General features: G+C 36.1%; 1 protein-coding gene across 1 annotated transcript; it reads left to right on the top strand.

Annotated features, from left to right (window-relative positions):
• The first annotated feature begins 38817 nt into the window (after positions 1-38817).
• FAM83B (family with sequence similarity 83 member B) lies at positions 38818-122313 on the top strand. The gene is made up of 4 exons (XM_036769450.1): positions 38818-39261; positions 110938-111102; positions 112167-112291; positions 120048-122313. The coding sequence occupies exons 1-4, from the start codon at positions 38818-38820 to the stop codon at positions 122311-122313; spliced, it is 3000 nt and encodes a 999-aa protein (XP_036625345.1).
• The last annotated feature ends 21866 nt before the right edge of the window (positions 122314-144179 follow it).

Genomic DNA, 144179 nt, shown 5'->3' with positions numbered 1-144179 from the left:
TCAAGGACATCATTTTTACTATCATCATTTTTGTTATGTTTTATCCTTTCTGCCAGCAAAATCATTACCTGTTTTTGTTTTCTTCTATTTGAATAGGGGTCCTGGTTTCCACCTGTGTCATGATCAAAAGCTTGTGAAAAATAAAATTTACAATCAATTATTTCCATAGCAACCATCTCCAAGTCACCTGCGTTCTGAGGAATCAGCATAGTATGGTGAGAAATGGTTCTGGATCTGGTGATAGAGGATCTGAATTCAAATAATGGCTCTGCCTCTCCCTACCGCTATGACCTTTGGCAAATTAACTTCTCTGGCTCAGTTTCTCCATCTTTAAAATTAATTGGTTGGACTAGACAACCTTTAAGTTACCTTCATTTACACTATCTTTTACTAAAACCCTGAGCCTTTTCTAGCTACAATTATTTAAAGACAGAGGAAGGAATTGCAGGAATTTTCAAAAGTAATTTTCATTTTATACGCTGACTTTAGAATTTAATCCTCCATGTAAGATGTGACTCCATGGTATCCTTAATGAGTAAAACAGTGGGGAAAATAATTTTTATAAATTAGAATTTTTTTGTTTCTCTTTTTCATTATAGAAAGACACACACATGCACGCACACACACGTACATTTATATCTATCTACCTACACACACATTTGTATCAAACAATGGCCTGTAGGCTGCATGTGTCCCATAAAACTCCAGAGTACAAATTAAACCAGATTTAAATGTAATTGGAAATATTTAACAAAATAAAGAAATACATATAACAAAATAGATACAATATCACATTTTTTCCCTTTAAATGAATTTATTTTTAATTTTCGACATTCATTTCAACAAGATTTTGAGCTCCAAATTTTCTCCCATCTCTCCCCTACCCCTCACCCTAAGATGGCATGCATTCTGATTACCCTTCCCCCAGTCTTCTCTCCCTTCTCTCACCCCACCCCTATCTCTCTTATCCCCTTCTCCCTTGCTTTCTTGTAGGGCAAGATAAATTTCCATATCTGATGGCCTGTTTCCCAGTTGCATGTAAAAACAATTTTTAATATTTATTTTTAAAACTTTGAGTTCCAGATTCTCTCCCTTCTTTCCTCCCCACCCACCCTCATTGAGAAGGCAAGAAATTCAATATAGGTTATGCATGTGTAGTTATGCAAAACATTTTCATAATAGTCATATTGTGAAAGACTAACTATATTTCCCTCCAATTATTCTATTTTCTCCTTTGGCCCTGTCCCTTTTCAAAAGTTTTCACTTCTGACGAGGCCCTCCCCCAACCTGTCCTCCCTTCTATTATCCCCCCTCCACTTATACCCTTTCCCCCTACGTTCCTGTAGGGTAAGATGCCCAATTGAGTGTGTATGTTATTCCCTCCTTATGCTAAATCCGATGAGAGTAAGGTTGATTCCTTCTCTTTCACCTCTCCCCTCTTCCTCTCCATTGTAACAGCTTTCTCTTGTCTCTTTTATGTGAGATAATTTACCCTATTCTATCTCTCCCTTTCTCCTCCCAATATATTCCTGTCTCACCCCTTAATTTTATTTTTAGATATCATCCCTTCATATTCAACTCACCTTGTATCCTCTGTCTATATATACATATATGTACATACACACATACATATATACATATACATACACATACATATATATGTGTGTGCGTGTGTATGTGTGTGTGTGTGTGTGTGTGTGTGTGTGTGTGTGTATATATATATATATGTATATATACAAATTTGTTCCTTTCAACTACCCTAATACTGAGAAAGATCTCATGAGTTACAAATATCATCTTCCCATGAAGAATGTAAACAGTTAAACTTTACTAAGTCCCTTATGGGTTCTCTTTCCTGTTTACCTTTTCATGCTTTTCTTGATTCTTGTAATTGAAAGTCAACTTTTCTGTTCAGCTCTGGTCTTTTCGTCAAGAATGCCTGAAAGTACTCTATTTCATAGAATGTCCATTTTTCCCCAGTTTTGCTGGGTAGATGATTCTTGGTTTTAATCCTAATTCCTTTGACCTCCAGAATATCACATTTCGAGGCATTTGATCCCTTAATGTAGAAGCAGCTAGATCTTGTGTTATCCTGAATGTGTTTCCACAATACCTGAATTGTTTCTTTCTGGCTGCTTGCAATATTTTCTCTTTGACCTGGGAGCTCTAGAATTTGGCTACAATATTCCTAGGAGTTTTCATTTTGGTATCTTTTTCAAGAGGTAATTGGTAGATTCTTTCAATTTCTATTTTACCCTCTGGTTCTAGAATATCAGGGCAATTTTCCTTGATAATTTCTTGAAAGATGGTATCTGGGCTCTTTTTTTTGATCATGGCTTTCAGGTAGTCCAATAATTTTTAAATTATCTCTTCTGGATCTATTTTCTGGGCAGTGGTTTTGCCAATGAGATATTTCATATTGTCTTCTATTTCTTCATTCTTTGGTTCTATTTTATAATTTTCTGATTTCTCATAAAGTCATTAGCTTCCATTTCCTCCATTCTAATTTTTAACGAATTATTTTCTTCAGTGACCTTTCAGACCTCCTTTTCCATTTGTCCAATTCTTCTTTTTAAGGTATTCTTCTCCTTGTTGGCTTTTTGGACTTCTTTTACCATTTGGTTTAGTCTATTTTTCAAGGTTTTATTTTCTTCTGTATTTTTTAAGTCTTCTTTAGCAAGCTGTTGACTCATTTTTCATGATTTTCTTGCATCATTCTCATTTCTCTTTCCAATTTTTCCTCTACTTCTCTTACTTGATTTTCAAACTCCTTTTTGAGCTCTTCCATGGCCCGAGAGCAGTTTATATTTTTCTTGGAGGCTTTGGATATAGGTGCTTTTACTTTGTTGTCTTGTTCTGGTTGTATGTTTTGATCTTCTTTGTCACCAAAGTAAGGTTCTACAGTCTAATTTTTAATGCTGTTTGCTCAATTTCCCAGCAATTACTTGACTTTTGAGCTCTTTGTCAAGGTAGAACTCTGCTTCCAGAGTGGAGAGTGCTCTGTCCCTAGTTTCTGGGGTTTTGTGTCAGAGACACTTTTAGGTATCTGTAAATTTTCAGTTCCTCTAAGGTGGTATGATCAAAAGAGGGGTGTTAGCTCTTCTCCTGGCCTGTGCTCTGGTCTGTGAGTACCTGCAAACACTCTTTTCTTCCTTGGAACTCTAAGGAGGATTCTGTCTCCACCACAGCCACAAACTCTGCCATACCAGTGCTGCTCCTCACCACAGGATTGCTACCCAGGACTGTGACCCAGATTCAAGCAGGGCAAAGCAACAGAATCCTGCCTCAGCATCAGCCAAGAGATCCCTGCAATGCCTCTCTGATCAGCTGCTTGATCCCTCCACCATCTATGAGCCTGGAGCTCCATAAGCACCTGCTGCCACTGCTGCCACCACCACTACCACCTCCACTGTCCCTCCACTTACCTCTTACTTTGCCTTTGGGATTTGTGGGTTGAGAAGTCTGGAAACTGCCATGGCCACCAGTGATTCAGTGCCCCGAGGCCTACCCCACACTGGACTGCTCTCTACTCCCAGCCTGGTGTAAGAAACCCTTCCTGTTGGGCCCTTCAGGTTATCCTGGGCTGGAGATCTGCTTTACTCTGTCACCCTTAGGCTTCTACTACTCTAGAATTTGTCCAGAGTCATTTCTTACAAATACTTGTAGGGGTTTGTGGGAGAGTTCAAGCAAGTCCCTGCTCTCACTCCCCCATCTTGGCTCTATCCCTGACCAACAATATAGCATTTTAGAACTAAGTCAATATGTGTCCTAGAGGAATATATGCATGAGTGACTCATATTTCCATTTTAGTTTGACACACTCTGTATATGCACATATAACAGAATGTGTGTGCATCTGTATGTGTATATGTATACACACATATACATATGCATATATATTTATGTATTGATATATACATATACGCATTATGGTTGAATTTCCCTAAGTTAAATATATGAATAATGAAATTTACCTGCTTCTTTCAAAGGACCTCTCTCCATCCACTGATGCCCCACCTGGACATTTTCCTCAAAGATTATCATTCTTCCTTCCACTCATATGATCCTATTGATTCTCAGTCCCTTGACCCTATTCTGCAAATGAACATTTCCCAATCTCCATACCTGCTCTCTTATTTTCATTCTTCTTAATCCATTCCTCTATGGCCTGTTTCAGGGCTGCTCAACGCTTGCACTAGGCTCTCTGGGATGCTTACTTCGTAATGAACAAACTTGCTTAGATCTTAAACTTTTCCTTTTCTTATTGCTTCCATTTTCTTATCCTCAATGTATCCAAACTTTCCCTCTACCACTATCAGTCAGAAATTTTTCTTCCCTGGAGGTTCATTCAATCAAATCTATCATCCAAAAAAGATTCTGATAACTGTTATCTATGGACCCCCAGGACATTCATATTCCTTCTTCAACAAATCCATGGCCTGGCTTGTAGTCTTTCTCTACCCTAATTCTTATCGTAGGGAAATTTAAAATGCATACCTATATTCCTAAGCTACCCAACTTCCCAATTTCTAAATCTGTTCAACTTCTATGTACTTTTCCATTCTACAGCAGCTATACGCCCAAAATTGTCATACTTTTGATCTTATCATCATTTACTTATGATTCATTTTCATATTATGAATTCATGAATACATTTACCTGATCAAATATGTTCTTATTCTATATTTCCCTCTGCCTTAAAATACTTAACCTCGTCCTTTGTTACTGCAATGCTGAGTCTCTCAACTTCTCATTTCTTGACCAGGCTATTATGGCTATAATTTCTATACTCTCCTAACTTCCATATACTTGCCCTTGGTGAATCAGTCCAATTCTATAATATCCCCTGTACTTGAATCCCATTCCCCCTTATCCTTTTTACAAAGATACCTTGTCAAACTCAGCCTTGAATTTCTTCCACCATCTACTACATTTGGGTCAGTCAAGTGATGCAGTAGAAAGAATGCTTGGCCTGGAGTCAGGAAACCTGAATTCAAATTGACTTTAGATATTTACTAGATGCTTGACCCCAGGCAAGTCATTTAATCTCTCTCTGTCTCAGGTTCTTCAACTGTAAAATAGGGTAATAATAGTACCTCCCTCACAGAGTTTTTGCAAGGATCAAATAAGATCAAATATTTGTAAAGCACTTGGTGTACAATCTTGCACAGAGTAGGTGCTTAATAAATGCTTTTTCCCTTCCCTCTTCAGTCTTATTCACTGACTACTGAAAGGAGCTGGACAAATCATGAAACCATGTTGACCGAATATATTACACAAATTCATTAGACCCTCACATCAGTAAGATAATCCTACTAAATTTCCTAATAAACTTACTCTTCTATTCTTCACAGAAGCTTTTCCAAATGTTTTCATCATTCCTGAGGCATTCCTCAATACCCCTGCCACTTACATTATTAACTGAAGTAGTTATCTCAGACTCCATTGAAAAAATGAGGCCATGTACAAAGAGCTTTGTTTTCTCCATTCTTCCTCATCTCACATCACTCAGTTAATTTCCCCACTATTTCCTCCATCCACATTTGACAAAAAGAAGTAATTCTTAACTTTATCAAGTTAAACTCTTCGTCTTATACTCTCTCATCATCTCTGGCAGATTGTCCATACTATCATCTCTTTCTCTCTGTGTCTGTCCCTGTCCCTGCTACTGTCTTTGTCTCTTTGTCTGTGTGTGTGTCTGCCTCCTTCTCTGTCTCTTTTGGTCTCTTCCTGTCTCTCTCTGTTTCTGTCTGTCTGTCTCTGTGTCTCTGTCTCTATTTCTCTCTCTTTCTCATTTTCAATGTCTTCTTATCTACTGGCTGCTTTCCTAATACCAAAAAAAGATATCCATATCTCCCCAAACCTTAAAAAAGAAAAAAATTTCTTATCTTAACCATCTTTGCTCAATACCATTCTATATATCATTTCACTTTCTCAGCTAAACCAGTCATTTGAAACAATTACACGAGGCCATAGGGATATTATATTGTAGGTTTGTGTTTTTATTTAACTCTTCCTTTGATAACTTTTTGAGTGTCTTACCTGCCCAACCAAACTGTAATCGCTTGGAAGGAAGAAACAATTGATATATTTGCATCATCTACAGTGTTTAGCAAGATGCTTGTTTTCTCCTTTATTGGACCGTGACCTCCTTGAGGGCAACGACTGTCTTTTGTCTCTTTTTGTGTCACTGGTGCTTAACACTGTGCCTGGCACATAGTATTTGCTTAATAAATGTTTATTGATTATTACCAATGGAAATGCTTTTTGACTGACTGGCATTCCTTTCCATTGGTAATTCCATTTCCTGCCTCTGTGCCTTTTCACTGGCTATTCCCTCATAACTGGAATATTCTCTCTTCCTTATATATGACTCCTGACTTACCTAGAATCCTACAGACCTGGCTCAAAATCCACTTTTGCAAGAGGCATTTCCCATTCCCTGACATTACTCCTTCCCTCTGTTTGCCTTTCATTTTCGCCATATATTTCTTGCATGTAACTAATAATGTACATGTTTCCTTCCCAATTAGACTGTAAACTCCTCGAAGGCAGGGATTATTTTTGCTTTTTTGTATATCTAGTGCTTAGCACATGGTAAGTTTTTAACTAGTACTTGGTGACTGAAAGACTGACTCGATTATATAATTTCTTTTCTGACGTAGACAAGAAAGACATCTTGTCCTTGTGGATATAGTTTTTGGTTTAGAGTCGAATCCCACCTCTAATACTTACCAGCTAGGAGACCCTGGGCTAATAGCTTAACCTCTTTGTGCTACAGATAGCATCACCTCAGTACCCATCTATTAAGTCAAAGATGGCCTGTGATCTGCATTGGTGTAGCAACTGCCATATAAGTCCTTCACTATCTGCTGATCATAATCAGCTGGTCATTTCATTCTGGGGTCTTCCTAAATCATTGATTGGTATCTGAATATATGATATATTTTTAGCATCTTTAAAATTGTATTTTTCTTCTTGAAATTTTGAAACATAATCTTACCCACTTTAGAGCATGATGGATTAGAGACCCTTCACTGACCTCCCTCACTGTGACCATTAAAATGGAATTTTAATACTCAAAGGACAAGGGTATATTTCTTTAATTATTCATCTTCTACTTGTGTTCAGGCTTTGATGTCTAAACTAGGTGTGGAGAGTCTTCAGTACAGATAATCATAGTAATCCCTGACCTTTGTACAGTAATTGTTAGTTTTCTAAGCCACACGGCATCTCTTTGAGGTCAGTCAGTATTATTATACTCATTTCAGATTTACAGAGGAGGATGTAGAGATGCAAGGAATTTAAGCTTTCCCAAGGTACAGTGAATCAGGGATAAACCCATGTTTTGAATTGAAACCAATTGACTCAACATCTTTGTTCAGTATACTTTAGATGATATTTATTAGATTTCTGGTTCTGCTCCACCTAGATTTCTTTGTTTTCTAAGTCAATTTTACTGCTTGGTCTTAGAAAATGTCTAAATTATTTTTCTTTGGATGTTTTTCCATTTCCAAAGATAAGAGTCTAATCTCAACTGGGGAACTGTTACTGGCTCCTTGATCAAATGGAACAAAGTCTGTTGATTTGTTTTTGTTTCATTTTTGTTTTTAATAGCCATGCTGCAAATGTTTTTGGCAGACTTGTTGATACTCAAACATTTTTTCTTTAGTTCCTCTTTTAGAGTGCTAATGTCTCATAGTAGATTGAAATTTCATTATAAGTTTGGAATCAGAAAATTGCTCTATAGATAAGGGAAACATTAAACTTAATGGACACTGAGCATATTTAAAATTCTACGTCCCTATGGAGAAAGACATATCTTGTATCAGAAGAGATTGTTGCTGAAACGTGTCTCCATTTGAAATTAGAAAAATGGATAATTTTATCCAAAAAAAGAGTATAGAGATAAAGACATTATAGAGTTTGACTTTGCAAATGTGTAGGGGGGTGTGTGGGGAGGGGTATATGTGTGTGTAGGCATCTTTGTTTAGGGAGGCTAGTTCACTGTGCAAAGTACAGAGTAGAACTGAAATAGGAAAAGCACTGCATTTGTCTATAGTATATGGGAAACGGGATTTTATCAGAATTCATAAAAAGTAAGAGAGGGAGAGATAGTAGATGCGTGTATAAATATAAAAGCACAAAGGTGGGATTATGTACTTAATGTACATCAGTGAAGAAAGTGCTACTTAGCTCTCACATTTCCTAACTAGAAAGCTAAGTAGCAGAATAAGATGAGATTGATTCTGACCCTACTAAGAATTCATACATACGCAATACAAAATACACACAGAATGGTGACAATGAAATAGACTGTGTATTGAATAAATATCGACATCCAAATTCTGGGACTAGAGGTTAATAAGCAAGGCTTCTATGGCAATCTACAGATACCGAACTGGGGAGTTGCCTATCAAATGCTTTAGCCTGGGTACTCATTCATTCAACAAATACATTTTGAACACATGCAACATGTTTCTTCCTTCAAAGATATTACAATTTGGTTGGGCAGATAAGACACTTAAACAGTTATCAAAAGATGAATTAAATAAAAGCACAGACCAGCAATATAAGATGCCTATGGCCTCATGTAATTGTTTCAAATGAGTGGTACAGAAAACAACCACTTTATTTTCATAAGAGATATTCTGTATTAGAATGTCCAAAGAAGGCAGAAGCTAGGGATGGTAGGTATTGGTTTGGTCTTAGGGAATGGGTGGAATTAGAATTGGGGGTGTGGGTGCGGGTGGGGAAGAGCATTTCAAATGGAGGAGTTGCATAAATAAAGATACCTGCAAGCCTGGAGGAAAATTAGGCAGACAGATTTGTAGGACCTCTACAAAATAGATATTCCCATGATGCCAGGCCACAGGGCAGATTTTTGAGGTGGGCCAATACATTTCTGCTTATCTTCCTACACAAAAGTGCAGGCTATGTCACAGACCTCAGTTGCCCTCTTTGACTCCTGACATGACTCTGATGACATTGAGATTGACCCCACTGATAGAAGGTTATATTGTTTATAAAGAACAATGACAGAGACAGAAATAAACTGTTGATGGTGATGATAATGATGCACTGTAATGAAGGAATTTCAAAGATGAGTGCTATTCATTTTCATTTATTTTGACAATGAATGGCCACTGACTGTTTAACAGACAGTTTAAATACTTAAGCATTGATTAATATTGAACACAGCAATGAGTACAGCTCAGAGCAGCTCATAATCCAGTGTTTAAGTGGCGAATGAAAAACAACTTATGATGTTATTTTAAAAAATGATTAGTTTAAAAATTTTATCTTCTATGTTCATCCTAAATTGCATATTTCCCTCCTTTTCCTTATGACAATGAATATTAGCAGTACATAAACTATTGCAAAATTTTAACACCCTAAGCTAATGCCTTTAAGTCTTCCATGTGGAAAACCAAACTATAATGTTTTAATTTATTCTCTCTGTGAAGAAGAGAGACACCCACACCCACACACAGACAGAAGAGCTTACTCACTTGAAATAGGGATGCTGATGGTTTGTGTATCTGATTGGAATTCAAAGGATTTGACACCATTTATTTTAGTTAAATCAGTTTACTTCTCAATCTTTCATTCTGTATGATGGATTTTATAATAATTAACACCTGCATACCTCATAGTGATGTGTGTAGATGAATGCCATAATTACACAGTACTGCAACATGACTTTGCAGAACAGAGGAAGTACAAAGTACTATAACATGAATTCTTTTTAAATCATTCTGTTCCTTCCAAAATAGCTTAGGGGGCAACATATTACCCTTCCTAACCAACTTAATGACATTTAATTACTCTTGTGTTCCACACCTATTTTCATAGATGTCCATATCATATTTTTAGATGCAAAATAATAATGAGGTCACTCAACAAGTCAAGGATGCTTTTGAAAATATGTGATAATTCAATTCTATTCAACACCTACTATGCTCAAGGCTTTGTTTTGGGTTCTGGGGATATGAAGATGAAAAACAGCCTGGTCACTGACCTTAATTAGTTTACAGTCTTGAATGGTAATGGGATGTACACATACACAAATAAAGACAATACAAGTTAGAACATGAATAAATGTTTTGGAGAGCTCAAGCTGAGTGGCATGAGAAATTCAAGGAGGGAGAGATTTCTTTGGACTGGAGGAATTACAGAATTTATCACAAAAAGCCAGCAGCTCAAATGGGCTTGAAAGAGAAGGTTTCAATTAGAGAATTATGCTGTGGAGGGAATGCGTTTCACTGGAGGGGGAGGGGATGAGTGCAAATGCATGGAGGTGGGAGAGAGCAGGAAGAAATTGGAGAATAGCCAAAAGACTCATATTGACGCAACCAAGAATATGTGATGGGGAGTGGCACCAAAACAGCTAGGAAAATAGGTCAGAGTAGATTGTGGAGAGCCTTAAACCACTCAATCAACAAGCATTAATTAGGCACTTCCTACATGCAAGTCCAGTCTCTATTTCATATTCTTACTATGTTCCAGGTGCTATAAAAAGTACTGGGAATACAAATTCACAAATCATACAGTCCTGCCCTCAAGGACCTTTCATTCAAATAGAGAGATGATGTGAAATATGTAAGTGTATTGGAAGATCGGCCAATGATGGTAGCAGACCTTAAAGTATGATCAGACTTAGACTTCCTAGACACTTATACAGAGCTATGTAGATATTTCTTGCCTAGTTCCAGTTTTATAAGTTGAACTTTGAGATGCTGGCTCCTGGCCATGAATGATTGAGCAATTACTACTATGTGATAATGAAGGGCCTTCTAGGTGACTTCAGAGCTGAAGGGACTGATTAATGACAAGAGGTTGAGTCAAAATTAAATTTGAATACAAAAATTTCAAGCAGCCAATTTCTCATTCTCTTTTCCCTGGAAGTTGTTATGTAAGGAAGACAGCTATGAGCTGCTAGGTAGGAACAAGTAGCTGGCCAGTTTTCCTGTAACTTGGATACCAGGTACATCTGACCATACACTACCTCTAATTCTTTTGTGTTCATTCTTTCCTGATATTTGCTAAATGAGATAAAAAAAATCCACCAGAACCATCAGAGGGGACATAGCCAGAATTAGTAGCTTAACCTCCTGGAGCAGTAGTAGGTAATGACAAAAAGCATCTAGAGATGTATGTGGGGAGACAGGCCCCTGAGTATGGTGGAACCCTCATGAATCATGACCCTTTCTGTTGGAGAGAAATGCTAGCCATCAGCTGATTAAAGTAACCGAATTTCAGATATCAGAAGAGAATCTTCATGGGGACTCCATGTAGGGAGAAAAGGATGTCTATGGCCAGGGTTCAGTAGATCTCACTTGGCCATATATTTTCCATACTACCATAGTACTTTTAATTCGAGTCCACTGTCCCAAGACATCTTGTGTGTGGAAGAGGAGAATATACCCCTATTTTGAGGGTATTTTTAAAAAATTACTTCTAGCTTTGCTATACCTTCTTAGTAAATATCCATTTTGTAAAAGGTAATTGATGTTAACTGGTTGATTGACATTGAGTGGGGGGTGGAAGAGGGGTAATATACATTTTTACAGAGTTTACTATGTGCCAGGCACTGTATTCTAAGTGCTTCACAAATATTATCTCACGCGATCCTCATTCATAACAACCCTGCAAGGTAGGTCTATTATTACTCCCATTTTACAGTTGAGGAAACTGAGGCAAAGAATAAGCACCTTACTTAGGATCACACAGCTAAGCTGAACTAAAGTCTTCCTGCCTCCAGATTCCCAGTACTCTAACCACAGTATCACTTGACTGTCTAGGTGGAAGAGCTCAAAAAAAACAGTTTTAGAAATCACAACCCCTCAGAGTTATGCCTAGCACTTTTCGGGAGCAGCAATCATTGTCCTTTGGGAAACTAACCTACCAGTTTAGTTTAAGTGAGGTGGGAGGTCCCAGAGGGACTGGACATAAGTATATAAATAATGTTTTTAAAACAAATACAAGATAGATTTGAGAGGGAGTGCACTCGCAGTTGTGGGATCAGGAAAGGTATATGAATCAAACCTTGACATAAACCAGAGAATTCCAGGAGAGGGAAGAAAGGAGGGAGTGCATTCCAAGGCATGGAGGACAGTCAAAGCCAAGGCACAAAATTAGATATATGTATGTGAGTATAAAGAAGTGTTTTGTTTGGAGGCCCATCCAAAAAGAGAAAAATAAAATTTCTCTGACCAATTTAATTTCACAGTAACTTGTAACCTATGGAAATGCATAGCATGTTGTTAATGATAACTAATAGTACAATGATGAAAACTAACACCACTCTTTAAAGTTTCCAGAGCCCTTCACATAAATCAGCTAATTTAAGCTTCACAAGCATTCTATGAAGTCAGCATTACAAGCATTATTAACCCTATTTTAGAGATGAAAAATGAGATCAGAGAAATTAAGTGATTTGCTGATGATCATGTAGCTCATAACTGCCAGAGGTGGTATTTGAATCCAGGTATTCTTAAATCCATTTCTAGCTTTCTATTCTCTCTACCATACCTTCTCCCTAAAGTGAAGAGAATACCAAATTTGGTGACAGATAACCTAGCTTCAAATTCCAAATTTGCTATTTGCTATGCATTTGGCTTTGGATAAGAGTCCCTTCCACTTGTTGGACTTCATTTTCCTTATCTATAAAATGGTTGGCATGTGGTACGATAGTGCCAAATGTGGTATGACAGGAATTGAGTTTGAATCTTGGCCCTACCTGTCTAGCTGCCTGTCTGACCACCCAGGCACACATCATTTAACCTCTCTGACCTCAATTCCTTTTCTGTAAAATTAGAAAGTTGGGTGATAATGCCTCAAATCTCTTCTTGCTTTACATTCTGTGACATATATTATAACCAAACCAAATCATAATGTTGTATAGCTCCTCTGTAATGTAGTTTTGCCAAAGGGCTATTTGTTATCTTATATTTATCAAACTAACATCTCTTAGCGTACTGTTTTGCCTAAAATCATGTTTTCTTCAAAACCAATTGACAAAGTTGCAGAAGATCAAAGAGTCTGCTTGAAGCAGATAAAAAGCTAGCCTTGAAGGTAAGATGACCTGGGCACAAGCCATGTCTCCATGGGCCATGGGATATCATTATCAATTATGTATCATTATTAACTATTATATTTACCTGTCAATGTCACTAAGCAACTAAAGATGCTAATTTAGAGATGAGTACATTGATAAACAGAATTCCCATTCTCAGAGTTCATAGGTATGGACATTCCTCTCTCCCCCTGCCCTCCCCCAAAAAACCTGGAGATATGTCTCTAATATTTAGATATCTTAATTTCCAAAAGAGCAAACATATCAAATGGTCATGTTTATGTAAACATATTTTAAATTAATTCTATCAAGAAATGTTAACAGCTCCATCACAAAATAAGCTTAATCATACTCCTTTGGCCTTTAGCACACTGAAAGAATATTCATCCAATGAAAGACCTAGTTGTTGATTCAGCCTACAGTAGATGATAGGAATAAGTTTTGCCTAGTAATGTATGAGAAAATTTTTTTGTGAAATGGGCCATTTAATGTAGTACAGATGGTTTTATGTGTCAAAATCCTTGTAGTGTTTGTCTTAGAATACATTTTCAACGTATATTCTAAGAGTCTTGATGAGCCCTAAAACTTAGGGTATCTTTTGTCTGTAGAGGATGAGTCAGAACCTTGTAAGGCACTCAAATATCTTCCTGTTAACATTTCTGCGAAGCTGCCACAGAAGGAAAAGTGGGGTACAATGAAAAGAGGCTTTGGGATCAAACATTTAACTTTCAAACTCTGTGACTTACAAACTGTATAATATCGGGCAAGTTAATTCACCACTCTGACCCTGACTTCTCTCTTTAGTAATATAAGACAGGCCTCAGACCTGTCTCTGAGTGAGGGGGATGTTAATGCCAAGCATGTGAAGACTTCCTTCAGTGGAATGGGTACATGAGAATAGTTTGTTTCAATGGTCATGAAGGTGGCTGAAGCAGGTTTTATGTAATGCTTAGAGCTTGGTCAAATATTAAAGGCACCAAGGCCATCCACTACATTCCGGGCCATCCCTAGTCATCTTGACTTTTGTCTTGTCACTGACCTTCAATGACTCAGGAAGAGAGAGTGAGGCTGGTGACTTTGTGCAACTCTGCCTCACTTCAATCTAATTCTTGCACAAGTCAAGATGTCATCCTATGATGTCATTGGTCCTCCTCAAAAATGAAGGATGAATAGCAATAATATCTAGTGGGAGTAGATAACATGTAAGATCCGTTGTAGTTATCTATGAATCAATTTTCTTTAGAAATAAATAAGACCAACAGACTTGGCGTGATCTTTCACTTCTCTGACATCATGACCTTTTTGTCTATACTAATTACACATTTGAGTATGTAATTGCAGTCATTTGAGGACATGGGTCAAATGAAATAACATAGGCAAAATGCTATATTAATGCATGCTGCTATTACTACCAGTAAAATGATGGGGCAACTAAATGTCCCTTAAATTCCCATACGATTATAAAGCTATAATTTCCTCAGATGAGAAAACTAAGGACAAGAGAGGGAGAAGTGACTTAGCAAAATCCATAGAAGTGGAAGTGGAAGGGCAGGAATTAAAGCACTGGACCTTTGATTTTAAATTCAGCAGAAGGCACCAATACTCAATTGATATTATTGAATGTAATTGTTTCCACTGGGGTCTTCTAAGATTTCAAAACACTGCATTGGCTTATATATCAAAGAAATGTTATTCTATTTGATGGGAAAGAAGCAAAACTTCTCAATGTTAAGCATTTTTGTTTGTTTTTAAATCATTGAAATTCTGGAATCTTACTTTTTTTAAAGAATAGCAGTCTGCTCTCTTGAGGATTTACTTGTGAGAATTTAAGCTCCCTAACTATCCAAATTAATTACTACTCCCCTTCCACAAACTATTATCAAAGAATAAAGTAAAACATTGTATAAACTTTTTAAGCATTTGTTTTGCTTTATTTCATTAAAGCAGTTATTTTCTCCACTTTACATATGTAAAAAAATAAGATTTAGAAATGTAAAGAAATGTTTTCTGCTATCTTACATTTAAGAGGTGCCTTTTAAAATACCTAGTACACAGTATTGCACATATAACTTTTTCTCACTGAAGTTTATTTACCTATTTCTAACATGGTTTGCCTTTCCAAATTGTCAAAATTTCATCTTTTTTCTCGATTCCATTTGTCTTAGGATCTTAGATTTTGAAACAGGAAGAGATATTAGATTGTCTAATTTTACAGATAAAGAAACTGAGACTCAGAATGGTTAAATAACTTGCCTATGGTCACACACTTAGTTAATGTTTGAGTTAGGTTTTGAGCTCCATACTACCTGGTTTCCAGCTATCCACTATATGAGGATTCCTTCTCTTACATATACTTGATTATATAAAGTACTCTGTGGAACCATTTTGATTCTCTATTGTGCAAATCCATTAAGTGATATTTCATAGCATCAATGTATATTTTTAGTTGTTAGAGATCTGAAATCATTCAAAAGAATTTAGCTTGTCCTATGAAGAAAAGGCCAAATGGATGAAGAATATTTATTTCCCATGTTTCCAAATGTATCTGAATGCTGAAAGGATACAATACATTATATATGCATATATCACATATATACATAACATATGTATGCACAACTGTTTGTTGTGTGTATGTGTATTTATTTATATGTGTGAGTCTGTGTATAATAAGCTGGGTCCAGATTTGAAAAAAATATGAGAATATTAGATTGCTTTCAAGAAATTACAAAGCACTTTCATTGACCTCAACCTACCTAGCCCCTTCTTTCAATAAACATATTTTACCAGTGTTGCTGCCTAGCAGCAATTCTCGAAATATTACTTCCTTCAAATGACTAAGGATGGCCAGTCAGTCAACAAGCAGTTATTATATATCTACTATGTGTTAGGCACCGTACTAGGCCTTGGAAATATAAAGGCAAAAACATGGCTCCCCATCTTGAAGAGCTCAAACTCTACTGGAGGAAGCAAATGCAAATGACTACATGCATACAAGATAAACAATGTAAATGAGAGGGAATGTTAAAAGGAAGGCATGGCAGTGGAGCTTGATTGGATCCGGAGGAAGGTCTAAAGAAGGCAAGACTTGAGATGTCATGAAGAAAGGTTATAGAGTAGGAAGAGATGTAAAACAGGGAGACCAACCAGCAGGCCATTTTAATAGTCCAGGTAAGAGATACTAAAGGCTTGCACCAGGGTGGTTGATGTAATGGAGAGGAGGTAGTGAAGGTACAAACTGTATAACATGGCAAAGGATTGGCTATGTGGAGTAAGTGTGAGTGAGTAGTTGATATAAAAGAGGTAACTGAGAGGACAGTGGCATCTTCCATAATAATACAGAAGTTGGGAAGAAGGAAAGATTTTAGGGGAAAGATAATGAGCATTGTTTTTGGACATGTTGATTTTGAGATGTGTACAGGATATACCCAATATATCCAATAGGAAGTTGGAATTGTGAGGTAGGAGATGAAGAGAGAGGTTAGGGCTGAATAAATAGATCTGAGAATCATCTGCATGGTGATGAATGAACCCACAGAAGTTGATGAGTTTACCAGGCAAAATAGTACAGAGGGAGAAGAGAAATAGACCCAGAACAGACTCATGACAAATACCCACGGTTAACAAGCATGACCCCAAAGGAGAACTAACAAAGGAAATGAGAAATAGTCAGATAGTTGAGGAAATCCAGGAGACAACACTGTGAGGAAAATCTGGGGAGAAGAGCATCCAGGAAAAGGGAGTGATCAGTAGTGTCAAAGCACAGAGACAGATTGAGTAGGATAGGGATTGAGAAAAATCCCTGGTATTTGGCAATTAAGAGAGCATTGGTAACCTTGGAGAGGAAAGTTTCAGTTTCATGATAAGGTCAGAAGCTAGATTGCAGGGGATTTAGAAGAGAGTGAAAGAAGAAGAAATAAAGGCATAGATTTTTTCTTCAAAGAGTTTGGCCATGAAAGGGAAGAGACATATAGGAGGATGGGTAGTGGGGATGGTTAGATCAGGAGCTATTTGTTTGTTATTTGGCACCAGGAAATCAGTTAGTAGCTACATAGAGATTGAAGATAAGGAAGAACATGGAATGATAATGGAGAAATATGCCGGAGAAGAAAGGATGTGATGAAAATATGTACACACGTAAAGGGATTTGCCATGGTAAGAAGGGCTATGTCTTCATGTCAGACAGATTTGAAGGAGGAGATATCAAGGGAAGACAAATGAGTGATGTGAGATGAGAAGGGAGGCTACGTAAATAGCCTCAGTTCTTTTGGTAAAGTATGAGGTAAGATTCTCAGATGATAAGGTAGGGGGGAGAGGTAAAGTGGAATGGTTGAGGAAGGACAAAATGTTTTAGAATAATCCCTGTGGTTAGTAAATTAGTGAATTAATTAGGAAGATATAAGAGAATTTCTTTCTGTAGAATCTTATGTTACCAAATTATACATACAGATTTATATGGCATGAGTTTGTAGTGGACCCAGTTAACATAGTTCTGTGATTTTCTTCAGTTCCATTCAGCAGCACATAAATAAGAGCAAAGGTTGCAGATGATGGGAATATTCTAGGGTTGGGGTTTGGTAAGGTATGATCAATGATGAAATCAATGGGCAACGTTCTGGAGAACAGATGATGGTGTAGAATTCTACTGGTTCATTTCAAAGCAATTAGATAATAGAAGGCTTCAGTTAAAAGATTTCTGATCGGTGGGAGAGAGAATTGATTTCATTGGACCAGAGTTTATGATAGCAATTGCTCTTAAATATTGGCAAGAGTTGGAGTAAGGTTAAACTTCTCATAAGGCCTTTTTGTTCTCTACTGCTATGTCTTCTTGATAAAGAAAAGCAGAGGAGAATTTTCAACAATTTTGTATCCTGGTTTGTTTGCCCAGATAAAAGAATCAACCAGAGCAGTATTTTTCTTGGTTCTGATTGGACAATGGAGAATTCAAGCTAATAAATAACTGGCTGGTGGCATCTGTATAATTTAGAGAAATTGAGTTTAACGAGTTACTAATATTAAAAAAGTAACACTTTCTAAACATCCTTTTAAGGTTTATTGCAAATTGAGAGTTTGTAAATGCTATGTTTGAGTAAAGAAAAAGACTAAGGAAGGCAAAGAGTGGTGAGAACCAAGAGACAAAAGGCAAAGTGGAACCAGTTATTTTGTTGTTGTTTTGTGCAGAGAATCCTGAATGGCTTCATCACATCACAGCTTGTAGTCCAGAGTCTTGAATTAACCTGAGCACAAGGATTTCCCTCTTTAAAACATTTTTTCTCCAGGTTCTTGTAACTATGCCCACTCTTCACCACAGATATTGAGTCCACGGGAGAGGATCATCTGGGTTTTTATGTGTATTTGAGGGTATTTTTTACACATTTACTTTTTTATGTTAATATCTATGGTATTATCTCTTATTTTTTAGCTAAATAAATGGTTATATTTAAGACCTAAAGTGTGACTATTGTGAATGGCTAGTTGTATAAATATCACACTCTTTGGGTGGTGTTACCTTGGAAGAGCTTGGTTCTTTAAGACATACCAAATAGGGGTTTGAAATCCAGAGAGCTAAGTAGAAGAAATTTATTCCCCTCAAAAGGGTCTCTGAAACATTTGCATGTAATTGTGAGGTTCTGGTCTATCTCTGGTAATCTTGATGTCTTGGAGGGCATGTTAGAGTTAACCTACCCAGAGAAGTTGGTGTCAGTAGGCCTTTTACAGGAGTAGCTAGGTAGCACAATGGATAGAATGTCAGGCCTAGAGACAGGAAGACATCTTCCTGAGTTAAAATCTGGCATCAGCTACTTATTAGCTCTGTGATCCTGGGCAAGTCACTTAACTTGGTCTCAGTTCCTTATCTATAAAATGAGCTGGAGAAGGAAATGGTAAACCACCCCAGTATCTTTGGCAGGAAAACCCCAAATGCAGATACTACATGACTGAACAAATATTGTATTATGTTGGTGAGTGCCTATTCAATGCCACATCACTGATCTGTGAATCACTACACAGTGTGGGGGGCTATTATACACATTACAAATTTGGGTGACCATGACAACACATTATATTTTGAGGGTTGTATATGTATTTTGTCTATAGCCACCTACCATTGATGAGGTCACTTGTAGTGTTACATTGTGTGAACGCATTCACTGCGAATTTTATTTCCCCAGAAATTACATCAAAAACAGATCATAAATATAATACAATTAACAAAAGAGCAATGGAAACTATCAGATATTTTTTAATAGCAACCAATTCTATATGTCCTTCAGAAGAAAAAATATAACAAATCACCCATCCCTTTACTTCACTATTTCAGGATTTTTTTCAAATATTTCAAACATGTCCCTGATCACCTTGATGTAAATTTCATTTTATACTTGTCACTAGGCATAAACTTCAAATTTATGTTCACTAACTTGAAATTTCAACCTTCCATATTAAATATTCTTCAGAAATATGTTTTGCTAATAGATAAAATGCTTAATCTGATTAAAAATGGAAAAAAAAATTCTAAACTGCCATTGGTAGTACAATCCTGGAAAGTTAGAGGGAAAAATCAAGGTAGTAGTTTTCCTAGTGATCGTATGCTGTTTCACATATTATGTATACAGTAATTTCTGCTTTCAATAAGTTGCTCTTTTGGGGGATGCAAATACTTTAAGAGGGCTCAAACATGATCAACTCTTGCATGATGTAAAGAGGTTCTCATAATTTAAACCTAACCTTTAGGGAATATTTGAAATCCTAGAACTGAAGAAGCACAGAACCCTGTCAGTTCAGGATTCCACTTCCTGGTCTCTGGACATGGAAATAGCCTGAAAGTTAGGCGGGGGTGTGTGCACTTTCCACGAATGGCATCTCTCTTATCTATACTGCACTGCTGAGAGACTGACTTACACTCTGAAGGTAGACACTAGACACATACCTTCCCTATCTCCCCAATTGTTCCCACAATTCCTCCATTGTGCAATGCGAGAAGCAGGCAGGGCTGAGAGGGAGAGGCGACGACTGCCCTGCCCAGTTTAGTCCCAACCTCTTCCCAGGTGAGAAGCAAACTTTCTTCCTTGCTCTCCCGGTCTCTCCGGCGGGAGGGCAGGTGAGTGTAGTGTACATTGCCTGGAGCAGGGGGCGTGGGGGTGGGAGGCAGGAAAGAAAGAAAGGCTTTTTTGTCTCCTCGGAGAGGGCTGGGTTTTTTTGAGTTCAGACAGGTTCTCAGGAGTAACTTTTGGCTGCGTGAGCTGGGTCTGCTGTGATACCATTTCTTGACATGTTACAACTGGCTCCCCGCCCCGCCTGCCCACAGCTCGGCACCGGGCTCCTCCGGGGAAACTCAGCTCTGGCGGCTGAGATGAGCTTGCTTTGGACTTGATTCTCCCCAGGTACCCTCCCCCACGTCTCCCTCCCCTGTAGTTCTAGTCCTCTAGGGAAGGAAAACTCCAACTTCCCCGGGCCCTCTCCTTGGGGCGCCTCCTCTCCCCAGATCGCGTTGGGGATCCGAGCTCACTGTAAGTGGGGACGGGGACTCTTCCAGGGAGCTTACGAGTTGGGGATGGGGGGGGGGCGGGGTGACGGCGTGCTGGTTGACCCATGGGAGTAGCGGGCTGTGCTGTAGAGAGACTAGTTTGAGACCCTCGGGAGAGGTGAAGAGAGACTCTAAGTTTCGAATTGCTGTTTGGGGAGGAGGGGTGAAGGGGAATCGCCCCTTTGGCTCCAGCCTTTTTCTCTGCCTTTGTTTTTCACGTGGTTTTGTTTCGTTTTAGTTTTGGCGCCACCCGGGCGCCAAAGTGTGGGGTTTAGAGTCTGCCACTTAAGATGAGGTCCAGAAGGGAAAAGAGCAGAAATTGAATTGGTTATCTAAATCTTTGGAAAGCCCCTAGATGTGGAGGGACCCAGCAACAGTTGATAAGGGGGCCAAGAAGCCGCTGCTGGGGGGAAAGGTCAGACCAGGCGGTCGTTACGGGGTACGGGGAGAAAAGGGCTCTGGAAGTTAGAGACACAGCAGAGGTCGAGACTCCCACCGGGGAAGTTGTTAAAGGCTGGAGAGTTGGGGGGTGGAAGGGGATTGATTGGAAGCGGGATGTCAGTCTACTAGTCTTCTCCAGAATGGGGTGAAGGGCTTTGAAATAGGAGCTGATAAAACTGGAATGCACAGCTTCCTTTGCTTACTCGCTGCCCAAGCCAGTCTGGGCTCTTTCTTAAACATGCCCTGCTGAGTTGAGAATTTCACCTTTGTTTGAATTTTATTATTCGGGGCTTTGCTGACCTTGAATGGGGAAATTGGAAGATGAGGGAGTTGTGGGTACACATACTAGTACTGGAGATGGGGGGGGAGGTGGGGGGAAGAGAGAGAGAGAGAGAGAGAGAGAGAGAGAGAGAGAGAGAGAGAGAGAGAGAGAGAAGAGCGAGCTTTCGGAAAACTGGGAGACCTGGTTCTTAGGAGTTTAGATGGACAATTGAGAACCTCGTCTGCAAGTAAGAAAGTCGAGTTTCCCAAGGTTTAAGTGACTTGTTTGAGGCCTTCAGGCAGTAAGGGCAGAGGTCTGTTTTCTCTAAACCCAATGACACACCGTTTTGTTCTTCTAAGAACTAAAATTGCCAGAATAGTATAGTGATTAGTAACCAAGAAGTTTTTATTTGAGGGGAGGAGTGGTGGAATCTTAGAAGTGGAGTGGAGCTGGGTTTGAGAATCAAGAGATTGAGAGTCTTAGGCATGAAGATTTTTCAGGTCATTGCAAATCACTTCTCTTCTTTCCATTGAGGACCTGAAGTGGGAAGGTTAGTCATACGATCCCAGGTAAATGATCAGGCACCTTGGGATATTCCAGCTAGGTTTTTGATTACTTAAGCAATTGAAAAGGAAAGGGGATTATGATAAAATAGTGTAGAAGGTGTAAGGAGCTCAGATTCTTGGATGATTGTGATTTTCATGTCAACCTTTGTAAAAGAGAATGATCTTGCTTCTTCCTTTTTTCCTCCAATGACTAGGCTTCAGTTTGGTGGTGGCATTGGTTGGTTTTCTGGGTTTGGTTTTTTTTTTTTTTTTGGCTCCGGCCTCTTATTGTCTGACACCCCTTAACAGGTTACATCTGCTCTGGAAAGAAATATCTAAACAAAAGCTCATTTTTATCCCATGCTAAAGGATACCTCACACAGGTGGTGTGCACACACCCAGAAAGGGTACACCCAAAAGAGCCTGAGGGGATTGGGTGTTGGTTGCCTTTAAAGCAGTTGAGTCTTGGACCACATTGGCTGTGAATTTATTATGGGAGGTGCCACAATTTGGACAGTCTCTCAAAAGAATTGCACACCTGCTGGGAAACCAGTGCCATCTTTGCTGACTCAGTTAACCATGTGAGATGGGATTATATTCTTGCATTCATTATTTTAAACATAAGTCACTAAAACATTTTAAGCTAGGCTAGCTCATTTTATGATTCACCCTTTTCCTGTCTCTTCACTTTAATGTTCATTCATTCAATCAATATTCATCCTTTATATATATTATCACACCTGCATTTTAGGTTTGTAGAATTATAGAATCATAAATCCAGAGATGGAATGGACCTTGCAGATTATTTAGTCCAACCTCTTCATTTTATAGATGAAGAAACTGAGATCAGTTAAAGATTTTGCCCAGTTTCAATTACACTTACACACAGACACACAGCCAACTGCGTTTGATACTGTACAATAACCAGTTCCTAAAAAAAAAAAGAGTATTACCACCAAATCCTCGCTCCCTTTTTTAATTTATCAGCCTTGCTGATAAATGTCCTGTATAGAAGCTCTCTTGTTCAAAATGTTTGTAGGCAGACTTAAAGAAGCTCTTGGTCATCGTAATTTAAATAATTATTTTTAAAGGGACAAACTGGCACTCTCTGGCTAGTTATTCCAGTTTGCCATTGCTTTCCATTGCTCATTTGCAAAATGTAAGTGCTGTATTTCACAATGTCTAAATTCTGGTGAAGATGTTATTGTAGATGTATTTTGAAACATTTGATACCTTTAGAGTTAGGCACTTTCTGCATGAATTTCTTACATGCTTACACAGAGACGTTCATGATTTGCCAGCGATCACTGAGTGGCGATGTTGGATTTGACATTTTTAAGCATAGGATTAGAGCTGGAAGGGACATGAGATGTCCTCTTTGCCACCATATTCATTTTACAGATAAAACTGAGTTCCAGGGGGAAAGAGAGAGTGACTTGACAAAATTACAAGTAGCAGATCTAGGATGAACCCATTTACCCTATCCCCCAATTGAATGCTCTTAATATTTCATCCTCCCTGCTGCCTTTCTTTCATTTTATATTTAACAGACATCACCCAAATGCACTGTGATCTTATTACTGGGGACGATTCCTCCAATGATGCAGATTTCAACCCATCCATGCCTGCTAATTCTGGGTGACACTCTGTCATGTTCTCCGCTAAGTTCACTGCAGAGAGTCCAATCATTCTCTCTGGGCCTTCCTCGATTTCCCTTGATCCGGAGAGGCTACCAGGAAGCGCATGCAATCTGTCCAGTAGAGTCATCATTTTAGCCATGTTGTGCTTTTTCCAATTATCCGTTGCCTTAGTGCCATCTTTATTGCAGTTCTTCAGAGTTCTTTACTTATGTGGTTTATCCTACTTACATCTACTTCTCCTTTGCCCTGTAAAGTCACGCTGATTTTTAATTCTTTAGATATTGTAGTGTTTGGTGACTTGCTGCTATCCAACAGACATTAAAAAAATAAATCTTTGTAAAAATGGGAGACCTAGTTTGTTCTCTTTTTTACATTAATATGCAACATATGGTCTCTCATCATTTTCCTACTGAATATTTTGGGGGAGGAAACAGTATAAAAGGGGAAATGGAAAGGATTAAGCATTTGTAAAGCCCCTGCTTTGAGTCAGGCCCTGTGATTGGCAATTTCTAAATATGATTTCATTTGATATTCAGAACAACCCTGGGAGTGAGGTCCTATTATTATTTCCACTTTACAGTTGAGGAAACTGAGGCAAACAGAGATTCATACAGCTAGTTACTGTCTGAGACTGGATGTGAATGTATGTCTTCCTGACTCCAGGCCCAATGCTTAATCCAATTGTGTAACCAGCTGCCTCTTTTATAGGTAATAACATTAAAATAGCAAGAGTTAGGAGTCCCTTATCTTTAGACTCTACCTCTTCACCAGCTATGTCACTTAGGAAGATGTTTTTGTATCCATTTCCTCATCCATAAAATCAAGGAGTTGGCTTAGATCATCTCCAGGGTCTTTTCTAGATCTGATATTCTATGATCAATTCTTGTTACAGAGTACTGTAGATACTATTGATGGAGAGCTCTCAAAAGTATAGGCAGTAAATGAATTACTTCTATATCTCTCATTAAATCAGTCTTTTCAGAGTTTGAGTTCTCCACATCAGGATGTGCCACTGGTGAAGTATAACCATTAGTCTTTGGGGAGGTAAGGCAGTTTCAAAAGAGCTAAAGAAAGCGGCATCTTGCAACTTGATGACTTTATAGAACCATTCAGCATGGGGACATTTGTCTGGGCTGTCATCCATATACCAGGCATTGGTGACTTTAATTCTGAACAATTTGTCACTCGATGTACTGTGTCTCATCTGACTTATTAAGCAGCTGTTTCCTGATATTTTGATGGGATTAGTTTTCTCAAGTAAATGAAAATTCTGGCAGGTCTCTTAGAGAAGAAAAAAAAATTGTTAGCAGCCAAGCACAACTTGGTAGTGCTTTCCCTCCCACTCTACCGACATACATCTCCCTCCTCTTTATTTTCCCCTCATTTTTTCCTCCCTTTGCCTCAGTTTTCAACAGGAAAACTATGAGACCTTGAGCAAGTCAATGCCAGTTTCCTTGCCTTTAAAATGGAGAGGTTCAAGTGAATCATCTCTTAAGGTTTTGTCCAGTTTTAAATCCGTAATTTTATGATCTTATGTGCAAGGTACTATGTTAGACATACGAAAAATAAATGAAAAACCATTTCTGCTATCTAGAAACTTTCATTCCAGTGGAGAAGAACTTGGTGGTTTCTATCAGAATGAAATATTATAGAGGGTCAACACATTAAATGATCTATTACAAATTGCACTTACTGTGAGATAACAATTGTTAAGTGCATAGCACAGTGCCTGGCACATAGTAAGCACTATGTGAATATTGACCATTTATTATGCTTGTGATAATGCTTATTGCCTAGGTACTTCTAAGCAATGGGGACAAATAAAGGAGCAAAACCATTCCTACTTGCAAGGAGTTTAAACTGTAACAGGGAAAGCTGTATGGATGTATGTCAGCATTTAAAGAATAAGTTTAAAGACAATAAATACGATGTAGTTAAATACCAAATCATTTGAGAGAGAGGGTGCTATCAGTTAAGGGGATTAACAGTAATGATGGTATCACTATCAATTTAAAAAAATAACAATGATATTCCCACAAAATAACTTTGCATCCTTTCTCTTCTCTAGTCACAGTGTATAACCATATGGATATGCACAATTTTCTTTATTTTATAGAGGGCAACATTTGAAGCACAGAGAATTTAAATTGTTGCATGTTGTAAAATCTGGGATAGTACTGAACTGTGATTTCTGGGATTTAGTATAGCCATTCCCTTATTCCTTGACAATGTTTCTGGAAACTGCTACATTTGGTCAGATCTCATTGAAAAGATACCTGCTTTTTCTGATCAAGAAAGTAACTTGCCTTGCCACTGAAATGAAAATAAGGTGTAGAATGAATAGCAAAGGAGCAACACATAGAGATATATGTGGGTGCTTTGGTGATGTTTTCCTGTATCCAAAATTTCACTAATGTGGGTGCCTCTGCGTGGGTAGATCACATTGCTTCCACATCTTTTTAATTGATGTGATTTTTATACAAGTCTTGCCATATGCCTTCTATAAAATAAATCTAATGGTCCTGAGCAGAGGTATTAAGCTAAGGGCCCACTGTTAGCAAGAGGTTGCAAAATTCCTAAGCTTGACTTAGCTAAACTAAGATATAATTGGGAATAGCTTAGCAAAGTATATAAAATATATAATCCATCATAGATAATGTTAATTTGTTGTATTCTAAGTCAATATGTGTCTCTTGGGGATCTATTTCTATCTGAGTTTAGCATTTGGTCTGGAGAACTTTTAACTCCTCTTAAACTCTCCGATACCAAGATACTCCCTCCATCTATCTGTTCATACACATAGGTAATCTAGAGAAATATAGAAAAGGTAATGCAATCAATGTAATGATCCCAAAGATGATAGTTCTTCCTTCCCCCATGTCTTTATTATAACATGTACATGAAAAGAAAAAAAAAAGTTTGCAATAGGCAAATAAAGGGAAACCAAAGAATTGGATCAGTATATGAAGTGGTTCAGTTCTAGTTTGGGTCATCCGTAACTGGATTTTCCATCTTATTCCATCTCAATGTCCACATATTTTTTGCACCCTGCCCCCTCCACCCAGTTGAGATCTGCTCCTCAAGGGGAGTGGGAAATTGGAGGTCCTGGACCACTACTGATAATTAACAAAGCTGAGTGTGAGTGTGGATGACTTTTATTTAGTTTTTAAAATATTTTGTTGCTGCCATTTGTCTTTAAGGTATATGTGACACCTATATCTTTGCATTCAGTCAATAAATATTTAATAAATGTGTGCTATATACACAACGCTACTGAGAACCCAAAGGTCATGGCATCTACATCCAAGCCCCAGATTTCAACAAATAAGGAAACAAATTTAGAAATCTGTTACTTGCCCAAGGAAGTATCGGAAATGGGATTAGAAGTCAGGTCCTTGGACTACAAACAGTGCTATCTCCACTCTGTTGTCTGGGAGTTACGGTTAGAAAGCATTATTCATGTACTAGAAATGCTGACCCTTTTCAAGGACTTTACAATATATTTGTCCTGCCTCATGATCTGGCATAGTGCCTTACATATACTTGCTAATTTATATTTATTGAATGAATAAAGAAAGAGCTTAATCTAAGCATAGGGGAAAGACATTTTAAAAGCAAATAGAAGTTTTAAAAGTAGCAGAAGAAAGCTTATTATCTGTACCTTTTGAGAGAATTGGCTAGTTTGGACTGATTTTTTTTAACTGGGTCTTTTGGCATATCTGTTTCAAATGAGTGCAGTGTTCTTTCGTTACTGTTACCTTTCCATTAGGGATAAAGACTTTGTCTTGATTCAAAGCGAATCCTATGGAAACAAGAAGTAAGATGAAGGGTAGAGGTTGAAAAATATATAGAAATAACTACCTATAGCTTGATAAACTAGCATGTTAACTTATGTATCACAGGTATAGTTCTTTAAATATTTTAATAAAATATTATCTATAAACATCCATTCAAATGAACTTAAATGCATATTCAAAGACTATTGCAGAGAGGAACTCTGTTTTGCAAGTGACAAGTTTTGCATGAAAAGAAATAGATCACTATAACCTTTACTTCCCTGGCACTTTTCCCTTTGTTGTTTGGCTCATATCTCTAAGTTCCAGTGAAAGTCTGAATATTGCATTTAAAAATTTTTACTTCCTAGACTGTATAAAATGCATTATTCTTACTATTCTTATTTTGGAAGCAGTTTTGAATTTTTTATTAGATAACAACCATGTGTTGTTTGTACTACTGGTACTTATTTTTCTATAAATATTTGCATGTGCCAAGGGTAGCTTTTCATTGATAGCTTCAAAATGGCTGTAAAGAAAACAACAAAAATGCACGTGCCCAATGGTGTAACTTTAAACAACTCTATTGCAGCTTGCGCTTTCCCCCTTTCATTTGTTTCCTCAAAATGCTCCATATTGTGTTTACATGTAGACACATACACACATACATATACATACACATGCATATGCATATGCACACATATGTATGTGTGTATGTGTATATATACATATATATTTGAATTTTGATATCTGAAGATATTAGGCTTTCCTCCAATATTACTTTTAGGCCAATGTTGATGAAAACAGGTGCCTTGCAATACATAGGCGATCAGAGGATCATAGATTTTGAGGTAGAAGGAACTCCATAGACCAGATGGTCCAAACTCCTCATTTTGCAACCTCCTTTTATAGATGAGGAAAAACTGAGGCCCAGAAAGGTCTAGTCAGTCATTCATTCAGCATGCATTTATTCAGTACTATGTGCCAGACACTCTACTCTGCTGTGTTGGCTTTAGAGAGCGGGGCAAAAATGGTCCCTGCATTCAAATCACATTTCAGTGGAGGCGGAAACATGCAGATAATGATGCACCTACCACATAGATATAATGTGAAAAGAAGTTAATCTAAGAAGAAAGGCACTAGAAGTAGGGGCACTGTGGAAGACCTTCTTCCAGAATGTCAGATTTGAACTGAGTCTTGACTAAAGCCAGGAAAGTTAGGAGTTAGAAGAAGAGAAGAAGAGCATTTCAGGCAAGAGAGACAACCAGTTCAAAGGATACAATTGGGAATGGAGCATCATATTTAAGGAACAGAGAGTAGACCCAGGTGATGATTGTACAGTACGTAAAGGGGAGCAAATTGTAAGACAAATGGAAAGATAGGAAGGGATCAGGTGAGGAAGGGCTTTAAGTATCAAATAGAGGATTTGATATTAGAAGTAATAGGGAAACACTGGTGTTCATTGAAGAAGGGGTGACAAGTCAGACCTATACTTTAGGAAGATTACTTTGATAGCTGAGATTATGGGTTGTAGTGGGGAGAGATGAGATAGAGAGACCAATAAGAAATCTTAATTCTGAATAATGGCCTGAATTAGGGCAGATGAAAGACCTTATACCATTTCTTGCAAATCATCATTTTTTTCATAAACTGCAGACCTCCACTGACCTTGGGTCATCTGTTATATTGATTGCTACAGTGGAGAGAAGGAATGTATATGAGATATGTTGTGGAGGTAAAAAATGAAAATATTTGATAACAGATAACATGCAAGTTAGAAGTTGAGATTGATGCAAATAATTTGAGCCTGGCTGATTAGGAATGTGGTATTGCCCTTAGTGGTGAAAGGAATGTTGGGAAGAGGGTATTTGGGGGGAAAGATAGTAAGTGAATTTTGTTTTGGGAATGTTAAACTTGAAATCTGTACATCTGTACCTAAATGACTTCTACAAAATCACATGGGTAGTAATTAATAGTGGTGGGATTTGAATTTGGGCCCTTTGATTCTAAATCCAATGCTTTCCTTTCCCCCAGCCTCATTGTACTGTATTGATTTTGGTTGGAGGCCATGGCTACCTATCCTTTATGGCAGGAGAGTAAAGGCAGAGCCTGGGTTTAGAGCTGCATAAGTTTATTCTATAAATGAAAATGTGGTAGATATTCTTTGGAAGCCCTATTCATAGGTAAAGAATCAATCAAATCAGTTACCATGAGAACCAGGTTAACCTGTTGGCAGTTCATAGCCTTGTTTACTCCAATTAGACTGGAGTAGAACTGGAAGATTCCTAGATGTCAGACTGGAAGGAACCTCAGAGACCAGCTAGTTTGTTCCCTTTATTTTTACAGGTGCAGTAACTGATTACCAGGGAGCTTAAGTGATTCGTTCCATTTCCTTGTTCAGAGATGAAATAAGTTGGGTAGCATCCTGGTGCCTCATATTGTATGAATGGAATTACTCCCAACGTTTATTGGGTTTATTTGTGAAATCAACTTATAGTTTGCATACAAAACACAAAAAGACATCTGCTGCTATGATCTTACCCCAATGATTTCATCATAGTGTCCTATCATGACCTTCAGTCTAGGAACTTCTATGTATTTTTAAGACAGATGTTCCTGGCTCCAAAGTCTATCATTCTATCTGTGATGTCATGCTGACTTTCAATCCCAATAACTAATAAATCTAATTTTTCATGACAGGAATATGTTTCAGTTTTTTTTCCCTTTTCTTTTATCTTGAGGGCTCTCACTGCTTTGTGACCTTCTTATATCTGCCCAATCTGCCAATAATTTGATAGCTTTGGCATATCAAAGCCTCTCTGTATTCCCTTTCTGCACAGGCAAACTATCAATCATTTAATGAGTAAAACAGAATATGTTCCATCAGAGGAGTAAATTGGTATTGAGAGCACATGATTTACTATGAAGGGGAGGCTTGTCAGCTCCCAACCCCTTTTTCTTATTGAGCTTTGTCCATTGTCATTTGGAATATTGTAACCTTTGAGAGCAGACTCCATCTCCTCATTCTGTTTGCATTGAAATACTATCCAAGTAAGGGAAGTCCATTTTCTGTTTTTTGGATGTAGTGAAGGGTTAAGTATGAGAACAGAATAGATTTTCAGCTCTGGAAAGCAGAATTTTATCTTTTGCAATAATTGAGAATAATGCCATTATGTGAGTTATGTACAAATTATGTTCATATGTAATATTTATGTGTACATATAAGTATATTCATTTTTGAAGATGTATGATTTCATCTGTGTAGGTACTTTCTTTCCACTAATTCATATTAAAATCCCTCTGCTTAACTAACATCATCAATTACTCTTGTCTCCCAAACTTATCCTCTGGTTTCCAATCTTCTGGTGATAGGACTTTCTATTCTTAGGTGGGTCAATCCATGGACAACAGATACACATCTTGTTGCTGGGCCTATATTGCTCTCCAGCCTCCTCGATGTCATAGGACTTGCTAGAGTTTTGGCTTCATTTGGGTGTCTTTGAAAAATCAAATTTCTCTTCTATGTGGTGATGTAGTATTGCTATGTGGTCTCATATAAATTTCCTAAACTTCCCAGGGGCAGCCTTTAAGTTATATAGTTCCCTCCAATTTCAACTGTAATGATGCATCAGTTTCTCATAATCATAATTCACTGTAAGTCTAATGAGTCTCCCCTGCTTCGATATCATAATATGACTGTTACTACAAGAATGCTAGAAAAACAGTCATAAGTTATAACTAATTTGTAGCACTGTTTTTTCTTGAGAAGGGGTAAGATTTATAGCTTGATTTCATTAGGATTAATTGAAATGCCTTCATGAAATTGCTTATGACAATTTCATTTTAGCAGCAATTAAATAGTTCACAACAGCTTTAATAATATTTGTTGTGGGAAAAAAAAGTGCAAAGAAAAGCCTCCATATTTAATGAGAGGGTAAATATGTGACAGTTTTACTCTTCTGAGTTTCCATATGAAAACTTCAAATATTCTGCTAATAATTACAATCTCTGCATTTCTGTCCTTTCCAGAAGAAACTGTGAGCAGATATCCTCACTGAACTACCTGTTGTCTGTGGGGGGTGAACTACTATGCACCAGAGATGCGTTCCTTGTCCCACCCAACCTTTGTTCCCTAGCCTTTCTTTCCTAACAAACCAGCATGGGGAAAGGGCTAGATCATATGTTCACCTTGCTATCCTGTACCCATTGTTGAACCACTCTGTGCTATTGCCTTTCCTCAAAACTGTTTGCTCCAGGTGAAACTATCTCCTGATGCCTTTACTAAGTTGTACTCTCAAAGTATTCAACTTTGTATTCCCTGCTTAACAGTAAAAGTGTGCATGGAGATATATGCATGTATCTTAAGTTTTTTTTAAAACTTAGGTAGTATTTCTTAAGTTTCTTGAATGTGGGTTAGCATTAGATCACACACGTTTTAAAATTGTACAATACTTTAACAAACACCCTACTTGCTGTTAGGAAGGTAAACTATTAAATGGCAACCTATATCAATGACCTAGCCAAAATCCCAGTTAATCTACCCAGTAATATTTATATTTATTCCGTTACTTTTTATTTCTCACACAGTTTATGTGTGGTTTCTAAAATATTATTTTTCCTTTTTATTTTAAGTGTTTTTAAATAATTTAGTATGAAGGTATTTTGACATATCAACTATAGTTACCTTGTCACTTAGGGTCAGGGGGCACTGGTATCTCAGTACAGGGGAAGAGTTGTGGGCAATCTAAAATGGACAAGAAAAAATAAATCTTTTTTGTTGTTTTGAGAGGTGGACAGATAGGGACTCATTTTAAATTTCTATCTTTTTGTCTGGTATTTACATTTGAATTTGCATGTGTCTGATCTGGAAATTCATTTCGGATAGAATAATGAATCCACACTGGGGAAGACCTGACTCAGGGAAGAACTAGCAAGCAATCTATTTAGAAATTCTGTCTCTGTTAGACTGATATAAGTTTTGTCCTCTCCACAACCTCCCCTGGGGGAAAAGTAGGAAGAGTTTGGGTTTTAAAAAGCTTCTCAATATATAGAACAACTGGAATCTTCAAAATTTGGAGTTGTGTAAGTAGAGGTTCTTTTAGGTCATCAAGTTGAACCTCTTGTTACCCAGCAATATCCTTACTGGGGATCATCCAGTTTTTGTCCTAACACCTCCGGGGATAAATAAACCCTTACCTTTACTACTGTAAAATGGGGATAATAATAGTAGCTATGTCCCATGGTGGTTGTGATGATCCAATGAAATATTTGTAAAGTTCTTAGCACAATGCCTGGAAAATAGTAGGTGATTAATAAATGCTTTCCACTTTCTGTCCTTCCCTCCTTCCTCTCTGCCTCCTTCCCTCCATTCATCCCTGTCTTCCTTTCTTCCTCCCATCCATCTTTCCTTTCATCCATCCTTTCTTCCATCTCACAAGACTGTCCATACCCTTTTTAGATTTTTCTAATTATTAGAAAGTTCTTCATTTGACTAAAGATGAGGGCTGCAAGGTTCTAGTGCTTGTAAACATTACAGAAATGATCTACAACTTACTTCTAAGAAATAGCCCTTACAGTCTTCAAAGGTAACTAGCAAGCTAATCAAAAAAGTAACCAATAGCTACCTGGGACTATATGTATCACTTAGACAAAGGAATATTTGCATTTTAAAAGTCTATGTCTTCACCTCCAGGACCAGAAGCTTTTAAAGGAACAAGACAGCTGTACTCTTCCTTGTGTCTCTTCACAGTGCTTATTCTATTGCATTGCTGACAATGGATTCTCACTTAGGTTTTATTGAATTGAGTCAAAAAAGTAATGTAATTTTCATTACCATTGGGACCAATGGGAAAGCTATATTTAGGTAGACAGGCCTTTCATAGTTTAATTCAATTTGACTCAATAAAACGGCACTGGATTTTGGAGTTTGAGAGCTGTCACTACCTGTATGACCTTGGCAAATCACTGCCTCTCAGGGGCTCAGTTTTCTAATCACTAAAATGAGTGGGTTAGATGGCCTCTAAGATCTTTCTAGCCCAAAGTCTATGAACCTCTGAGGCTGTTTGACTTCGTCTTTTATTCACCAATGCTTAGGACACTTTCCATTATATAATAGGTACTTAGTAGATGGATGGTTAGATAGAACATTTATTACATGGTTACTAAATACCAGAGATCACATTAATTGCTGGACATGCACATACAAAACAATATAAACATAGCCCTTCTCTCAAGGTCATATTCTATAAATATGTATTTAAATATGTAAATGTGTAGTTTACATATTTAAATAAAATATAAATACATGATTTATGTATTATTGTATATATACATATATACACATGTGCAGGCATGCACAAACACACACACACCATGAGTTTATATTCTAATATGGGGAAACAAAACATAAAAGGCACCTGGAAAGAAGATCTTTTGTGGTTCAACAATGCTTGTTGGAATACTGACTGATTATAGGACCCCATGGGCACAAAGCCTTTGCCCTCATGGAATTTGTAAACTCAGAAGAAGGATACAACACAGTTGCAAGTAGGTCTAAAACAATACGTCAGTACTGTGGAGTACTATGGAAGAAAGGTTATTACTGACTGGGAGAATCAGGGAAGACTTTCAAGCAGAACTGGTATTTGAATTTGGTTTTAAAAGCAGGAGAGGATATCCCATAATGGTTAAAACAGACAATGTCATTATAGCCTAGGCTGTGAGCTATTTTCCCAAAGCCAAACAATGAGGAACATGGTTTTAACAGGCTTGAGGCCACTTGCTGAATCTAGACAGATCAGGGAGAGTTGGGAACACTTTGACTTCTAAAAACAAATCAAAGAATTAAAGTGGAGTATCATAAAAATTCAAAATTCAGCAATGAAGTTCACTGTAAAGAGGCCAAGTTTTGGAAATGCTTTGTAAAGATGCCAGCATCATTTTTTTTTCAACTTTGCTTTATAGATTAGGTAATTTGTATTTTGAATGTCATGGAAATATGACAAGCATTGCCATGGATGAAAAATGTATCACACACAAGTTATATCTAACAGTTCACTGTCATCTGTTAACTTCCCATTTTCATAAAATTAAAGGGGAAGAAACTTCAGAAGTCATCTAATCTAGCCCATACCTGGGTAAGAACTTTTCTCTCTGTAACATCCCTTGTGCATGATGATATACCCTCTGCTTGGAGATTATCCCTCTCACCCCAGTCATGGAGAACTCTTTCTTTAAAAAATAGTATTATTTCACAATTAGATTTCATTTTTAGTTATTTTTTAAATTTATTTTGTTAAATATTTACCAATTACATTAAAAATTAACATTTTTTTAATAAAATGAGTTCTGAATTCTCTCCCTTCCCCCATCCCTTGAGAAGGCAAGCAAAATGATATCAGTTATAAATGTGAAGTCATGAAAAATATGTTGTCCATGTTACAAAAGGAAACACACACACGAAGCAAAATAAAGAAAGTAAAAAAACTATGCTTCAATCTCCCCTCAGAATTCATCAGATCTCTCTCTGGAGGTGGGTAGCATTTTTCATCATTAGTCCTACAGAATCATCTTGGATTATTGAATTAATTAGAGTAGTCAAGTCTTTCACAATTGATAATCATTACAATATTATTGTCTCTGTGTACAATAATTTCCTGGTTCTTATCACTTCACTTTGCATTGGTTCATATAAGTCTTCCTAGGTTTTTCTGAAGCCATCCTGTTCATTATTTCTTATAGCACAGTAGTATTTCATTGCAATCATATACCACGTATTCAGCCATTTCCCAATTAATGATGATCCCATGGGTAACTTATACTGACCATGATTTCTCATTTCACTTTTGGATAGTTTTAAATATTTTCAAGTTATATGTGTGTATGGAAACACACATCTATTTCTATACATACATGTGTCTATGCATATATGTATATGTGTATGTGTACATATGGGTACATGTGTATCTACTAATTCTTTTAAATTAAGGTGCACTTTTTAAAAAATAAGACCACCTTTCAATTATATGAAAATGACTATCGACCATATTCTTCCCCTCTCCCTCCATCTCAAGTCTTATCTTCAAGCTAAATATTTCTCATTCCTTCAATTGTCCTATGTAGAGCATGGTTTCTATTCTGTCCACCATACTGATTGCCTTTTTTTGGGTGAATTCCCATTTTCAATGTCATTTCTTAAATATAGTAGACAGGATTGAATATAATTGAAATGTAATGTTTTTCTCACATTAGGACTGGGACAGAATACGGGGGGATTATTACCTCCCTTAGTTGGGATACTATCCTTATATTAATTCATTCTAAGTTAATATTGGCTCATTTGTTGGCCATAACATAACATATTCAGGTTGATCTTGTATTCCACTAAAACCCAAGGTCCTTTTCATGTGAGCTGTTGCCTATCTCATACCTCCCTAATTATTTGTCATGGCAGTATCATTCTTCTAGTCACCCAGGTTGTAAGACACAAAGCTATCTTTCATCTTTTCCTTTTCTTAATCTCTTAATCCAACCAGTTTTAAGATATCTCTTGAATTATTTCTGGTTCCATAAAGAAAGTTCCATAAAGAAACTTTGCCGCCAGCGGTTGTGGCACTGAATGGCCGGAGATGGCCTAATGTCGCGGAGAGTGAAAAGAGTACATGGGCCAGGTGAGAGAGTACAGCACAGCTCTGTTTATTAAGCTGAAGAAAAGGGCTTATATACCTTTTTAGGAAAGCAGATCAACAAGTTCACATGCAAGACATTTGTAACATTGCATGACTTCCTCGTGCTTTGTTCCCTTTTTGCCATAACAATATTATTTTAATTAGCTCACAGGTGGTGTTTAGCCCACGTGTGCTGAGGGGGCTTGGAGAGCCTACATCCTGGGCAGCAAGCTTGGGAGAGAGCACGTGTGTGCCCCCGGGTGGGGCGGGGGGGGGCAGTTAGGAGAGCCCATGTGCGGAGTTATCAGCCCAAGGGCAAGAACAGGCTTCAGGGAAAACCTGGCCTTTATCTTATCCCAGGATGGACTTTCTCAGAGTTGGCCCTCTACAAAACTTCTCTCTATTTTCACTAATAGTCCTGACTAATCTTCCTACCTCTACTATCTCTCCATTCCAATTCCTTCTAAATACTGATAGACTATCTTCCGAACATATTACTTTTCTTGCCTCATTCTATAGGTAGAAAGCTTTGTTTAGCCAGCTGTGAATATGCTAAACTTTTTCTTGCCTCTCTGCCTTAGGTAATAATATTTCCCTTTCTTAAAATTGTACATGCTTTCCTTCTGTCTATACTGGAAGGCCAAACATTTCTTAAGGATTTTTTATGTGCCAGGTCCTGTGCTAGATGCTGGGGATGGGAAAAAAAAATACTGTCAGGAGCTTCACATTCTGGTTGGGGAGATGAAATACATGCATATATACATTGGAGCCATATATGCATATGGACATGTACACATACGTATTTGGAGCCATGAATATGTATATAGGCACACATAAATGTGTGTGTATGTTTATATGGAGTTTAGTTATACCTGTGTATGTATATGTCATCCAACTATATATCTATATAGCTATATCTATATCTTTATGTATGTATGTAGAGAATAAATACAAAGTAAATACAAGGTGATTAGGAAGAAGAGGGCCTGAGGTCCTATCATCTCCATAATGACAACTGCCTCATCTCTCTGTTCTCTTATCTTTCTGATTCATATTCCACATAGCTGTCAAATTGATATTTTTAACATACCTGACTATATCACTACCTTACTAAAAAAAAAAATCACTGGCTTCCTATTATTTCTGGATCAAAATATAAGATCCTGAGTCTGGCATTCACAACCACTCCCCAATCTAGCTCCCGCCTCCTTCTGTGGTTATTTCTTAGTATTGTCCTTCACACATGCTCCATTCTAATCAAGTTGATTTTCTAGATGTTCCTAATATGTGACTTTCCATCGCTTCCTTGTCTTTGGACAAGTGGTAAACATTGTCCAGGATGCATTCCCTCCTTGGCTTCATCTTCTAGAATCCATAGCTTTTTTTGAAGCTCAATTCACTTGATCAACAGTGATCCCAGAGAACTGATGATGCAGAATTATAGCCACCTCTTTGCAAAGAAGTGATAGACTGGATATTCAGAATGAGCCTCATGTTTTTGGACGTGGCTAACATGGAAATTTCTTTTACTTGAGTACACGTATTTGTTATAAGATTTTTATTAATCTTTTTTTTTTCTTCAGGGTAGGGTAAAGTGGTAGAGAGGAAAAAAATGTTCGATAATTCAAAGAAAAAAAAATTATTCAATCCTACTTGATTTTTTCTGATTACCTCAGCTATTGGTTCTTTGTCCCTCTTGAATTTGCTTTGTGTTACTTTGCATTTCCTGGTGTAGACACAAGACAGCTTGGCTTAGTCACTAAAAAACTGACCGTAGAACCAAGGAGACCCTGATTTAAGTCTTACCTCTGACGTATACTGGCTATGTGGCTGTGGATGAGTCACTTAATTTTTCTGTGCCATCAGTAAACTCTAAGTAGCAGAGAAGGTACCAGCTGTCATTGGAAGAAAAGTTACTCATTAAGAGCTTCCTGGAGTAATAAAATCACAGGTGCAGAACCTATCCCTTATTTATGTATGTGTTTTATGCTCTCAGTAGAAGGTGACTCTTCGACAGCAGGAATTGTTTTGGTTTTGTTTGTCTTTAGTGCTTTGCACTGAGGGGCTTAATAAATGTTTAAAGAATTGTTTTAACTAATTCGTCTCAAACAAATTTTTCCTTTTTCTGAAGTTCTGTAGCAATTTTGTCACTCTCTAATTTTGGCATTCTCATTACTTCCTCATTGGTATGGTTTCATGTGAGCTCCTTGAGAGTAGGGACTGTTTGATGTTGTCATTCTTGTTAACTTCTTTCTAACTCAATGCTTAGAATACACTAGGCACATAAATGCAAAATGACTAACTGATGATAGACCTTCTCTCCCCAAACCCCAGGAAACCAGAGTTTGTTTTGTATTTCATTTTTTATTAGTGTCTAGTATACACTAGGCATTCAGGAAATACTTGTTATGTATGCATGAAGGACATCTTAACCATACATCCTTTTAAAATTGCAAATTAAATCTTAGAAAGCAAAAACAAATTGAAAATAGTTTATCTGCTTACTCTAAGACAGAAATATAGAATGGTCTGTTATTTGTGACTTTTAGAGAAGATAGTTTTTTTTTTTTGTTATTGGTGAAGAAAGGAGGGATGTCATAGTAAAAGGTGACCAAGAGATAGATCATAAAAGAAAACCTATACATCAGGTTGTTGAATGAGATGTAACAGCATGTGGGAAAGCTGTTGCAAAGCTGGGGGCTGAAACATATCTCTAACATATTTCTAAGAGGACTTGAGAAGCTTAAGTGTCACATAAATGTTGTATCATAAATAATTTGAAGTGCAGAAAGTCAAACAAATTTTGATTTTTCTTTCTCCTTCCCTTCAGGACCATCTTCCTGTCGCACTAATGGATTTTTGAAAGTGCTTTTTGCCAAACATCTGCAAAAATGGAAACATCATCTCTGCTTTCATCACTGAATGATGAATGCAAATCAGACAACTATATTGAACCTCATTATAAGGAATGGTATCGGGTAGCTGTTGATACTTTAATACAGAATGGAGTAGAAGCATACCAAGAATTTCTTGCCAAAGAGCGATGCTCAGAGTTTCTGGCTGAGGAGGAAATTAACTATATTTTGAAAAATGTTCAGAAATTTGCACAAAGCGCAGTCCATGGCTCTGACAATTCTTGTGATGACACCTCTTCTTCAGGAACGTACTGGCCTGTTGAGTCTGATGTGGAAGCACCAAACTTAGATTTGGGATGGCCCTATGTGATGCCTGGACTCCTGGGAGGTACCCATATAGATCTGCTTTTCCATCCACCACGAGCACATTTTCTTACCATAAAGGAAACTATTCGCAAGATGATCAGAGAAGCAAGAAAGGTAAGAATGAAGGGGTGTGTGTGTGTGTGTGTGTGTGTGTGTGTGTGCGCGCGCATTGTATAACATTTTATTTCCTGCCTCAATAGAATTGAATTATGTTTAAGGCAGGGGATGTATTAATGTACAACCATGCTCTGTATCACATTAAGTAACTATCTTTGGAATATAACAATAATTTTAGAGCTCAGTTATAAGACAATGACATATTTGTAAGATTTTTTTATGGCATAATAGGTACTTAGAAGTAGGTACTTGAATGTTCTATGATTCTCTTCTCTGTCAATCAGACATTGAAGTACTTGAAAACAATGTTTTTCCACATATTTTACGTTCATCCCTTTTCTTCCTTCAAGTGGGCATCACAACTGGTTCAAGCCCATATCATCTCTCATTTGAATTATTTCCATAACTTCAGAGAGGTATTATGGTATAGTAAAAAGAAGTCGAATCAATTCAAACCAGCTTTTGTCACTGATTTCCTATATGCCCTTGGACAGTTCAATTAACATCTCACCCTTAGTTCTCTTACCTGTAAAATAGGGAGATGGCGATTAGATAGCTTTATGAACACTTCTGTCTTTATTTTTTTTTAATTCCATATTTTATTATTAAATATTTTTTAGTTTTCAGCATTGATTTCCCCAAGATTTTGAGCTACAAATTTTCTCCCCATTCCTACCTTCCCCCGACTCCAAGATGGCATATATTCTGATTGCCCCATTCCCCAGTCAGCCCTCCCTTCTGTCACCCCACTGCCCCCCATTCCCTTTCCCCTTACTTTCTTGTAGGGCAAGCTAGATTTCTGTGCCCCATTGCCTGTATACTTTTTTCCCGGTTGCATACAAAAACAACTTTTTTTTGAGCATCTGCTGTCAAAACTTTAGAGTTCCAAATTCTCTCCCTGTCTTTAAATATTTGATCCTATGATCTGTAGAACAAAAATTGAAGACCCTAAAACTTTGAATTCTCTACCAACTTGTATGACAGGGGAAAAAAAGCTTACCAGGAATAATCGAGAGCTGTGGTTGTGTAGAGATTTCATGTATACGGCATTGTAAAAGGTAGTGGGTATGTATTTTTTTTTCCTTTAACACTGATGATAATCTGGAAGGGATCCTGGATGACAAAAATAATTCTTAACTTGCTATGCCATTGGTCTGAGTGTTACAATGTGAAATTCAATGAATTTGGCTTTCAAAAACAAAGCAAAACAAAACAAAAACACCCAACTTGATAAGTCTTAAGAGGGGAAAGTTAGATATGATTAGATAGCCATTAGTCTGGGGGGAACAAATATATAAGAATCAGTACTGTGAAGCTGTAGTGAAAAAGTTGAATTCAGTTTTTAGCTGCATTAAGAAATAGCTCACAGGAATAAGGAGGTGATATTACTTCTGCACTTTGCCTTTGTTAGGCCTTATTTGGATAGTATTATTCTATTCTTTGAATCTTTGTCTAAGAGGAGCATTGATAAATTTGAGAATGTGCAGAGGAGGTCACCCAGAATGGTGAAATCTTGAGCCCATGTCATATGAGGATTAGTTGCAAGAAAAGACTCTTGGAGTGGGGGTTGCAGAATTATAACTGCATGTAATTTATATGAGGAATTGTCATGTGGATAGAGAAGACTTGTGTAGTTTGGTCTCAGAGGGTAGAACCAAGAGAAATTTAATAGAAGTCACAAAAACACAGATTTAGGACTTGATGTCAAGAAAAAAAAAACTTTGTGGATATCTGGTAGTGAAATTGGTTACCTTAAAAAGTAAATGTTCCCTCCTCCTTGGTGGCCTTCAAGTGGAGACTGGATAATAACTCGGGTATTTTATAGCACAGGTTCTTTTCAGGTATTTTTTTTTTTGGCCCAGAGTCCAGTCAATGTTCTTTAAAAAAAATCAGTCTGTTGTTCTGTGAAATAATATTTTTTAGCATCTATAACTTGTTCACCTTGAAGGAAGTTTTAGTTTATTCTAATTTTGGTTTAGTAAATGTAGCCAGTCCCATTTTTCAAACTGAATTATCATATTTCTGTAATTTGGTGTACAAAAGTTATTTCAAAACTATGACTGAGTCACTGGAAGTAGTAGATTAATAAATATGACTTTAGTCAACACTTGAATTGCTACTTACTCTGTTTTGAGACCCACTGTTTTTAAGCTATAATGTTTACTGATAAATGAGAAGTATAGTACTAATGGTTAAAGGTCGCTGGTAAGGCAAACATTGTAATTATGGGTTTATTAGTCAACAATAAGCTAACAGCTCTTTTGGAACACTGTATTCATTTAAGGAGAAAAACCTTGAATCTTGTAAGTCTGGACTAAGCATAGTTTGAAACCTAAATATGGTGGCTGTCCAAGTAGATGTTTATATGGCTTCAGGAACTCTTTTTGGTATATAGCAGATCTTGAGGTATTTGAGAAAAACTTCTTAGCTGTTTCTTATGTCTTAGATATACCCATTTATATTATCCCAGGAAGAATTTGAAGTCAGTGAGATTTCGGGTGTGGTAGCCAAATAGGGAAGGTATACTGGGAAAACTGATATTGCAAAGAAACTGTTCAATTCAAGTATTAATTAAATGCCTACCATCTATAAGATTCTGTGATGGATGATAAAGATCCAAAGATTACTTCCTCTTGTCCCCCTCCCCCTCAAATCCCTCAAGGATATTTTGCTAGAGCAGAAATGCCAAATTCCTAAATTTGACTTGTTGGAGAGAGGCTCAAACCAGATTACAATGCTGTTGGGAAAGGTTTAACAAAATAACAAAACAATACAATACAATAGATTTTCTAAGTCAATATGAAACACAGGCATCCATATCTATTTGAATTTGACATCTCTACTAGATACAATATGTATACAGAGAACTTAATATAAGATCATTTGATGAGAGAGAAATATGAACGTCTAAATTCATCTAGCACATCTTCTTAAACTGGGGGTAATCTATTGGTAACTTTTAAGAGAAAACTTTACCTCCTCCTGAAAGGACTTGACACATTCTTTGAGCCTGTTTTATTCAAATATTTGTGCCATATTGAAGATGTGGTGTAATTTAGTCCTTAAATCCTTCGGATATTCAAGACTAAGTATAAACAGTTGCCCTGGGATCAAAAGGGTCTTTTTGTGGTTGTAATGGAAAATGGAATCATTTGCAAAAAGAAAGCATAATGTGTTAAGTTTTTTTAATGTTTTTAAGTTAATGCATGCCTTTTAAAAAAAATACCATACTCAATTTCCAATATTCAGTTAACCCTTTGAAAGTCACTTACATAACCTTATTGAATCATAGTTCTAGAGCTGGAGATACCTCCAAGGACATCCACTCCCACCTCTTCATTTCATAAATGAGGAAATTAGGATATAGAGAGTTTTGTCTAGTGCGTAGAGGTGCAAAGAATTAGAGGTAGTATTTGAATATAGATAATCTCACTCCTGAGTTACTGTTCTTAACTAGAACTGGATGATAAAATGGTAGCATATACAATATTAGACAAGCATCTATTAACGATGTCTATATATTTTGCATCTTCTTTCCAAGTGTATTTCTTCATCTGTTATCTGGAAACTACATTGATTATTGCAATTTATTAATTGCAGTTAACATTATTATGTTTTCATTTCCGTTGTTGTTATTAAACGTGATCGTTTCTCATGTTTTCATCAATATTTTGTCCTTATTCCAAAAAAAGTGGATATGAAGCAACTATGATTCTTGTCTTGTGTTCGTTTGGCTTTTTGGGGGGAGAGAGAAGGCATGTGATATGACTTATTGTGTGAGCAGAAGAGAATGATGGCCTTATTTTGGATTGAGTTTAAGGAATTTGAAGGAGTGTGCAGCTGTTCACCAAAGCATAAATAACATCATCTGTCAGTGAAAAGATCTAGAGTCACAAGACATGGGTTTGAATGTTGGCTCTACTTCATACTATATGGGTGACCCATCTCTCTGGACTTCATTTTTCTCATATACAAAATGAGGGGGTTGGAGCAGATGACTCCAGATCACTCCTGACTTTAAATCTATTTCTTCTTCTATGATCTTCTGTTATCTAGAAGTCAAGTTTTCATGATAACATATGGAGAGTAGTGGAATAGTGAAAATAATACCATCCAGACTTTAAATCAGAAGTAGAGATTTATTTCTGGCCCTGTCACAATAGATGTCTGATTTGGGACAAATCACCTTACCTCTAGGAACCTCATCTCTCTCATCTGGAAAAGTTGAATAATCTTTCTTTCATTAAACTATCATACAAGATTATTGTGACCCTTTACAAGTACTCTAAAAATATGCACTATTAAGATTGAACATATGTCTGTGTGCAAAAAGGTTGCCCCAAAAAGATTAAATCATATTAATGACAACTTGTCAATAGTAAGAATTTTTAAAACATTGGGTGTGTCAAGCAATTCAGTCCCTGAGCTTGTATGGTTTACATTAATAACATTTATTCAGGTAAGTCAGATTTTAATACACTTGAGAATTTGTCAGAGTTAGTTTTTCATAACAAACTTTCTATTCTTTAATTTCTATTCAAAAAGATCATTTCTCATAAATCAAGCACTCAACAAACATTTAATGAACACTGTGCTACCCACAAAGGGCACAGTGACAAAAAAAATGAAATAATTGCTCCATTCAAGAAATTTATGTTCTACTGTTTGGGGGTAGGGCTTTGACCTCTGATTCTATTGGAATAAAGAACTCTCAATAAGGAAATTCCCTCTGCCAATGTAGATCAATACAGTAATCCCTTCCACATAGTGAATTTCCCTATCATGGTTTCAATATATTGTAGTTCAGTGTCAGAAATTAAATGAGAATTTTTGGGGAGTTTTGCAGAAGCTTCTGATGACATGTGAAAGCTAGCAGATAACACAGGAAAAGTTCAGAAACTCAGAAATGCATAACATATATATATATATACACACATACATATGATATTAACATTTTATCTTTTAATACAATAACATTCAGACTTCTATGGTGCAAAGCTAGGGCCAAAATATTTAAAGCAAATTTTAAAAATGGAGGCCCTAACCCCTGCCATGTGTAAGGGATAACTGTAGTTTTAATGAGTTGCTCAGATCACATAGATGTTGAGTGACTTGCCCAGCATCAGATAACCTGTATGTATCTGAGACAGGACTTGAACCCCAATATTTCTGTCCTTTAGGTTAACTTCCTTTTACTCTACTGCCTCTCTAAATGCAAAGTAAGTTTTAGGGGGAAGGCATTAACAGTATGTGTGATGTGGTATCAAGAAAGACTTTTTGTAGGAGGTAACATTTGACTTCAGCTTTTAAGGAACCCAGACATTCAAAGAGGTTGTGGTTTGGAGTGAGTGCATTCCAAGTAAGGGGAACAGTTCAAATGAGGGCATGTGGATGGATGGGTCATAGAGCTTTGTATGTGAGGAATAACAGGACCAGTTTAGTTGAATCAAAGACTGCATGGAGGGTAGTCACGTATGATAAGTCTGTAATTTTTGTGGCATCACAAATGTGAACATGTAATGTGATTATTCTTTAAAAAACATAATTAAGTTTTCATCTTCAAGTCTTTCATTTGGACAGTTGTACTGTAAAATTTTCTAGAGACCCAAAATTAAGTTCAAAATGGTACTAAGAAATAGGACAATATCTGGGAAAGGATTTATGAACATCATTCAAATTCATTTTTTTTTATTTACGACTGGGATGAGGTATAGTTTTGAAAAGTAAATAGCATATTATAGAAGATTCGTAAGTGAATAAATTCTTGTAAGAAACTGTAGAATCCCTAAAGCTTGAAAGTGCAGTAGGTCCACCTAACTAAACTCCCTTGACAAGAGAATTAATAAGAATGGGAAGCATATATAATCTATCTCAGCAACAGGTATATTATTTAAATCTTATTTATTTTAAGTCATTATTTATATACCTGAAGTTCTTATATACCTCTCAATAATAATGTTCTGGAACCATTCAACTTCTATTCAGAATGATACCTGTGATTGTTCTGATGCTTCAGAAACCTTTAAATCTTGTTATTACTTTTGTGACAGCAAAGTAGAAATTGTTGAGAACTTCTTTAATAAGTAGTCTTTCAGGAAAAAAAAAGAATCCAAATAGACACTTCTCATTTGTGATTAAAAAGGAAATCACTTTCAAGTCTTGTCTTCATACATTTGTGGATCTAACAGTTTTTGTGGAGGTCTTTGTATCCAAGGCAATGTGTGGGGTTCAAAGATGAAGAAGAAACCATCCCATCCCTTAAGGATATTTCCTTCAGATTTTAAATTTCACTGGGAAGTTGACTCATTATCATTGGGTCAGTTGTATGATGACTGATAGTATCTATGAAAAATTTTCCCAGGTAATTATTTGTCTGTCAAGAAGAGTTCCCAAGATGATATATGTCTCTTTCTTCAATTGCTGTGAACTGCTGTTAGCATTCTTTGATTTCTTAACCAAAGTCATCTTTCATTAAGGTAATTTGTTTTCTTAGTCCCTTTCTCACTAGTGGAATACTACAGTCAAGACATCTTGAAAGGCTTGCCCATGGAGATGTTTAACTTTGATGATAACATGCTTCTTTATTTCCTAATTTTAGGATAGATTCTTAAATATAAACTATGTTACTGTGAAGTGTAGAATGGAAAATTCATAAGCAGAAGTCTTCTGGGAATTAGGACAGAAAATCTCCTAAGGTGTTTTGTAATACACCGCAAAATTTAGGTATTGCTGCCACTCTTCATTGCTGTAACTAAGTATGTCATTAAAGCCCAAGACTTTATATCTATATATATCTATATGTGTGTGTGTGTGTGTACGTGTGTGTGTGTGTACATATGTGTTTATATGTATGTATGTATGAATTAGCCATTACAAAAGTCAAGGTAAGCTGGCACCTAGTCTACTCAAAAATACTCTTTATAAGTGTCCTGCCTACTGAATTCTTTCAAATATTTCCTTCCAACCTGTGTCAACTAAGCAGTTCATTAACTGAATTATTTTGTTATGAATTATTCTTCCTTGATCCATTCACTACCCCCTCACAATCCAACTGATAAATTCAAAACTATCTCATGTCACTTTCCCACTCTGTGTCACCAAGCTAAAATATGGTACTCTTGCAAAACACTTCTTCAGCTCAATATAACCTTTGTAATTAGGGTTATAAGAACATCTTTGTTCTTAAATTTCCAATTCTTCACCTGAGTTTTCTTTGTCCTGACTCTTTCTCACAATCATTATGGCACTAGTCTTCACAATTCAACTCAAAATTTGTTTCTTTCTGGAAATTTTCCCTGATTAGTCAGTCCTTGAGCTACTGCAATTCAAAGACGTGAATGAACTCTGATTTCCATGCTTAGCATGTATTATATATTTTAAAATTTAATTTTATTAATATCTTTTCCTTTTTACATCACACTCATTTCCGAATATATCCTCCCTTTGCCCATCCTAGCAAACCATCTGTTGTAACAAACAAAGGAGAAAAAAAAGTCATTTAGTAAAAGTAGACAATTTAAAGTATGAAAGTTTATTTGCACTGTTTTAAAAATAATTTTGATATATTTGTTTTTATGTCACTTACATTTTTGAATATTTCCCTCCCAATAAAGCAGTTCCTTGTAACAAGTTAATTTTTAAAACGGGGGGGGGGGAAGGGAGAGCTGCACACCTAACCAATACATTAGCAAAGCTTGACCATATACATTGGTGGTAAAATGGATAAAGCACTGGACCTGTAGTCAGGAAGGCTTGCATTCAAATCCTGCCTTAGATACTTACTTAGTCACTTAACTTGTTTGCCTCAGTTTCCTTATCTATAAAATGAGGATAATAGCACCTGCCTCCCAAGGTGATTTCAAGAATAAAATAAGATAATTGTAAAAGTGCTTTGCAAACCTTAAAGTGTTCTATAAAAGATATCATCATAATCAAAATCATCATTATTTTTATATTCTAATATTCTTTGTTACTTAAACATTATTTATGGTAGTTTTATGTATTATATATCAACTAGACTATATTAAGATATCTCTTCGAGGAATAATCTTTTTTTGTTTTGGTGTGTCTTCCTGAAATTGTGTAACTATAGAACAAATTACCTCATAGTCATGAGCGGAAAAAGGTAACTATTGGTAGAAATAAGTAAGGCAAAATAGAGTTGGAGGACCTGGTTTCAGAATCCAGTTTGCTACTTTGTGAAAGTCATTTAACCTTTTTATGCTTTATCATCTATAAAATGAAGGCTTATATTAGATGATTTCTGGTTGAAGAAATCTGTGTGTGTGACAAAGTTTCAGGAGATAGAGGAGAATTCAGCTGATTGTTTCCCTCAATATTTATATCGTTTTGGTTCTCTCTAGATGTGATGATCTGCCTGGTCAAATCATCTGTCCTCTTATTTTTACCAACGAGTTTCAGATTCTTTATTGTCCTGCTAGTCTGCTGTGGGACTTCTCCTGTGTCTTTCAGATTCTCTTGGTTAGACTGTTGCAATGACTTTTAATTACTCTCCTTGCTTCAGTTCTCTACCCATTCCAATCTATCATCCACATAGATTCTAAAGTGATTTTCCTAACATTTAGGTCTGACCATTTCTTCCCCATCTCCGTGCCCAGTCATTGAACTCCATCACACTTAACCTATTACATCTCAGGTAAAAAAAAAAAATCTCTGTTTTAACATTTAAAACTCATCATAACCTGGCTCCTTCTTATCTTTGCAGTATTCTTATATACTATACCATCTCCGCATGTTCTACAACCCTTTCACATTAACCTACTTGGTATTCCTCACATAAGACATTCTATCTTTCTCTGTACCCCTGTATGGGCTATCTTTCTCTGTCCCATCACTCCCCTCCTACCCCCATACCATACATTGAAAGCGTTCCTTTTTCACCTCCGCCTCTTGGAATCATTGGTTTCCTTCAAAACTAAGGTTAAACTACACCTACCTTCTGCAGGAGGACTTTCCAGTTCCACCCAGCAGCTAGTGCCTTCTTATTAATGCTACCTTTTATATTTCTCCATGTGTATGTAGGTTTTTTTTTCTCCCATTAACCAGGGCTTCTTAACCTGGAGTCCATGAATGTAAACAAAAATATTTTGATAACCATAATATTAGTTTCTTTTGTAATAATGTGTATTTTATTTTATGCATTTAAAAACATTATTTGAAGAAGGTATCTACACACTTCTTCAGATGGACAGAGGGGTCCATCACACACATCCACAGATACACACACATTCCTTTGTTAAGGTAAGAAACCCTGTACTATTAGAGTGTATGTTTCTTGATGACAAGGACCGTGACATTTAGAATAGCACTGACACATAGTAGGCACTTATTAAATGTGTGTTGATACTGTGGTCTTTGTTTAATCCTTACACCAGAGACTCTGTAGGATACTCTTTAATTTTCTTCTCAGCTCTTTTCCCCTTTGGAGTGAAATCATTCACTGTTTCAGGGCCAAACAGGTTTAGTTATACAGAATCACCGTTGTCCTTAGCTGGTTGCAGAACGTGAAAGGATTTACTCCTGGCAAGACTCAGATGGATTTCTGAAAAATCATCAACATCTTATACATTATGATCAGCTTGCTTGCACAGCATCAGAAAGGATCCCAAAGTTGATTATTTAGTAGGGAAGGCTTTTGGACTCAAGAGTAAATAAATAAAGACAAATATACCATCCAGTTTGAAAATAAAAAAGAAGCTGCTGTAGACATAGATTGGCTGCTTCAAGCTTTATCTGCTGAAAAGATGTACAAACAGGCGTGTTCTTCATTAGGAACTAAATTACTTCAGTAGGGAAAGGTCAGTATTAATCCACACTTAGTTAAGCAAAACAAGTGCGTCATCTTTGGAATTTTCTAAAAGATAACAGAGGTGCTAAAGACTTAACTGCTTGTGCTAGCTTCTAGTATGTAGAATGCTTCATAAAATCCCAAAAGATGTTTTTTTCTTTAAAAACACATGATGATTTGATTACACTGATTTCTTTACTGAATTCTCTGTAGGTTAATAGTGTTTAAATGAGACAGTACAACATGTGTGCCTTTCTCCCCCAAAGGCAGGTATAATACAAACCATTAAATTCATGAATTTTAAATATCTAAATTCTTTCTTAATCCGTCAACTGAGCAGGGAGCACTGGTTTGAGTAACTCTTGTTTATATGGCAGTATTGCTTAGTACATATTTAGAGTATGATTCAGAGAGTGATAACACTTCCTGCCTAAAGCACTTGTATCCTTTCAGTCAAAGTCCACTTAAATGACAGAGACATTCTCTCTCTCTCTGCCTCTGTCTCTCTCTGCCTGTCTGTCTCTCTGTCTCTCTCATTCTCTCTCTCTTCGTCCTTCTCTCTCTTTCTCCTCCCTCCCTCTCTCCCTGTATGTCTCTCTGTCCCCCTCTGCTCTCCATCCCTTTTACAAGTATATTAAAAACCAGAAAACTGTACAATATGAAAAAGGGGGGGATTAAGTGGCTACACATAATTTAAAATTCTCCACTTGTATTGCACTTATTATTAAGTACCTGGTTGTTTAGTAGTAGAAAGTGTTCTATCTGTCTATTATGAATTTATTTGTAGTAAGTTAATGAAGTCAGTGGTTTGCCTATGTTTAAAGCTACTGTCATTATCTGTGACACTTTTCCTCATACAGTGTTACTTCATTTGTTCAATGAAAATGGATACTGAGGTACAGTTTATTCTGAAGGAAAAGGGTAAGAAATGAAAGATTAGCTATATTTTCAGGAATAATAGTAATAATAATTACTAGTACTTATATAATGCTCTAAGTTTTACAAAGATTTTCTTAATGTTTTCTCCTTTGATACTTAAAATAACCCTGTGAGGTAAATGTTACTGTTAACCAATTTTTAACTGAGAAAACTGATCAAAAAGTAACTTGCCCAAGGTTCCAGGATGTTCTCTTCCTGACTGCCAAGTTCAGCACACTATCCATTTCCCCCGCTCTTTGTTCAGTCAGTAGTGTTGCCATATGATATAATGATTGTCATAGGGAGTTTGGTAAGAAATGTCAATTCAATAAATAAAACTTGTTTCCATTGGTCTGTAACCAATCATCATATTTAACAAAATGTTAACTGTGAATAGTGTAAATTCTAATACATAAAACCACTTCAAATGGTTCATTTTTTTTACTAATATATATGTATACACATACATACACACATACATATGTATATGTGTGTATGCGTCCTTGTCCTCAAAAAGATTTTATTTTCTTGGGGATGTTGTATATATAAAAATAAATCAGTACAATATACAGTCAAATCTCCATTTGTGTGAATGAGAGCCATGAAAACTTCGCAATATTTAAATTTGCATTGCACATTTCTATTAGTCTGTAATCAATTACTATATTTAACAAAATGTTAATTTTGAAGAGTTCAAATTCTAACACATAAAACCACTTCAAATGGTCCTTCCTTCCTTCCTTCTTTCTTTCTTTCCTTCCTTTCCTTGTTTATTTGTTACTAAATCAGACCTAGCTGTATATACAAAGTAATTCACATTATTTTAAGAGGGAGAGAGGTTTAACAACTCAGTGGAGGAAGGGGGCATCAGCAAAGGACTCTTTTAGAAAATATAGTACCTGACATATTCAAGATGCTAGGGATTTTAGGAGGCAAGGAAAGAACATCTTTTACATGTGAGGTAATTTGTGTATTGTACTACCTGTATGATCCTGAGAAAGTCATTTAACCTTGTTTGCCTCAGTTTCCACATCTGTAAAATGAGCTGGAGAAGGAAATGGCAAACCAATCTAGTAGCTTTGCCAAGAAAACCCCAAATGGGGTCACAGAGTCAGACACGACTGAGACAACTTAACAAAAACAACTACATTCCTTCATTTGTCTTCCTTTCAGGAGCCTTTAAGAAGTAGCTAGGTAGCATGGTGGGTACAGCACTGAGACTGGAATTAAGAAGACCAGAGTTCAAATCTTAACCCAACGTCTTTTCTGCCTTAGTTTCCTGTACTGTAATCATGGGATAATAATACTGCCTACCTGTGAGGATTGTTGTGAAAATCAAATGAAATAATATTTATAAAGCTCTTAGCACAGCGTCTGGCACATTGTAGGCACTTGATACATCCTTATTCCCCTCTCTTTTAGATTGTTTCATTCATCCCTTTTTGGCAGTCTCTCTGTTTCATGTCCATATAGAGGTGTCTTCCAAGCAGAATATTGTGATCACAAGGAATACTTATTTGCATCTTAGATAAGCATCATGATACAGTAATGAACAACAAACTATATACTGTGGTACCTAAATAGTATGTTATCTGAAGAATGGAAAGTTACCACAATGCTTATCTTGCTTCACAATTATTTTTGCATTTGTGACAAGGCAGAGAACTCTCATTCCCTTTTTTGCTTTCTGCTCTAAGATGGTGTAATGCGAAAGGAAATATGGAATGCTTGTATGTTCCCTATATAGAAACTGAGGCCATAGAGCAATGTATGTGCAACATATGCAATATCTATTAGAAGATTTCTCAATTGGCTGTGAGTAGATTAGCTTGATCAGCTTGGGAAAATATGATCAAATTTGTGTCAAATTTGCCTTTTAAAATAATAGCTTAGTTTTCAGTGAAATTGATTTTTAGCATTTCAAAGGGATAGAGAAGAAATAGAAATTAAAGTAGTATCAACCTCTTGGAATTTTTCTTCAATGTATATCATTCAAACTTAAATGCTCTTTGAACAGGTAAAGAAGTTATTCTTTTTCCATACCATTCTATTTATAAAACAGAAGTCAGCTGCCTGGGCAATCGTATTCTAGGGATGACTTGTAAAATTTTACAATTTGCATCTTTTAAGGATGAAAATAGTCAGTGATATGCTTAATTTGAGATATAGATTATCTCTTGGCCTCCATACCAGCGGACATACTTACTGTTTCTTTTAAATGAAACAAGATTCCATTAAAGTAAATGGATAAATATTATCCTGGGGAATGTTGATAGCAAGACATTTTTTAATTTCTATGCTTACTACAATATAATTTTAAAGTATTACATTTAGTGCTGTGAAATTCCTCTGCCTGATTTTTAATTTCAACATGGGATTTTCTGATGTTACCTTAACTTTTTTTTTTATTTTTGAGGAGACTGGGATTAAATAATCCTTTAATTGATAATTGATTGTATGGAAGTAGTTTAGAGAGCTTGTTGTTGTTTTTCAGTAGCATCCAACTCTTTGTGGCCCCTTCTGGGGTTTTCTTGGTAGAGATACTGGAGTGGTTTGCCATTTCCTTCCCCAGTTCATTTTACAGATGAGGAAACTGAGGCAAACAGGGTTAAGTGACTTGCCCAGGGTCAGACAGCTAGTAAGTGTCTGAGGCTGTATCTGGACTCAGGAAGATTAGTCTTCTTCACTTCATTTCTGGCTTTATCTATTGTACTACTTAGCTGCCCAGAAATTTTGTAGGTTATATATTTTATGTCTTACCATTACATATAGTAAATTGTAGAGTGTTACTAACTTTTTTTTAAATAAACAGATTTTCTTATATTGTTCTGTAACAGTTCTGTTATCTTACAGTTCTCTTGTAGTTGGATTTTGGCAAATGATTATCAAGGCAACTGCAGAGGAAAAAAAATCCATGAATGCTTTTTAACAAATAAAGAAACTTGGAATTTGAGTCTCTGGTCACATTTGTCAATGATAGCAAGTGTAAAAAATAGTAACTCCTAAAAAAGTAATATTTAAATATAGGACCTCATCTTTTATTATTTAAGAATGATAAACATATGCTGGAATTGTGGTCTGAATAATTAGGTCTAGGACATATATGTAATGCAGGGAAGAGTTACAGGGAAAGGATGTGTTTTGGAAAAGAGAATTACAGTTTATGATAATTTTCTTCCCTTAGAATTTTGGACATGCCTCAGGTAAGAAAAGAACAAAAATAGCTGTAACCTGACTCACTGAATGAGCAACATATTTATTTTGGTATCAGAATAAAAAAAATAAATTTAAATTATTTTGCCTATTTTAAAATAGTATTGGACTGACATATAATCTTCTTTCACCTTCCCAAGGCAGCATTGTGGCTTATTTGCATTACATACGATGAATTTACTTTACTAATTTAACTGAATGAAGTAAGACAAACTTAGTCTGTAAGCATCCTAACAGTTATTTCAATAAATTTCTGAACAAAAATTAAATGAAATTATGCATGTATGTGTATATATATATATATGTATATACAAGTATGCATTATATATATATATATATATATATTATATATATATATATACACGTATAAATTCCTGTTGGTTAAGAATTACAATACTGAATCTGAAATATGTCACATGTACATATATACACATATATGTATTATATATGCATATACATACATGTACATGTAGATAGAATTTGGTGGTCAGAAGGCTAGAGTATAGGAAATATATCCCTTTAGAGGTACAAAAATTTCATCCTTCTAAGTTCTGACTCCCTAGTTTTCCCCTATTGTCTGGTTGACCTAGCCTGTACTTCCTGCCAAGGATTCTGTGTTCTGAATCTTTTTACCTTTTCCCGTAACCCATGATTAAAACTTTACTTGCCTATAGTCTGTGTTAATGGTGTTGTGTTTATTGCAAATGTGTGTATGTGAGAGGGGTAGGAGAGGCGGGGAGAATGGAGAAAGGTGGTGAGAAATCTGAAAAAAAGTTTGTAGGAGAAACTCCCCTTTTTCTACCTACTAGGATGTTTTCCTTTTGTTTCTTCTCCTCTAAGAGTATATATGGAGGATGTGGGAGTGGTATTTCTAAATTGTTGATATATTTTCTTTTCCAGGCCTTCATATCTCCAAATACATCAACATAATCATGTGGTGAGCAAGCCAAAGTTAATGCATAATACATTTGTATTTTCTAAAGATAAGAAGTCTTTAGCATTGCAAAAGCCACTAAAAATAAGTATAGGCTATTTCTTTTCCCCCCATATTTTCATTTTTTCCCCTCCCAGAAAAAGAACAACAACAACAGAGTTTTCTTACCATGGCTTTAGTATTTCCAGGAATTTCACAGCTCTATCCTCCTACGTAGTCTGATACTTTAATTTGTATTGAAGTATTAATGGATGAGAGGCAACATGTAATAATGAATAGAAAGCTGGCCTTGTAGTAAAGAAGACCCAGGTTTAAAGTCTGCCTCTGACATTTAAGACCATGTGACTTTGGGCAAGTCATTTGATCTCTCTAAGTATCAGATAATTCTGTACGGCTTTTTTACTAAGTCAGTGGTCTCCAAAGGCAAGGCCCCATCCCTCTGGGGAGTGGCCAGCCTGTTGGATGCTTGCAAGACTAGTCATATCCAACCTTCCCCAAAATTATCAATAATGGAGCTTGTCTACCTAACGTTGACAAATCATCACCCACCAGTCCTAAGTTATGCCCCTCCCCACTGTGATGCAAACTCACACGGACATGCACTTTTCATTTTGGATGGATCTGAGTGAATTTCATAAGAGGGACAGGCATGAATAAGTTTTCACAATCTTGCCCTCCCAAACTCACCCCTCTTCATATCTTTAAATATATCTTCGAAAATGTCAGTATTGCTACACCACCATCATTCTTGTCCCCAAGATGATAAACTCTGTGATAGCGTCAGCTCCTAACTATATTTCATTCCATATGGAATTCTCAAGGCTTTTGGTCTCAGGAGCCTTTTACACATAAAAATTAGGAAAAGGAAGGAAGGGAAAGGAATAAACATTATTAAGTACTTACTGTGAGTCAGGTACCATACTAAGTGCTTTATAAGTATTATCTCATTTGATTAGCACAACAACCTTGTGAGGTAGATGATATCATGATCCCTATTTTAAATGAGAAAACTGAGGCAGACAGAGGTTAAGTGGCTTGACCAGGACCACAAGGCCAATAAGTGACAGAGCCTGCATTAGAAATCAGGTCTTCCTATTTCCAGGAACCTTCAAAGGCCTTTAGTTTATGTGGGTTATATCAATAAATATTTACCATATTGTACATTAAAATATATTAGTATTATTATGAAAATCAATTTGACCTTGTAGACCCCTAAAAGGAACTTCTGGGTTGCCAGACCATTTTTGAGACCCGCTGGATTAAATTATTGTTACAACTTCTTGATTGGTCTCTGCGTCACGTCCTTCCTCCCTCTAATTTGTCTTCCACACAACTGCCAATGGGATTTGCCTGAAGTACAGTTCTGACTATGCCATTCCTTTCTCATTGAAGGCCCCAGGCCCCCTAGTATTGACTCTAGGATCAACTAAAAACTCCTCTCTTTTATGTTAAAAGACTTTCATCACCTGATATGAACCTATCTTTGAATAAATGTTAGGTCTGTATTTCACTATGTCGCATAGGTTTGTGTACATGTATAATATACACAGTTTTTACACATGCAACTGACCACAAATATATGATAAATAAAATATTTAGATATGTCCTATACATATGCATAGATAAATGTATACATTGCAGGATATGCATATATTCACCTACATTCACATATGCATTGTGTATATGTTCTATATATGTATATATACATATATAACTATGCACAGACACATGATACTATATAAAGAAAGTAGAAAAGTAGAATCATGTACAGAAAGAAGAATGGATTTGTATTGAAATATTTTTGTTGAATTGAAACAGACAGGTGTCTTTTTCCTTTTTGCTCTTGCATTCTCTTTGGTGAATATTTGTATATGTATATGGATATTTGTATATGAATATATGTTTATGACTCTTGCTGAAAATTAGTAATGACCTATTATTGAGTGTTTTTCTATAAGTAAAAATTTCTAAAAAAAAAATTTAACCTGCTTATCTACTTAGATTGATCAAATTGACTAAATCATTAATTCCCTAGTTATTATTGTTTATTTCTGCCCTAACTGTGCCTTTGTGCATAGAGCTTTAAAAAAAATAATGAAGCATATTATATCTTATTGCTTTCACTGAAGTGTTAATTCTTACTAAAATATCTTAATCAGCAAAAGCATTTAACTTTTATTAAAATATTTAAAATATATTTTCATCTTTTTCTAATCTTCAATTTCCATTTTATGTGTTTTATAATATGTATAGTATGTTATACTAGTACATTATTTGTTTTAAACAAAAATGCAAATTTGGGAGTTTTGTCTATCAGACAGATTTACTGACAGGGATATACAATTTTAAAAAATAGCTACTGTACCGAATTATAGATGGATTGCTCCACAGCTAAAATCACATACCCTTGATTGTAGGATTATCGATTTAGAGGGGTCTTAGATACTAGTTTTCATTTTACATTTGAATGTACTGAGGCTCAGAAAGAGCAAGCGACTCTGCCAAGATCACACAGGCAGCACATGATAGTAGAGGGATTTGTACCCAGTTCCTCTAAGTCCATATTAGTACTATTCTACCTCTCACATAATTGTTGATGGCAGTTTAATACATTCTTGAATTACAGGTTTGCATTTAAGAAGATTCTTCAGTGTGATAAGTAAAAAAGCTGATTAATGTTAGGAAATTGTATGTTAAGCTTGTAGAAGATTTGTGGGAAAATATTTGGGGGTGAAGAGTTTCAACCTTCCAACAGTACATTGCTTTTGTTCTTCTTGTCAGTAGTTAAAGCAACTTGGTTCTTTTCTTTAAAATGGGCAGAGATAGATTCATCAGCCTGGAAAAATTAAAACTAAAAAATAGTTCTTCAAAAAGATTACTGGAATATTATCCAATCTGTACATTAAATATCTTATTCTTCTGTTATTATGAAAGCATTAAAGGTCAGGTACATGAAAGTTTTTTAGGGGCAAGGATGTCAGAGACCAGGTTTACTGTTTGAATATATTGACAACACTTTAGGCCTAAGGGAGTCTTAAAAGCAAAACACAAAAAATATTTTATTGGCTTTTTTATAGTCACTTTGCGCTACACTTCATATTGATCCCTTTTACAATGACTATGTGTGACAATGTATATAATATTCTGTTCTTGTAGTCTCCCAAGCTCTCTTCCATGAGGGAGGATATAAGTTTCATCAGCTCCATCTCACGTAGTCTTACAGTTGAACAAAGGTTTTTCCTTCTAAGCATGAAACATCTGAGGACTTTGTTCTCAATATTCAGATTACCCTACTTCATAATACAAGACATAAATATGATTTTAGGTTGCTCATGATCAATATCAAGCAATTATTAAGCACTTACTATATCTCAAACGTTCTACCATGGTCAACCTCCAACTGCCCGTGTCCACCAACCTTAGAGAATCAGGAAGGGTTGAAAAGATGTTGAATAGAATTCAGTACTAGAGTATATTGACTAGAAAACAATACTAGAATACATTGAGTCCATTGGTATATTCTGCCTATGACTTCAAGCAAGTTACAGCACAGTCTACAGGAGTGAGGAACCTGAAGCCTAAGAGGCCACATGTGTCCTTGAGGCTGAAGGTTCCCCACCCCTGGAAGACATAAACCTTTTCTAGCACTCACACACACACACACACACACACACACACACACACACACACGCACACGCGCGCACACACACACACACACACACACACATCACAGAGAAACACAAATGTAGGCACATAAAATGCCTGCTGGGTAAACAATCTTTAGCGCTACATAGCACTGCTAAATTGACTTTCTTGCTCCTTCTTTTAACAAGAAGATCAGGTTTATGGCTTTGGTAGAAGGGACATTTGGAAATGCTAACTTTGTGGTTCTAACTTTTATCTATTGTTTTCAGGCAGCTTCTGGCTGGGGGCAATGCTTAAACTTTATTTAAGGGTGTTGGCATAAACTGCTGACTTCTTGTTCCCCATAGGGTTGCCTCTGTAAGTACAGTAATGTCTAAACTAACGAGTCCTGGGACCTAGGGTTGGCATTTACTTCTAAATCTAAGTTAATGTTTAGGATCACTGAATATAAATTAATTCATTGCAGTTCTGTCACTGAGAGTTGGTTAACAAAAAATTTCAGGTATGTATATATTAACCGGAAATTTAAATTTCAAGACAATTAAAACATGTTGAAGTTAAAACTATGCATGCTAAGAGTATTGTGTTGCCCATTTTATGGTAATTTTATTTAAAAGTGTATTTTCTCAATTTATGTATTCTGTGCTGTGTTTAAGTCCATGCTTAAATTTCACTCTCAAATTATGAAAGTCATCAATTCCCAACTATCAGCTGTGCTACTTTTCAGTAATAGTTGCATATTCTTAGTAGGCTAGAATATATGACTACTACCACTCATATACTGATTTATTTGTATAATTATAGATTCTCTGATCATGAGCAGCAGATTGATATTGAGCCAAATGGTAATGCCTTTTGACATTTACATTTATTTTCTCCATTAAAATATTTCCTGTCTTTGGATTATTGGAAAAATTTTTTAAAAAGCGAAATAGAGATGATTAACATGAGATTAACATAGTCCCTTGAATAATAGTATGTTTTGTTTGTAAAATAAATAACCCACCTAATGGATTTGTCCAACATTTAAAGCTTCTTGAGTCAAATAGCTAAGGTTCACTAGAGAATCCATTCTGCTATTCTCTTCATTTGTAAGTGGTTTTTCCACAGGAAGTGCTTATCATGTCTCTGAACAAACAATACCAGGCTTCTTAGAGTAGAAATCATATAATTTTGCTGAAATTCTCATACAGAAATTGAAATATCATAACTAGGAACTTGGGGCTTAAAGACAAATTTGGAGAAAGGACCACCTTACTTTCAGAGGTTCAACTAGATCACCTCTATGATCTCATAAAAATCTTAAGTTTCTATGATTCTGACATCCTTTAAAGAGAAGCAATGTTTTATCATGCAAAGAGTACAGGAATTTTATATTTATGGATATTTATGACTTTAGTAAAGTCATTTAAGATATTCGAGTCTTAGTTTCTTCATCTGTAGAATTAACCTAAATTATATTTGGAACTACGAACTTCATAGGATTGCTGAGAAAATGAAAATGAAATTATATATCTAGTAAATATGTATACGTATGTATGTATATAGTGATTTTTTTTACCATAAACAGTATATGTTTGAGCCGTCATCATTATTTATTAATTAGAAAATAAATGAGCTAATTTAGTCAAGAGTCAAATAGGATAATAATAATTCACATTTATATATTCTTTTTTAAGCTTTGCCAAATACTTTCCTTGCAACTACCCTGTGAGGTATGAGGTATAATTATTTTTATCTCCATTTCACAGATGAAGAAACTGAGTTTCTTAGAGGCTAAACAGCTAACGTCATGATCACCTAACTCACAAGTATTAGCCTGTAAGTTCCACGAAAACAGAGATTGTTTCCTTCTCTATTTTTGTATGTGCTTTGCACATAGTAGGTGCTTATTAAATACTTTTTGGTTGATTGAATGAAGTATTTAAGGCAGGATTCCAACCCATGTTTCCTGACTCCAAAAGCAGTGTACCATCTGTTATACCACACTGTCTTTTGAGGATATAAATGTGTAGAAAGATTGTGGTCTCTGTTCAGGTGAAGAAAATAACCATAATGATAGCATTCTATTTTAAAAGGTAATATAAAATAAAATAGTCTCTAGTCCTTTTGCTATACAGGAGCTATTTCAATATCTCTTCCTATGTTGAGAGAGAAAGGTAGATTTTTGAACTTCCCTCATGTTGACTAGAGCCACATGAGTAATTAACCTTCAACAACAATTTCTCTGCAACATTCCACCCTTTGAAACCACTTATACCTAGAGAATTATTCAAAAGCCCTAACCAACTATTTCATTTTTATCTTTATGCTCAGTAATCTCTGCCTTTTATATTAACCTTTCTCTAGCTATATTTTTTTCTTCATATAAATTTAAAAAAAAGGTTTGACATTCAGCTTGCCTCAAGTATAGTAAGTGTAGAAAGATCACTTGTTCTTTTCATTGTATTATAATCTATGTAAATATTTTGTGTTATTATTTAATCTCAGATGAATACCATTTAGACATGCCACTAAGGGAATTATCTTGCTTTCCATTATGGATATAAGTAGAATTTTTATTGGTCTCTATAGATTTCACTTAAGGGGAAAACAGGATGAATGCAGGTCTCATTTTTAGTAATGTGCCTTTCATAGTTAAATTAGCATAGTACTGAAACATAGGCAGTGACTCTCAGTGCCTGGGATGAGCAATGCTGCCAGAAGCCTCTCCTCTCTGTTTGCTATGAGTACTAGAAGATAGGAGCATGCCATCATTTTGCCAAGACCAAGTCCTTGAAATTAATATCGTTCTGATACAATGATGGACCAAAGAAACTGAGGGAAGAAATATATGTGGTCTGGTTTTGATCTGGCATTTTTTTTCTCATAAACATGTTCTCACTAGCAAATTAGGAAAAATATGCATTGAACTACACCAGTCTAGCAGCTAAATACTATTTGAAGGAATTTGCTTGAAAAGTTTTTAATCTTTGTATGTCTTTTGTGTTATTTTTGGGGAGTATAAGAAACACTGTTTCTATAGTGATTCATTCTGAACCAGCTGGTATTTAATTGGTCATTTTTATCCAAGTGCCAACAACTGGCTCTGCTTACTTTACTCTTCTCCACCCATCCGTCCATCCATCCATCCATGTATCTATCTATCTGTCTATCTATCCATCTATCTATCATGTTTCCATGTTTCTCTGTATTCGTTACAGGCATCATCCTCCCTCCCCCAGGGGTCTGTTGCTACTGGTTAAGAACCTCTGCCTTAGAGGATAGGCAATTCAAACCCTTCATTTCAGAGATGTGAATATTGAAGCTCAGAGAGAAGTCTGAATGGTACAGTGGACAGAACATTAGGTTTAGAATCAGAGGACATGGGTTCAGATCTCACCTCTGTCTCCATCTGAGTGATCTTGGAAAAGTCTTAAGTACTATGTCCCTCCTTTGTGGGTCTGGGTCCTCGATAGCCCCTAATTGCTGATCCTACGGTCTTCAGTGGCTGCCCAAGGTGGAAAATTCGCTGACTAAAAGAACTATGTTCTGTGAATTACTGACATCTATGAAATCACAAGTGCATTCTTCTCAAAATCAGTGACTAGAATGAGGTTCTGTACATGTCCTCTGTGTTTAAGGATAACATCAAGAAGATTGGTCAAGGGGGCCATTAGCGCTACAGACAATAGAATTTAGGATAGAAAGGTGGTAGAATTAGGCATAAGTGAGGCAGCTAGGTAGTTCAATGGATAGAGTACCAGGCCTGGAATCAAGAAGGCCTGAGTTCAAATTTTGCCTCATGCACTTACTAGCTGTGTGACCTGGGCAAGTCACTTAACCCTGTTTGCCTCAGTTTCCTCATCTCTAAAATGAACTAGAGAAGGAAATGGCAAACCACTCTAGTGCCTTTGTCAAGAATATCCCAAATAAGATCACAGAGCTGGATAAGATTGAAATAGCTGAACAGCAACCATAAATGGGTATCTTGGAGCAAGCTCTCACTGGATTGCAAGGCATTGTTAAAATTTTAATGTGAGCATTAACAGTTTGGAAATCAGTAAACACGAATGAAGGGCTTGATTTATTGTTTTGCTGATTGTATGGACTTAAGAAAGTACTAGAAACAATGTCAGTAATGCAGATTAAACTTAAAAGAAATTCAGTTTTTTTTCTTTTCCTAGAAAGATTGTTGTTAAATGTTCATCTACATACTCCTGAGTAAAAGGGTGCATGGGAGAGTGCTGGTAGAAAAGCTAAAGAAATTTAACAAAGAAAGCAATTTATGAAAATAGCCTGTTACATAATACAAGAAAATATGTAGGGGTTCCATTGTACCGACCCTGTATTACTGTGCCTAACTTTCCACAACCCCTTCAACTTTTGACTATTTTCATATTCTATCATTTTGCCAATTTGCATGATGTATGGTAAAACCTCAGGGTGGTTCTGATTTGCATTTCTCTTGTTATTAATGCTATGATTGTGAATACTGTGGTCTTTAATATAGAAGTCATGTATCCATCCAGACCATGGTATGTGGTATAAGATGTGAGTCTAAGTCTAATTTCTGCCTGATTGCTTTCCATTTTTCCCAGCAGTTTTCATCATATAGGGAATTTTTCCCTAGGTAGTTTGTTTCCTACTTTATCAAATACTGGGTTAATGAGTTCTTTTGTTTCTGTATGTACCTCATCTGGTGTGTTCCATGAATCTATTCTGCTATTCTTTAAGTAATACCCGATGATTTTGGTGACTACCACTTCATAATATAGTTTATATTATAATTATACATAATAGAGGTCTGAAAGTGCTATTTTCCCTTCCACCCTTACTTCTTTTCATTATTTCCCTTAATATCCTCTGTTTTTTTTTCCAAAATAATTTTATCAATCTCTGTAAAGTATCCCCTTGGCAATTTGATTGCCATAATATAAAAAGTGTAAATTAATTTTGGTAGTACTCTAATTATTAATATATTGCTATGACTGAGACATGAACACTGATTATTTCTCCAGCTACTCAGGCTCTTGTTTTAAATTTCTTTAAGGAGCTCCTTGTAATTGAATCTATATATGTCTTTTTTTTGAATTAGGAGGCTGATCCTCAGATAGTTTATGCATTTTATAGTCATTTGGAAAGCATTTCTTTATATTATTACTTCTTCCTTTTTTGTTATTTTTTTTATAGAAATGCTGTTTATTTTTGAGGATTTCTTCTGTGGCCTGCAAATTAGCCGAAGCTCTTAATTATCTCAATTAGTATTTTTGTTAATTATCTGGGGTTTTCTAAGTAAATCATTGTATTATTAGTAAACAGGGTTACTTCAGTCTCTCTCTAATCTATCATTATTACTTAAACTCCTTTCTCTTTTCTTACTGCTATCACTAACATTTCCAGAACTGTGTCAAATAACAGCGGGGGGAATGGGCATCTGTACGTCATTTCTGTACTTATTAGAAAAGATTCTAGAATATCCCTGTAGCATATGATGCTTGCTTCTGGATTTTATATATAGATACTTATAATTTTTTTTAAAAATGTCCCAGTATGCCTATACTTTGCAGGGCTTTGGGCATAAAAGAGTGTTGTACTTTGTCAACATTTTCTGCATCTATTTAGATGATCATGTGGCTTTAGAAGTTTTGTGTTTTAATATAATTAATTATGTTGATGGTTTTTCTAATATTGACCATCTTTGCATCCCAGATATAAATTCAACTTGGTCATAATAAATAGTTTCTGGAATAGGGTTTTGTATAAATTTTTTCAATCAATGTTTGTTAATAATGGTGTGCAGTTTACTTTCTGTGTTTTATCTTTCCCTGGTTTAAGTATTAGGACTATATTTGTCTCATAAAATGATTCTGATAGAGTTCTTCATTTCTCAGTTTTTGAGAATGATTTGTGAAGTTTAGTTAGTAACTTCTTCAAAAGTTTGAAAGAATTGTCAATGTGAATCCATAAGCTCCAGAAGTTTTGTTTTACTTTGGTAGTTCCTTTATACTTAGATCTATTGCCTTTTCTGTTACTGAATTATTTAAAGTTTCTCTGGTTTTCTGAGTGTTTTATATTTTGAAAGTATTCCTGTTTTTATTTTGTATTATCTGCATTTTAGAGATATAACTTTGCAGAGTGTGTATTGATTAATTTTATTTCTTCTGGTTTTACTGAGATTTCACATTGCTCATTTGCTATTTTATTAGTTTGATTTTCAGCTTATTCTTTTTTTAATTAGACTAGTCAAGAGTTTATCAATTTTATTAGTCTTTTCAAAAACAAGATTTTAGTTATATTTAAAATTTATAATTTTGTTTCAAAATATATATTTTCCCACTTATTTTAATATATCCCTATTTATACTAATTTTAGTTTTGTCTGTTGATTTTCTGTTTTAAAAAATGAAAATTGTGTTCATTAATCTTCTCTTTTTCTGTTTTGTTAAGTGTATGATTGTAAGGATATTATTTTCCCCATGAGGACTGCTTTAGTTGTATCTAAAAGTTTTGCTATGTTGCTTTATCATTATGTTCTGCTCAGTTATTGTTTCTATGATTTGTTCTTTGACACATTTATTATTTAATACTTCATTGTTAAAGTCTCCATATGAGTCTGTTTATTTTGTGATTTCTGAGCCAGTTTCCATTCTTATTTCATTATAGTCTTTAAAAGATACTTTGACTATTTCTGCCATTTTTTATTTATTTGCTGTGTACTAATACACAATCATTTTTGGAAAAAAATTTCATGTGGTACAGAGCAAACTTTTGCTGTACCATTAAAAGTGGCTGTAAGTCTTTTAAATCTAGTTTCCAGAGAAAGTTAAGTTCCATATTTTGTCTTTTGTTTATCTTTCTGTTAGATTTATCCCAAACTGATAGAGGGTTATTGAAGTCTCCTGTTAATTGTTGTGTTACTGTCTCTATCTTCCGGAAGCTCAGGCAATGCTTCTTTTTTGTAAATTTGGATTCTAAAGCATATGGAGTATTTAAGTTTATTACTGATATTGCTTTATTTGTTTATGGTTCTTTTCAGCAAAATATAGTTTCCTCATTTGTCCCTTTTTATTTTTATAATGTTTGGTTTTTTCATTGTCTGGTAGCATGATGGTAATTCCAATTTCTCTAATCACTTGAGCTATACTAATTTCTTTTTTATCCTCTCAGTTTTATTTGTTGTATTTCTTTGTGTTTTTTTTTAATGTGTTTCTTGTGAGCAAAAGATTTCAGGGGTTTCTTTTCTTATCTAATGTGTCAATCTTTTTAAAATATTATTTATTTCTTTTTAGTTCTAAATTCTCCTTCCTTTTCACCCTTCTGCCATTCATTGAGAAGGCAAGCAAAATGATATCAATTATACATGTGAAACCATGTAAAACATTTCCATATAAGCCACACACACACACACACACACACACACACACACACACACACACACTCACTCTTTATTTTTCAATCAGAGTTCTCTCTTCGGAGGTAGATGGCATTTTTAAATTGTGTATCCTTTAGAATTGTCTTGGTCATTGTATTGATCATAGTAGCCAATTCTTTCACAGTTGATAATCTTTATAACATTGCTGTTACTGTACATAATGATCTTCCAGTTCTTTTCACTTCATTTTACATTAGTTTACACAGGTCTTCCATGTTTGTTGGTTTGTTTGTTTTCTGAAACTACCCTCCTCATCATTCTCATAGAACGGTAGTACTCCGTTGCAATCCTGTGCCACAACGTATTGAGCCATCCCCCAACTGAAGAGCATCCTCTCAATTTCATGTTCTTTGCCACCACGAAAAGGGCTGCTATAAATATTTTTGTACATATAGGTCTTTTTTTTTCCTTTTCCTTTGATTTCTTTGGGATATCGACTTAGTAGTGGTATTGCTGGGTCAAAGGCTACGCGCAGCTTTACAGCTCTTTGAGTATAGTTTCAAATTGTTCTCCAGGATGATTAGCCCAATTCACAACTCCAGTTTATTAGTGTTTTTTCCCTTTTCCTAACTTGGAAAAAATGTCTTACCCTGACCTTTTGTTGACTCTGCCACTCCATAATTTTATTTGAGGCATTATTTTAAAGTTATTTGAAGCAGAATGTTGGCAGAGTTCAGCTGAGTTGATGCCTGTACCCTGCCATCTTCCAGTCTTTCTTTTGATCCGATTATTTAATCCATTCATATTTAAGGTTAGAAAAGTTATGTTTATGTTTTCTTCCATCTGTCTCTAAAACTGTGCTTTTTTTCAAGTTTTATTTTTCCCCTCTTCTGTTGAAAACACAGTGTTATGTTCCTTCAGTTTTTTTTTTCCTTTTCTTTTTTTGGAGGGGGGAAGGCAGGGGTTAAGTGACTTGGCCAAAGACACAAAGCTAAATGTATCAAGTTTCTGAGGCTGGATTTGAACTCAGGTCCTCCCGACTCCAGGGCCAGTGCACTATCCTTCAGTTATTTTAATCTTTTTTTTTTTAACTAGTCTTGTTCCTACTGCCTCTTTTCCCTTCCCTCCAATCTCTTCTTCTTCTTTGTTACTATTTTTCTGCTTTTATCTAGTTATATATTTCTTCTTCTTCTTTTTTCTTCTCAATTAACAAGGTCCCCCTGCCTCTCTTCCTTTTCACATAATCCCATTCATTAGGTTTTTTTTAATTTCATTTTTGTGCCCTTTTCCAAAAAGGATTTCTCTCATGCTCTTCATTATCCATTTTCTTTTTCTGTTTACTGTAGACTCATTCTCTGATTCATAACCGTTAAAATCATCTCGTCTCTCTTTTTGCTCTATATTCTTTATTTAATCAAAATTTTGGGCTCTGCCCTTTAAGTGTTTTCTGCCACTGCCTTGTAGGCCTTACCCCATGAACTCCTTTTCTGTTGTGCCTCACTCTCAAACAATGCCAATTATTTCAGGTGTCTGAGAGGACACTGTGCCGTGGTAGCCATCTCCTCCACCCTCAGGGATCTATAACTTTTCTTGTTTACCTTTCCCCCACTATATTTGCTTGGAAATTTCTACCCTATATCCATGCTCTCTCACTCCTCCACATGCCAGTTGCACCCAAGGGTTCCAATTTACCCATTCCCAGCACAGGCAGACATTTCAGGTGCCAAATCCACCATCCTCACTGAGTGTAAGGTTCTCTTTCCCTTCACCCATACTAACCTTTGTCAGTGAAGCCCACTCCCACCTCCAAATTACAGGGTCTTTCCTTTCCCCTGTTTTTCAGTCTTTACCCCCTCCTCATCCATTCCCGGTAGGGACTTTTCTTTCTGAGAACACAGGGGTCCCCATCACCTCTTGGTTAGCCCTTATTTGGCCCTGGCACATATTTCTCTCCTTCCTGTCTTCCTCCTCTTGCCCTGCTGTGTACACTCCCATGTTATAATGCCCTACAAAAGAAGCATTCACAATTAGTCGGGGTGTGGCCAGGTTCTGGCCATAATGCCCCCATCTGACTCTTCATTGTTGCCTTTACCAGATTTCTACCTCCAGCCAATCTCCTTGTTTGACATTTAGAAAGAAGTCTCTTATTGGTCTTTCTGTTGTCACAGTTGCTGTTGCTATTTGCATTTATTCACCCCAGCAATTTTGTTTTTTGAGGTGTTCAAGAAGCAAGTTATGCCTTCATTTCTGAGTTTCTTTCTAAAAATGTTTCAAACTCTTCTTATTGAACATTCATCTTTTGACTTGTATGGTTAAGATTTGCAAGATAGGCTCACCTAGGCTGCATCATTTTGCAGTACTCATTCAGAGATGCTTGAACTTTTATACTAGATCTGGAAGCCCTATGCTTCCTTCTTTTATTTTTTTTTTCCTGTTGATTTACCTATTTATACTCCAGATCTTCTTTGAGATTTCTTTTTTATTGAAATCTTTGGTACTTTTGGTCTCCCTTTACCTTTATTTTCCTTATCACTTACTTCCTGACTCTCTCTCCTCTGATTGTGGTTTCCTTGGGGGCTGGATCTCAAAGCATCTCCGCTTCCTAATATAGCTGACAATTCAGAGTTCACCCGCCTAGGTCTCTGTCCCAGTTGATGTTTCTGTGGTCAGAAATGGCACCAGCTGTATTCTCTTTCCCTCAGACTTGGTGGAATGCTACCTCCTACCATGAGTGGTATCTTATCCTGGTGACCTGTCCCACCCCTTCTGTTCCTTAATTCTCCAGCCTGCTGACTCTGGCTTTTGAGAGTCTACTTTCCCTAACATCAGCAGTTCAGAGATTTGTAGCACTAGTGTTCCCAGGTTGCATCCCTTGGCAAGCTTTTGATCCTGGAGGGTTATGGCTGTGCTGGCTATCAAGACCCAAGCGAAATTTTCCAGCCTGGAGACAGGGTGTCTATGGCTAGATTTGGATTTTATGTAAACCTGTGTTGTGTCCCGGGGTCTGCTAGTGCAGTCGAGCTGCCAGTAACATGGTAGGTGGACAAAGGGTACTGAGTAAGTCCAGGGTCAGTGAGCACCAGTTCCAGGGTTTAGACTTTAAAAAACAACTTCTTTTGGATTCTGGGTATTCTACACCATGCCAATAGCTAGCTTTATAGTGGCATAATTTCTGTCTTGGAGAGATTTGAGAGATTGTGGTGATTGGAGAAATATTTTCCTGTTCCTGTGACTTGGAATAGAAGTTTACCTGACCACTAACTCTACTAAGGGCAGAGTAATACAAAAAAGAATATGTTAAAAGAAAGAACAGATAACTGAAGTTAGGAAGAATTTAATATATTTTTTGAAAATTATAATATCATGGTAACTAGTAAAGTCAATCTTTCTGGAATTGTTTGAAAAAATCATAAAAAAATTTTTACCCACCTGCATGGTCTGGGCAGATCAAAGATGCTTTAGAAGGCAGGGAAAAATTGATTGACCTTTTAAGGTTTCATTTGCTTCTATGATTGTAGCCCTGCCTAAAATTGCTTTCTTTCTTTATATGTGAAACTAGTGATATATGACCTATGGTACTTTCCACCTATTGTTTATCTTATGATTAGCCATACAAATAGGTGGTTCCCTCAATTTCTATCTAACAAGCCATATGCTACTACTGTTAATAATAGTTAAGGGAGAATGACTGCAGATGTTGTTGTAAGCAAATGTAATGAAATATCATTGTGCTTTAAGAAATCTTTAATGTGATGAGTATAGAGAAACATGAGAAGACTAAAATAAACTGATAGAGACTTAATGCAGCAGAACCAGGAAAATATATACACAATGATTTTATAGAATGTAAATAAAAAGGACAAAATCACTGAATGCTATAAGGTTAATGACCCAGCTTTACCCTAAAGAAGAAATATGAGAAGGCACCATCACCAATTTTTTTTAAAAGAACAAAGAACTATGGATGAGGAACACTGCATATAATGTCACATTTTTTTCTGTCTTTTAGTTGGTGTTTTTCTGAACCATTCTCTTCATTCTCTTTTTATTTTTTTCTTATAAAGCCTGGCTTTCTTAGCAAGGAAGGACGACAGGATATCTTAGAAAATTTAGAAGATGTAAACAACAAAGAATATCAACAAACATTTATTTTTAATTGGGAAGGACATTTCATTTTTTTCTTCTTAATTCTTGAGTGTGGTGGAAAGATCCCAGGGCACAGGAAACAAAGATCTGATTTCTGACTCTGGCACTTAAGTCCAGAACTGTGGTTGCTGTTTGGGACAAAGCCTATTATTTCATTATCATATAGATGTCCTGGTGAAAAACTTCCCTTGTCAATGCAGTGAAGCAGTGTGACTTGGTCATAGAAAGTTGCCTAAGGCAATAAAAGGTTAAATGACTTTTCTGGGGTCACGAAGGCAGCACATGTTAGAGGCTGTACTGAAACTGAGATCTTTCTGACTCTAAGGCCGTTTGTATTGACTGTGAGTAATCACATTTTTTTTTTCAGTTTTAGTTTCCTCATCTATATATCACTGTTTTTTTTAGATTTTGTAGAGGAAGTGGTTGGTAAACTCTTCAGTGCTATATAAATATTAGTTATCCATGGTACATTATACATTTAAGAATGTAAACGAAGATTTTATGGTAGATGGTTTCTGTGGGGGCTTGTGTTTATTGTTATGGTTGTTTCATCATTCATTTCATCTGAATCATCAAAAGAGATAAAACAAAGTTCATGCACTAGAACACTCAGGCCATTTACCCAGTGAAGGTCCTCATTAAAAATCTGTTTAAGCTTATTGTCTACCTGTTCTCTAAGTAACACAAGCTATTGGACCCTAAAGACACAGAATAGGAACAACGTGCAACTTGGAAAGGGCAGTAGATTTGGATTCAAAGGCTCCATTTTAAAGGATGATTGCTGATTACTGACCATGGTGTCTCTCTCTCTCTCTCTCTCTCTCTCTCTCTCTCTCTCTCTCTCTCTCTCACTCTCTCACACACACACACACACATGCAGACACTTTTGCTCCTTAACTACATTCATGACAGTTTCCTCATCAGTAGAATAAGGACATTGGACTATGTGGTTTCTGGAGTCTCGTCCAACTCTTTATCCTTATATCTGTGATATATGAATAGAAGAAGAAAGAAGAGATGCTTATAGGTAGGTGCACTGTCACTAGTAAGTAGTGAGTAGCAAGAGAGCCAGCAAAAGAAAGGAAGGAAGGAAAGAAGGAAGGAAGAGAAGAAGGAAGGGAAAAATTTTATTACAAAGATATATATATATATAAAACAAAGTAGGCAGGAGAGATTTTTTGCAATATCAAACTAACCTGCATACTTTTAATACAACACAAAATAGTAATGGATGATCATGATCTTGACACATTTGGATAGCACTTTAAGATTTGCAATTCATCTGGAGAAATCATGAAATAATTAACTTATATTCATTATACTTTTGGGGGGGGTGCAGGAGAGTATACAGTACATTGTAGAAAACAATGTCCGAAGGCCATCCCAAATTACTAAAACTACAGAAGTATGTTAAGGACATATAATTTGGTCCATGTCTCCTTCCAATTCATTAATGATTTATAGTCTTAGACAATTGCCCGAGGCTCTGAGAGGTTAAATAATTTGACATGGTCCCACAGCTAGTAATTGTTAGAATGGTATTTGAAATGGGGTCTCTGACTCTCAAATCCATTGCTCTTTCCATTTTACCATTTGTTGTTCTTTTTCTTCGGCGTCCTTACAATGCTTTATACCATGCTACTTTTCTTTAAAAAATAATGATTTTAGGTCATTTCAACACTCGAAGGCTGGTTCTTACATTATCCAGAAAAATTTAAGAAAAAAAATATTCTTCAAAGATTATTATTTACTCTGCGTTCTGATAAAGTCTTGGGAGAGTCATATTTAATTACATCAATTTTACTGCATCAAGTAAACTTTAAAACTCCTCTCAGCTTTTGGTAACTAGAAGAAATGGCATAAGTCATGAGCCCAGGTAATACCAAAGACACTTTGTATCTGTTTATTATCCCTGCATATTCCCTTGGTTCGGACTTGTATTGCTTCCATTTTTAATTGTTATATTTCTTAGGTCTTTCTGATGCTCTCTGCATGCCACTGATCTCTTCTTATACATAATCTGGGGGACTAGTTGACCTGTTGAAGTCTAGGGGCAGCTTTAGCTGTCTTCCAGCCTAACATAGTGGCAGTTTGGAAGCATTCTAATAGTGCTTTGGATCCCACTTGAAAGATGGGGAAACTACAGGTGGCAGCCCCTCAGTTCCATTTAATCTACAGTGAATCTTTGTAGCTATGGAATGGATTGACTCCATTGTTATTTACTTTCAATGGTCTGTGATTTCATCAGGTACCACTCCATCAACAACTTAGCAGACAGCCTTTCTGTGTTGGTGTTGCAGAAAATAATAATCACTTACTTGATGGCCAACCCACTGGTGGCCAGCCTCTCCCAATTTATCTAGACTGGTCTTGGATGTAGTTTACCCCCAGGCCTGTTACTGAAGCCTTTTCAAGTCTGACAGGTTTTGCTAGAGCTTGTGGTCTTACTAGCACAGACTGTCAGAGTCCATGGTCCTCTCAAAGCAATGATGAGGCATCACAATAGGATCTTTCAGGTTAGACAGTTGATTGCTTTTGTGCCATAAATAGTATAAGCTCCACTTTACCCATGGGAAACTCCTTGAATTCCATGTACTATTCCTCTTGAGTATTCATTCAGTCATTGTAAGGTCCAGAATTCCCCTGGATGGGGAACCTTGTACCTCCCGCATAAACGTGGGATATTTTTGATACCAAAGGAAGAGGCCAGGTATCTCCAGATTGATTGTAGGTAGTAGTTTAATCAATAATTATGAATACTTATAAAATGGGCATTCTTCGATCTGGGATGGCAACCAGACAGTTCAGTGGATCCCCACCCAGAATCCCCAAAATCCTCATGGAAAATTACAGAAAACAGACAAAGGCAGTAGGAGCTAGAGTGTATCACCACTACCGGTTTTCTGCTTAATAATGAACTTGGGAGTTATGTCAGTGTTATGACCAAATATAAGTTTGTATATTGTTTATGTACCAGTCACGTAGGGGTCGCAATATTCTTGTTATGGCTTCCATAGGTTATAGTACCTAAGTTTTGACTTAGTCTCTAAATTATGATTCACTATCAAAGTTATGACTTGGTTGACAAGTCACCATGTTCAGGCTTCCACCTTTCCAAGAGTTTAAGTTTTATTATGGCTTTTTACTTATTAATCTCTTTTACGGCTTTTTCCTAATAGGAACCATGTAGTCATTAATGTATTTGTTTATTTGGCAACATTTTTTTTCACTTTGGAGAGACTATAGGGAAAGGGGAATATAAAACTACTTGTAGAAGTTTAAAAAGAAATCCTCTAATATGATTATCTACTACCTGGAAAAAAATAAACAAACAGAAACTCAAGAATAAGCATATAAGACAAACCAACAAAAATAATTTGCTGTCAGATGTTATTGCTGTTTTCAGTCATTTCTGACTCTTTGTGACTTCATTTTGGGGTTTTCTTAGCAAAGATACAGGAGTGATTTGCCATTTCCTTCTATAGTTCATCTTCCAGATGAGAAAGTGAGACAAATAGCATTAAGTGACTTGCCTAGGGTCACACAGCTGCTACAAAGTGTCTGAGAACAGATTTGAACTCATGAAGGGGAGTGTTCCTCATTCCAAGCCCAGTACTCTATTCTCTGTGCCACCGAGCTGCTGTTAAATTAGTTGGCTTAGTTATGTTGAAGGTCCTACTTTGATAGACAGCATGAAAAAAATTTGAAGCCCCAGACTTCTGCCATTAAGATTTCTAATAAAAGGCAACGAAGTGCAATGATTACAGCACCAGATCTCTTGTTTGGAAGTCTAGCTTTAAATGCTGCCTTTACAATTTACTAGTTCATTGTGTAAGTCTCTTAACCTCTGTGAACCTGTTTCATCTTCTATAAAGTGAGAGGATACGATTATTTGTGCTATGACCTACAAAGAGTTATTGCTTTCTGAGACACTTTCTCTTCCCATCATATACTTTTTTTCCCTCTGGAAAAGTAGAGTAACAAAAAAGGAAGAAAATATTTCAAGATTTCTAGCAAAAAAAACCCCTAAACAGATTGCATGGTTAGTTACACATCTAACATGTGACCAAACATAGTTACAGGTTAGACAAGTGTGAAATTAAAAATGTTTCATGTTTTCTTTTTCCTATTCAGTAATTCTGTAAGATATAGGGAGATTTAGAAATTTAACCACAATGTAGTAAAATAAAATGTCACTAATTTGACTGATTTAGAAGTGGGGGAGTAGGGAGGAGGTTGAAAATGAATAAAAGACCTGGGCGAATGAGTAAAATGTATGAATCACTAGAAGTTTGCAAGAAACACGCACTTTTGAAATTCATCATTCTTTCCTCCCTCTTACCAATTTCTGCATTTCTAATTTCCTTCCCTCTTTTATCCATTTGGCTATGCCTTAAAAGTCGGTATGATTCCCTCCCATCTCTTCTTGGCATTTGACTAAAATTTCTAGACAAAATTTGCAATGTCTATCAGCATCCAGGGTAGCTTCCTCTATAGTCCTTTCAAAGCTGTTGATGACTGAGTTGTGCAAAAACTACTGAATTTCTTGGTAAGGGAGAGGGGGAGAGAGACAGACAGACAGACAGACAGACAGAGACAGACAGAGAGACAGAGACAGGCAGACAGACAAACAGAGAGAGACAGAGACAGAGAGACAGAGAGACTGAACTCTTAGTATGTGCTGAGCAGCATTTTTAGTACTGTAGTACAATTTCAAAAACAAGACAGCCCTTGGCTTTAAGGAGCTTGTACTCCTGGGTAGCTAAAACAATATATAGCATTTATGTAGCATTTTAAAATTTTCAAAATGATTTACAGATATCTCATTTTATCCTCACAACAACCCTGGTGGAGGTGGGGAATGTAAGTGATATTAATATCTCCTTTGCACAGATGAGTAAACTGAGCTTGCTCAGGGTCACATATGTATGATTTGAACCCAAGTCTTCCTCAATCTAGGTCTAATACTCCATCCAGGAAAGGACATAATTGCCTCTATTTAAGATAAAGGTAAATAGGTTTTGTTTCATAAACTTTATATGGTTATGAGCAACAGCTACTTGTTGGTTCCTGACATTTTTCCTTCTGCAGTCCAGAGATCTTGTCTCTTTATATGTCTAGCCAGAAGATTCAATGGCCCTATTATATAGACTAGTGAGAGGCAAGTAAGTGGCCAGCTCCTTTCAGTACTAACTCAGCTTAAGAAACAGTGCCTAGAAGTATTATGATCATAGATGTAGGTTAGTAGTTTTCTTAAATGTCATCTAGTTCAGTTTCATTGTATAGATAAAGACTGTGGACATGGAGACGTTGTATGACTTGATCAGTGTCACAGTAGTAAATGAAAGGCCCAGGGATTGAACCCGGGTGTCTCTGACTCTACATCAAGTATACTTTTCACCATTCCGCTCAGGATCCCATTGCACCAATTCTTAAAGCAATCACTGAGCACCAGTTCTATAAGCAGATACAGAGATGAGATAAGTGATATGGCTAGTGAGCTCCTCCCACTCCTTCCCGGTCCTTATTCTTCTCCTTTTTCCAGTTCCTTCTACTTCACTACCTCCACACCCTTACAATTTAGCAAGCATTTCTTAACTCTGTGCTTGGAGGTAGGGAAGTAGAGAATAAGAATGTTCTTGTCCTTAAGGAACCGAAAATCCAATCCTGGATTGGATTTTCACGCATATACGGACCAACTCATTAGAACAGAATGAGAAGAGTGGAAAGGCATGGTTAACAGAAACATGCACAAGATAAGGAAGAGGTTTTCTTTTTTTCTTTTTCTTTTTTAACTTTGGGGTTAGCAAAGAAATCACACAAGCGGGAAGAGGACCCGTATGTACAAAAATATTTATAGCGGCTCTTTTTGTGGTAGCCTAGAATTGGAAATCAAAGGGATGCCCATCAATTGGGGAATGGCTTAACAAGCTGTGGTATATGAAGGTAATGGAATACTATTGTGCTATAAGAAATGGGGATGATATGGACTTTGTAACAACTTGGAAAAACCTACACGACATAATGCTGAGTGAGCAGAGCAGAGCCAGGAGAACATTATACACAACCACAGATATATGGATTCCGTGAGGACCAACCCTGACAGACTTCGCTCTTCTCAGCAACACAAGGTACAAAGACAACTCCAAAGGACTCATGGTGGAGAATGCTATCTACATCCAGAGAAAGAACTATGAAGTATGAATGCAGATTGAGGCACACTGCATGCTAGCCTTTTTTCCCCCCTTTTTTTTTCTTTTTCTCTCTTTTGTTTTTGTTTTTGGGTTGTTTTTTTTTTGGTCCTGTTTCTTCTTTTGCATGATACATTTCATTGATCACAGTTCTTCTCCATAACTTGACTAGTGTGTAAATTAATTCAGTGCAAAGTTATACGTGGAAGCTATATGGGATTCCATGCCGTCTTGGGGAGGGAGGGAAGAAAATCTGTAACTCAAAATTATGTAGAACGGAATGTTGTAAACTAAAAATAAAAAAAAAAGGAAAAAAGTAACTTTGGGGTTCGAAGAGATAAAAGATTAGAGAGGCTCCATGAAAGATTTGACCCATGTCCAAGAACCTGAAGAAAGGAAGGGATTTAAACAAGTCAAAAACTGATTCAAAAAAGTTATATTAGGCAACTACACATTTCAGGCACTGAACAAAGCCTTGAAGTTTTTTTTGTCCAACCTCCCCAGTAGCATACTTTTTATTTCCATTTTCTCTAGTGCTTCAAGCCTGATTTTGGTGTCACTGCTCTTATCTGAAAAAAGAAAGCTTCTGTCAGGAAATGGGGAAAATACTATTAGTAACCCTGATATACATGTCAGCGAGCTGTCTTCTTCACCTAAGGAGAGTCCTTCAGCAGACAAATGTACAAAGTTTGAAAAGCAGAAAGCAGAAAAAATGCCTTAGAGTTTTGCTTTCCTTTCATTTTGGTGACATGCAAGCCCATTCAGTTCCTCACACTAGGCCTTAGCTAGTGGTCTTCTGAAACCATTAGTTTCATTTTGAGTATTGGGGTGGTGGTGGAATATTAAATTAAATATTAAATTCATGAGAGACTGGAGATTAGAGGGAAAGAAGGAAGATTTAATTCACTGGGAAACCTAAATTAATGAAATCTGAATTATGGGGTAGAGAAACCTGATTGAATCTCTTAGAATTAATATGAGGTGTATGGGGCCCAACGTTTTTGAATGAGATTCTAGAGTAGATTTCCTTTAAATACTTGTCTATTTACATATCAACCTAAGTGTACCTAATACTTAGCAAGCAAGTAATTTGCATTGTGATTTTCATATTCATTCAATAATTTCTGAATCTTCTACTTCTGATTCAAAATGTGTAGTTTGTCATCCTTGACTTAACTTTTTGTCTGCCTAACACAGTCTAGGTGACCAGTTTTTTTTTTAAATGATCGAACTGGAAACTTATTTAAACGTAAAGTCATTCTTATTTAAATATTCTAGTTAATAGAAAATCAAATTTAGCCTCAGTGATCAAGTAAAATATGGCCTATTTGTTTAATCACAAGATCCATCATATTATAGAAAACCTCATACATGAGATGAATAGGTTAGCATGAGGTTACAGCTATATTAAAAGACGGTAAAACATAAGTTAAAATATAGAACTTTAAATGTTCTAAATAAAATTATTTACTCAAGGGTAATTGTTACTATTGTGTGTTTCATTTTAATGATGTAATTTTACAAGGCTTTTAGAATCTTTATATATATACACACAGAGTCACATAGCACAAAACATATTTTAAAAGGAAGAGGAGCTGCAATATGTTAGGAGGCAGGATAGAAAAGAGTAGAAATTTCCTTGGACCCCACTTAAGCATTGAACTTTCATTGAAATCTTTGTTTTGCCACTTCCTCACCATGTGATTTGGGGCAAGTTTCTTTAATCTTACTGAGTTCTAGCTTCCTCATCTGTGAATCTATTTCATAAGATTGTGAGGAACAAAGAAGATCCAGGGATATGAAAGTGTTTTTTTTGAATTGATAGAGTGCTGGTCCTTGAGTCAGGAAGACACTTCTTAGCTGTGTGACCTTGGGCAAGTCACTTAACCATGTTTGCCTCAGTTTCCTCATCTCTGAAATGAGCTGGAGAAGGAAATAGAAAACCACTAATGTAACTTTGCCAAGAAAACACAAACGTCAAACTCGACTGAAAATGACTGAACAAAAATAGTATCGTACAAATGTGGTTTATTCTTACATAGCGGCTAATGCTATTGAATGATCAGACTTTTATAAAAGTAGTCAAGTAATAGATACCTCCTTCTCATAACTTTTTTGTTATGGAAACAAGGTCTTTTTCAAACACTACCATGTCTAGTCCAAAGCAGATGCTTTTTGACATAATAAAAGTTTCTAGTTTTAGGCACTGATTGACTTAATGAGTGTTTCACATACAGACACAGACACCCATAGACACACACAAAGACACACACAGACACACACAGACGCACACTGTCATTATATGTAGAAAACTTCAGTGTGTTTTTTAATGAAACTGATACTCTTATTTGTACCCAAGCAACAGAAAAGAGGCAGCTAGGTGATACAGTAGATAAGAGTGCTGGGCCTGGAGTCAAGAAGACTCTTCTTTCTGAGTTCAAATCTGGTCTCAGACACTTGCTAGTTGTTTGACCCTGGGCAAGTAACTTAACTCTGTTTGCCTCAGTTTCCTCATCTGTCAAATGAGCTGCAGAAGGAAATGGCAAACCACTCCAGTATCTTTGCCAAGAAAACCTTAAAACGGTGGCATGAAGAGTTGGATGTGACTGAAACAACAAAGAGAAAAGGTTGGTGTTGTGCACCCTATTGGGCCCTTGTAAATAAAGAAGAAACTAACACTCTTTTTCTAGGCTAAATTAAATTTATCATTGGGTGCTTTAGCTCTCCACTGTAAGTGGAGGAGAGCAAGCCAGGTCTCTCTTAGCGTTGGGCTTTGAACCAGGACGCCAGAGAATACAAATCAATCCTTAATTCACTGGCATGTTCCAGCGGCAGCAGTTTTCCCCACAAAAGTGAATTTTCATTTGACACTAGCAATTAGGGGAATTCCCAGGAAGCAAGAACAACAATTCTCTTAAAAAAATAATGATTTTGGTAAGCTGACCACCTCATTCACTTTCTAGAAATTACTGTGGAGACTGGAAAGGAATGAATAGTTTTGAGTAGCACAGCTGAACTAACCAACTTGAAGACATGGAATGGGGTCACATTACCATGGTACAACGACCTTGAAAGTTGAACTGGTGAATCTTGATCTTGGTCCCCTTAACTTTATCTTTGAAGGAATTATTTACTATCTCAATCCTTTAATTTTCAGAATTGTTAGATCTCTTTGTCTATCAATTTACAGTTCTACATCCCAACCTCACAAGTCTATCTTACTTAAAAAAATAACAAAAAAGAGTGTGGCATAGTACAGAGATCTGCAGTGAAAGGACCTGGTTTCAAGTTGCAGTCCCGATTCTTACTACCTGTCTAACCATGGACAAATCACTTCTTTTCACCTATAAAGGGACCTGATGATCTCCAAGTGTCCTTCCTGCTCTCGAACTATGATATTATGACCCAAAATGCAAAATATAAAGGGTAAAACAATATCCTTTCCTTAAAAGGAGTTGACTTGTGTTTATCTGTTAAATAGATTCTGTTATCTAAACCTTACGTATATTATATCTTTAAAAACCCATTAATATAGAATCATATGGGGCAGAGTTATTTTATGCATGGCCAGTTTAGTGCAGACGATCATATATAGAGTTGGCATCATGTGACTCTGAAGAGGTGTCATATTGGATGGAGTGCTGCAGTTGGAGGCAAGGATAGCCAAGTTAGAATCCTGCCTATGACTCTTACTAGCTTTAATATTTATGCATGTTACAACTTTTCTAATGCTGAGTTTTCTCATGCACAAATTAGGGATGATAATAGCACATACTACACAGGGCTATTATAAAGATCAAATGAGATATTGTATATAAAATGCTATATAAATCCCAGCTCTTTTTTCATATTTTTTAAAATCATGTTCCTGAGACACTTCTTAAAATCAACATCATATCAGTCAACTAACAATTATTAAATGCTTACTCTGTACCAAGCACTGTCCTAAATCCTGGGGATTCAAAGAAATGAATTTAAATACACACACACACACACAGACACACAAACACAAACACATATACTGTTGTGTGGTATTATTTTATAATTTTTTTCATAGAGGAAACAACATGTAAACAGCTATGGACATGTAACGTATATATAAATAGAGAGTAAATTGTTGATACCTTCAGAAGGAAGAGACTAACAGTGGGAGTGGGGGGTGTGGGACCAGGGGAAACCTCTTATATAAGGTAAACTGAATCCAGAAGATATAGCAAAGGTCAAAGTTCTAGTCCTGCTCCTCTTTACCAAATTCTCCATGTGTTAAAGGGGTTTTGTTCTACTAAGCAAAAAGTACAATCTAATACTTTAGAGAATAACATTTCAAACATGATTATAAAAAAGTAGTGCTACCCTAGAGTAATTTAATAAAAAATACCTTATAGATGCTCAATAAAAACATTATGGTTCTTACTCATTTCTTTAAACATGAGATACATAGAAATAATAATTTTTGCCTGAAATAATGCTTATGTCTCAGCAAGACACCACCTTAGATAGGCATGACCTTGAACAGACTCTAGAATTTTGTATTCAGATCATTTCTATTAACAGGGGTTGTATTGAAGCAATTTAAAGTAATTAAATACTTTAGCAGTGACAGGTTGATGTTATTTAATGACAAGTGTGTCATTTGTATGACAAGTCAACTAATTTGACAGAATATATTTTTCTCCTGTAGCATCCTCTACCTCATTTGTAATCCTCTAGAGATCAATCATTTGCCCGTCCCTGGATGTTTCAAGTTATATCAGTCTCTTTGATTGGAGAGACTAATATATTTTAATTCAGAACACATGGATTTTCTGCCATTAGCCTTGTTCATTTTGGTTAATCATGTTTATTTCACTGGAGATAAAGCAGAAGAATTGGCGCACCAGGACTGAATCTATAATTCTATAGCCGAGGATTCTTTCTGAGAGATATACAGAAGACTCCACCATCTTTATTATTGTAGCTATCCTCTCTGTACATTTTTCAAGTCCCTTCTTATCTTTGTTGAGATGAAGAAATCAGAATTTAGTGTAGCATTCTACACCCACCGTACTTTATATAAGGGTAAGGTGAGTTTTCCAATTTAAATTTCAGTGCCTCCTAGTGATGCGTGACACTTTGAAGTTGTAGTAGCATACTTGGATGCGTTCTATAAATGAAACCTTTTGCTGTACTATAGCAAGTAGCTTAGAGCACTATCCAGATTGGTTATACTCTTCTTGACCTGATTCCCATGTTATGAGATGATGGCTTCAATTAAGATTGGTATCACAGGAGGAGAGAATAGTTGATATTCTCCTCATAATGCCTTCTCCCCTCAAAATTATATTGTATATATTTTGGATACACTACATATCAAGAGAGATTAAATGACATTCTCAATCTCTGTGGGCCTCAGTTTCCTTTTCACAAAATTGTAAATCAGCTGGACTATTTAAACTCTAATGTATGTTCCACCTCTAATCATCTGTTATTCTACAATTTAGTACTTTTCAAGATTGGCTTAGTAGAAAGTAAAAAGAAATATAGCCGGGGGAAGGGGGCAAGATAGTGGATTACAGGCAACCCAGCTGAACACTCTCAAAATTACCCTCCAAACAACTTTAAAATAATGTCTCAAATTAAATTTTGTAGCCACAGAGCTTTAACAGTGCAGGGAAAAGTGGGTGTGTCTCTGTGTGTGTGTGTCTGTGAGTGTCTGTGTCTGTGTCTGTACATACACACATGCACAGTGCTTAAGCCTCATTCTCATTGGAATTGGTGCAGAGAGGGAAGAATAAATACACTGTTGTGTATAGTAATATAACTTACCCAATAGAGAAAAAGGATAGAAGAGGATAAGAGAAAGGGGGAGGATGATAAAAAAGGATGACAGATCAAGGGAAACAGTAGTTAGAGACAAATTAGACTTGAGGTACAAGACAAAAAGAGAGAAGAAGAAAGAAAAAAGTGATGAAGGGAAAACACAATTATTAATGATAACTAAATGTGAATGGGATGAACTCACCCACGAAACAGAAGTAGATAGCAAAATGGATTACAAACTAGTATCTAATAATATGTTGTTTACAAGAGACACACTTGAAACAGAAACTCATGCACACAATTAAAAGAAAGGGCTGAAGCATAATTTAATGTGCTTCAGCTGAAGTAAAAAAAGGGAGGGTTAGCAACCGTGATCTTAGACAACAAAAAAGCAAAATTAGACCTAATTAAAAGAGAGAATCCAAGAAACTACATTATGCTGAAAGTTACTTTAGACTAATAATATCTAAAAATTTTACGTCAAGTTTCTCTGATAAAAGTCTCTTTTTTCAAATATATATTGAGTACAGAACTGGGTCAAATTTATGAAAATAGCCATTCTGTAATTGATGTCATTAAAGGATATAAACAATTTTCAGTAGAAGAAATCAAGACTATCTATAGTCATAAAATGCTCTAAATCACCATTGATTAGAAAAAATGCAAAGTAATACAATTCTGAGGTACCCCTTCACATCTGTCAGAAATGACAAATTCTGGAAGGAATGAGGGGAAATTAGATACACTAATGAACTAATGAACAACTGGAGAACAGTTTGGAACTGGACCCAAAGGGTTATAAAAACTGTGCACACCCTTTCACTCAGCAATATTACTGCTAGGTCTATATCGAAAAGTGATCAAAGGAAAAGGGACCATATATACAAAAGTATTCGTAGAAGCTCTTTTTGTGATTGGGGAGTGGCTGAACAAGTTGTGGTATGTGATTTTGATGTTATATCATTGTGCTATAAGAAATGATAAGCAGGACGACTTCAGAAAAACCTGCAGAGACTAATGTGAGCTGAAACGAAGTGGAGTGAGAAGAATCATAGGTCATTGTGCATAGTAATAGCAATGCTGTAATGATGACCAACTGTGAAAGACGTGGCTACTCTGATCAATACAGTGATCCAAAACAATTTCAAAGGACTCATTATGAAAAACTGCTAGAGAGAGAACTGATGACCTGTTAGGGCAAATTGAATTATAAAATGTTACTTTATTTTTCTTGCCTTTTTTTGAAGTATGGCTAATATAGAAATATATTTTGCATGATTTCACATGCATATTTAATATCATGTTTTTGTCTTCTCAGAGGGTGTGTGGGAAAGAAAAAATTTGGAACTAAAAATTTAAAAGAAAAGACTGCAAAAAAATCAGTAATTAAATAGGAAAAATGTGGTTGAAAAGAGCTGAATGTTGGACAGTATTCTTCCCTTATCTCTTTGTTCATTTCCCTCCAATCACTTTCTCTTGATTCTTTGCACCCAATATCTCTCACATCCCTATTCTTTCTTTAAAAAAAATCACCTTAAGTATCACACTAATCAGGACTCTCCTTTCATCTTAAGCAGATATTGCAATAAGTACCTCCTAACTGGTCTCCTGGTCTCTGGTCTCCATTTCCAATTTATGTCCAAAAGCACCCATGTTGTCATAGCATCCCACTACTGCTCATGAACCTTCTCATCATCCTGTTTCCCCATAGTGCCTTCCTAAGTCAGTGTTTAATAAATATTTGTTGACTAAATAAGTTAGCAAATTTACCATTTCAATTCAGTTCAATAAGGGGTTCCTGGTAGTCTGAGAAACTTATTTTGTCCATAATGTTCCTAACTTCCTACCAGAGAATGTTTTAGATACTTATACTCAGTTTTGTATTAAGAAATATACCATAGCAAGATTTCCCTCACTCATTGAAATCATGAATTCTGGTTTTAGGGAATTTCAAAAGCTGTCCTTTTGAAAGTTACTCAAATTGTATCATTTTCATGTGTTGACAATTCCAATTGCTTTTCTGAAATCTAATGGAAGGTATAAAGCTAGAATCTATATAGAACACCAGATTGATGAATAAAACATCACATTTTTATTTATGCTCCAACTTAAAAAAATACTCAATGAACAGGGCTGCTAATTGAAACCATTAATCCTCATTGAGGGCTAAAAGCTCTTGAAAAATTGAACACACTATGCAGAGTAACACAAAATCTCAATATTTATTTAAGTTGCATTTAGAGAGATGTTGCAAAAGCAAATACAAAATACTTGACTTTTGGTGTGATTTCTGACTTAGGGATCTTCACTTGTGCTTGAAATCCTGGCTGTAAAACCATATTTTCTTTTTTGGGGGGGAGGGGAGGGGAATCACTGGTAGAGAAAAGATAATGAGTATTCAAATATTTAAGGGTGTTTAAATGTGGTTTTGTACTCTGCATACATTCTGTGTCCTTAACTTCAGGTATTCGGAAAAACGTGTAAACAAGACAAGGATTAATTCCAGGCATTTATCTCTGGTGTTAATATATAGATGGGAAACTCATTCAGAGATAGGGGATGAATCAGTGTTATCTTCTAAGCATCCCACTGCGTGTTCTTCTCTGTGACTTTAGAGCACTCACCTTTATAGTGTTAAAGAACTATCTTAATTTATCTAAAGGGATACTTTTGACAGCATTTTCTCTCATATATTTTGCTCATTCCAGTACGATATAAACTCTTTGAAGGCAAAGGGGCTGACATTTTTTTAAAAAATTTGTCATTTAACTGTGCCATTTTTATAGAGGATAGAGTGATGGACTTTGAGTCAAGAAGACCTAGATTCACTTTCTATCTCTAATACTTAATTATTGTGTCACCATGGGCAGGTTGCTTAACCTCTTTGAGCCTCAGTTTCCTCAGAAGTCAATAGTGTCATTAGTGATGACTCAGAGTATAAGACTCAGATGAGATGTCAGCTTTATGAACCTTGCAGTGCTGCACAAATAATAGTTGTTTTTGTTATTGTTATCAATTGCATTCTTAGATCAGCAAGAACTCTGGATCTTGCATATAGTAGGAGCTTCATAAACATTAATTGTCTTTAACAATTATTATATATAATAACTTATTTTTCCATATTAATCTAGTCATAAATTTAAGACTAAACATTTAAATTGCCTTCTAACAGAACTACTCTAGAAGCCTAATATCAAAACATTAAAGTTATATCTATATAAGTGTAGCATTCCCTCTGGGCTCACCCTCCCAATATCTACTAGCAGGCTGGGTCATCAGAAGACAGCTGACCATTTACTGCCTTAGTATTCTAGAGGAAGCTATGAAAGGTTGTGGCTCTCAATATTATTGCCCAAGGGCTACCATCTCATGTACACTACCCTCCCCCTCCCCATATTGATCAACCAGCTGAAATCCATTGACGGTTACGAAGAGATGTTTGCTGAAGAGATATCACAAGAGCTCTGTTTATAAAATAATATCCCAAGCAGGAGGCACAAATGCATTTTTCCTTTGCAAGCCCGTGGTTGCTGCAGAGATAGACCTCAGTCATAAAATACAAAGTGCCAAGGCACGTATATAGTGAACAGATGGTGCAGGCTTGCCAGATGGGGCTGATTCTTGGTCCTAGAAGACTTTTCTTCCTTTTGTGGAATCCATATCAAGTTTACTTCTGGGCTTGGCATTAGTGTTGCATGAGTAGTTGTTGCTCCTCACTGGAGTCAGCTACTGTCACTACCAGATCCAGTCTTATACTGATTCTTGTTGCCAAGGGGATCTTGGATTGCTCTTCTGGAACTTCAGAAAGCACAAGGTTTTAACCTAGTCAATTCCATTTTGAGGTACTCATTTACTGAAGATTCAGGAAAAAATAGATGCAACAGATTTAAGCAGCTTGTGCCCAGGGACATATGGGGGAGCTGGTTGGGGAGATAAGGCAGCAAGTATCCCTTCAGCCATCTGAGTCTCAGGGCAGTCCTTATTACTGGAAAGCATTCACTGAAAAGAATGACAAGTCAACATCTTAAACTTTTTTATGCACATCAGTTCTGGCTTACCTTCTACTAAATATTCAGCCCTTTTAGCTCCTTAACCAACTTTTTATCTGAGTTGTCATGACCAAAATAGATTACTGATGTTCCACATGTCTAGATTTGTGTGGTCACAGAATATTAAGCTCATTCTATATTACTGAAAAGGAAGGTTAAATCTGAGGTTCTAAGAACTGGGCCTTCATTGGCCAGTCATCCTATTGTATAATATATCGCTATGACTATCCAAATTCACAACTTAAAACTCATCTTTTATAACTTATGAATTTAGAAATGATGTGCCTTCAATTTACTGAATGCACTTAAAATATACTGATTTCCCCACTAGGCTGTCTCTTGTAATTTATGGATCTGAAGTTCCTTTAGGAAGTCCAAATAGTTGAACAAGATCCAGAAACAATTCCTAACTCAAGTATTCTATTCAATAACTAGAAATATATCCTTGGGAGTCTATTCTTAGGCATGGTTAGGGAATCTGGGACCTTTTCCTACTCTATACATCAACCTCTGGACTGTTGACCAGAACCAGCCAATTTCATTAAGCCCGTGGTAGGGAGGAGGGAAATGTCTTATTTCCCTTCCCCATTACCCTTAGTCCCCTTGCTTTGCTGTTCTATTGGCTGTAATATAGGAAAGTGGTTCTTGACTCCTAAGAAAGAAAGGACTTTTCTCTATCTGAGATTGAAGGCTACCATGTAAGTCATGGGGATATACTATCTGGACAGGTACTCCCTTCCCTTTTTTTCACCCTACTTTAGACCTTCCACGTACTGACTCAGGCTAGTCAGTTTTTTTAAAGCAAATTTTGCTAGGGAAGTTATTTTTGTTTTTCTGCTCTTACACATCTGCATGTTTCTACAACCCCTTCTTTGGTGATTTCATTTATTCCAATGGCTTCAACTATTATGACTCTGTGGATGACTCCTAAATAGTTCTATATATTCAGTTTTCAGTTTCTGCCTCCCCCACCAGCTGCATTCCTACATTTCTGACTGACTTTTGGATATCACCTATACCTGAATGTCCTGCTTGCATTTTGAAGTCAATATATTCAAAACTAAATACATCATTATTCACCTAAACTGATGGCTCCATTATCCTTCCAGTCATTCAGGCCGAGAACTTTAGATTCATCTTTTGCTCTTCAATTCTTTTTTCATTCTCCAAATCTAATAAAATGTCAAGTCTCATCTTTCTATCTCCACAGTGTCTTTCACATCCACTTCTGCCCCCTTTTTATTCAGACTGTTTAGGCACTAAATATTTCCCACAGGAGCGTTTATAGTGGCCTCCTAAATGGGTTCCATTTTAACAATCTATTCTCCAATCAACCCTTTACATAGCTATAATGTACAGATCTGAATATAACACTATCAAAACAACAACAACAAAACTGTTGGTGGGTCCTCATTTCCTGTAAGATAAAATATAAACTTCTTTGTTTGGAGCTTAATGTCTTTTACAGACTTGTTTCAGTATACATTTCTTATTGCTCATAACTCCCCTTAATATGTCCTGCATTCCAGTCATATTTGACTATTAGCTGTTCTTCATTCTTGCCCTGATTTGTTCCACCTCTATGTTTGTACAACACCCTGCCCTTCTGCATGAAATATGCTTCATTTGCATCTTCTTTTGTTCATTTGCCTCTTTTTGAGGCTCAGCTCAGAAGCTGGCTCATTCATAAATTCTTTTGCAATAAAACCTTTGCATAAAGGGAAACATTTTGCAAACCTTAAAACACCATAAAAATGGGAATGATTACTATAAAATTGTCCCATCTTCCAGCTGAAAATACTTTCTCACCTGCCCGAAATTTCCTTTCCACTTTGCCTATATCTTCACTTTCCTGTATCACATTTTACCATTTTACACATTTCTTCTCCAAGCACTAAAAAGTCAGAGATATTATCACAATTTATTTATGCCCAGGGGGATCATGTTAATATCCTTCCCCAAGCTGGCCGTGGGGTATCCACCTAAGTCTATAGGCCCTTTCTCCATGTTTATGATTTCATGAGGAGACCAACAGAACATTCTGGCTCTCCACCCATCAAGCCCCATCCTTGCCACATGAACAACCCAATTTCTCTTCCTTTCATGTATTTCCCTGATGACATCTTTTATTCTTATTGTTTGAATTTCCCTGTTGGTTGTAATTTGCTCATACTCACCATGTGTCTTTCTCTTACCCTTTATCTACTAGAGGATCTACCTAGGATTGTAGACATAGAACTAGAAGAGACTTCAGAGACCAAGCAGTCTAATGACTTCTTTTTACAAGTGAGGAAACTTGGGTCAAGGGTATTAAGTGGCTTGCCTAAAGTATCACAGCTAATACTCATCAGAGGCAGGATTTGAACTCAGGGCTTATGACTCTAGACTTGCTGTTCTTTCTGTTGTAATATATTTCTAAGGTATGTACAATTAAGAAGTGATATTCCACTTATTAGATTGTGAGCTCTTTTGTGACAGTGAATACAACATTATTTCTTTCTTTGTATCCTCAGGACATTGTGTAGATTCTTGGAAAGAAGAATTTGGCATATTAAACCAACCACAGAAAAATATGTTTGAGCTCATGTCCAAGTACAGTCAGTGTTGAGCGGGACATTAGCATGCACATTTGGAGATTCAGTAGATAGTATGGAATCATTTCTACCTACTTTTACTACATACTTTTTTTTTCCTTTTCTTTGAATGTTTTACCAAATATATGAAAGCTCATGCTGCTTTTCAAAATGCTCATGTCAAATTTGTGGTGCCACAGGCTTGGACTGAACAGGCACATCTGAGGGAAACTCATTAAAACCACATGGATGAATGCTTGCAATTTAAAATGATGTGTGCTGTGTTGCAAACAGGTTTTTTTTTCATTCTGAACATGTCCTTGAGTTATGGATAACAATCAGTGTAACAAAATTATGCATAGAAAATAATTCCTGTCACATTAGTGGACTTAAGTCATTATATAGGTATTACTAAATTCAAGATTATTTTTTTATAATTGCTTTTCTTTTGAATAGAGTTTTGAACTAATTGTTTTACTTTAGATAGAAAAGGTTTTATTAACTCATCTCAGTCAGTGGTTTAGAAAATTCATGGAAAACAAACTAAGAGCACATGCACTATTAAAAGTCAATGTAATATTAATTTTTAGTGTCTTTTAATAGCTACAGTCTTAGTTTGTGACTTAAAAGCCTTCTGAGTATATGGAACTGAGGAAGTAAGAAAGATCTTACTGTCTTTGCAGGAAATGTTATATTAATTTTAAGTTATATAGGCTTCCCCAATAATTTTGCACTTTGCACCACTGAGAAAATTTCATAGTACTTTTTAATATCCTAAAAATTGCTTCAAGCATTGATAGTAAGTCTTAAGCTATAAATTTAATGACAATATATGCAATTGGAATTATGATGTTCTGTGCTTTATAAATAAAGGGGATATAAAATACATATTACATAGAATAGTGCTTTAAAATGTATTTAAGGAATATAATTTTACATAATTTATTTAGGATCTTTCCTAGCCATAAATTAAGGGAGAGGAAGAAAAGAAAATGCTATTGACACTTGTCATTATCATGTACAGACTAACATCGTTGCCTTGTCTGTGACTTAATAGAGTTTTTTTTTAACATCTCAGATATTTCATAAGATAAAAAATCCAGGCAAGTAGTGGAAAATATATTACTTAAGATGAATTCTTTGTTGAGGGTGAAGGACTCTACTAAAAAAATATCTTTCATTTCTGTAATAGGGGAGGGAGAGTTTAACCTCTTTAGTGTGTATGTTATAGATTCCTTTTGTATTCTGGTAAAGCCTGTAGACCCACTTTGAATGATGTTTTTAAACACAATGAATAAAACACACAGGATTAAAAAGGAAACAAATTATGGTAAAATTCAGTTATCAAACTATATATTTTTAAAAGTTCACGGAATTCAAGTTAAGAACCATTTTCATAGTGTTTAACAAAGTTTTACAAAGCACTTTTCTCAAATACAGAAGACACAGAGGAAATTTGTTTATATTTCAATTTTGCCTCTTATTACTTACCTTTGTTTCCTTAGACAAATCCCCTAACCTTTCTGGGTTTCAATTTTCTTACTGGTATAATGAGTTGGGAAGTTGGATTGCCACACTGAATGTCTGTTGGAGTCCATAATCAAATAATAAGACTGTGTCACCCATATGTAGATTGCTTGGAAATGCAACCAATCAGTTTAATATAAGAAAAACCACTTGAGGAAAATACATTGATCAGACTGATTAATTTTGATTCCTGGACTACACTTAATGGGATTTTAAAAAATCTTCTATAATTATCTACAGTATTGACAGTCTGTCAGCCTTATTTATTAAATGCTCATTGTTTGGGTGGTATTAACTGTTGGGCTATAAATGCTACAGTTCGAACGGGGATCTCAGTCCTTGGCTGTTTGTCTTCAAGGTGGTTAGATAGATACTATTGCTCCTGCTAAGATTTCTCTGTTCCATAAGAAAAAAAATCTTTCCTGGTGGGCTGCTGTGATTATGTTATTCTGGGTGTTACCTTTGATGATTTAAGGACAAAGCTGGGGTCAGCTGGGCACAGCAGGCTAACAGCTAATAAGCATTTCAAAAGGAGTGATAAATGTTTGTGAAACCGTGAGAAGCCCACAGCCCAAGTGAATTGGTAGGAGGTTTAATTCACCTCCAGTAATATTTCAGCATTTAATCATTTGTTCCCTCTTTCTCTTACAAGTCTCTCACAGTAATGACTTTTCTATGTCTTTTTTTCTCCCTGTCAGTAGCTATCTCTATTTTGTTTCTAATTTCTTTCCTTCCACTTTATTTTCTTTCCTTTCCCCTTGCCCCCAGTCTCTTTCTCCTCCATTCCTCATCTTTTACTCTCCCTATTCTTAGACAAGTAATTTCATCACTTTGTGCTACAAATTCCTAATTTCTAAAACAGTGGTAGATGACCAACCCTGGGTTGGATTCCAGAAGAGCACTCTTTGTTCTTTGTCATATCAATATTAAATTGTCTGCAAAACTGGGCTTGGGCTCTAGCTCCTGGATTACTATGGATTGTTCTTCTTGACCTCCAGATTAAATTCCTTCATCAAAAACAGAAAGGAACAAATGCAAAGCCCAAGGCCTGGGGCTTTTTCACAAGGCCAATTATCCTCAGGGGATCAAATACTTCTTATGTGGCTTAGGTAGGACTTGAAGCCAGGGTTGGCACTCTATGTACTATGCTATTCTGACTTAAGAAAGAGAGTATGATAAAATGCTTTATTACATGGCCTTTTTTTCCTCTGGCGAAGGGAGAAGGAAGGATCTAAGGGGAAAGTTAGAAAATGCAAAAATATGTTATATTTAGTCATTTTTTCAGTCATATCCAACTCTCTGTGACCCCTTTTTGGGTTTTCTTGCAAAGATACCGGAGTGGTTTGCCATTTCCTTGTCCAGCTCATTTTATAGATGAGGAAACTGAGGCAGAGTTAAATGACTTGCCTAGGGTGACGTCGCTAGTGTCAGAAGACTAGAGATTTGAACTCAGGAAGATGAATCTTCCTGACTCCAGGCTCAGCACTCTACTGTGCCACCTAGCTACCTGTATTATCCTATATATGTAGGCATATTTATATACATGTATATGTGTATATGCAGCTATTGTACACAAGTTCTAAATTCTTCTGTAATTTATAAGACAATAAAATTGAATTCCAATAGTCTTGGCTTTTTATTTGTTTGGTTTTGTTTCTTAAAGTCATAATGGATAGAGAGCTACTCTTCCAAGCCAGGATAGTATGGGTTTAAATTCCACCTTTGGGTGGGACATTTAACCTCCCAGATGCTCTAGGCACCTCAGAGACCCTAAGTTGCAGAAAAAGTGCTGACCTATATAGGGAGAAAGTGTTTCCTCACTAGGGATTATACATTGTATATATCTATTTCAAACATAAAACAACTCTCCATTCTAGGTTTGATTTTATCTCTATTCCCTCCCATAGATTTCCCAAAAAGATTGTCTTAGAACTTTGCTTTCATGCTGCTAATTACAGACAGACCTTTAAAAGTAAATGGGTGACACTCTGGCATTCTGATGTAATTCAAGATAAAATTAATTAAAAATGATGGCAGATGACTGTTTTGGTATCAGCAAACAACTTCAGCTTTTTGTAAAAACTATAATGTTGTAAAATATTTTCTTAATAACAAAGGACCAATAAGCAGAATCATAGATAACCCCCACACACATACATGTACACCTTACATGCAAGTAAGTTACCAAGAGAAATTTGAAGAACAGTGCTTTATTTAGGAAAAAATGTAGATTTGCTCATCTCACATTAGTTACAAAAATTATCTAGAAAAGGGAACAGGGAAAACTCACTGTCAGTCAACAAATATTTATTGAGCTTGAGCACTCTTTACATATACAAAGCATTGTGCTGAGTAACATAGGTCATACAGAGGTCAGTCAGATACTGTCCCAGCCAACCTGGAGCTTGTATTCTAGCAGGAGAGATAAGGCATATGTATGTATATATATTCATATATATATATATATATATATATATATATATATGTATACACAAATAATTATGTTAATCAGGATGGCATTTTGTACCTCTGCTTAGAAAATGGCTTTATGACCAGCTGTGGAAATCCTTCTTTTCCTCATAGATCCAACTCATAGAATCAATGACTTAGACTAGGTTTAGGGGACCTCTTAAATCCTCTGGTTCAACTCCTGGATTTTATAAATGAGGAAAATGAGGGCTAGAGATCTTAAGTAACTAGCCTTGGAGCAAAGAGCACTACCTCCATTTATCAAGATATATTATGTAAATATACAATATTTTAAATATTTGACATGTAAATGAAAGTTATTTAAAAAAATTAGTGGAGGAATCTGAAGTCTCTGAACTTTATTTCATAGAATATAACAATTGATATAGCTAGCTAGCTGTACATATATAGTGTTGTATTCGATAAAGATATATAAATATAACTCTTACATTATCTTATATATGTATATAATATATAATTTTGTCTCTCTATATAATATATATCATTTCCATATTGTCTAATATACTTTTAGACTCACAGTGATTATGTAATATTTTCCCCTCTATATTGTAGTGCTTCTTAATATACTCCTTTTGTTGGCATGTGTAAGTTTCTAAATTTGCCTTGACATTGGTGTAGTATTCAGACTATCCACCTGTTAGCCCTAATTCTTGATTATATCTTTTCTCAGTCATATAATTTTTCATATCTTCAATAAAACATCTTGTGAAAATTGATAGTTGATGTTATGTTCTTGTGTGCTCAGTCCCACCAGTCATCTCCCTATTGCCCTTTGAGTCAAATACAATTTTCCTTCCTCAGAAACTGTGTTGTTTCATGATTCATAATCACATCACATCCTTGGGAACAGAGACGTGTTAGAAAGCTAAGCTTGAAGTGATTAAAAATTATGCGCTTTCCCAAATGCAAAATAATTCATTCTCTTCCTGCTTTTCAACTCTGACCTCATGTTTTTGTCCATTTGAAGTGACTAGTCCAAGATACATGTAGTGATGTGTCTACTTTTATGGTAGCACCCGGGTCATAGGTACTCCTTATTCATTAAATGGGTGGTAGAGTAACAACAAATATGAAAGAGAACCCACAGAATCTCAGCAGAGCCAGAGGAAGACATCCAATGAATTGGAGATTACTTTCACTCAGTATTTACAGGAATACAAGGAAAAGAATTACACAAAATGAAAAGGTAGTGGTGGGCTATAATCTGCACTAGTTGAGGGCATAACCACATTTAAGAGATATGAATCTATTAAAGTTATAAGTATTATTGTCCTGCTTTGTCCATTTGTACATACTTTGTATAGATAGCAGAGGCTCATTGTTGCCCCACTTGCTGATTATATTTTGAACAATTAATTCCACTACCATCTTCTTAATATGTTATATCTGTTCATCTCTGTGCTGTCTAGTTTGCTACTTAGATCTGAACAATTTTCTACATTTTCAATTCAAAATTCCTCCTGATCAGTTACATAAATCTCCAGGTTAATGTTTTCTTCTTCCTATTGGAGCTAAATTCTTTACTCAAAGTCCATAATTCATATACCCTAGGAACTGAAATGGGCCTCTGAAAGGGATTTATGGGATTGTGACAATGGAGGGAAAAGAAAGGAAAAGATGTAGGAGGGCAGAGATTGTATTGATAGCTTTGAGTCTATATTGCATTGATCCATACTGAAGCCAAACTTGAATGAGTTTCTAGTTTAATAGAATAGAGAGAGAGAGAGAGAGAGAGAGAGAGAGAGAGAGAGAGAGAGAGAGAGATAATGTGGAAAAGAGCAAAGAATTCATAGATCTATGGCCTTGTGGGTAAAAGGATTTGCAGAATTGAGTAGAGAAATTAGAGAAATGCCTAATTTATTAGGGCACAATGGGGGAAACCAAAGCAACTAATTCCCATATTGTGTGGCTGTTGACTTTTATTGACAACATTCAATTTAATACAATAGACAGCCCCACTATTTGCAAATAATTTCAAGGCTCTGGAAATTCTTGGATTAAATGAGGTATATCTCTACCCTCCTGGAACTTGAAATCTAAAAGAGCAGTGGGAATAATATATTGCTAAGTAGTGATAGTACGAAGTAGAATGTGATAAATGCGTAGGGACAAGGTTGCAACGAGTATTTAGAGGAAGAAGGTTCCATTTTATAGTACCTGGAGTAATCAAAAAAGGCTTCATGGAGGCGATGGTACTCAAGTTGTATCTTGATAAATGGGGGAAATTCCAAAAAGTTGCAATGGAGGTGAGAGGAAGAAGATTAAGAAGAAGAACCAATGGAGATAAAGAAGGAAATTTCAGAGAGATAGGAGAAGAATGAGTATATGATAGTGTAACAGTAGTCACTGGAGGGGGGACTATCCATAGTATCAAATATCACCCAGAATTCAGCAAGCATCAGAACTGAAAAAAAAAAAGATGATTGTATTTGGTACTTAGAAGGAGTCATTAGCAAACTTGGACAATGCTTCATACCCAGTAGTAAAGAAGGGGAACCATTAAGTACTGGCTATTGTTTCTAGGAGTTTGACAGCAGAGAAGGAGAGATCAAAGATCCATGAGAGAGCAGGGATATTCAATGGAGTAATGCTTCAGAGGAGGCAGAAAAATTATCGAGAGCATAGGTGGAGGGATTCATCATTGTAAAGAGGCGAATCATTTTATTCTCTAAGCCCGGAAAAGAGAAAATGTTGTGTGTTTTCCTAAGTTCGTCTTCCCGCTTCCATTATCATTGTTATCCTATTTTTGGCTTGTCCTGGCAATACTGAATGACCTGAAAAAAAGAAAAAGGATATGAATACTATTAATATCATGGAAATAACAAAAACGTGTACATACACACATATGCATGTTTGTATACATATATATGTGTATACGTGTGTATAGTGAAGAGCCTAATAAATAGAAACTCTTATAGTACTGATAAAATGAAAAAAAAATAACAATTGTTGTTGTTTGTCTTTAGTTATTAAAGAGTACCATGGCATCAGGAAGATGATGCCATGGCATTCAAGTGAATTGGATTTAAGTGAGGGAGGGCTGTGGAAAGTCACCAACCTCACTCTCTCCTCCAGAGCCATCTGGGTCCAGTGGCAAAAATATGTATCAGGATGACTATAGATGGCACCAAATAGAGTTAATGTCTAGCATTTATAGCACTTTAAGTTTTGGGAAGTCCTTTACAATTGTTATTTTATATTCTAAGTAACCCCGGGAGGTAGGCAATATTATCATTATCTCTGTTTTTAACAGATGAAGAAACTGAAGCAGATGGATTTTCATGACTTAACCAGGTTTAAACAATTTGTCTCAGGCCAAATTTGAACTTAGGTCTTCATAACTTCAGGTCTGACACACTGAATCTGTACTGTACCACCAAACTGCTTAAGTTTTGTGGAAGACAGCCAAAAGGGCTGCACAAATCAGTTGGGTTGTACAGATCAATTGCAGACAACTTTAAAAACATGAACAGATTTTTGAAATTGAATATATATGTTATATATTAGTGGCAGGGGTGTTTTCTTTGAAAGGATAAAATGAAATTTTTGAGTGCTGTCAGAATAACTGGTGAAATTGAATAGGGAGAATTTTCACTGAAAAATCAATACCTAAGGTAATAAAAAAAACTTAAGAGACTTGTCAAGAGGAAAGTATTTCCATATATGTTGTTAGGGTACAGAATGAGGGAACAAAGAAAATGGGTGCAGGAGTGATGTGTAGAAATAGGTAATTGAAACAAAGAGTATTGAAGTATTGAAATACTGTTATCAAAAATATACAATAAAAGTTTATAGATCTCAGTTTTTTAACACTAATGCTAGAATAGAATGAATATTTAAATAAATACTTTGTCTTAACTTTGTTTAGAGTTGTAGCAAGACATCTATCTAGTCAGAGATGTTTTATGGTGTGAGTACTATGTCTGATTGGACGTACTGTAGATAGTTGAATATAGCGAGGTGGCCCAGAAGATGAAATTCTGGGCCTGGAATCAGAAAGACACGTGCTCGTGAGTTCAAATCCAGCCTCAGACTCTTACTAGCTATGTGACTGAGAGCAAGTCATTTAACCCTGTTTGTCTCTCTTTCCTCATCTGTAAAAAGATCTGGGGAAGTAAATGGCAAACCATTCCAGTATCTTTGCCAAGAAACCTTCAAATAGGATCAGACACAACTGACATGACTGAACAAGTTGAATGTCAGTCTGAAGTGAAGTGTTGTTATTTAAAATAAGCTCATAACTCATCTAGTTGTATAGTGACAAGAGTGTAAGAGGTAATGCCAAGAAAAAAAAATCCTTTCTCTCACAATTTGGTATTGGTCAGAACCAGTTTAGAATTTAGAATTTCTAGGCTCCAACTCAATAAAAAGAAAAATTGGAGATCATATAGAAAATGGGTAGAAAGCAGAACTTGAATGGGAAAAAAGTTAATGGGGATAGGGTTGTTTAGGAGAGGGGTGTCCAAAGTGGGGTATCTGGATATGACCCCAAAGGAGCCCTGATATGACCTAAAGTGTGATCAGAAAATCAGAGAGGAAAATGGGTTCTGTTTGACCTTCTGCACAATAGGCAATCATGAGACTTGTTCCCAATATAACTACACTAATGTTCAATCATTACAGCCTGGTACTTACTCCCAGAACTATTCATGTGAGCAACTTCCATTCACATGTTCCAAATTGTCTTCTCAGGGTAATTATCATCTTAGCTGTCCCTAGACACTGACAATGGCTGCTGCAACATCTTCCTCCAAACCCTCAGCAAACCTTTAGGGGAAAAAAAGAATAATAAAGAGTACTTAATCTAAAAAGTTTGAGGACTGCTGGTCTAGATAAAGGAAGCTTTATGACAGTCTTAACAACTGACTTCCAATTAAACGAGTACTTCAAGAGCAGTTGGCCGTGGAGTGAGACCCTCACTAACATTTTCTGCAGCTATAAGAAGGATATTTTGTTCAGCACCACAGAAGGCAGAATTTAGAAGTGCTCTTAAATTTTACTTCGAGATATTTAAGTTAAATGTAAAGAAAAACTGTTTGACATTAAGGCTAAAAAAAATGCAAATCAGTGAAATGGTCTACTGAGAGAGGTTCTGACTTCTGCAATCCCTGGGGATACTTACATTGGTTCTCAAAGTGAGCAATACTACCCTCGTGAGGGGTGCTAAAATGATGGGGGTGGGGCAAGGAAGGGGTCCATAGTGAAGAAAGGGGTGTAGGGGGGTGGTGGGAGGTGGTAGTACCCTTGGGCGCAATTGGGGGCTATTGAATAAAAATATGGGTTAACTATTTAATCCCGGGGGGCACTGAGTAATTTTTTTTGAAAAGGGTACAGTAGGTCAAACAAGTTGGAGAACCTCTACTAAAATAATACCAAGTCTTAGACTTCAGTCTTTCAACCAAAGTAGGAGAGCATGAGGCAGGAGAAACTTGGGATTCTTGCCTTTAGTTGCTGATGAATTGTAGTTTAGTTGAGCAGTACAGTTTTGTTACTGGAATGTTACATTTTTTGAGGAATTTAAATTCCAGGAAGTTATTTTAAATTATATTTTTTCTTATACATCCCAGAGGATAAACTATTTGAACTTCTTATCAATTGTGATACTCACTGCAGCATCTGATCAGCTCATTAAAAGCTTAAGGTGAGACTTCTTTTGGTACTTTTGCACAATTTATTAATTAGACTTATTTTTCCTTCTCTTAAGAATCCCCTGTTTCTCTTAAGCTAAGGCCTGTGTTCATTTGCTTCAGACATTTGATTTTTTTCTCCTGTCTTTCTACAAATATTCAAGTCTCAGCAAACTTGACAATGTAACTTAAGTTCCATTTTCAAAAATGTCACTTATAAAATGAAAATGCAAGTTAAATTACAATTGTTTAGCGTATGGGTTTTGTGCCCTGCTTGCCTTTACTGTCTAAAAAAAATTCCCCCAAAAGAGAAAGATGCCCCCCCTCATTGAGGCAATCCCTAAATGAGAATGGCATTTTTTAAAATTTTCTTTTCTTTTAGCAATTCATTAGCTTCCATTTTCTCTCCATTTACATCTCAGTAGGAGTGCTTAGGCAATGCTTAAAGCCCTGTAGTGTGCTTATATTTATAATTTTAAAATAACATCTACTTTTAAGTAGAATGAAGGGGACTACATAAGGACATAGATATAGAGCCTCTTAGCCCTTCTAGAGTTTAATCATTTCAGTGCATATAAATGAGATCTTACTCAACCCAATCAGGGTGCCTAGAATACATCACTACTGGATGAAGGCCAGAAGACTTAATTTTTCAGAAGCTCAGTGGGTAAGAACTTATTGTTACTATTTTAACACTCAGTACCATGCCAAATAACTTTCTGGCGTGGATCACATACCTTCTCTCTGGCCAAGGGATACCAAGCTGAATCTTCTTACAAATTAAAATTCATGGGTGGAAGAAAAACATAAAAAAATATATACTGGAAAGAATATCTTAATTAAATTATTACACACTTCAAACTTCAGTGGTCATTGACAAAATACTTGACCTAGTTGTTACTACTATAGATTCTCTGTAAAAATCTGATATATAGTCATCCTTTGACATTTGTGGGTTTCACATTCATGGTTTTGGTTACTTATGGGTTGGCCATTGATAATTAAAATGGGAATTTTTTGGAGATTTGTGGTGTACCGTGGAAAACTATGAATGACCTCTGTATGTAAAGAAAAAAATTAATGTCATAAATTCTAAATACTGTATGTTATTAATTTATTTTGACTTTTACTACCATAAGTAAACATATATTAATTTATTAAACTAAATGTATTTTGTTAATTTTTGTTAAATTTTGTTAAAAGTTGAATGTTTCTGTGCCCCAGAGAAGTACCAGTTACACGCTTTTTGGGAACACTTCCTCTTTGTCTCCCTACTAGCCAGATTCAATCACATGATTTTCTCCCATAGTGATCATTGTACCCTGCAATTTGCTTAGGAGGGAATCCTGAAGCTGCAGCGACTCCGATGACTGCAAAGATTTTGCGTGATATGTGAAACACTAATCTCTCACTTGTTATGACTACAGTGTGTTGTTTTACTTGTTTTTGTATTAAATAACTATGATCAGGATTATTAAAAACAAAGGTTGGAGTGGAGCCTAGAGTTCTTTGAGATTTTTCAAAATTGTGGGGGTTCTGCACCCCTAACACCTGTGAATGTTGTGATTGTTGAGGGACAAGTGTATTTCCTATATGTTTCTTATGCTGATATAATTGTCCTTTATGTAGCTGCTATAATTATCCTATACATACAGGTCTTAGATTCAAGTTTTCCACAGTACTAAGAGGAAACATGAAATGGTAGATAAATAACTTTTTCCCAAGGATTCTCATTTAAGTGAGAGACTAGAAAAGAATGAAATAATCTCCCAAGCTCCTGAGCTTTCAGAACTATAGTTTCTTTATATAAGCTGAGCTGTCTTTCAAATTTCTAGCTGTACTATATACTTATGGTACTGTCTCAAAAAATTAGCTGTCGGAAGCTAAAGAAGTAGCCCCATGACATTATTGTTATTACACTGAACCAAACAAGAGATTTAGTAGAGATAATGTAGTAAATGACCTGTATATAGACACCCGTAGTTTTAAATCCTATCTTTAAATTCCAGTATGCACTTAAATGATTGTAAACTTTCTATGATGAAAAATGAAAATGATAGTTTCAAAATTGTCTTTCTAGTGCAGCATGCTTTGATTTTTTGAAATCTACATTTCACCATAGTAATATAAGTTAAACATGCTGTGCTATGAATAGATACATATAATAGGATTAATAGAAAATAAACCATGCTTGGGGCTGGAATTCAGATGGAGGTATTATTGCCTAGATAAAGGATAGGATACTTCAAAATGAGGATGATATGTTTTCTTTTCTGTTAGCATATGCCAACCTGCATGGAGGGAAAAATCAGGCCAAGACCACATATGACTAAAAAGGCAAAGTTAATATATGCCTTTTACTTAAGATAAAAATGTAAAATAGTCACTTTGAAATTTTGATTTACTGTCCAGTTGTATAGATTACACATGGTCACTGCTTCTATGCAACTTCTTGGCTAAAATAGAAACATTGATTTTTTTTTAAATTAAAACTCTCAGGGGGAAAAGATATTAGTTAAAATTAGTAGATATTTCCCAACAACATGCTATTAACCTTTCAGATTTTGAATTATACAATTGCTTATTTTCATCAATGCCATTTAAAAAGAAATTGATTACTGGGTAAAGGATTTCATTATAATAATTATTATTTTAAATCATTAAATTGGATTGAACCGCATCTTTTTCATCAAAGTTAAAGACTTGCAAAGGGGGATAAGATAGCATTTTAGGGAAAATATTTGTCACCACTGACTGCGAGAATGGGAATGTGTCTAAATTTAGACATGATACTAGTCCCTCATACTTTTAGATTGATTTAAAATTCGGGAAATTTTGTGAGAAGGAAAAGACATGGACAGAAATGGAAAATACAACTAGAATTTAGAATGAAGGAGGGTGGGGAGGGAAGAAGGTTCGTAGCAGGTAGATTATCCTCCCATCTTCTCTTTCCTTCCTTTAAAACTAGAGTCATTACTAGCACCTTCTGACACAACAGAGATTAGTTTCAAAAGTGTAGCTTTCGCTGACCAAGGAAAGTTCCTGGCAAGACTTCATTGCAGACAAGGGGTTCTTTCTGTTCAGAAACCCAAGCTCTTCAACCCACAGTGATAAGGATGCACACTGGGCTTAACTGTAGGGGAAAAGAACTATGTAGGACATGCCTTTCTGGACCCTTCTACAAAATAGCGAAGGTCTGAGTTTAAATCAGTAATCAGATGCTTACTAGTTGTGTGACCCTGGGCAAGTCACTTAATCTCTGTTTACCTCAGTTTCCTCAATTATAAATGGGGGTAATAATAGCACTTACCTCTAAGGGTAATTCTGAAAATCAAATGATATAATAATTGTAAAGAACTTATCATATCGCCTGACACATAGTAATAAGCATTATACAAATGCTAATTATTATTAATATCATCATCATCATCATTATTTATATCAATTTGATGGACTGATGAGGATATCAGAGTTTACTATATAAGTACATCGTATTATCAAAATCATATAGATGTTTATATAATAAGTTATCAGTCAGCACAAGTTTGTCAATGCAGCTGTCATTTCTTAATTAAAACATGCTCCTGAAAATCTGAGAAAACTTGCATGAACTGATGCAAAATGAAATAAGCAGAACCAGGAGGTCATTGTACATAATAAAAACATATTGTATGATCATCAACTGTGAATGACTTATTTATTCTCAGAAATACGATACAAGACAAAGGACTCATGATGAAAAATGATATCCACCTCCAGAAAAACAACTGAAGGAGTTTGAATGGAGATCTAAGGGGTTTTTTTTTAATTTCATTTATTTTTAAGTCTGTGTTCTCTTTTGCCACATGCATAATAAGGAAATCTGTTTTCTATGACATCACATATATAATCTATTTCAAAGTGCTTGCCTCCTCAGGGAGAGGGGAAGGAAGAGAGGGGATTTGAAATTCAAAAATTATTAAAATATATTAAAATTCTATTTACATGTAACTGAGAAAAAATAAAATAAGAACATTCTTTAAAAAATTCACTTCAATATTTCTATAGAATTTTACTCATCTATATTGGTTTTCCTTTCAAAACATGTCTCCTCAACTTTAATGACCCATGTCTCCATCTTGACTTGTGGATTTTACTGAACTTAAAGGGCTTCTTATACTTCTCTGGCACTGTGTTGATATAGTGGGACATTTAGGCTCGTCATCATTTATCCGTCACTATAAACACTTGACAAGTCTGTCTTCCATTCATTTATGTATTTTAAAGCATCCTTTGTGGCTCCTTTATGCACAAGCCTGGCTTAGTCATGTGACTGCAACTCCATGTGACCATCTCTCCATTATCTTTTTTGTGATGTTCTACATGCATACATAAATGCATTTGGCATATTAAAAAAATTCTAAGATATGATAATCAAAGCCATTTTGCTATATTGCATGGAGTTTGAGGTTTCACATGAAAGAAGTTTCTTACTGGGAAAGAAAAGTGGAGAAATGCAATGGCATTCATTATACATGCACGTGCGCGCGCGCGCGTGCACACACACACACACACTCTCTCTCTCTCTCTCTCTCTCTCTCTCTTTATATGATTTACAGACTAAGAATTCCACCCTCTAAATAATTCTTTGCCTTTGTTACATCATTTTGGAGACCTTCCTAATTTCTTTTTACAATTCTGTAGAACTTTGTTATAAATAGTGATGTTATATCCATTTATTCATTGTTTTATCCAGGTTACTGTTAAATTCTCTCTTTTTTTAAAAGAAAAAGTTATCTTTTTCTTTAGGCAATTTCCAGTAGAGTCAGAAGCCCTGCTGAATTGTATTTTGAAGGGTAGCTTTCTAACTGTAACCATATAAAAACAAGGATATTTAATTTTGAGAGTGATAATGGCAGTTCTTTGACTAGAACATGTTAACCCAGGCACACTTATATTTCATTAAATATCTAGGTCATATACAAAGCAAATTACTAATATCTATATATGCTAAAAGAGAAAAAAATATACTACAAGGTACAAAAAGGAATTAATAAAAACACTGAAATCTATTCCTAGTTAATTTCATGTAGCTTTGATTTCGCCTCCTTCATCTGCCCCCCATGTTTTCATTTTCATTTTCATTTCATTTTCATTCATTATCTTTACTCCTTTTTTATTCTCACCAATTTATAAACAGAAGAAAAATAGTAAACTATGGATGAGAATGTAGATGCAATATTTTCTCAGTCGGTATGGCTTAGTGGCTATTAAAGTTTCTCTCTTTCATTCTGTCTTGCATGTTGTTGCCAGTCCTTTTTCTAAAGCACTGTTTTCATTATCAGCTGAAAACCCTGTAGGGACACTACTTACTGCTTACCTAATAAAGTTTAAATTTCATGTAGTTTCAGGGCCATGCATATTCTGTTTTTCTCTGCAGGTTTTAGTTTATTTAGATTGAAAAAAACTTAAATTTAAAAAATTTTCAATTTGAAAAATGTTGCTAATTCTCTATCATATGTAAGGCACTGTGCTATTTATTGAGGAAAATAAGACAATCATGTAAACAAAACAAAAATACCAAAATCATACAAACAAAAAAACAGTCTTAGCTTTTAAGAATCTTGTATTTGGCATTATATACATAGATATGAGTGTCTTAAAGGCATCAGTGAGAAGGAAGAATAAGTTTAGGATGCATGAGAGAAATACAAGTATGAAAGATTGTGAATGGAGAGCTTCACATGATTTTAGATGTTAAACATTATAGAATGAGGTTGAGACACAAGATCCTTCATGTTCTATCACTTCTTTGAACTTTTTTGGTTCTTAGAATCTATACCATTTCACTTAATATTTGATCAAGCCTTGACTTGTATTGTTGTCTTCCTCCATATGTATATTTCTTTTTTCCTCAACTAGATTACCGTTTCTTTGAAAAATTTTGTTATATTTGTCATTATCATATATATTTGGCTGGAGTAGAGTCAAGATATAGGCACAAGAATTTGAGAAGGCTGATGACTTGGGAGGCCAGAGTGGTTGAGAAGATATCAGTGTTTGTACTGAAGTCAACAAGTAGTGAGGACAGGGGATAAGGTAGAAAGGAAAACCATGAATAAAGTATGACACATGAAAAAGTAGGGTGGGTGCCAGGAAGTAAACAGATTACAGCAACAAGGATCTAGATTGGGTGAAATAGATGGGTCAGTTGAAACCTCAGTGAGGAGACTTCAGGGTGATTATGGCAGGGTAAAGGGCAGGTTTCAGTATGACTAATATAGGAGGAAATAGAAGTGAACTGCACTTGCAAAACTGTATGGCACTTTCAGTGATTCCAGTGTTCACTTCAATAAAACCTCATTATAAAAATCAACATCCCCCTCCCCCCAAAAAAGATGTTAGATGGTTATAAATTATGGAACATTACAATCTTAAGAGTCTCTAAACTTCAACTGATCTAGATGACAATAAACATATTACATGCGTAAGTAAACTGTTGTGTGCTTTGAAACATGAAATTTTCATAGAAAAAAAATCTCCAAAGACATGTATGCCTAGAAAAGAAGGTGGGGCTAGTTTTCCAGTGAGAGTTGGGCATAAGAGATGATGGACTTAAGTGTTGCCATCCAGTCTATAAGATCAAATATCCACTGCTTTGGGTAGGTCATTTACGGGGGAGATCGTGACTTTTGGTTAACATGAAAAAAACTTAAGATTTATTTTGAATATAGATGAAAACTGAGTTTTGTCTGCCTTTGAATTTGACTATCAATCAAGTCAAAACTTTAAGATGGTTTGAAATCGTGAAAATTACAAGTTGGGAAAGAAACAAAGGGTGAAGAATTTAGGTATAAATAAAGCCTTTTAATTTAATATAATCAAAAGTATCTATTTTACATTTTGTAATGCTATCTTTTGTTTGATTATGGACCTGTAACTCACTTAACTTCTCCTTTAAGAATTTGGATGCTATACCATTTGGTACATGTATGTTTAGTATTGATAATACTTCATTGTCTATAGTACCTTTTAGCAAGATGTAGTTTCCTTCCTTATCTCTTTTAATTAAATCTGTTTTTGCCTTTGCTTTGTCTGAGATCAGGATTCCCACCCCTACTCTTTTTCTTCTTCAGGTGAAGCATAGTAGATTCTTTTCCATAGTAGATTCTATTCTGTGTGTGTCTCTCTGCTTCAAGTGTTTCTTATAAACAACACATTATAATATTCTCGTTTTTGATCCACTCTGCTTTCTGCTTCCATTTTATGGGAATTCATCCCATTCACAGTTATGATTCCTATGTATTTCCCTCCATCCTATTTTTCCTCCTGTTTCTCCTCTCTCCTTTCACCCTATCCCTCCTCAACAATGCTTTGCTTCCGTCTACTGCCTCCCGTTGTCTGCCATCTGTTCTGTCAGTCCAATACCACCCCCCGCCACCATGTCGTACTTGATCTCCATCCCTACTACTTACTTGTCAAGTAAGATATATTCCTACATTCAATGTGAGCCAATACTGATGAGAGTAAGGTTCAAGTGATTCCCATTGCCCACCCTCCTATCTTTCCCTTCACTGTAATAGGTTTTTTGAGCCTCTTCATGTGAGATAATTTACCCCATTTTACTTCTCCTTTCCTTCTGTTCCCAGTGTACTCCTCTTTCTCATCCCTTATTTTTTTATATCATTCCCTCAAATTCACCTTATACCCATACCTTCTGTCTATGTATATTCCTTCTAGTTATACTGTTAGTGGTATAATTTTTAAGAATTACAAGCATCATTTTCCCATGTAGGGATGTAAATAGTTCAGCTCCATTGAATCCCTTTTGTTTTCCCCCTTTTTACCTGTCTAGACTTTTCTTGTGTCTTGATATTGGAGAACAAATTTTTTGTTCAGTTCTGTTCTTCTCCTTATGAAAGCTTGAAATCCTTCTATTTTGTTGAATGACCATTTTGTCCCTTGAAGTATTATGCTTAATTTTGCCAGGTAGGTGATTCTTGGTTGTAGTCCTACCTTTGTCTTCCAGAATATCACATTGCATGACTTCCAGTCTTTTAATGTTGCAGCTGCTGAGCCCTACGTAATCCTGATTGTGGTCCCCAATATTTGAATTCTTTCCCTCTGGCCACTTGGAGAATTTTTTCCTTGACCTGATGGTTCTGTAATTTGGCTATAATGTTTCTTGGAGTTTTTATTTTGGGATGTCTTTCCTGAGGTGACCAGTGGATTCTTTAAATGTCTATTTTGCTTCTGGTTCCAGGATATTAGGGCAGTTTTCCATGATAATTTATTGAAATATGCTGTCCAGGTCCTCCCTTTGATTGTGGCTTTCAGATCATCCAGTGATTCTGATATTTTCTCTCCAAGAACTATTTTCCAGGTCAGTTGTTTTTTTCTCATGAGGTATTTAACATTTTCTTCTATTTTTTCATTCTTTCGATTTTTTTTGATTGATTCTCATGGAGTCATTATTCCCCACTTGCCCAATTCTAATTTGAGGAATTGTGTTGCTCAGTTAGCTTTTGTACTTCCTTTTCTATTTGGCCAATTGTAATTTTTAAGGAGTTGTTTTCTTCAGTAGATTTTTGTTTCTCTTTTTCCATTTGGCCAATAATACTTTTTAAGCATGTTTCCTTTTCCATAATTCTCCTGCACCACTCTCATTTCTTTTCCCAATTTTTCTTATACCTTTCTTACATGATTTTTAAGGTATGTTTTTTAGTTTTTCCGTGAGTTCTTTCTGGGCTTAAGACCACTTCACATTTTTCTTTGGAGTTTTGCCCATTGGTGTTTTGACATTGTTTCCTTCTTCTGATTTTGTGTCTTGATCTTCCCTTTCACAATAATAACTTTCTGTGGTCAGATTCTTTTGCTGTTGGTGCTGCTATTGTCTTTTACTCATCTTTTTGTTTGTTTGTTTTTTCCTTTCTTTTAAATTTGAGCTCTGTTCCCAGAGTGAAAGGGGCACTGTCTCAAGCTTCTTGTGCCAGGGGCAGCAGGCCCTAGCTGTTTACCTGGTGCTGCTCTGCTGTTGCTCTGAGGCCCTAGGAAACTCTTATGTCTGGTGCTGTACTGCTGAGGTGGTAGGGTGGAACATGGCTGGCACTGCTGAAGGCCATAGGGGTCTGGCAGCTCACCTGGTGCTGAGCCAGGGTCCTAATGCTGGTGTGTGGCATGTGCTGAGGCTTCTGGGATGTTTCTGCATTTCCCCAGGGACTTCACTGAAAGTCTGGTTCCTGGGAGCTGCCTGTCTGCCTGGGGAAGTATGTAGGGGTCTGTCCCCTGGAGGTTGCCTGTTTGACCAGGGCTATGCAGAAGCACACAGTGGTTCTCAGAGCTGTAGACTGATCATTTCATTGGCTATGCTGAGGCACATGGGGGGCCCTGGTGTTGTCATTTGCCTGCTTCACCACACTGGGCCTCAGGATCTCCCACTGATTTGCTGAGGTGGGGCTTGCTGGGATGCTTCCTCTCCTGGATTGTGTAACCCTTTTACCTGAGTGAGACAGACATCTCTTGCCAATCTTCCAAGTTTCTTGGGCTAAAAGATTGTTTCACTCTGTCTTTTTGCTAGTTCGGCTATTGCAGGATTTATTTGGGAGTGCTATTTATATGGATTTTGGAGTCGAATACGGAAGAGTTATGGCAATTTACTGCTTCTCCATCTTGGCTAATGCCTTGAGCTTCTCCATAAGTCTCTTTGAAGATACCTTCAAAAGTCTTCCATGCTGAAAAAAAACCTTCTGAATTCCATGTTCCTTGTGAACTATTGCCTTACCTTCTGTCTTACTGCAGTACTAACATTTCAGCATTTCAAAGAAAGTCATATGGACTATGTACTTCACAGGATTGTTGTGAGAACCAAGTGAGTCAATATTAGGTATTTTGCAAAACTTAGAGCAAATTTTATTATCTTCATCTTGCAGATGAGAAAACACTGAAAGAAGGTGATTTGCCAAGTCGCAATGCTAACATATTGTAGAACCAATATTTGAACCCAGATCTTTGCATTATAATTCCACAGCTCTTTGCAGTATAAGCTACTACATTAGTAAAATAAGGCCAGAATTGTCAAGTATCTTTTATACTGTGTTCTGATAGTATAATAGCAAATAAAATGTAATTGCTTGTGGTGTCATCTTGCTTGATTTATGTACATTTTAGAGATCTTGGCACTTTATGGGTATGTAATTTGTGTGATTATAATATCTTACATGGATATTACCCTTGCTTTTAAATAACTGAATCATGATTTAGGCAGGACAGTTATTATTATGCCATTTCACAGACTGAGATAAGAGAACTTTAAATACCTTCCCCAAAGTCACAAAGCTAGTAGGTTCCAAATCCTGGGAATAGAATCTAGGTTCTCTGACAGCTAGTCCACTTTCCATTGTTCTGAGCTATCTTTGCCTTTCATTTGATTCAATGTATAGTGTTTGTGGAGATTTCTATAAATCACAAGGCATGAGGCCCTTAATCAGGCCTCTTACTATACCATAAAATCAGATTTGACCAAGAGTACCTGGCCTGTTGTAGGTACCTGTATATTTGACCTCTCCATTCATGGCTCAGAGTGCTTTACAGAGGTGATACAATTCTCCACAACATCCTAAGGAGTGTTTAGAAAGCTTTACTTTATAGCAGGGGAAATAGAGACTGCAATAAATTGCATGACTAAGTTGACATCAGATAAGCATGTCAGTTGTACCTAGGCTAGGTACTCTAATGCATTATCTGTTGGGCTGAAAAGACTGTGAATAGGCTGACTTCTTCAGTGGTGGTGATTATCTAGTGACTCAGTACTCAAAATACTTTTCCTAAATAATAATATTACTTCTTCTGATTGTTTTTTATTTATAAGAATTTGGGTGTTTCCTTAATTCAAATGTCCTGACATATTAGAAAGTATATTCCCCAGGTGCTAATTGAAATTTTTTTAAAACCAAGAATGACCTGTAATGGATGTTGTTTTTTGCGGTGTTTCAGTACTTTTCAGTCATGTTTTACTCTTTGTGACCCCATTTGGGGTTTTCTTGGCAGAGACTGGAGTGGAGGAAACCAAACAAAACAAGATTAAGTGACTTGCCCAGGGTCACATGGCTAGTGAGAGTTTGAGGCTGGATTTGAACTTAGGTCTTCATGACTCCTAGCCCAGCGCTCTATCCTCTGTGTCACTTAGCTGCCTGGATGTTGTTTGATTGAATGCAAATATTATTTCCCACTTATAGAATAAGATTTTTTTATTTCTTTAACTGATGCATTCCCTGTCATTTTTAGTGCATGTGATCATAATAACCAGTTATTTTTGTATCCTATAGACTGAATTTAAAAGTGCTTGGTGGTTTATGAAGCCATCTTTGCTTTTTATGAAAGAAAATTGTCCTTCCTAGGAAGGTTAATTTTTAAAGAAAATATCTAGTATAGGAGTATGGTACTTGTCATGATTTTCCAACCATTATTTAAGGTTTTATTGATAACTTTTATTTTTACATCACTTATTTCCTCCCTTTTAGTTACCTTCTATTGTAACAGAAAACGAAACCAAGAAAACAAAAAACACAAAGAAGCATCCCTCCCCCACCAACACAGCTGGCACATCTGACAGTACATGTAATATTGCACACTGGTAGCCTAATACTTCTCTAACTAGTGTGGATTTGCCATATCTGTACTCTGGTGTCAAAATTAGCTATTACATTTTATCAGAATTTGATGACATTTCTCTTCTGTTTTTATCTGTGTTATTTCAAATGTGTATATTGATCTCATGGTTCTTGTTATTTCATTCTCTATCAGTCTATAGAGGTGTTCCATGCTTTTCTGACTTTCCATACTTTGTTGCTAAATATAAATTTTGTTTTCAGTCTTCTTTTCAACTTGTTTTGAAAGAAGCAACAAGAAGTCAACAAAAGAATATAAATATTTCACTTTAAATTTAGTAATTTCCTTGTTTTGTAGCGCACCTTCACGTGTTTCTAGGCTGTATTCTGCCTGATACCAATAGTTCCAAAGTGTTTTGTTGACTCAGCAAAGTCTTAATAATAAACATATGTATTATTTGAGTGGCCTTCATGTAATAGTATATGCAAGCATATCCTGAAAAATGAGGGAAGGGGCTGTTGATTGTACCTTATTTTAGACAATAGCATATTGCTACTAATTGGATTTCTTAAAGCAGGTGAAATTTTCATATGGATTATAAAAATAAAGAATTTTTTTAAGCTAGCATATTTGAGCATAGCATAATATTTGATTTTGAATAGTTTAATTTGACATAGCTCAGAAATTGCTATGAGCCATATTGGTCTGAAAATAGGAAACACATTTTCCTTCCAAACTGGTTTTTCTAAAACTTGATTATAACATCTTTTTGTTTCAGAGAAATGTCATTTTGGAATTTCAGTCTATATTCAGAGGTGCCCTATATTCATACCAACGTGGTAGATTTGATGTGGTCACAGTTCTGCCAATAACTCCCTGTGTGAATTTCATAGTCACTTTAACCTTTTAGGTTCTATTTTCTCTTCTGTAAAATGAGGAGGCCCACATTAGATAACCTCAAAAATCCCTTCAAAATGTAAAGTTCTGTGCTTCTATTTTTTGCCATCATTACTACTTCCGCCACTCCAGAAACCCTACTTCTGAAATTATTTCATTCAATCTAATACTCTAACTTGCCAAAATATCCTCCTGTATTCACTGATTTTCCCTGTTCTCTTGTCCTTTGAGCCTTGTCATGGTATAATCATATCATGCAAAATATCTTCAAAGTTATTTTACTACCTTTAACTAGATGACCTCCCTTCTTGGTTCCTGCTCTTCCATTTCAAGAATTCCAAAAATTCCATATCCTCAAAGGAACATTTCTTTGCTAAAATTAATTCCCTCTAAAACAAAATATGTAACTCATTACCACATAACTACACTTAGCCTTTGTACTATAGTTGTCATACAATTTATTTTGCCAATATATTTAATTAATTTATGTGCTTATATTTGTTCTTGCTATTGTTTTTTTCTGTTGCTCGATGGTGTAGAAAAATAACCCATTTATTTTGTACAATGCAAATGCTTCATAAAATAATAAATCTTGTGATAGGATCAAAACTTTAGAGAAAGAAGGGTCTTTACCAAGCATATAGTTCAACCTCCTGATTTTACTTATGAGGAAACTGCAGGTAAGAGTGGGCAATGGAAATGTTGAAGGTCATCCAAATACAAAATGGCACAACCAGGATTGAAACTCAGGTTTTCTGATATTGAATCCAATCACTGTACCCCCATACTATATTACCTTTCCATATGTGCAAAAATAATTACTTACTAAAGTCTTTGCTGACAGTAAGGTGAAGAAAGCAATTTATAGCCATCCGTATTAGGTATCTCAAATGGTAAAATATTCTTATTCTTCGCAGGTCATTGCCCTAGTAATGGATATGTTTACAGATGTGGATATCTTCAAAGAAATAGTGGAGGCATCAACCAGAGGGATTTCTGTATATATTCTCCTTGATGATTCCAACTTCAGTCACTTTTTAAAAATGACAGAAAAGCAAGGATGTCAAGTTCAGAGACTCAGGGTAAGGAAATCAGTTTTAATAGTGTGTGTATTATATCAGTTCAGTAATGTCTATGCAATGTTAATACTTAATCCAAATACAAAACTGTATCTAAGAGTGGTGGGCTATTTAATCCCAACCATTCCCCATATTTATTTTGGGGGGTGGGGGCAAGTAACTAAAGTTATATAAAAACCGAGGGTTTTGCATCTTCCCTTCAAGGTTGAAAATTCAACATATAACAAATTTGTATGTCAGAACTTAGCACAATGCCTGGCATATGATAGGCACATGATAAATTCTTAATGATCAGTTGATAGGCTAAAGTCATGTCTGTTCAACAACAAACTTATTAGTTGGTAGATCTAAAGGAAGACCCCTCTCTTGCTTGGTGGAGCTCCTGTGGAAGATTTATGGGAGGATATAGAGAAATGTCTACCTGCTAGGGGCAATTAGATGACTCAGTGGGTAGAGTGCTGGGCCTGGAGTCAGGAAAACATGAGTTCAAGTCTAGTCTCAAACACTAGCTGTGTGACCTTGGACAAGTCACAGTTTGCTAGGAGGGATCTAGATGGCTCAGCAGACAGAGCACTGTGCCTAGAGTCAGAAAGATTTGAGTTCAAATCTGTCCTCAGATGAGTTTTGATCTGCATCTATGGAGGAATACCCACATCATTCATTGCCACATAGTTTATTGCCAGCACAGATCCATCTATGTGTTGAAGGGGAAAACCCTATAATATTCAGGTACTTGTATGCATGTGTGTGTATTTATATACATGCATATTATGTGTATATATGTATATATATATATATATATATATATATATATATATATATATATATGTACAGTGGTTCTGGTATATATTTTATAAAAGATAGAAAGTTCAACTTTCTAAGATAGCTTTTATTTTTCAATTGTCATTTAAATATTTTGGTATCAGAATTCTTAAATGAAATGGATGGTTTGGATTAAATGACCTCTAAAGTTCCTTCCATCCCTAAATCTAAGGTCCTATAAATTTTATATTTTTAAATATGACCTTTTTAACCAAAATTGCAACTTTTATATTTATATTTTTTAGAACATCAGAGTGAGAACAGTAAAAGGCCAAGATTATCTTTCAAAAACAGGAGCAAAATTTCATGGGAAAATGGAACAGAAATTTCTTTTAGTTGACTGCCAAAAAGTTATGTATGGCTCCTACAGGTAAGAACAATGTATTTGTAGGCAGAAATAATTATCATTTGATTAAAATTATTTCTTCTTGTGGTCTACTCTTTCAGTGTTTCATAAGCAATGTCCAGTAAAAATAATAGGTTCACAAAGCGACTTATATAAATTAATTCCTTTCAGGCTCAAAAACCCTCTTGGAGAAGGAATGACAGTTATCATTATTCTCATTTTACTATTGAAGAAAAAGCAACTCATACTAATTAAGGCATCTAGGGGGCATAGTTCTTGGAATTAGGAAGAACTAAGTTCAAATCCAGCCTCAGAAATGTTACTACTTTTTGACCCTGGATAATTCACTCAACCTTTGTCTGCTTTTCCTCATCTGTCAGATTGGAATAGTAATAGCACCTACATCCCATGGTGATTTTTTGCAAATCTTAAAGCATAATATTAAAGTTAGTTATTGTTTTTGTGAGGATGATAATGAGGAGGAGGAGGAGGAAGAGAAAGAGGAAGAAGAGGATACTTACCCTGGGTCTTTCATGACTTAAAATCTGTAGCTTTATCCAACATTCTATGCTACCTGGACTTGAGTTCATGTCTTGACTTTGACACATACTAGTTGGGTGATCTTGAGCAAATCACTTAGCTTCTCAGTTCTTTATGCAGTTTTCTAAAACTACAAATTGTAGAGAAAGTACTAGCTTTCAATGATAGGACTTTCTTCATTCAAGAGTTCTCTGTACCAATGAAATCGCAAATTTTGTCCCAATCTCTAATATCATCCTAAGAAAAGTCTAAGTGAATAATTACACAGCATGCCATCATATACACTGTAGAGAAAGATGTATGAATTACAGTACTTTTTTCTCATTATTCACACCGTAATTCTTGTCCATAGCACACGTCATGGAGTCTGACAAGATCCAAAGGATCAGTTATGCTGTCTTTTCAATTAAATTAACAATTTTACAATTTAGAAATATTGAAAGTATTCCTTTGTTCCTAGTCATTCTCTAGACCCCTTTTGTTCACATCCTGTTTGGCATTGCTACAAGCTCATTTTAAACTTTACTTTCTTTCAGAAGCTATAATGCGGTAAACCACGCACTCAGGATTTCTTAAAGGCTTTGCATGTATCCACATAGCAGAATTTATACACAATCTGGTATAGTAAAAGACCTGTGGAGTCAGAGGGTCAGCATTAAAATCTTGCCTCTGATGTTTATTCCATTGTGTGACGAAGGGCAAGTCATTTAAATGCCTTGGATTGTTTTTTCCTCAATATATGAGGGAGTTGGACTAGATGGCCATTGAAGCTCCCTCCAGGTCTAAATCTATGATGTGATAGCTTTCTTGGATTTTTTGGGCAGGGCAGTTGAGGTTAAGTGACTTTCCCCAAGGTCACACAGTTAGTACATATGATAGCTTTCTTAACCAATACCTTCAGTTTCTTGACCCTACTCAATGTCATTAACTCTACTCTTTATTATTATAAAATCTCCCCTCATTTTCAGTTAAACACCATACTTTTTAATATTTTATTTTCATTCTAAACTTAACAAACTGGACATAAACACTCCATTACACAAAAAAAAAAATAAAAAAGAGGATTGTATATGAGCCCATGAACGTGTTATGAACCTATACTTTCCAAGAACAACAATTCTCTTACCCTTGCCCCGTCTTTATATGATTATGATACATCATTCCCTAATACTGAATTGTCTTCTTTTCATTTTTCTACTCCTCACCCATGTAGCTGCTAATAAAATCATGCAACTCTGCTAACTTGGTTCATGTTTTCTAGTCATAACACTTTCCTGCTTCATAAGATTCTTGTCACATACCTCTATCATTTGAAGCTTTAATGAGAATTAAGCCCCTACCTACTGCCACCTTCACTTATAGCTGATTACCTCTCAACATATTAAATTGAAAATATGGAGAACATGAGGCATGAATTCTCTCAATTATAACCCCTTGTTAAATCCTCACTACCATGTCTGTGCATTCTTTGAAACCTTCCTCATATCAAGTAAGCAAACTTCTCTTGAGCATCCAGCTTCTGGGCACAAGGCATTGTGCCTTTTCTCAAAAGTAAATACCTCCAAGTATCCTTTGCATCCCATTCCTTTCCACATAATGTAGTATCTTTAGCATAATAAGATTAAATAAAGTAACATGTGAAGTGCTTTAGAACCCTTCCAGTGCTATTTTAACTTGAGGTAGTATGACATGGTGGGTGGGGAACTGTACTTTGAGTCAGGAAGAAATACCTACTCAGTCATTTACAGACAATGTAGTCCTAGTCATGAAACTTACCCACTACCTGCCTCAGTTTACTCATATATTAAAGGAGGGCCAGGTGGATTTGAAAGCTTCTAAGTTCCCTTTCAGCTTTAAAAATCTGTGTTCCTTTTGGAGAATCTTTAATTTCCTTCTCCAGTGGCCATTTCTGCTTTCAAACCTATGCAGATCTTCAATGTTTCAAAGGAACTTTAAAATTTTAATTTTTTATTCTTTACTTTATTCTTTTTTGCACCGTACACCATCAAATCCTTCTCCAGTAAGTTATCAAATCCTGTTTATTTCCATGGCATTTCTTGCTTCCATCCTCTTCTCTAATTTTAGTAACCTATTGTAATATCCTAAATGCTGTCTCAGCCTTCCTTCTTATCCCTTTACAATCCTCCCTGACCATTTAATATGTCTACATTTTTCTTCCATTTTACTTTCACCCATGTACCCTGTCCTCTAATCATATTGGCTTATTTGCTCTTCCTTGAATACAACTTCCAGTCTCCCTTCTCCATGACTTTACACCAACCATTTCCCAAGTCTGGGGGGCTCTCCTTCAACCATCACCAAAACACACACAACCTTCAAGTCTTAAAATCCCTGGATTCCTTTAACATTCAATTCAAGTGCAGACCCCTCTAAAAGACCTTTTGTAGTTTTTCTATTGCAGCTTTCATGCTATTTAGTAAATGCTTGTTGATTAATTGACCTTAGGCATTCCTTCCTCACCTTTACCTTTCAAAAAACATTTTCTTTAAGGCCTGGCTGTGGTGCCACCTCCTCCATGGTCTTCTGTGATCTCTTATCAGTAATCCCATTTTACATGGTAATATCTTTATTTATGTTTATGTGTGATGATACCCCCATTAGATTTGAAAGCTTCTGGATGGTAAGGATGATACTGTTCTCATCTTTCTAATATTAACACCTAGCATAATGTTTTATGCATAGTAAATGCTTAATAAACATGTGTTGCTTTTATCTGTCGAGAATTAGCCCTTTGCTTTACATTTCCACACATTCTTACCTCGTTGCCCACATTATTATCCTACATATAGACTGCATCAATAATCCCTTAACTCTACTTCTATACTCTCCCTCCTCCGATGCATCCTTTACATAGCTGCTAGAAAAATCTCGCTCAAACATCACTTTTACCTGCTTTCTCTCTACCTCATAAAGTTGTAATTACTGACTCTTGTCTATTTTTCATCTCAGGTTATACCTCCTTGGAAAAACCTTTCCAAACCCCACCCCTTGGCTCCAGAAGAAAGTGATTGATGTTTCCTGTCTCATTGTTCTTTTTTTAAGTAACTTACGTTATTTAATACTTTTAGTTTTCCACATTGATTCCCACAAGATTTTGAATTATAAATTTTCTCCCCACTTCTACCCTCCCCCCATCTCAAGATGGCATATATTCTGATTGCCCCTTTCCCCAGTCTGCCCTCCCTTCTATTATTCCACTCCACCCCCCCATCCCCTTTCCCCTTACTTTCTCGTAGGGCAGGATAGATTTCTATACCTCATTGCCTGTATATCTTATTTCCCAGTTGCATGTAAAAACACCTGTTTTTTGAGCATTTATTTTTAGAACTTTAAGTTCCAAATTCTCTCCCTTATTGCCTCCCCACCTACCCTCCTTGAGAAGGCAAGTAATTCAATATAGACCACATGTGTCATTATGCAAAACACTTCCATAATTGTCATGATATAAAGGACTAACTATATTTCCCTCCATCCTATCCTATCCCCCTTTATTCAATTTTCTCCCTTGGCCCTGTCCCTTTTCAAAAGTGTTTACTTTTGATTACCTCCTTCCCCACTCTGCCCTTTCTTCTATCATCCCCGCTCTCTTATCCCCTTCCCCCCCTACTGTCCTGTAGGGTAAGATACCCAATTGAGTGTGCATGTTATTCCCTCCTTAAGTCAAATCCAATGAGAGCAAGATTAATCGGCCCCTTCTTCCCTTCCGATAGAACTGCTTTTTCTTGCCACTTTTATGTGAGACAGTTTGCCCCATTCTATCTCTACCTTTCCCATTCTCCCAATATATTCCTCTCTCATCCCTTAATTGTATTTTATTTTTTTTAGATATCATCCCTTCATATTCAACTCACCCTGTGCCCTCTGTTTATATATATGTATACTCCCTTCAACTACCCTAATACTGAGAAAGGTCTCATGAGTTAAAAATATCATCTTTCCATGTGGGAATGTGGACAAAATGGTTCAACTTTAGTAAGTCCCTTATGATTTCTCTTTCCTGTTTACCTTTTCATGCTTTTCTTGATTCTTGTATTTGAAAGTCAAATTTTCTATTCAGTGCTGATCTTTTCATCAAGAAAGCTTGAAAGTCCTCTACTTTATTGAAAGTCCATATTTTGCCCTGGAATATTATACTCAGTTTTGCTGGGTAGGTGATTCTTGGTTTTAATCTTAGCTCCTTTGACCTCCGGAATATCATATTCCAAGCCCTTCGATCCCTTAATGTGGAAGCTGCTAGATCTTGTGTTATCCTGATTGTGTTTCCACAGTACTCAAATTGTTTCTTTCTGGCTGCTTGCAGTATTTTCTCCTTGACCTGGGAACTCTGGAATTTGGCGACAATATTCCTAGGACTTTTCTTTTTTGGATTTTTTTTCAAGAGGCAATTGGTGGATTCTTTCAATTTCTATTTTACCCTCTGGTTCTAGAATAACAGGGCAGTTTTCCTTGATAATTTCTTGGGAGACGATGTCTAGGCTTTTTTTTTTTTATCATGACTTTCAGGTAGTCCAGTAATTTTTAAATTCTCTCTCCTGGATCTATTTTCCAGGTCAGTGGTTTTTCCAATGAGCTATTTCACATCATCTTCCATTTTTTCATTCTTTTTGTTCTGTTTTATAATTTTTGATTACTCATCAAGTCACTAGCTTCCACTTATTCCATTCTAATTTTTAAGGTAGTATTTTCTTCAGTGGTCTTTTGGACCTCCTTTTCTATTTGCCTAATTCTGCCTTTCAAAGCATTCTTCTCCTCATTGGCTTTTTGGATCTCTTTTGCCATTTGGATTAGTCTATTTTTTAAGGTGTTATTTTCTTCAGTATTTTCTGGGGTCTCCTTTAGCAAGTTGTTGACTTGTTTTTCATGATTTTCTTGCATCACTCTCATTTCTCTTCCCAATTTTTACTCTGCTTCTCTCACTTGATTTTCCACATCCTATTTAAGCTCTGCCATGGCCTGAGCCCAATTCATATTTTCCTTGGAGGCTTTGGATGTAGGCTCTTTGACTTTATTGACTTTTTCTGGCTGCATGTTTTGATCTTTGTCACCAAAAAAGATTCTGTAGTCTGAGTCCTTTTATGCTGCTTGCTCATGTTCCCAGCCAACTACTTTTTGCCAGGGCATGACTGCTTTCCAAGTGGAGAGTGCTTTGTCCCAAGCTTCTGGGGCCTTGCACTGCTGTTTTCAGAGCTACTTCTATTCTGAGGTGGTATGACACTCCTCTTCTGACCTGTGCTCTGGCCTGTGAGTACAAGCATTCCTTTCCTCTGTGTAGCTACCATGAGGACTCCCTCTCCAGAGTCACTGCAAGCTCTGCCACACTAGCACTCCTCCTCCCCCAAGAACTGCCAACCAGGATCATGACCCAGATCCAAGCGGAGCAAAGCAAGCACTCCATGCACTCCTGCTCTGATCCACCGTTTGATTTCTCCTACCATGTGGGCCAGGGACTCCTGAAGCAACTGAGGCTGGAGGTCTAGAAGCAGCCTCCAAAGCTTCTTGCTGCTGCCCCTGCCCGCCACCCCAGCTGTCTCATTGTTCTTATATTTTATGTGAACTCCTCTGTCTTCCTTCCATCACAGCTATTTACATCTGTCTCCTGTTCTATATGATAACCTGAAGAACGTGAAAAATGTCACATTTAACTAGCTCTCCTCTGGGTCCTACATGTAATAACTTTGTTTAATGAATGAATGAATGAAATGCAAATTCAAGCTCCTGAACGTTGGATCCAAGACTTTTCCCACTATCTCCCAACAGCACAGATTTAGAGCTGGGAGAAACCTTAGATATCACCTAATGCAGTACCTCAATTTACAGATGGTAAAACTGAGGCACAAAGAGGGCTTGCTTTATTTATTTATTTATTTTTGCCCACAGTCCCACAGGTAGGACATTTCAAAGCCAAGATTCAAATATGTTCTTATTCACTTTCCTCAGTATATACTGGTGATATCATCTGGATTGTAAGCTAAAAGAGACTACATCTCCTTTTTCTTTATCTATCCGCACAGTACCCAGGATAGTGGTTAGCATGGAGTGAATAATCAGTAATTTTATTTTACATTTCACTGATTCCATATATTAGCCATACTAGCTTTTTTAGACAAAAAAAAAATTGAAAAGCTTCCATAGTGTTTGAAGTGGTAACTCCATACAAAGGACTGGATGCTCTAAAATGATGTATTTTAATTAATATCTAATCTCATTTCTGGCCTAGAGTATACATGGCAGTTGTTGTACCTTCTGCTTTCCTTTAGTGCCATATAACTCTTGTCCTTTATATTAATTTTTTATAGTTTATCTCCCAGTGTAATTTATTCTAACTAGAGGTCACTTTGTAATCCGTAGATATTTTTAGATTAAACATTTGTATGATTTCTCTTTAAGTTAGCATTTGTAGCTGTTGCTCTCATGATCGCTTGTTGCTTTTTAAACCATCCATCATAATAAATTATGGATACTTACTAAGTCACAATGATAAGATTTTGGCAAAATGTTGAGACTCTGTGGACGTTGCCTTCAAAGAGTATTATCATGTCTAGTCTTTCTAACATCGCAGACAAGGTGTTCTTTTTGAAAATAATGATCTGCCTCATATTTTGTTTAGCTAGATATAAACATAGATACAAACATAGACATGGTATATGTTTGAAAATAATGATCTGCCTCATATTTTGTTTAGCTAGATATAAACATAGATACAAACATAGACATGGTATAGATGGAGATATGATATACCTATAAGCATAGTTATATAAATACAGATATGGACATAGCAAAAGAAAGCTATAGATATAGATATAAATGATGTAGATATATATGTCATACTTGATGCTGGCCTTTCAATGAGGTAAACCCTTGGTAAGCAGAAATGCAAGTTATACTATAAACCTTCATATACTATTCTGTTTTAATGTGACATATTTACCCCTAAACAATCAGAAGTAGTCACAGTTGACAATTAAGCCTACGCTTAAGTTTTTGTAACATTTAATAGAAGAATGCAAAAATCTTATTTATCAGTACCCTATTACTGTTTCATAGTGATACTGAAAAGTATGCTATATTAATTACATTTTTATTAAGTTTAATATACATATAGTTTAATTATAATTAACATTAAATATAGTTTGTAGTAGATTACTAACATTAATCAAAAATGCTCAAATGTGTAAAATATATAATTTCTAACTGATATCTTTTTGTAAAATATTTTCAGCTATATGTGGTCATTTGAAAAAGCACATCTCAGCATGGTACAGATTATAACGGGACAGCTGGTTGAATCATTTGATGAAGAATTTAGGACTCTATATGCCAGATCCTCTATTCCTAGTCCATTTGCCCAGGAAGAATCAGTGAAGGCAAAAAGTGGCAAGCCTCTCTGGGAAAATGGTACATACCAGCGCTCATTATCTTCTTTAGCTTCCTTTTCCAGCCAGAGAAATCTTTTTGCTAGGCAAGACAATCCTGGTTACTTTAAAAATAGAGGAATATATGCAGTCAATGAACATGACAGATCTAGCATATGGAATCATGGATACAAACCACACTTTTTACCAAATTTTAATGGTCCAAATAAAATCCGTCAGTGTCAACCCAGTCAGATAAATGAGAATTGGAAGAGACATAGTTATGCTGGGGAACAGCCAGAAACCACTCCATATCTACTGCTCAACAGGGCTATGAATCGGGCCAACAATCCATCAACTAATTGGAAAATGCCCTCAGATAGCCTTAGTGTTGCATCATCTTCACGAGGTGGTTATATGAACCCCCGCCATATGCCTGCACAGAGTTTTGCAGACCGCCTGGCACAGAGGAAAACAACAAATCTTCCAGAAAGAAATTCAAATGTACGACGATCTTTTAATGGCACTGATAATCACATTCGCTTTCTGCAACAAAGGATGCCCACCCTTGAAAACACCACAAAATCTTTCCTACGGAATTGGCGAATTGAATGCTATTTAAATGATCACTCAGAAGGGATGCCTGATGCAAATGGCTCAACTCCTGGGGACAGGTTTGAAGGTTATGACGGACTTGAAAATATTAAAGCCAATGCCCTTTATACTCATTCTCGTCTTCGTTCATCAATTGTGTTTAAACCAACCTTACCGGAACAGCAAGAAGTGAATAGTTGTACAACAGGATCCTCAAATTCAACGATAATTGGTTCTCAGGGAAGTGAATCATCTAAAGAGATATCCAACGTGCAACAGTCTTCAGACCAAAATTTACCAGAATTAACTACAAATCCCCAGCCACCTCAGTTAAATGAATCAAAAAGGCATAGCTTGCAGGTTCTAGAAAACCACCATGAACCTGTTTTAAATCAAAACACACATGGCCCTCCTGAATCAAATAACTATTTATATACAACTTTAGGTGTGAACAAACAAATGGAAACTCTGAAAACTGAGCAAAATGAGAACCTACTAAAAAGGCGAAGTTTTCCATTCTTTGAAAATTCCAAGGCCAATCTGGATCATGGTGGGGGCAAACACTATGTGTATAGCACACTAACTAGGAATAGAGTCAAGCAGCCAGAGAAACTCCAAGAGGATTTATTGAAGAGCTCTAAAAGCATGCACAATGTGACCCAAAACCCAGAGGGTGAAGGTGAAGATCCCAAAGGGGAATCTCCAAGCACTACCACCACCAAATCCATTTCTATTGCTGCTCTTCTGGAAGTGAACAAAGAGGAACTCCCAAAGGATATGTCCTCCAAGAAAGAAGTGAAGGGTTCCCCAAGTTTTTTGAAAAAAGGTTCCCAAAAGCTGAGGTCATTACTCAGCCTCACACCAGAAAAGAAAGAAACTCTGTCAAAAAATAAAGCTCCTGCTTTTTATAGAATGTGTAGTAGTTCTGACACATTAGTTTCAGAGGCAGAAGAAAACCAAAAGCCAAAAAAATCAGAGCCAAAAATAGATTCATCTCCAAGAAGGAAACGCTCTCCAGCCAATTCACAAGGCAGTATCCATAAGAGCAAGGAGAATATTGCTGTTGGATCCTCTCTGATGAGCTCGGATGAGAACAGAACCAACCCTTCTGCATACCCAGTTGAAAAAGAGTTCTTAGAAAGTGCAGGAGATGCTTCTGCTCCAAGATTCAACACTGAGCAGATTCAGTACCAAGATTTAAAAGAAGTGAAACCAAGGATAGTCCCTGAAAGAGCACCTCCTTCCTCTCCAAGGCCAAAGCCGAGTGAGCTGCTAAGATCTCATTCAACAGACAGGCGTGTGTATAGTCGCTTTGAACCGTTTTGTAAGATAGAAAGTTCTGTTCAACCCACAGGTCGCATGCCAAGCCCCAGCATGCACCGTCCTGAACTAAAGAACATCAGTGCTGGCAATAGCTATGGTAGGACCAGTCCCATGCTAAACTACAATCCTGCTGTCTATCGCTCTTATCAGCCAAATGAAAATAAATTTCGAGGATTTATGCAAAAATTTGGAAATTTCATACACAAAAACAAATAGTTCTAATTTCAGCAATCTATGCAAAATTCTAAAGTTTCCATGGACACAAATACTTGAACAGATAAGACTATGATCAGGTTCTGTAAAATGCAAATGGGTTTCTTTGGGGAAAATTTTGTAGCTAATGTACATGTTTACATGTATATTATTGTATAGTAAAGGTCTACTTTTATGTAATAAATTCAGTCTTTAACACTGCAGCTGTAATTTGTCCAAAGGAAATTTTGAAAACAATTTTAAAATTAATGTGAGTAAAAATGTTTATTTTTCTTTAGACTGAAGATTTTAAAAAAATAATCTTTAGTAAGAGAAATAAATGGGAAGATAGTGAATACTTTTAAACCACTAATATCCTTTTCTAAAGTCTTTCCTTTAAAAAGAAAAAGTCATGGTGGCTCTTTAAAAGGTATCTTTCTAGGCTTTATGTACCCACAAAAACAGGAGGAAAAAGGAAAAGAAAATCCACAATATCATAATGTCTTTTAAATTAGTTTTAAAGTCTTCTACAGGATAAACTAGAACATTTCATTAGCATGTTAATCATTTCCTGTGAAGAATAGCTAACTGGTTTGGCAGCCAAAGGACAGTGTCATTTGTATACAGACCTTACTAGATATTTCATTTTGCCAGAGGAATTAGAAAAGTATTAACCTCACACAGTACAAGGGTGCCACAGAATTTCATCTCAACGATACTATGAAAACTTTTGAGAGCTAACTTCTGCTTCTGGATGAAAGTAAGTTATGTTGATTCAACCCTCCTACAGCCCTCCCCAGCTAAAGCCAACAGGAAACGTTAGACAAGTTGCACTTTTCCCCACCCTTATCTAACCTAGCAACACCAAAATTTCTTAAAAGTAAAATATAGTATGACATTATTAGGAGAAAAATGACGATTCTGAACAATTTTCTCACAATATCTTTTGCTACTTTTAAAGCTGAGCTAAATACGGTAGAATTGTAGTAAAAGAGAAAGGATACTAGGCGAGCAATAAGCAGAAGGAGGACCATTCCTGTCCTGGCTATGCCACTGATTATGTGACCTTGGGAAGGTCTATTAATCTTCCTCATGCTCTATTTTTTTCTCTGTAAATTGGACATCATAATACCTGTTGTAACCTTCCCTATAGCAGTTTGGTGAAGATAACAGTAAATAATAGATATGAAAGCACTATTTAAAAATATGGCCTATTTTAAAATTGGATTGATTCCATTTAGTTGGAAAGAATTCACTGCAGCAACGAATGAAATTAATTTGAAAAATACAAAATATTTTGTCACCCCTCCAAGTTCATTATCATCATTGTCCAAATGAAGTATTAATAAGTACAATGTGCTGGCAGGATCACTGGATTTAGAGCCAAAGGTCCTGAATTTGAATCGTGACTCAGCCACCTGCTATCTGTGAAAACTTGAGCAAGATGCTTAACTCAAGATGTAAGTTTCCTCTTTTATGAAATGAGGGGTTGGACCAAACGGTCTCTGCTCCTTTCTAGCTCTAGATTTGTGATCATTAAGTTAATATAGAAAATATTTTGCTCAAAGAATAAAAAAGTCTTTCAAATAGCTAATTCTCATATTCAACACTTTATATTCCAAGGTTCTGCTATAACTATGAAATTAAAGCTAGTCAGTGCAGGGAAAATAAAAGGACTTGTTTGAAATTAAACATATGAGTTATTTATTTTCTGTGACTATTTTTCTGCTTGTCATTGTATATCAGTAGCATTTTTAAAGTACTGACATGGAAACCAGATAACTAATAGTTAATATCACATCATTAATAAAAGTGAGAATTTGTGTCCACATATTAATGTCCCATAAACTATAATGCTAAACAGGTTCAATTTTAGTGTAAAACAGGGACAGAATATAGGACCCTTGCTTTCTCCTATCAATCAATCAAAACGTATTAAGTTTCTACTCTGTGCCTGACACCCTGGTAAGCACCGAGGATAACAAAAAGAGGCAAAATATAGTCCCTGCCCTCAAGGAGCTTACACTCTAATGAAGGAAACAGTATACAAAAAAATGTATACAAAGCAAGCTATATATTAACATGTAAGAGAGTTGGGGGGAAGGCTTCAAGTAAAAGATGGGGTTTTAGTTTGGACTTAAAGGAAACCAGAGCGGTCAATAGGTAGAATGGAGGAGGGAGAGTATGCCAGGCATGGAGGACAGCTTGGGAAAATGCCCAGAGCTGAGATGGGTTCTTGTTTGTAGAATAGCCCCCCAAAAAATGGAACAGAGAAACTTAAAACACAAAAATACACACAGAACTGGGATTAAAAATTATACATACAAACATACTGCTTTTAAAGTAAAAATTACCAAGAAAGCAATTAAAAAAATACCTCTAGCCCAAACTGTTAGTTTAAATAGATGTGCTTTATTTGGTGTGACCATATCATATTTGTAGCTCATATGCAGTTTATTTCATGGGTTTGTTTTCTGATTTGCTTGGATACTGGACTCTTCCTAATATTTAGTGCCTAATTGAGAATTCAAGCCCCCAAAAGAAAAAAAAACACCTTAGGTGCCTTGGATATTTTAGTTTTTGTTAATACTGGGTCATGAGATCTCTTTCAGCTTATAAAAACCATGGACTAAGTATCACAGGTCTGCAGCGGGAGGTAAGGGAATAAACATTTACTAAGCATCTGTTATGCTTCAGTCTATGTGATAAATATTGGCAATGTTATTTTCCCCAGAGAGGGGTTGCAACTTGCCTAAGATCATATCAGTAACAAATTAGTAGAGTTGTGATCTGAACCCAGATCCTCACCTAAGTCCATTTTGTACCATCAGTTATCATCAGATAGTCCTGGACCTTACATGGAGAGAGGGAATTAGGACAATGGTATTTTAAAGCTGAAACTAAATGATGATTGGCTATTGGAAATGACTATCCCAGTTACCAGTACATTATTATAGATCATTACATTCTAAAATCAAAAACATAGACCAGGTATATGCAATTGTATTATTTTGCTTTCTTTGTATTTCTCAAAACAGGCAGATGTTAATTCATGCCTGCATAACATATGGCCCATGGGCCACTTGTGGTCTGCCATAGCTGCCAATGGGTGCTATATTGTGCGAGCCTGCTTTGTGCAAATCCCTCAGCAAAACTGACTATGCAAAGTTCCCTTATTGCATACTACAAAATGGTCATGGAGCCATTTTTGTCTTAATCAGAATGGTAGCATGTGGGATGTTCATTTGCCTTTTGTGTTCTTGAACAATGCATTCTTCTATGACAGCCCAGGCCGTTGTAAAATAAGATGGATTTTTTTTTGCTTATTTATTATTTTTCTCCTCTGTTGGTGGCTTACTTTCTGTTATTCCCTCTGCCAATTCACATGTCAATGTCACAGTCAATATCTGACCAAAAGTCTTTAAATTCTTCATGACTCAGGGACTGTTGAATTCTAATGATAATAATCTACACTTCTTTGGTACTTCACAGTTCACAAAGGGCTTTCCTTACAGCAGCCCCATCAAATAATGTAACACTTATCCTCTTTTTACAAATGAGGAAAGTAAGGCCCAGAGAGCTTAAGCAAACTGTTTATATCCACATGGCCACTAAGTAGTGGAAATGAGATTCGATTATAAGCCTGATGACTTTTAAGTGCAGTGATCTCTTCTGTACCAGTACTGTCTTTCGAAAGTTGTTCCAATGCTCCTATAATTTCACTCAGACTATTTTATTTGGTTTACTTCTGGCATTTGTTTTTATATCACATATATTTTTGGATATCTTCCCCTTCCAGCCATACACATAAACACACACATACACAGCACCTTCCCTTGTAAAAGAAAAAAAAAACAAACCTATCAAAGCAAAGAACATTTCTGGCAGTGTATTAACTATCCTGCACCCATACTCCCCCCACCTCTCTTTAAAAAATTGAAGATTATTAAGATTTTAATTCTCACTACCATATGGTAAAAAAATACGGTTTTTTATGGTTGGATTATTCACAAGGTTATTTTTCCATTCTTTTCTTTTCCATATTGGTTATAGTAGAAGAGAAACTGATATTATTTAGAATCTTCATATTGCATATTTTTTTATTATACAAGTTATATTTTAGAATACCCAGGAAAGGTGATGTACAATATGAAATTTGGCAAATGATCTCACAATACTTTAAAATGCCAAGTATACAAAACTGTTTAGGTCCTTCTATTGTAGGTAAGCTGATTAACCGGTTTTGAGCTGCCATAATTGAGGGTGGGTCTGATTTGAAAGAACACATTATTTTGTCAATCAGGTGGATTTTTTTTGTTGTGTTTCAATAGAAAAATGGATGTTTGGAGTTTGTTATACTCAACTATTACTGTGTTGCACAGTTATTCAGTTATACCTCAATTTTTAGTTGTTTTTCTATATGTTTTCCTGAGAACACAAACATAAAAATAAAATAGAATAATTGTTTATAATAAACCAAGAAAAATAACCTGTCATGCAAAAATAAAATGATTATCAATTCTGTTACAACTGCCATTTAAAAAATCTTTGTTTTATACAGCTTGAATACTCAAAATATTTATAAATATTAAAAAAATTGTCAGTCTAAAAGATGAGTTAGTACAAAGACTCAACTTTTGTATACAACGGCCATGCAATGTTAGCAAAACAGACATTCTTCCAAATTCATTCTTGGACCACATAAATTCAATATTAAAGATTTTATTAAAAAATTGTTCACTGTATTTTTTTCAAGTTGTCTTTATAACCTTTTCTATACTTGATCTTCCAATGCTGTCTTTGAACCATGCTTATGAAATTAGATGTTTTATAATTTAGACTCATTTAATCACAAATATACATGTTTTGATTGAAATGCTTCTTTTAATAGAAATAGCATTTGTATAAAAAGATAAAAAAATTATCCCCAAGCCTTCCTCTTTAAGCAACTTTCATATCCCCTTAACCATTTTAGTATGTACTGTGGTATTAGTAGTTGGCTTAAATGTTTTATATTTAAGGAAATTAAAATGATGAAATTTTCTTCTTAAAAAATCAATTGTGGGCTAATAAGTCAATTTTGGCATCAAATGGTCACTTGCCTACTTTTGAGATGTAACTCCAAAAAAATGTGCTCTAAAAGTTTATCAGTTATTTTGATCTAGATTTCCAGACTAACCTACCAAACTGAGTTAGACTATAAAGTAGCTAAAAAACTATAAATGAATAATGAACTATATAGCAATAGCATTGTAACATAGCATTGTAATATCAATTACTGGTTTCAGGGGTTTTGTGAAGACTAGTTAGTAATACCTTTTAGAGAAACACTTACTACTTAGAAAGTTTAAACAAGTATGCAATTAATAGTTCAGACATTTGAAAGATTGGTAACATATTGCCTTGGATACAAAGGATAAGTGGGATATAATAGAATGAATCTTAAAGATTACCTAATCCAATTGTCTCTTTTTATAGATGAAAAAACTAATGCTTAAAGTTATGCTATTTACCTAAGTTCACGTAACGAGTTATAGCAGCAGAGTGAAGATTTACACCTAGATCCCTTGACACAAAGAAAGCATTCTTTCAGCTACACTGCCATGATTCTCAGTTAATGCAGTCATCCCGACTGTTGGTGACAATTAATAGAATCAGATCGAATGTCTTTGCATCCTTATTTCCAGGTTAGTTATTAAAGGAAAAAAACAATATTATTAAAAGTCACTTATATTCATCTGAAATGCTGGTATTTGAAGGTTAAGAAAAGGTTCAATTAAAGTACTCTGTAAGAAAAACAAATGTAGGAAATCCTGGAAGGTATTAAGGGGTATTTTAAAGCATAGATATCAAATCTATGGCCTGAGGAGAGAAATCCAAATCAGATTAAAATGTAATTGGCAAATATTTAACAAAAAGTGCACTGTAACCTATATAATGATAAGTTTTTGGTTATCTAAATCAATATGCAGCCATAGAGGACTTCGCAGAGAAAAAATTATGATGGAAGAGTGCAAATTACAACTGCCAAACCTCCTCCAAAACCTCTCCTACAAAATGACCATAGAAAATATCAAACAGAATTCCAAGAAGGAAAATCAAGAAAAAGTCCCAGTGAGTCCTTTTCTTTTTCCTCTCAGCAGCTTGGGAAGGCAGAAAGAAAGGTATGCTGAAATGGGTATGGGCTTGCCAAGAGCGTGGCACATAGTAGTGGCAGAGACAGGGAGTAGCAGTGGCTGCACCAGCAGCACCAACTCCCAGGAATGGTGAAAGGACGAAGCAGCTAGTCAGAGATCTTATGGACCCCTGTTAGCCACTGGGTACAAAATTGCCATTTGGTAGTTCTATTGCCTATAACATGGGACTAAGTCACAGCCACATGGCCAAGAGGAACAGTTGTAGTTGCAAAGGAGCAGTGGCCTTTTCCAGTTAAGGACCTGAGCACAGATGAGGAGGGAAGTGAGCAGACCTCTCTCATCACATTAAAAACACCAAAAATCTACAGACCCTCAGATCAATCTGTGAAAGTAGATAATAAACAGAAGCTGAAACCAGTCATCTCCACTAGAGGTCAGCAGAGCTCCGCTCTGACATAAAATCCAAAGTCAAGAAGTAGACAGGAAAAAATGAGCAAACAACAACAAAAAAAGAACCTGATCATAAAAAGCAAATATGGTGACAAGGAAGCTCAAGACACAAACTAAGAAAACAATGACTTGAAAACATCTACAAGCAAAAGCTTAAAAAATACAGAGATTGGCTATAGCCCAACAAGAATTGCCAGAAGAGCTAAAGAAAGTACTTTTTTAAATTTTTTCTGCTTTAAACGTTATTACAAAATGAGAAAAGAAAAAAAATCATTGCCACATACACAACAGACCATAAGAGATTATTCCATATAAAACAATACATTTCCATTTCAAGAAAACCTATGTAATAAATACTATGCATTGTTTTCAAAGCTGACTGACTTTGCTTCCTTGTTGATATTTTTTGTTCTCTGCTATGCACTTTTTACTTCATTTTTTTCCCCTCCCTCCACTTGTACCACCCTAAAAGAGGCTATAGTTAAGCAGGGATATACATATATACATACATACATACATACATACATACACACACATATATGTATATATACACACATACGTAGACACATATACACATATACATATACACATGCACATGTATGTAAGACTGCACTATGCTTATTTCCTCTCATCATCTGTTTCTCTGAAGGTTCATAAGTCCAAGTCTTTTCATGTTTTTCTAAATCAACCAGCTCATCATGTCCTACACCACAGCAGTATTCCAACCCAAACCCATCCTGTCTGAGAGGATGTCTATGAAAATATTTTTTCCTGCATTCCTTCTATTTTCAGCTACATAGGTTTCATTTATACAAGAAAATTTTAATTTAAAATAATTGAAATTATCCTTTTTATACTTCAACAATGTTCTCACCTTATAATAGAGTTAAATACTCTGAAGTATCTGAAGATACTTCCGAATCTACTTCCATTACATCCTTTCCCCCTGGTTTCTTTGAAGTTCCTGATCTTTTGTTCTTCTAAATGAACTTTATTTTTTTTTTCCTAAACAACACAGTAAAATGTTTTTAGTAATTTAATTATGATGACATTGAATAAATAGATTAGTTAGGTAAAATGGTCATTTTTAAAAACAGAAAGTGAATTTTAAAAGAATAAAAAAAATAAGAAATGCGAAAAATGAGGAAAATGGGGAAAGGAATGAGAAGTATGCAGGGAAATTATGAAAAAAAGAATTAGCAGTTTGGCTAAAAATGCACAAAATACTGGAAAAAATAGCTCCTTAAAATCAGAATTGGCCAAATGGTAAAAGGCCTACAACAACTTCACTGAAGACTATAACTCCTCACAAATTAGAATTGGTCAAGTTGAAACTTATAAATCAATAAGACATCAAGATAAAAAAGTCAAAATCGAAAAAAATATGAAATATCTCATAGGAAAAAAAACTGACTTGGAAAATAGAGAAGAGACAATTTAATAATTATTGGGCTACCTGAAAACCATGATTAAAATAAGATTTCAGCCATCACATTTCAAAAAATTGTAATGAAAAACTGCCCACATCTTGGTGTTCAAAGTGTGAATTGAATGAATTCATTCTTTACCTCCTGAAAGAAATTCCTAAATGAAAACTCTGGAATATTATAGCCAATATCCAGAGCTACCAGCTCAAGGTAAAACTACAAGTAGCCACAAATAAAGAATTCAATAACCATGGAACCTCAGTCAGGATTACACAGATACAGCACTTACCTTACAAAGGTGGGGTTGGCATAGAATATGATATTCTAAAAGGCAATGGAGCAAAGCTGAGTATAGTCCTTCAAGGGGAAAAATGAATGTTTAAGAACATAGAGAAAAGCATATCTGATGAAAAGACCAGAGCTGAATAGAAAATTTGAGATTCAAACACAAGATTGAAGAACAAATTAAAAAATAAATATAGGTGAGAAATCATAATGATTTAACAAGATTAAACTGTTTAATTACTATATGGGAAGATGAAACATGTAATCTCTAAGAATATTATCATCATTAGGGCAGTTAGTAGGAGGCTACTTAGAGGGTAAGAGTATAAGTCAATTAAATCATGTTGACCTCAAAAGAAGAAAACAAAGGTGTGAAAGAATGATGCACTGAATGAGAGGAGAAGAGAGAGGAATAATGGGGGAAATTATCTTATATAAAGGTTTTTGTGGTTTTTTGTTTGTCTTTACAAAAGAGAGGAAAATGGGGGTGGGGTGCGGTGAGCAATGTTTGAACTTTACTCTCAACTGTTCAAGGAGGGAATAGTATACATGCAAAAACAGCTGGGTATGGAAATTCATCTTATCCAAAAGGGAAGGAAGATGATGGGAAAGGTCTAAGAAAAAGACAGTGGTAAGAAGGAGGGTAAGTTATGGGAGGCAGTGGTCTGAAGCAAAACAAAATTATGTGGAGGGGCAAGGGTAAAAGAAAGGTAAATAGAAGAGAATAGAAGGGAGATAAACACACAGCAATCAGAATTGTGAATGTGAATTGGATGACCTTGCCCATAAAACCAAGAGGAGATCAGAATGGATTAGAAATCAGAATCCAACAACATACTGTTTATAAGAGATATACACTTAAAACCAAAAGACACACACACACACACACACACACACAGAGAGAGAGAGAGAGAGAGAGAGAGAGAGAGAGAGAGAGAGAGAGAATAATGGGTTGAAGTAAAATCTATTGTGTTTTTTGTGTTCATTTGTTTCAATAGTGTCTCTTCATGACCTCATTTGGAGATTTTTTTAGTAAGGATACTAGAGTGTTTTACCATTTCCTTCTCCAACTCATTTATTACAGGTGAGGAAACTAAAGGGAGCAAGGTTAAATGACTTGCCCAGGGAAATACAGCAAATAAATGTCTGAGGACAGAGTTGGACACAGGTCCTCCTCAATACACTATTTTCCACCTAGCTGCCCCTATTGTGCTTTAGCTGAAGTAAAAAAGGTAGGAGTAGCACATATGATATCAGAGAAAGGAAAAGGAATAACAGATGTAATTAAAAATATTCAGGGAAACTACATTTTGCTAAAAGGTACCATAGACAATGAATTAATATCAGTACCGATCACCTATATGCCAAGTGGCATAGCATCTAACTTTATGAGGAAAAGTTAAATTAATACAGGAGGAAATATGAAGTAAAATTGTACTGCTGGGGATGCTAATTTATCCCTCTTAAGACTAGATTAATATAACCATAAAATAAACAAGAAAGAAAATATAGATAAAAATAGATAAATATAATTTTTGAAAAGTTAAATATGATAAACCTCTGGAAAATGATGAATGGTAAATGAAAGGACTGCATATTTTTCACCTGTGCATGTTATCTTCACAAAAATTGATCATTTTTAGGGCATATAAACCTCATAAACACATGCAGAAATATTAAATATACCCCTTTTATATGAATATGGTTTTTCTTTCCTTCTCAATAGGTGAGACAGAGGGTGGAGTGAAGGAGAGCATTTGGATTAGAAAATAAAAATTAAATACAATACAAATGCTAATTTCCCCCCCCCCCCCAAAAAATGGGCTTCACATACAAAAATAGAGATTTTCCCCATCATTTACCATCATTTAAAAAAAATGCCTGAAAATTCTCTTTGTAGTGTTTATCTGAGTATTGAATATATTTAATTTATACTCTATAGCCCAAACTTGTTAAAAATGGAACTTAAGTAACCCAAAAGGTAAAGTTTTTTAACCTAAACTTAAGGAAAGGTCCATGTACCTTAGCTCTGACTGTAGCAGAGGCTGCTTTCCGGTATCACTCAATAATAGCCCAAATAATGATCCCAAACAACTGAGAAGCAGGCAGAAAGCCACTTCAGTTATTATTGTAACCCCAAGAATATGATCCAGAGGTTAGTGTGTGACCTTTAGTCTTCACTGAACTCAGAAATATTACTCTGTGTTACCTCTCAATCTAATATCATACCCTTACAGGACTAGCAGAAATCTATTTGTTCCAACCAGTTTCCTTGGTCACCTATATGACAGTTCTCTCCTGAAAGTTTTCCAGGGGCAGTGACTTACCAGTCTTTGTCAATTTTTCTGAGTTTTTTATTATCCAATATCTTCCTTTTGTCCAACTATTTAAAGTTAGGCTCAATCCACTGCTTTATACTCCAGAAAGCAGAAAGAATAACTACTCATCATCCTCCCAGTAGAAGGTCCTATGAAATGGATGTATCTGTCATCCATTATAGACATCTCTACTCCAGGGTAAACAATATCAATCCCTTCCCTTTTTTCCCCTCACTGGAATTATTTTCTTTCTTCTAACACCTTACATTGATCTAGGTCTCTAATTTCTTCACATACTTCTAAGCATAGAAGCCACGCCTAGACAAAAGTGGATTGATGAATACAAGGTGTAAGGAATACTATTCAGCCTATTGATTTATCCCAGGTTCTGATAGCTTCCTTTCTCCCCATTTAAAAAAAAAATTGACCTTAGGTCCAGCGTTTTTTTGTTTTGTTTGTTTTCTGCTATACGCATGCTTATGAGGCATTCCCCATCATTTTTTTGAGAGGAGGAAGACAAGAGGGGAAGGGGAAATTTTTTGTCCTTTGCATCCTCTGCCAAAATAATACAATAGCAAAAAGTAGCAGCAGTAGCAGCAGCAGCCATAATAATAGTAGTAAGAGGAGGAGGAGTAATTGTAGTAGCAGTGGTTGTGGTGTTGGTGGTGGTGGTGGTAGCATGGTGGTGATGGTTGTAGTGATAGAAAGTCTAGTTTTAAACTGAGTTTATTTCCATATTTGGTTTTGATGACTTTCATAGATCAATGGATTTTAGTGGAATGGAAGATCGATTTGATTCAGCAGTGTTATATGTCAGCCAAAAAAGCCAATGTAATAGTGCTGGCATTAAGAGAGGCATAGCTTCCAGGAAACATTATTAGTAGTAATTTATCAAACACTTTTTGAACCTTAGCCTGCTAAGGATCATACCATAGTCCTTCAAAAACACATGAACCACGCTATGAAGACCACTACCCTAGCCAATTTTCGAAGACCATTATCATTCATCTCTACTGTTGGAGAAAATTATCTTACCAGGAGTCCCCTAGACCAATGAAATAATAGGTCCTGTTCATATATGTATGACTGTGTGTGTGTTTATGTGTGTATGTGCATGTGTGTATTTATGGTATATTCATGTGTACTTGGAAATACATATCGCTACAGGGGATTGGCTATTCTAGCACATGGAAGGTAGTTTGTGCCTGCTTCCTGCTTGTAGGATAAAATAAAAGGACAAAACAATGTTTTAAAGGAAGGAAGCATGAGGTAGTGGAAAGTATACTGACTAGGGATTTAAGAGGTCTGGGATTCCAATTACACCTCTGCCATTTACTGAATCTGACCAAATCATTTGGCCTCCCCCAGCCTCAGTTTCCTCATCTGTAAAATACAGGACTTTGGTTTTCAGCCTCCTCAGTTCCCTTCCACCTCTAAATTAATGATGCTGAGACCTTGACTTAAGCATACTTTTGGATTCTAAAATATATTACTTGACCTCACAAAATTCTCTTTCCAATCACTCTATACTGCTTCATGTGTATCTTTCTGCTTAGTCTAAGCACATAGTAGGGCTCAATAATTATAGGTTCTTCATAGGTTATCATCAGTCCACAACTAGTTAGACAATTGTTCTCAAGTTGTTAACTGCAATTAAGTTGGGGGAGCACGAGCTGAGTGTCTGATTGGTCTGCCTTTTACTGAATATTATTTGATGCTCATTATTAAACTGAATAGTGAAATAGAAAGCATACTCATTATTTGTAGATGACACCATACTGAGAATAGTTAATACCTTGGAAGATCGGATTTAAAATGACCTTGGCAAATAGAAAATGATTTAAGAAACACACATGAATGAAATTCATAAAGAAAAAACATCAGACAGAAATTCAATGAGAGAAAAAATAATGAAGCCTCAGAAGTATGACTGAGGTACATGAATATTAAAGTTTCCTCTCTAGCACTATGAGGAACTCCAACTAAGTAGATATCAGGAAGGTCTGACATTGTGTCACAGATTGTATACCTTGGCAGTCAGACTGAGTACTTGAGGGTCTCCCAATATGTATTCAGTCAAACAGATTGTGATTCAAGATCAGGTCTACAAATCCTAAGAAGCTAGAATGGAGAAAAGAAGCTAGATTTTCACCATAGATCTAGCATTCATGGTTTCAGATATGAGGCTAGAAGACTAGAACCTAGTAATTTGAAAAGGCATGTTACAAGGAAGGTATTTTGGTCATAGGGAACAAAATAAGAAATAAATTACAAGATGACCTCTTCCCCACCCCCAAAGTTACAGTCAGAGTAAGACTAGCAACAAGAATGGTTCAATACTGAGTAACTCAAGCTGGAAATCTAGGCCTCACTACATTGCCCCTGCATAGGTTTGATTACAGGAACTCAGCAGAAGTAAGGGTAGGGTGCAGGTGGGTATTAAGGGACTCTGGCTGCTTTATGTCTGTGAGAAGGGCTTTAGGGGAGAGAGTGGAGGGCCAGGGATCTAGCCTCCATAAGAATCAAGGTTCACAAGAGACATGTAGAAAACTTGTAAATAAGACATAGGAAAATCACAAGGATGACTAAGCCTCAGAAAATAAAATGAGGTTCATATTATTTAGTATGGAGAGTAGAAAGTTGAGAAAAGGGACATTTAATGTTGTTAAGATATATGGAAAAGTATTATATAATGTGGAAGATAGTGAGTGGTTCTCCATTTCTACTAAAAGCAGAACAAGAGGAAATGGATTTAAATTACAGAATGAGAGGTTTTGATTAGTTATTAGTCACTAGAAACTTCACCTATCAAAAGTTAAGGGTGGAAATGGGTCCTCAATTACCCACTATCTCTCACCCCTCATATCCAATCTGTTGCCAAGGACTGTGGGTGTCACCTCAAGAAAATCTCCCAAATATGCCAATTTTCCCCTCTGACACTGCCACCACACTGGTACGAGTCCTTGTCACCTGACGCCTTGACTGTTACAAAAACCATGCTGGTGGGTCTACCTGCCTCAAGTCCACCACTCCAAGTCATCCCTCATTCAGTCATTAAAGTGATTTTCCTAAAGCCCAGGTCTGAGCATTTCATCCCTCTAATCAACAAACTCCAGTGACTCCTTATTATCTCAAGAATAAAATACAAAATCCTCATTTTGCCATTCACAGCTCTTCATAACCGGATCTTCTCCTACCTTTCTACTATTTCTTACATCTTACTCCATACTACACAGCGATAGGGTAAGGTGTAAGTATTCCTTAATTCAGAAATTGGCCTCTTGTTTGTACCACAAGCAAGATACTCTTTCTCTTAGCTAAGGCATTTTCTCTGGCTGTCTCCAGCATCTAGAACACTCTACCTTTTGCCTCTTTTTGTGTCCTTAGTGCTTAGTACAGTGCTTGGCACATGGTTGACTCCTAAGAAATGTTTATTGACTAAGTGACTAGAGGTATCTTATCTGGAAATCTTTAGACTAGGTTCTCCTCTGCCTGGGATAGCATAGGTATTACCTTTCCTCCTAACGGCATGAGGATGGAGGATAGGATCTTTTGTTATTGTCCTTGTGCATGTCTTATCTGTTTCTTTCAAAGTTTTCTAGATGCGTTTTTTGCCTTCCAATAATTTCTCGTTATGCTCCATATCCCATCCCTACCCAGTGAGCCTTCCCTTATAACAAACAGTCAAAAAAACCTACCACCACAGTGGTTGCAGTCTGACTGTGTATGCAACATTACATGCCCGGAGTTCCTCTACATCTCTAAAAAAAAAGCCAGAAGATACATTATCTCTTCCTTTTTCTAGGATCAAGATTGTTTATTATAAATTCATTCTTTTGGGGTTTATTTTAGTGTTCTTATTGTAGTCAAGAAGTAGAATTTCTTAATTCTTTTCATCTCTTTGGCTCTTCATTTATGCCTACCTGTCTTGAACTTCTTGACCCTCGTTTGCCTTCCCCAAGAGACCATCAAGTACCATGTCTATGGATATTCCTATTGCCTAAGTAGCCCTTGGGTATGAAGGCAATGACAAAATGAATAGTGTCTCACTGATGAAGATCCATCTCTTTTGTGACTCACAAAAACTCATGGGGCCATCATTTAAATTTAAATTTACACCACTAGTATTGCTTCTCAACTTCATCCTCTGGCATTTATTCTAAGTGTATGGATGTGTATATTTAACACCAGAATTCTTCTAGCTGACAACAGCCATAGAACTGTCTTCAGCAGAGAGTAAAGGAGCTAAAGGAGATCTGGAGAGTTAAATATCAATGTTAACTCTACGGAGTTAACCTGTAACCAGCTGCTCTCATATGTCAGAGATTTCAGGTGTCGTTGCTATACAATCCCAATTTCTGCTTGCTTCATTTTAACTGGCAAGTAAAATCCAGCATAATCACATTCTGCCCTTAAATAATTAATTTCATTTATTTACTACTGGAAAAGGCAAAATATCACTCCAGACTTTTCAGAATACGCTTTACGTTATTTACTTTTTAGAAGGATGTAAATTAATAAGCAAAGGTAATACATGTTGATCATCAATCTGCATTTCTCTGTCTTACTGTAAAATCAGAGTTACAACTTGGGAAAATTTCAATAAAGATGATGATTGACTCAGTTGCCTTGTTCAAACATTTATTGTTCTCACAGAATCTAGTCCATCAATCCCTGAAAAAGAATCCCCTGGAACACAAACCTGGTGAGTGATCATCTGCTCCACCTACTGACTGTCCTGACTTCCTTTATGTCCCAATTAAAATCTCTTCTTTAACTGGAAGCCTTCCCTTACCCCTCTAAATTTTAGAGCCTTTCTTCTGTTAATTATTTTCTCTTTATCCTATATATAGATTATTTGCATATATTTGTTTGCATTTTTTTCTTCCCCATTAGATTATAAAGCTCCTTGAGGGCCAGATTTGGATTTTTACCTCTTTCTTGAATTACTGGCACTATGCACAGTTCCTAGAGCATAGTAGGCACTTCATAAATATTTATTGATTAGTCTTGCCTTTCTTTGAAGATGTTCAGTAAGAGGGAACCACTGCCTCCCAAACAACCTCATTTTACTTTGGCAAGGTGCTTAATTCTTAGGAAATGGGCTGTTTTGCTTTCTCCACACCCCTCCCCCACCCCAGGTTAAGCCCATGTTAATATTTATGCAATTTCTATCCATTTCTCCTGGCTTTAATCTTTGGATCCAAACAGATCACAGTTAACTCCTCTTGCATATGGCATCCTTTTTAATATTTGGAGGTAGCTATCCTGCTCTTCTTAGCTCTTCTTGTCTTTCTTCGGACCAAACATCCACAGTTCTTTTATTTTACTTTCATTTGACATGGACTTAGGGTCTTTCACCATCATGGTTGGCCTTTTCTAAACCCAGCTTATCAATGTCAATCCTAAAATGTGGTACTTAGAAAATGAACAGAACCCTCCAGAGGTGGTCTGACCCAGGAGAAATGCAAAGACTATAATTACTTTATTCTTGGAATATATATTTCTCTTAATGCAACCCAAGATCACATTAGCATTTTGGTTGTTGCGTCACACTTTTGATACATGTTGCACTTTTGGTTTAAAAAAAAGGCCCAGATTCTTTCAGACAAATAGCTGCCCAACCATGCTTTTCTTATCTTGTCTTCAGGAAAATTTTTATATTATCCTCAACCTAACAATAATAGCTAGCATTTATATAGTGCTTTAATGCTTTCAAAGTGCTTTGCAAATGAATTTCAACATCCTCAGGAGGTAAGTGATATTAATACTCAAAGTTACAGATGAGGAAACTAAGAAAGAGAGAGGGTAAATGAGTTGCACAGTGTCACATAGTTAGTATCTGAGACAGGATTTGAATTCAGGTTTTTCTGACTCAATGAACTCTATCTGTTCTATCCACTGTGCCATCCAGAATCCTTATCTTATTTGATTCAGCCCAATGTTCCAGCCTATCAAGATCATTTTTGATCCTGACTGTCATTCGGAGTGTTAGCTACTCCCAGTTCCATGTCATCTGTATGTTTGATGAGCATGCTGTTCATACATTTAATCAAGTCAATGATAGACATGTTAAAAGCACAGCAGCAAAGATGGTGGCTGGAAAGCAGGGATGTGCCTAAAGCTCTCCACCAGGACCCTCCAAACAGTTATAAAAAATGGCTCTGAAAAAATTCTAGAACTGCAGAACCAACGAAATAGCAGAGGGAAGCAGGGATCCAGCCCAGGACTGTCTGGATGGTAACTGGGTAAGGTCTATCTCATGCAGCTGGGAGTGGAGCAGAGCAGTGCTCAGTGTGGGCCACCCCTGGACCAACCAGACTGGGAGCTGGGCTGAACAGGCCTTAGCGCCCTGAATCAGTGAACTGTGGCAGTTATCAGACTTCTTAACCCACAAACACCAAAGACAACAGAAAAGGTTAGTGGGAAAAAACTGCAGGGACAGAGTGAAAGGAGTTCATGGTTCGGCCACTGCCCCGGATGTAGCGGAGGTGGTGCAGCTACAAAACTACAGCTGCAGTTGCTTCTGGCCCCAGGCCCACCTGGTGGGAGGAATTAAGTGGCGGATCCAAGTGGGAGTACAGATCCTGCTCAGATCTGAGTCCCACTCCAGGTTGTCAGTGCTTGGGGGAAGAGAAGCACTGGAGTGGCAGAGCTTGCTATGTAGAAAAAGCTCTGAAAGCAACAGCACAGCCCCTCAAGGTTGGAACAAAGTACCCTTTACTGTACAAGCAGTCATACCCTGATGAAAAACTCAGGAGTCAAGTACTTGGTGGGAAACATGGCCAGGCAGCAAAAACAGACTCAGATTCAGATTCAGACTTTGGAATCTTTTTTGGTGACAAAGAAGACCAAAACATACAGCCAGAAGAAGTCAACAAAGTCAAAGAGGCTACATCAAAAGCCTCTAAGAAAAACATGAACTGGTCTCAGGCCATGGAACAGTTCAAAAAGGATTTGGAAAAGCAAGTAAGAGAAGTAGAGGAAAAATTGGGAACAGAAATGAGAGTGACGTGAGAAAACCATGAAAAACAAGTTAATGACTTGCTAAAGGAGACCCCAAAAATACTGAAGAAAATATCACCTTAAAAAATAGACTAACTCAAATGGCAAAAGAGCTCTAAAAAGCCAATGAGGAGAAGAATACCTTGAAAGGCAGAATTAGCCAAATGGAAAAGGAGGTCCAAAAGACCACTGAAGAAAATACTACCTTAAAAATTAGATTGGAGCAAGTGGAAGCTAGTGACTTGATGAGAAATAAAGATATTATAAAACAGAACCAAAGGAATGAAAAAGTGGAAGACAATGTGAAATATCTCATTGGAAAAACCACTGACCTGGAAAATAGATCCAGGAGAGACAATTTAAAAATTATAGGACTACCTGAAAGTCATGATCTAAAAAAGAGCCGAATATCATCTTTCAAAAATTATCAAGGAAATCTGCCCTGATATTCTAGAGCCAGAGGGTAAACTAAAAATTGAAAGAATCCACTGATTGCCTCCTGAAAAAGATCCCAAAAAGAAGACCCCTAGCAACATTGTTGCCAAATTCCAGAGCTCCCAGATCAAGGAGAAAATACTGCAAGCAGCCAGAAAGAAACAATTTGAGTATTGTGGAAACACAATCAGGATAATACAAGATCTAGCAGCTTCTACATTATGGGATCAAAGGGCTTGGAATATGATATTCCGGAGGTCAATGGAGCTAGGATTAAAACCAAGAATAATCTACTCAGCAAAACTGAGTATCATGCTCATGGATTTTCAATAAAATAGAGGACTTTCAAGCTTTCTCAGTGAAAAGACCAGAGCTGAATAAAAAATTTCACTTTCAAACACAAGAATCAAGAGCATCATGAAAAGGTAAACAAGAAAGAGAAATCATAAGGGACTTAATAAAGTTGAACTGTTTTGTTTACATTCCTACATGGAAAGATGATGTGTATAATTCATGAGACCTTTCTAAGCATTAGGGTAGCTGAAGGGAATATACATATAAATATTTAGAGAGGGCAAAGTGTGAGTTGAATATGAAGGGATAATATCTAAAAAAATCAAATTAAGGGATGAGAGAGGAATATATTGAGAGAGGGAGAAAGGGAGAGATAGAATGGGGTAAATTATCTCATGTAAAAGTGGCAAGAAAAAGCAGTTCTATGGGAAGGGAAGAGGGGGCAGGTGAGGGGGAACGAGTGAATCTTGCTCTCATTGAATTTGACCTGAGGAGGGAATACCATACACACTCAATTGGGTATCTTACCCTACAGGAAAGAAGGAGGAAGGAGATAAAAAGGGGGTATGATAGAAGGGAGGGCAGGTATGGGGTGGAGGTAATCAAAAGTAAACACTTTGGAAAAGGGACAGGGTCAAGGGAGAAAACTGAACAAAGGGGGATAGGATATGAAGGAGCAAAATATAGTTAGCCTTTCACAACATGAGTATAGTGGAAGGGTTTTACATAATGATACACATGTGGCCTATGTTGAATTGCTTGCCTTCTTAGGGAAGGTGGGTGGGGAGGGAAGAGGGGAGAAAATTTGTAACTCAAAGTTTTGAAAGCAAATGTTCAGAAAAATTTTTTGCATGCAACTAGGAAATAAGATATACAGGCGATGGGGCATAGAATTCTCTCTTGCCCTACAAGAAAGTTAGGGGAAAGGGGTTGGGGGGGGGAGTGGGGTGACAGAAGGGAGGGCTGACTGGGGAATGGGGCAATCAGAATATATGCCATCTTGTAATGGGGGAAGGGTAGAAATGGGGAGACAATTTTTAATTCAAACTCATGAAAATCAATGCCGAAAATGAAAAATATTAAATAAATAAATAAATTTTTAAAAAAGAGAAAAAAAGAACAGCAGCAAATATATATCCATTGAGCACTTGACTGAAACCTTCCTTTTAAATTGATGTTGAAGCAGAATGACTATTCTTCGGATGTAGATTCAATTTGTTCTGAAACCAGCTCATTTTCTCTTGTCTACTGTACATCTTTAGCTCAGGAATCGCATGAGAAACTTTATCAAACTTTGCTAATATGTAGGTTACTCATCTAAAGTATTCCACTAATCTACTGGTTTAGTAACCCTCCCAAAATATAAAAGAAATTCATCTGGAATACCTGTTGATGCTGAAGCGATAATGGTTAAATCTCTCCTTCCTTTTCTTTTTTCACATTTTTTCACTTCATTTTTCAACTAACAAGCATTTATTTTCATCTCCATTCCATGTCTGCCTCTACTCCTTTTGGAAAGGGAAAAATGAGAAAAGGAAAACAAAACTTTTTTTAACAAATATGCATGAAGGAGCAGGACAAACGTTTACCCTGGACATGACCAAAAATATATATCTCATTGTGTGTATTCAGTCCAGTATCTCTTTGTCAGGAGGATGAGTAGTATACTCCATTATATTTGAGTTTTACAAAAGCCCTGTGAGGTAAGTGATATTATTATCACCATTTTACAGATTAGGAAACTGAGGCACAGAGAGGTTGAAGTTATTTGCCTAGGATCACACAATGAGCAATTATCTAAGATTCTAACTGAGTTCATTTTTACTCAAAGTCCCATACTCTTTTCACTGCGTCACTTCATAGTGACATGCTATAACGTTTGTAAAGTGATTGACATACCTTAAAGCATTATATAAATGCTAGCAATTATAGTTATTACTCTTCATCATCAGATCCCTAGAATCATGATTGGTCATACTCTGCATCAAAGTTCTTAGATCTTTCAAAATTGTTTGTCTTCATAATGTTTTATTAATGTATGTATTGTTTTCCTGATTCTGCTCGCTTCACACCTCATCAGTTAATACAGATCTTATTAGATTTCCCTGAAGTGGCCATTTTCCTCACTTCTTATGACATAATCATATTTTATTACATTTATATACAATAACATATTCAGCCATTACCCAACTGATGAACACTACGTTACTTTCCAGCTGTTTGACACCCCACAACCAGGAGTCCCTGCTATAAATAATTTTGTATGCATGGATTCTTTTCTTCTGGGTTCTTGAGTTTGGAATCTAATAGTAGTATTGCCAGGTAAAAGGATATGTACAGCTTAGTCACATTTGGTACTTGGTTCCCAATTGCTTTCCAAAATGAATAGGCCAATGCATAACTCAGCTACTCGTGCATAAATGTGCCTATTTAACTGCCGCCACTCTGTAATTGATGGCTTTCTTTTCTTTCTCTTTTGTCATCTTTGCCAATCTGATAGACATGAAGCAGAAGCTCTGAGTTGCTATATTTTGCATTTCATCATTAATGAATCAGAGCATTTTTATAACTGTCAATAGATTGAATATCATCTGTCCACTACAATATCTTTGACCATTTATCAATTACAGTCATTCTTATTTTTATAAATTAAGATCAGTTCCTTATATATCTTAGAAATGAAATATTTTCCAGAGAAGGTTGCTGCAATGATATTCCCCCCAATAAACTTTTTTCTTCTGATTTTAGCTGCATTGTTTTTATTTATGTGAAAACTTTTCAATTTAATGTTGTATCAAAATTTGACTATTTTATTTTTCCATGATATATTTTTTTGATTATGCACTCCCTTTTTAGATCTGACAGGACATTTTTCCTTGTTTCTCTCATTTATTTGTGATATGACTTTTAATACATACATCATACGTCGATTTGGAGCTAATCTTAGTATAGAGTGTGGTGTTTTATTAAAGCTTATTTCTCCCAGATTGCTTTCAAGATTTTCCAAATCTTAGAGAGTGAGTCCTTAAACCAGTAGCTGTGCACTCTAGGCTACAAGATTCATTTGTTTCTGCACATTGTGTACCTAATCTGTTCCAATGATTAACCTCTCTATTTAATGAACTCTTAAATTCCCTAATCTCAGCACAATTTGTTGTGATTTCACCTCTCTGTCTTGAATCCTCAAAACCTGTTCTTTATACTCAATCAATAAATGTTTATTAAGTACTTGCTATGCGCCAGGAACTTTACTAAATGCTGGGGATACAAAGAAAGGCAAAAATTATCCCTGCCCTGAGGGAATTCAAAATAATATATGAGAGACAACATGCAAATAAACACATATAAATAAGCTATATACAAAATAAATTGGACATGATCCACAGAGAAGAAAGACATCCTGTAGAAAGTGGGATTTTAACTGATGCTAAAAGAACCCAATGAAGTCAGGAGGTGGAGATGAGGAGGGAACATTGCTGAGAGAAGAGTCAATGAAAATACCCAAAGTCAGAAATTGGAGTGTCTTGTTTGAGGAAAAG

The sequence above is a fragment of the Trichosurus vulpecula genome, chromosome 7 (genome assembly GCF_011100635.1).
Source record: "Trichosurus vulpecula isolate mTriVul1 chromosome 7, mTriVul1.pri, whole genome shotgun sequence".
Classification (NCBI taxonomy): domain Eukaryota; kingdom Metazoa; phylum Chordata; class Mammalia; order Diprotodontia; family Phalangeridae; genus Trichosurus; species Trichosurus vulpecula.
Note: the sequence above shows the minus strand (reverse complement) of the source record. Positions and strands in the feature narration are given on the sequence as shown.

What these genes read in the sequence shown, in the direction of transcription:
- FAM83B (XM_036769450.1), top strand. Translation starts at nt 38,818, where the DNA reads ATGGAAACATCATCTCTGCTTTCATCACTGAATGATGAATGCAAATCA. An exon ending in TGATCAGAGAAGCAAGAAAG is followed by an intron (nt 39,262 to 110,937) that starts GTAAGAATGAAG and finishes TATTCTTCGCAG; the next exon opens with GTCATTGCCCTAGTAATGGA. An exon ending in GTCAAGTTCAGAGACTCAGG is followed by an intron (nt 111,103 to 112,166) that starts GTAAGGAAATCA and finishes TATATTTTTTAG; the next exon opens with AACATCAGAGTGAGAACAGT.